A 144,179-nucleotide genomic window follows, 5' to 3' on the forward strand; every position below is an offset into this window, starting at 1 on the left:
TTTTTTTCTCTAAATGTGTTTTATTGCAGACTTCTTTATTTTTTATTTGGTATGGATGTTTTCAAACAAATTTTGATTCTCCAAAAAAAAACAGTCCAGTAAAGTTTCATCATATTAATATTATTGGGAAATTACAGAGAAGCTGTTCTTTCATATTATTTTCGAAAATATATTTAATATATATTTCGAATTTTTTTTTTTTTTTTAGCTTTTTGCATTTTATTCAGAACGTATGCTTCTCTAAAATGACTTCTGATGCAATTATTTTTTGTCGTCGATTTCTTTTATGTTTGGTGTGTATGACCTTTTTATGATGTTTGGCACATGTGATGTATGTATGACATCACAAAAATTATTTTGTAAGGACTATTCCAGTGATCGTCATAGAAATTATGATTTCTTTCATTTTTTTTTTTTTTTTTTTTTTTTTTTTTTTTTTTTTTTTTTTTTTTGGTGCGTATGACAATTGCATTCGTAAGAATTATAAATTTTTGTGTAAACTGCTCCAGTGTGGTTTCTTCAAGTCAATACTATTTAACATTTATAGGTAATAGAAGCTGCGATTTCATTCATATCTCTTGTCAAGCAGACGGGCCCTCGGGAGTGGGTTTTCAACGAGCTTAAACTAATTGATGAAATAAATTTTCGATTCATGGAGGAGATTCCTCCATATGAAAATGTGGAGAGTATAGTCAGCTACATGCATTACTATCCACCCTCAGACTACTTGACTGGACTGCATCTAATTAGAGAGTATAACCCTGAGGTAAGTTTTTTTTGCTTTTATGGAGCAAATTTGTACTCATTAAATTCATATTCTCAATGATTAAAGTTTACTTTTTTGAAAATTAATATAAAATGTAATGTTGCTTGTTCGGGAGCTACCTATCTTTCTATTTTTCAAAAAGCAATATTTTACTGCTTAAATACATAATCTAAAAGATTCAAGTGCCTTTTTATCAAAATTTAATGTAAAACATTTAATATGGTTTGTTCATGACTTAGGTTACTTTCTGGTTTTTCTCCCTTTTTTTTTATGTCACTTGGTATTTACCAAGTGACATATAACGATTGCAAATTCTCTCTGTCTGTCTGTCCCGGTTTTGCTAGCTTAGGCTCTTTCAGATAAGCAAGGACGATGAAATTTGGCAGGCGTATCAGGGACCAGACCAGATTAAACTAAAATAGTCGTTTTCCCCAATTCGACTATCTGGGGGGAAGGGAGTGGGGGACGGTTAATTCGGAAAAGTTAGAAAAATGAGGTATTTTTAACTTACGGACTGGTGATTGGATCTTAATGAAATTTGATATTTAGAGAAATATAGTGTCTCAGAGTTCTTAGTTTCAACCCTGACCGGATCCGGTGACATCGAGTGGAGCTGGAGGGGGAAACTTAAAATTTTGGAAAACGCTTAGAGTGAGGGATCGGGATGAAAATTGGTGGGAAAAATAATCACAAGTCCTAGATACGTGATTTAAATAACCGGAACGGATCCGCTCTCTTTCCGGGAGGTGGGCGGGGGTTAATTCGGAAAACAAAAAAATGAGGTATTTTTAGCTTACGAAGGAGTGATCGGATCTTGATGAAGTCTCACGTTTAGAAGGTCTTCGTAACTTAGATCTCTCATTTGAAATTTTGACCGGATCCAGTGTCATTGGGGGGAGATGGGGGGAACCAGAAATCTTGGAAAACGCTTAGAGCGGAGAGATCAGGATGAAACTTGGTGGGAAGAATAAGCACAAGTCTAAGATACGTGACTGACATAACCAGAACGGATTTACTCTCTTTGGGGGATTTTTTTTCGGAGGGGAGGGGAGGTAATTCGGAAAAATTACAAAAAATGAGGTATTTGTAACTTACGAACGATCAGATCTTAATGAAATTTGATACTTAGAAAGATCTTGTGTTTCGAGCTCTTATTTTAAATCCCGACCAGATCCGGTGACATTGGGGGGAGGTGGATGGGGAAACTGAAAATCTTGGAAAACTTGAAAATTGAGGTATCTTATGAATTGGTGGTCGGATCTTAATGAAACTTGATTTATAGAAAGGTCTTATGTCTCAAATGCTCCATTTCCAATTCGAATCGGATCCATGGACATAGGGGGCTGGAGGTTGGAAACAGAAATCTTGGAAAACGCTTAAAGTGGAGAGATTGGGGTGAAACTTGATGGGAAGAATAAGCACAAGTTCTAGATACGTGATTGACATAATTGCAACGATCCGCTCACTTTGGGGGAGTTGGGGGGATTTCCAGTTCTTTGGTGAGTTCGGTACTTCTGTACTTGCTAAGACGATGAAAATTGGTAGGCATGTCAAGGACCAGCACAAATTGACATGATAACAGCCGTTTTCCGATTCGGCCATCTGGGGAGGGCTTGAGGGAGACTAAAAAAAAAAAAAATAGTTGTTCTTAACTTACGAATGGGTGATCGGATCTTAATGAAATTTGATATTAGAAGGACCTCGTGTCTCAGAGCTCTTATTTTAAATCCCGACCTGCATTAAGCCTCTGATTTTCCTTTTAAGTCAACCTATTGATTCTTAGAATTTTGCTAGAGCTCATGCCATATGAGCTCTTGGCTCTGGGCTCTTCCGACCTCGTCACAAGTGCCTTATGAGCTCTTAGCTCTTGTTCTCTTTTATGTGCTTTTATGGTTTATGTTTAATATAGTTTATTCATGACTTAGGTTGCTTTCTGGTTTTTCTCTCTTTTGATTTTTATGGCACTTGGTATTAACTAAGTGACGTATAGCGATCGCAATTTCTGTTGGTCTCTCGGTCTGTTTGTCCCGGTTTTGCTACTTTAGGCACTTCCAGGTAAGCTAGGACGATGAAATTTGCAGGCGTATCAGGAACTAGACCAGATTAAATTAGAAATTGTCGTTTCCCCGATTCGACCATCTGGAGGGTTGGGGGTGGAGGGACGGTTAAATCGGAAAAATTAGAAAAAAGGAGGTAGTTTTAACTACCTCTTCTCTTTTGTATGCTTTATGGTTTATGTTTAATATGGTTTCTTCATGACTTAGGTTACTTTCTGGTTTTTGTCTTTTTTGGTTTTTCTCTTTTATGTGCTCTTATGGTCTACGTTTAATGGTCTTTGTCATAGATCATTAATTGCCGCAGAGTTTATTTGTGCTGTAAAGTCCTCTGTGCGAAACTAAAAGCAAGCAAAATACATATGTTATTGACCAACATAATAAGTCAAACATACATAAGACTAGCATACATAAGTCAAGTGTATTCTTTTTCATCGGAACAATGACGGATCTTCAAAAGAATTCTCGTCTGTCATTAAAAGATATTGCCAGAGGATTTCTTGTGAGTGCACGAGCACAGAATAATTTTGCCAAATAATTTTTGAAAATTCATGAGCTCTGAATTACTCAAAAAATTTTCAGCAGCTGTTGATGAACCATAAAACGATTGGTTGCAACAAGAGCTCTTATTTGAGTATGACCTTTTCATCTAAACAATGATAGATCTTTCTAAGAATACCTGGCTCGTATTCAAAATAACATATTAATATTCCCAAATATTTTCGTGCAAATGCACGAGCACAAAACTACACACAAGTTTTTCTGTGACTCTTGTTGAGCCAAAACAGGCTTGGCTTGAAAACGAGCAGAGAATCGCTACTCTTTTGTACATAGCCTTTTCAGCGGAACAATTTCAGATCTTCAAAAGAATGCTAGGCTAGCGTTCAAAAATTGTCAGCTATTTTCTTGTAAATGTTCGAGCATAGAATTACACAAAAAATAATTCAGCTATTCTTGGACAGTCACAAAAGCTTGGTTGCAACATGGGTATGGAAATGCTTCTTTTTGTCAATAACTTTCCTAGTAAAGTCACTGATGAACAAAATGAGTGATATCACGAAGACTTGAAGATCGTAGATACACGGTATAAGGATAGCAGAGACAATATCGAAATATAGGAGGTGTACACATGATGGCTGACTGTTGTCGGAGCATCCACCGACAATGTCCACAAATTAAACGGCAGGATTCTTGTCGTTTGTATTAAATGCAAAGCTTCTAGAAGTACAATAGCGATACATATAAATTAATTTTGAAGATGGCGCGGCATTCAGCGCATTTAGCCAGAATTTTCAAAACTGAACAAAATTTTATTGTGACCAATGCTGAATATCTTAGAAAAACTAGAAAAAGAAGGAAAGAAGTGAAGATAAAGTTTCTCCCTCTGCAAATATATAATTAGGATTACTCTGCACACTATGAAGTGAGATTTATTTTCTCAATATGTTTCCTTATGTACTGGACTAAACCTGCACTTACACCTTCCATAAACGGCGGCTAAGAGTGCTGCATAATGTTTTTAAGTTCACCAAGATACTTGATCATGCTCGTTGTGACATGTCTTCTAAAATCCGCAAATAGCCACAAGTAAAATTTGCGCGTTAATGGGTTTGTTTACCGTATGGTGAAAAAGAAACCTAGCGATTTTTATTAACAGTTTAACTTATGATAGCTGGATATAGCCTCTCATAAAAAAACAAAACAAAAACATTATTCTTTGTGAAAGTTAAATTGGTGGGTTTTTTCTTCATTTTCTTCATGCACATATTCGTAACTTGATGGACAAGGAATGTGGTAATTCTGTAATCCAAAGGAGTCGAAAGCAGTCACTGGTTCAAGACGACATAATTGCTGTACACCTACTTGAATTTCGTTTTTTCTTCTCTTTCCATTTATTCTTTAATAAACGTGTGTCAGGGGGGATGACATAGTTTACCATAATAATAATTTACCCAACAATAGTTTTTTAACTCCAAATTGGCGTTTAAGTGAGCCCTCATACAAGTTTCTACGATGTCCCGGACATGAGCGTCCCGTCGTGGACCACCCCTATGTAATTCTGAAGTCATTCGTCACCTTGTATTATTCCGCCTGCGTCTGCTTCCTATTCAATTGATCATGCTCGTAGTGACACGTCTTCTAAACGCAGATCTTTTTTAACGCCATTTTCGGACCAATGACGATGAAAACGTTCAGGGCCTTCTCTTGGCTAGTATAGTTTCTGACAATTCTTACTTCGGGACGTTGAAACCCGGGCTCGAAAAAATGTTTGGACAAGTTAAATTCAGTACTAAACTTTTATTCAGTTGATCCCCTGAGGTTTCTTTCGTCCCTTTTGAAAAAAAAAATGTAAACTTCATTTTTACCTGTAAAATTTTCAAACATAGCTTAAAATGTAAATAAATATAGCAAGTATTTGCTTTTTTTTATTGAAAACTTGCAAATAATTTTTTCCCGTGTATATTTTTTTCCAGATGTAAATGTTTTTAACAAGAAGAAGAAGTTGACTTATGTTGCCGTGTTCGGGCTTTAATTGATGAATGTCGCCAAATAAAAGTAATTGTGTCGAAAAATTAGGATTTTGTTTTTTGGATAACTGACAACTGGGTGATCCTAAATAGGAACACTGACATCGACAAATTTTGAAAGAATGTTCTAATTACGCTCATTTCAGTCCTAATTATGAGATAAAGTCTCCGAACGTTAACATCTTGGCAATACCCGAGAATAAATAGCTTCTGTTGCAAAACGCTATTTATTAGAACGTCTAGATATTCTAGCTGTTATGTTTTCTAGTTATTAATATTTGACTGCATTTGTATAACATTTCTTTTATTTAGATCTCAGGAATATTCTTAGGCCGGTCAAATTTGTAAAAATTAAAGATTGTAGTCTCAGTGACGTATGACGGATTGTAATCTTAATTTATAGTCTCAGTGATAGAATAGGCATAATGGAATAACTTTTACATTAAACTGAAATCATAGAGGTACGTAAGTGTTACTCTCTGGCTTGTAACCACCACCCCCTAAATCTCAATATTTTTTCCCATTGTCTCCTATATGGTCTGTATATTTTAGCTTTTTATAATTTTTACCCTCCTCCAGAATAAATTCGTTTATTTACTGATGGAATAAGTGCAACTTAGTATAATTCAAGTGGCATTTCTGCGGACACAAGAGGTCATGTTACCAGTACTCGTTTTTTCTTTGTTTTTAGCTACGTCACTTTAACAATGTGCTTGTGTTCAGTAGGTACGCAAGTGTTATGGGAGCAAATATTAGATTTAGCAACAGTATTGAGCAGAGAATTAATTCAAGAAGTGCATAGTCTAAGAAAAGCACTTCCACACCAACCTTGAAGAAAATGTTTTTTTAAGATTAGATCTAAAAATAATTTTTTGAAATATTTTCAAAAATATGGTTTAAAATTTTATGTTTTAAAACAATTTATGGTTTAACACAAGTTTTTTCAATATATGATTTTGACTTCAAATATAAACAGCTTGGATTATAGTCAACTAAAATTCAGGAAAGATACCATAAGCATAGTATACTTTATAGTGAAGTACCCGTATAATAGACTCTAGCTTATCACAACTTGCTCGTATTTGTAAAGCACATCACTTTATTTGATTCATGAATTGTTTATTTTTATATTTATAAATGATTATTCTTTTTATGCGATATGCGAGTGTTTCAACGACCTTGAAAAGATGAACAACAAAATCCTGCACATGAATTTTTGCGAATTATTAATATGCGAATGGCTGGATATCTTGGAACCTAAAAACGTGAACATCACAATTTTGAGCTAGAATTTTTAACCAGCTTTTACCTGTTTTTCTTTTAGTTATGTTAACTTTTGGATTACCTGAAAAGATGAACATTGCAATCTTATATAAGGAATTTTAGCTAATTTCAAGTTTTTTTTTTAGTTAATACGCTAATACTTGAAACCTGAAAAGATGAAAGTCCATACGAACTTTTTGCAAATTATTGTCTTTTTTTTTCCCTAAAACCCCAATCTTTGGATATCTGATAGCTTGGAAATATGAACATCATAATCGAGCGCTAGAATTCTTAGCTATTTTTTTTTTTACCTATTTTTGAATCTTTGGATTATTTGAAACCTCGAAAGACGAAATTTGCCATCCTGCATAAAGACTTTAGCTAATTTTTAGCTATTTTTCTAGCTAATTAGCTAATGTTTGGAATTATTTGAAACCTGAATAAATGAACTGTACAATTCTGCATAAGGTATTTTAGCTAATTATACTCTTTTGTTTCCTAAAATGCCAATTTTTTTATATCTTGTAACCTGAAAAAATAACTTCACAATATAACGCAAAATTTTTTAGCTAGTTTTCAACTGTTTTTCTTTTGACTAATATGCGAATGTTTGCTTTAATTGAAATCTGAAACGATGAACGTTGCAATCCTGCATAAGAAATTTTTGCTAATTTTTAGCTTTTTTTCTAGCTAATATGCGAATGTTTGCATTACTTGAAATCTGAAACGATGAACGTTGCAATCCTGCATAAGAAATTTTTGCTAATTCTTAGCTTTTTTTTCTAGCTAATATGCGAATGTTTGGATTACTTGAAACCTGAAAAGATGAACATTGCCATCCTGCATAAGGACTTTGCTGAGCCGGGATTCACAGATAAAAAAGAAAAGTGGGTGGGTGTAAATTACCGTATTGAAGATATTCCGAAGTCATGGCTAGACCATTTAAATTCACTATCACCCAGACCTGAATTCCGCGTGCCTGAGCCGAATCCTTTTTTGGCAAAGAATTTTGAGATATTTATACCGATAAGTGGTAAGAAAAAATGTGTCTAATTTTTTGGCTGCAACTGTTATATTATTGTAGTAGAGATCCTTTACCTTTTTTTTGTCAGAGGCTTATTTTAGTTTTTTATTTATTTTTTATCGTTGTTTTGATTCCTTGTTTCAGTTGGTTTTATTACTTACCGCGGCTTAGCAAAGGTCTTCACTCAAATATCTGCAAAAAAATGAATTCCATTTGGAACAATCCAACAGGGTTTTGAAGTTTTGTCTAGAGTGAAAACTGTGTTCTGACAAGAGTTCAATTTTGATTTGAAACTGTATTTTGCGTCACACAAAGTTTTGAGCATAATCCCAAATCAAACACCTCATAGTTGTTGAATTTCTATTTGGCAACTGTACTTTGCCTCTCTTGCTATTTTGGGCCGGATCCTACTGCAGATAAATAAAAAAAACAAGTTTTTTCAACTGAAAGTAAGGAGTGACATTAAAACTTAAAACGAACAGAAATTACTCCGTATATGAAAGAGGCTGCTTCCTCATCAACGCCCCGCTCTTTACGCTAAAGTTTGACTCTTTCTCTCAATTCTTCTTTCTAAAACAGTAAAAAACTTTAGCGTAAAGAGCGGGGCGTTGATGAGGAAGCAGCCTCTTTCATATACGAAGTAATTTCTGTGCGTTTTAAGTTTTGATGTCACTCCTTACTTTCAGTTGAAAAAACTTGTTTTTTTTATTTAATTTCTGAACGTTTTTGAATCAATGCATGTTTTGATTTTGGCTCTCCGCAGAGGAATAATCAAAACGAAATTTGCATTTTTTTTTTTTTTGGCTCAATGGCTTTCTCATAATTTTGATCGAATGATTTTGAGAAAAAAAGAGCGGGGGACGAAGCCTAGTTGCCCCCCGATTTTTTGGTTAATTAAAAAGGCAACTAGAACTTTTAATTTTTTACGAATCTTTTTATTGGTAAAAGATTTACGTAACTTATAAATTAGCTTACGTAAAGAACTTTTGTATTCTCATGTTTTTATTACATATATGAGGGAATTCGCCCCATCGTCAGTACCTCGCTCTTTACACTAAAGCTTAAATTTTATCCCAATTCATTAAGAATGAACCCCTGAATCACAAAAGCCGTAGAATAAGTAGTTGAAATTACCGAAAATACTTTAGCGTAAAGAGCGAGGTATTAGAAGGAGGTGAGCTCCTCATATGGGTAATAATTTCTGTTTGTTTTAAGTTTTATTGCTGTTCCTTACTTCCAGCTGAAAAAGCTTTTTCACTTTTATTTTTTAATTGTTTTTTTTAAGTAATGCTTGTGAATCCTGCGCTCCCTTCATGGAAATTTTCTTCCCCCATGACAAATTCCTCGATGGAAAGTTCCCCCAGCATATCCCCCTCTTCTCAACCCCTCCCCCAAACCAAAAAAATCCTCCTGAAAACGCCTGTATACTTCCCAATAACCATTACTATATGTAAGCACAGGTCAAAGTTTGTAACTTGTTGCCCCTCCCACGGGGACTGTGGGGGAGTAAGTCGTCCCCAAAGACATAGTTATAAGGTTTTTCGACTACGCTGAATAAAATGGCTATCTCAGAATTTTGATCCGTTGACTTTGGGAAAATAATTAGCGTGGGAGGGGGCCTAGGTGCCCTCCAATTCTTTTGGTCACTTAAAAAGGGCACTAGAACTTTTCATTTCCGTTAGAATGAGCCCTCTTGCAACATTCTAGGACAACTGGGTCGATACGATCACCCCTGGAAAAAAAAAAAACAAAAAAACAAATAAACACGCATCCGTGATCTGCCTTCTGGCAAAAAATGCAAAATTCCACATTTTTGTAGATAGGAGCTCGAAACTTCTACAGTAGGGTTCTCTGATACGCTGAATCTGATGGTGTGATTTTCGTTAAGATTCTATGACTTTTGAGGGGCGTTTCCCCCTATTTTCTAAAATAACGCAAATTTTCTCAGGATGGGTAACTTTTGATGGGTAAGACTAAACTTGATGAAACTTATATATTTAAAACCAGCATTATATCCATTTTTTAGAGTTTTGGTTACTATTGAGCCGGGTCGCTCCTTACTACAGTTCGTTACCACGAACTGTTTGATTACATAAAAAAAAACTAGTTTTTTTAACTGAAAGTAAGGAGCGACATTAAAACTTAAAACGAACAGAAATTACTCCGTATATGAAATGGGTTGTCCCCTCCGCGATCCCTCGCTCTTTACGCTAATGCTTTTAATTGTTTTAAAAAGCAGAATTGTGGCAAAGAGTCAAACCTTAGCGAAAAGAGCGAGGGATTGCGGAGGGGACAACCCATTTCATATGCGGAGTAATTTCTGTTCGTTTTAAGTTTTAATGTCGCTCCTTACTTTCAGTTAAAAAAACTAGTTTTTTATGTAATTTCTGAACGTTTTTGAATTAATGCATGTTTGATTTTGGCTCTCAACACATAAATTATTAAAATGAAATTGGCATATTAATTCCTTTTTTGGCTAAATAGCTTTCTCTTAGTTTTGATCAGACGATTTTGAGAAATACGGGATGGGGAAGGAGGCCTAGTTGCCATGCAATTTTTCGGTTACATAAAAAGGCAACTATAAATTTTAATTTTTCACGAATTTTTTTTATTAGTAAAAAATATACGTAACTTAAGAACTAACTTACGTAACAAACTTTTATATTATTTAATTTTTATTATGTATATGAGGGAGTTTGTACCCCCGTTAATACCTCGTTCTTTACACTAAATCGTAAGTTTTGTCCCATTTCTTTAAGAATGACCTCTGAATCAGAAAGGCCGTAGAATAAATAGTTGAAATTACTAAAAATACTATAGCATAAAGAGCGAGGTATTTATCTCCTTCTAAATACCTCACTCTTTATGCTAAAGTAATTTTAGAACCCCTCATATGCGTAATGCGTAATAATCTCTGTTTTGTTTTAAGTTTCAATGCTACTCTTTACTTTCAATTGAAAAAACTTTTCCATGTTTATTTTTTCATTGTTTTTTTTTTATAGTAATTTTAGAAAATCCTGCGCCCTTTTCATTGAATTTCTGTTCCCCCATGATGTATTTCTCCAAGGAAAGATCCTCCCACATATTCCCCTCCCCTCAACCTCACCCCCAAAACCAAAAAAAAAGCCCCTGAAAACGACTGTACACTTCCCAATAACCATTAATATATGTAAACACTGGTCGAAGTTTGTAATTTACAGCCCTCCCCCGGGGACTGTGGGGGAGTAAGTCATTCCCAAAGACATAGTTATTATGGTTTTTGAATATGCAGAACAAAATGGCTATCTCAAAATTTTGATCTGTTGATTTTGGAGAAAAAATGAGTGTGGGAGGGGGCCTAGGTGCCCTCTAATTTTTTTGGTCACTTAAAAAGGATACTAGAACTTTTCATTTCCGTTAGAATGAGCCCTCTTGCGACATTCTATGACCACTTGGTCGATACGATGACCCCTGGAAAAAAAAAAAAACAAACAAATAAACACGCACCCGTGATTTGTCTTCTGGCAAAAAATACGAAATCCCAGATTTTTGTAGATTGGACCTTGAAATTTTTTCTACGGGGTTCTCTGATACGCTGAATGCGATGGTGTGATTTTCGTTAAGATCCTATGACTTTTAGGGGGTGTTTCCCCCTGTTTTCCAAAATAAGGCAAATTTTCTCAGGCTCATAACTTTTGATGACAAAGACTAAATTTGATGAAACTTATATATTTAAAATCAGCATGAAAATTTGATTCTTTTGATATATCTTTTAGCATCAAAGCTCCATTTTTTAGAGTTTCGTTTACTATTGAGCCGGGTTGCTCCTTACTACAGTTCGTTACCACGAACTGTTTGATATCTAACTGTTGTTGATTTTCGATTCGGCAACTATTTTTTATGTCGCCCGCTGCTTTGAGTCTAATTCTAAAGTAGGGTTACAACAGAAGAAAGTTTTGATTTGACAACTGTATTATATGTTACCTAGAGTTTCGGGCATAATCTTGAAGCACCGTTCTAACTGGGGTCAAATTTTCATTTGGTGATTGTACTTTGCAATCCCATTTGTTTTTGGTTTTATCCTAAAGCAGGGTTCTTAGTGGAGTCAAATCTCGTCTCGGTAATTGTATCTTGCAGTACCCCCTGTCTGTGGGCCTAATATTAAAGTAAGGTTCTGGCAGGGGTCTTGCCAGCTGTGTTTTGCTCTGCCCGCTTTTTTGGGCCTAATCCCAAAGCAGGGTTCTGACATTAGTTGAATTTTTATTCGCTAGCCGTAGATAAAGACATGTTACAACATACAAATTTGTGACAAATGTGGGGTAGACTCCTAACGGTGACCAATGCTTTTTTTTTAGTCTGGTCCAAATTAAGGAGGTTTTGATTTGTTTTATGAATTTAAATTAAATTCTCTTAGTCAAGGTTCAAGTAATGCCCAACCAGGCTAAAGTAACATGTTGGAATACACATAGATTCACTAGAAATAGAAATGGATAAGTTGTCAGGTTCAAATTACTCGTGCTTTGTTTTATGGAGACTTTAATCTTGATCTATTTTTAGTAAATGAATGAATGAATGACTGTATTTAAAGCCATTTTTCAGGTTGTATACATACATATACAACAACAACAAAACTAAATCATGTAACACTCGACTTTCAAATAATAAGATCCTTCCGGACAAAATTTCCCACTGCTACTATATTTACTTTTGACGTCGACTTCAAAGTTCCAAGAAGGGGGTCACGACCACCAACCCCAAGAAAGCTCCCTCTTTACCGCTGCTATAGCGGTAACCCTGCCTAGAGGCTGTTCACCTTGGGGACCTGATGCGGTTATCGGTACGGTCTGGTGGGAGGAGTAGACGTGGCCCTCACCATGGTTTTCAAGCACCGGCAAGAATGCACGGTCGTCGCTCAAGTGCAACGCTCTTCGGAAGATTAACTCTATCTCTCCGCGGAGGAATTCCAGGGTTTGTATCTCAGCTCTTTTAGCCCCTGACACCTGAAAAGAAGATGGTCCAGCCCATCAAGATCACCGCAAATCGAGAAAATTCGCATTTCTGAGTGACATCTTCTTCGCACCTGCATCCATGACCTCAGGGATTCTTTTGGAATCACTAATTTAAAATAAACTCTTCACCATAATTGTCTGCAAACCCGCGAGTTCGAGGTTTTTAAAATGTTATGTTGGGTTACGGTTTATTGTTTGAAATATCCACTTAAATAATTTTCTATCTGTTCACTGTCAATTAAAAGGTTTCATCCCTATTTTGAACTGTTTTACTTTCGTTTCAAGACCGACAGTTAATGTCGAGTGACTTTGTGCTCGGAATCACTTCTCGGTCATGTTTTTTCTAACGTAAAGTGATATTGTTAATGCTATTATGATGTTTCTGATCATTTTGGTGTTCTTGTTGTTATTAGACAGTATAGTGTTCCTACAACTATGAATATATCAGCACAAATTTCCGCATTGAAAATGTATGCTGAGGCTCTTAGCATATTCAGAAGAAAATTAAATAACACTCAATTGGAATTTTTTAAAAACTAGTGATCTTCAAGTTAATGAAAAGTTTTCATTGTGATATTCAGAAATAACTAAATTGCTAAAAGAAAGCTGTACAGTTATTTCAAAGCCGGCTTTTCATGTTACCCCTAGAAAACCCTGGGTTATTAGAGGACTGAGGAAGGCAATCTCAAAGCAAAGACAATTTTGTATATTTTCTGTAGTATCTCCTGAGGCGAAGGCACATAATTTTATATAAATTATTTAATTTAAATCAAAAAATAATTTTATATAATGTATCTAAATATAATTTTGAACTCAATAACATATTACGAAAAGCGTGAATTGGTTATTATAGAAATGAGTTTTAAAAAAGTGTATGTAATCCCAGGCAAACGTGGAGAGTAATTCAGTCTGTTTTGAGCCCTCCTAGAGTTCAGTTCAACCCGAAAATGTCAGTACTGATGCTTTGGTTGTAGATAATATGTGTGACTATTTTTCTGTTGTTGGTAAATGGGTAGCGAACTCCACGACAACATTTTCTAAGGAGGAACATACCGCCAGTTTTTACCCGAGGAAAGTGATGTATCTGGATATCGGAAACCAGTGACTGCTAGTGAATGGCGTACCACGTTGTGGAATATGAGAAATAATGCCTCAGGTGCTGACTTCCTTTCATTACGTGTAATTAAGTATGTTTATCTCGGAAATATGTGACCAGGTTTGGATTGTATTTAATATGGGCCTAAAATTTGGCGTTTTTTCTGATTTTATGAAGATCGCTAGAGTCGTTCCGCTTTTTAAGGGCGCAGAAAAAAAATTCACCGAACGATTATAGGCCTATTTCATTGCTGCCCATTTTATCTAGAGCTATTGAAAAATTGATTAGTGGTTGGATAGTTGAATGTCTTGAGAATAATACTACTACTACTACTAACAACTCACCGCAGTACCAAGCTGCCTGAGGCCAACACAGCTACAAACGCTCCTCCTCCACCCCAATCTATTCAGAGCCTCCCTCTTAACGCCCTCCTAAGAAGTTCTCTTTTCCTTTAAATCTATCTTTATGACATCCTCTTTATTGATGACCTGTGAAATGTTATCAAAGGACTGTCTTTTTATATAAAATGTAGTGATACTTGAGCATCAAAATCTATTTTGCCTTATTTTGCTGATGACAAGCATCTTACTGTTGCTGTAAAAAGCCGGGGAAATGCTCTTACAGAATATTCAGACTGGTATGTTAAACATTGAAAAATGGCTGAGGGTTAACAGACTTCAAATAAAGCTCACTAAATGCCATTTTGAAATGTACGGGAGAAGTAGCAATTACTACCCTTGGATTGACAAAATATATTTCGGTGAAAATATTCTGCCTCGAGAAGCTTCAAAAAAGTATCTGGGGTGATAGTCGACCATTGTTGACCTTAACTTCAAAGAGCACATTGCATGTGTTAGTAGCAAGGTTGCAAGAAATGTTCGGATGATGAAGAAACTGAAGCCCTTTTTTCCAGAAGATATTATGAGATTGTTTTATTTTCTTTTGTTCACCCGTACCTTCTAAATAGTTGTCTTGCGTGGTCAAGTATGTTTTTAACTCACCTTCGTCCCCTTAGAAGTTTACAAAATAATGTCCTACATGTTTTAACTGAAAATAACCGCGATCCGTCTATTCGACATAAATTTGATGAAGGGCATATATTACCGATTGCTGGTCTATTCCGTTTTTATAATGCTGGTTTTATGTTTAAGTATGCAAGTGTGTCATTACCTGAGGATTTTAGGAAAATGTTTACAAATGGTGTTAATTTTCATAATTACCCGATTAGAGTATCACCGCAAGTTAGGTGACCTCAGGCTATTGCAAAGAGATCCGTTTTTTCCATAAGACGTATTAGCCCTCGGATGTGGGAAGTATTACCTCAGGCTGTTTTGACAGTTGATGAGCTACATGACTTTCGCAGTAAACTGAAAGGACACTGTTTGTCTACATATGAACTCTAATCCCTGGTAAGGGAATTTTCTTTCTAGTGGTTGTGATTTTTTTTCTAGGAGGGCGACAAAGAGATATAATAGATGAATGATTTTTAATTTTGTGTCTTCGCTATCTAGTCAGGTCGTGAATATTTATTAAAAATTAATTCGTTTTGTTTATTTTATTTATTATTATTTATTGTTTTGTTTTTTTTGGATGGGGGGGGGTCAAAGATGGCTCGTAGTGATTGTGTATATGGGGTTTTGTAAAGGGTGATGTCTACCCATACAAGTTTTATAAATTTTGGTTTTGTTGTTAATATGTTTTATTTATTTTATTAAAACCCTTTTTTCTCTCTAACTCCTGACAAATTTAATACAGTTGAGCTTTTTAAACTTTCAAACGTTGCTTTAGGGCTAATACATTAAGATAGATCCGCCGATGTGACTTAGTCTTGTTTGGGCATAAAATTGAATCTTGTTGAATTACACCACCTTGTAAGCCATTGTCTTTCACGTTTTTTGTGGGCATTGTATTAATAATGAAACTTGTTTTAGCTGAAAAATATCCTGAGAAGATTTTGGAAGAACCTAGTGGGACTTTGTGGTTTAGACAGGATTATATCTTCAAGCTGCCAAAAGCTTCCCTTGGTGTTTATTTGATTTCACCGTTTGCCACTAATGATGCATCAAAGTGAGTATATGAGTATATGATTAAACTCATATAGTATATGATTATACTGAGTATATAGTATATCAGTATACTCATATAGTATACTGATTAAACTCATATAGTATATGAGCTAAATGAGTTTAATCAGGACTGTATCAAGGGCTGTTTTGCTATCATACTTTCTGAAATATTAGGTTTCTTAAGGAAGTTCAAATTATTTATTTATATTATGTTAATTATTTATTTATTATATTATATATTTATATTATAAAGTTCAAGTTATTTATATTATGACTGAAAATAATATTAGCTCGTCACTGACTGCAAGAAGGCTATCGGAGCAAATTAAAAGGCATTAAAGTAAGGGAACGTTCAAAGAGTGAAGCTGACAGGTTTGCATTCACTAGATCTTGCGAAGACGCCGTTTATATGATTCCGCAATTTGGGATCAGTACAGGGAGAAATTCACTTCCTGCGATCAGTACAAGAAGAAATTCACTTCTGGGATCAAAGTACAAGGAGAAATTCACTTCCTCGGGTCAGTAAAAGGAGAAATTCACTTCCTTGGATCAGTACAAGGAGAAATTCACTTCCTGTGATCAGTACAAGGGGAAATTCAATTCCTAGTTCCAACATGGTTCTGCAAAGAGCTAATGCAGACTTGCCAAGAAGATTATGCCATTTTTGAGGGAGCCTCAATTTTATTGCTGTAAGAACTCTGGTTTAAGATCGACAAGCAAAAAGCTATTTCCAGTACCCTCGCCGGATCCGTGAATTTGGATGACGGTGGTCGAGTTTTTTAATTTCTCTGGTCGAACCAAAAACGTCTTTGTTCGTGTGAACTTTCTCGGTCCTTAAATCCTTAGGATTACGTAACGTCTTGAATTTTGAAAATACAGTACATTTAGCAGCGTCTTGATGTGACTAATCCCACGGGTCCTAGAAGGACACCATGTGTTTTCGTACGTCTTTGAGTTGCACCTCTGCTACTTATTGTCTAGCAGTGCTATCGCTCTGGAACCTTTCCACTGGCATGGGAATCTGCTCATATCCATTCTAAAACAAGACCAGGTAGAGATATGAACAGTGTGGGCCTATCATGTGCTTTGAAAGTCCTTAAGAACATTATAAATGATTCGCTTTAGCAATAACCAAGTCAAAGAATCTTTTGGATGACTTCCAATGTGGATCCTACCGAAAACACTGAAAGTTAGACTGCCAAGTGTCACTGAACCAGGAAAGGATTGAACTTAAGGGGATAAGACATTGGGTTTTATCAATTAATATTGCTATAGCTTTTGACAGAATATGACATCGGGGCTTTCCAGATAAACCTCATGCATATAGTTTTTTTCTGGTGCTAACTTAAATTGATTGCCATTTTGTCTGATTCTTTACCAAAGGTTGTTCTCGACGAGCTAATTTCCAGAGATCATTCAATCAAAGCTAGGTCATCCACTGTTAGTTTCTTGGGGTCTACGCATTTCCTTATCCACTTTAATGACATGGGAAGTAGTCTTGCAAGTCCCATTCACTGCTCTGCCGTGATTACCATAACACGTAATACAATACATTTTCCCATACACTGCTTTACCATGGTTACCATAACACGAACACAATACACTGCTCCATACAGTGCTTTGTCGTGGTTACCATAACACAATAAACTGCCCCATACACTTCTCTGCCGTGGTTACCATAGCACAAACATAATACACTGCCCCATACACTGCTTTACCATGGTTACTATAACCCAAAGACAATACAATACCCCATACACTGCTTTGCCGTGGTTACCATAACACAAACACACTACACTACCCTATACACTGCTTTTTCGTGGTCACCACAACTCAGATGTTTCCAAACATGGTCATCTATGCCTTCCTGTCCCTACAGATAGATGCTCCAAAAATTGAAACTTGTCTGAATCTTAAATAATAGATAAACTGTAAAATTTAAGATATGGAAGATATGGACAAAATGGAAGATAAACTGTAAAATGGAAGATATAGACAAAATGGAAGATAAACTGTAAAATGGAAGATGCGGAAGATATGGACAAAATGGAAGATAAACTGTAAAATGTAAGATATGGAAGATATGGACAAAATGGAAGATAAACTGTAAAATGGAAGGTATGGACAAAATAGAAGATAAACTGTAAATGTAAGATATGGACAAAATGGAAGATAAACTGTAAAATGGAAGACTGTAAAATGGCGTTGATGCCAATGTAAGTGCTTGTAACGTTTAAGATATATTTTTGTATTAAGTTATATTTTTATAATAACCTTAAAACTATGTCTATAGCCCTTAGGCTCTTTTTAGCTTGTGACTGGTATAACTCTAGGACTTGCTGTCTTATTTTGGTAGTGTGTGGTAGAGATGGCTCTTTGAAAGCCATCGTTCGAACTTCGTAAATACAAAGACCAGACTAACCTGAGGCTACGAGTTGAAACATTAAAGACGCAACATAAAATAAATTAAATTTATAATATCTAAATTTCTTTGAAAACTGATTACAATATTCGAAGTAACTCAACTCGAAAACTTTCTAATCAAAATTTGTTTTTTGAAGACGGAAGAAACACAGGATATTTGAAATCATAAATGTTTTTGTCGCAAAGGAACAGATCAAACTTCTTGCGAAGTATTAAATTTAAATAAACATTTGACAGCAAACATTTATCGCCAAACTGAAATCGCCAGCACTGAAAGAAAATTTAAACTTGTTTAACTTCTAAAGATACAAAAAAAATAATACCGCAGTGTTATTTTGAAACCACAAGACCATTTAGTGCGTCCGTGATTCTACCTCGATTTTTATCTTTTAGGATATTTAGTACGATTTAGCATATTTACCGCGTTGTCTTTTTTCAGTGCCGCTGGGCTAGATTTATTAGCCATGGCATTACAACAAGACACAATGGAAGAGTTGTATGCAGCACATCTTGCTAATTTGGAGTATTCTATATCAGCTGGTGATAGAGGACTTGTAGTCAAGACAGCTGGTTTCAACGACAAATTGGATGTCCTTCTTGGCAAAATATTTGAACATTTAATTACAATCGAATCGAGAATAACAGACGGTTTTTTCAAAGTACTCGTTGATCAGTTGAAGAAGAAATACAAGAATTCTCTCTTGAAACCGTCGTCCCTAGTCAAGTAAGGAATAGTGGCAAATATCAGGGTCTTTTTTGGTGGGTGGGAGGGGGATTACATTTGACCATTCTTGCGCTTGAATTGGAATTTGCATCAGGTATATTTAACTGGGTCCTTTCTGAACGGTTATCTTACCTTCTTTACACGCAGTAGGTTTCCGGCTCATTTCCAGGCTAGTTCATTTTTTCTTTGTTTAGCATTTTGATTTTGCTGCAGGAAATGGGGAGAAATGGTGGGGATTGGTAGGAAAAGGACAAGAGGGACGGAGGGGGCTTTGGAAGGGAAATCTGTCAAAAAAGGGTCATTCCTTACTAAACTAGCCGTAAGAAGGCAATTTGGCACCTTGTTCTCCGGTTCTGACAAGACTTGATTGGTTGAATTCTTTCGTGGTTACAAGCAACCATATGGCTTTTTTTATGGGCTTACACCTATTCGAAATTTTGACTTTTTATTACAGAAGACAAAAAAAAAAATACAAATGCTACTTCTATCACTAACAGCTCACTACACCATCGAGCTGAGTCCAGCACATCTACAGAAGGCTGGAAAGCTAATTTTAGTGCTATTCTAAAGTTTTAAACTAGTAGATCGTAAAATACCTTAGAGGCTATATGTATAATATATAACCATTTTGATAACAATGTAGGCCTTACGTGCTTTTCCATATGTTTTCCGTAGAAAGTCTGAAGTTTATTGGCACCACAAGCTAGCGATGTAGCCAGTGATCACAAGCCAGCCTCACCCCCTACCTGACTCTTTTCTCATTCTTGTTCTTTCTCTCGTTTTTATCATCGTTCTGTATCCATAAAATAAAATAAAACTAGTTTTTTTTAACTGAAAGTAAGGAGCAACATTAAAACTTAAAACGAACAAAAATTACTCCGTATATGAAATGGGTTGTCCCCTCTGCAATCCCTCGCTCTTTACGCTAAAATGTTTAATTGTTTTAAAAAGTAGAACTGTGGTAAAGAGTCAAACTTTAGTGTAAAGAGCGAGGGATTGCGGAGGGGACAATCCGTTTCATATACGGAGTAATTTCTGTTCGTTTTAAGTTTTAATGTCGCTCCTTACTTTCAGTTAAAAAAACTAGTTTTTTTATTTAGTTTCTGATCGTTTTTGAATTAATGCATGTTTGATTTTGGCTCTCCGCACATAAATTATTAAAACAAAATTTGCATATTAATTATTTTTTTGGCTAAATGGCTTTCTCTTAGTTTTGATCAGAAGATTTTGAGAAATAAGTGTTGGGGAAGGAGCCCTGTTGCCCTCCAATTTTCCGGTTACTTAAAAAGGCAACTAGAACTATTGATTTTTAACGAACGTTTTTATTAGTAAAAAATATGTGTAACTTAAGAATTAACTTACGCAACAAACTTTTATATTCTTATATTTTTATTATGTATTTGAGGGGGTTTGTCCCCTCGTTAATACCTTGCTCCTTACACTAAATCTTAAGTTTTGTCCCAATTCTTTAAGAATAACCCCTGAATCAGAAAGGCCGTAGAATAAATAGTTTAAATTACTAAAATTACTTTAGCGTATAGAGCGAGGTATTTATCTTCTCCTAAATACTTCGCTCTTTATGCTAAAGAATTTTTAGAACCCCTCATATGCGAAATAATCTCTGTTCGTTTTAAGTTTTAATGCTACTCCTTACTTTCAATTGAAAAAACTCTTTCATGTTTATTTTTTCATTTTTTTTATAGTAATGCTAGAAAATCCCGCGCCCTTTTCATTGAATTTCTCTTCCCCCATGACATATTCCTCCAAGGAAAGATTCTCCCACATACCCCCCTCCCCTCAACCCCAAACCAAAAAAAAAATCCCACTGAAAACGTCTGTACGCTTCCCAATAACCATTACTGTATGTAAACACTGGTCAAAGTTTTTAACTTGCAGCCCCTCCCCCAGGGACTATGGGGGAGTAAGTCATCTCCGAAGACATAGTAATTATGGTTATCGACTATGCGGAACAGAATGGCTATCTCAAAATTTTGATCCGTTGACTTTCGGAAAAAAATGAGCGTGGGAGGGGGCCTAGGTGCCCTCCAATTTTTTTGTTCACCTAAAAAGGGCCCTAGAACTTTTCATTTCTGTTAGAATGAGCCCTCTTGCGACATTCTAGGACCACTTGGTCGATACGATGACCCCTGGGGGAAAAAACAAAAAAAAACAAATAAACACGCACCCGTGATCTGTCTTCTGGAAAAAAAAAATACGAAATTCCACATTTTTGTAGATTGGAGCTTGAAATTTTTGCTATAGGGTTCTCTGATACGCTGAATGCGATGGTGTGATTTTCGTTAAAATTCTATGACTTTTCGGGGGTGTTTCCCCCTATTTTCCAAAATAAGGCAAATTTTCTTAGGCTCGTAACTTTTGCTGATAAAGACTAAATTTGATGAAACTTGTATATTTAAAATCAGCATGAAAATCCCATTCTTTTGATGTATCTTTTAGCATCACAATTCCGTTTTTTAGAGTTCCGTTTACTATTGAGCCGGGTCGCTCCTTACTACGAACTGTTTGATATTTAAATGAACTTCTTTGATTCTGGTAAAGCTTAGAAAAATTGAAGAGTCTAACGTTTTAAAGCTTCAATAGAAATAATTTTATTTGAAAACTAGTGGCGCGTTTACAAGGGGATGTGACATTTCAAAACTTGACGTTATCCGTTGTAAGCCGTTGTAAGCCATGAAGTGTCAAATCAGTAATTTCTATTGAATGAAGAAATTCTGGCGTTAATTCGATTCCTTCATTTTAATCCGTTGAAGCATCATCTATTATACAAAATTTGTTTTCTCCTGCGATTCATTGTGATTCTTATTGTTTCTTCTCTTCTAACCTTAGATTTCGTTAACGATTTGATGTATTCGTTGTGATGCTTGTTGTCACATGTCTCTAGCCGCAGACCTCGTTTGCTCTTCATTTCCTTGCATCATTACCTCAATATTTTTCCATGCCTTTCATTTTCGCTGTTCTGATTCATTTGAAATCATGAATAATTTCGCATGGCGTCATTTGTCATCTTTTGTAATTTTGCACGTGTGATAGATACCAAAAACTCATTCCTCCTTCCTGTTTATCGTTCACAGAACCATACACGCTAAGCTAACACTGTCCTTCATTCCATTGTAATTTTGCTTTGTCTTCTAACACCAGATTTTGTCTCCCAACAAGTTTGTTTTGTCTAAACGAATATTGTCAAACTACTGACCGGTCTAAATAATTTTTAAGGTCAGAAAATCCCAAGTTGCAAATTTTCAAAAAAAGGAGCTGTTTTCAAGAAAAATTTGTAAATAAACAGATAAATACACAGTTGAACGTTTAAAGAGTGTAGATATTATGTCAGTGAGCTTGGTCACTTTTGAATTGAGCTTCCCGAATGGAGTCGACGAGAAAATTATCGCTCAAAAGCGTAATAGTGTTATAATATTTTTATTAGTATGGGGATTTCAAGTGTGATTACAATTTGGATGCCGATTAACAAGTCAAGTTTAAATGACATCTAATGATGTCATCGACAATGATGATGTTTTGTCGAATTTATAATAGCAATGTCCTCTCCGTCCTTACATATGGTTGTGAAACTTGGAGTATCACTGCGCAACTAGGAAAACGACTATGGGCATTCGATAATAACTGCTTAAGATATATTTTGAATATACATTGGACTGAGAGAATACGAAATGATGAGATTTATACCATAACAAATCATACCCCCATCCTTGATACCATTAGAAAGCGACGATGGATGTATTGGGGGCACATGGTGCGAATGGGTGATGGAAGGCTACCTCATGACATATGGTGTTGGATACCCCCCGGCCTCCGCAAGTCAGGGAGACCCAAAATGACAGTTGGCAGGATGTTAGAGAAGGAGGCGAAGCTGGCGAGGTCTTCGATGGAGGAGCTTTGGTCGAAGGCTCAGGACAGGTCGTCGTGGCGAACCACTGTTGCTGCCTTATGCGCCCTCAGGCGTGGGAGGACCTTAGTCTAAGTAAGTTTAGTTTGTCTCAAGCAAAATGAATGACGAATTACCAAAATTGTTTCCCAGAGGTTACCTAGAAGGTATGCTCCTCAGATAAACCTTACATTAACGAAAAAATAAAAGGACTAATCCATTTGAAACTAAAACTTTTTCGCCTCGGAAAGAAAGACGATGTCTCAACCCTCTGTAAACAAATGAAAAACCAAACACGTTGTGCTGCTTCTCGCTATGGTAAGAATAAATTAAATTACTTAACCAGTGCAAACCTCAACAATGATTTAAGAAAGTGAAAGAAATAGGGGGTCGCTCGTGCAAGAGCCTTTATTTCTTCTGGATTTACCGCCTAAACAGACAGCCAATGAGATTAATAAACACCTAACTACCATTGAGCAAACGTTCCGCATTGCCTGATAAACTATCAACACCCGTTTTTAGTATTTTAATGATATTAGTAATTCCAGAAATTACCCGTCGTGCTGGAAGCTGGGCTATATTACTCCTATCCAAAAGAAGGGAGGCCTAAGCGATTATACTGGAGTATGACCAATCACCTAAAATTTCAGTTATAATCACCTTTAAATTTTAACAATCGTTTCTTTTCTTTCAGTGACAGCAACACTAAAAAAAAAAAAAAAAAAAAAAAAAAAAAAAAAAAAAAAAAAAAAAAAAAAAAAAAAAAAAGTTTTGATGTCATTTGAACTTTGCTAGTAAATCGTCATCTAAACTGAATCACACTGGAACTCCCCTTACTAAAAAAAATATTATAACGTTATTAAGCTTTTGGGCGATAATTTTATCATCGGTTCTATTCAGGAGGCTCAATTCAAAAGTGTCTAAACTCGCTTACATAATATCTACTCTCTTTAAACGTTCAACTGTGTATGTGTTTATCTGCTTTTTTACAAATTTTTCTTAAAAATACCTCCTTTTTTTTGAAAATTTGCAACCTGGGATTTTTTGGCCTGAAAAAACGACCTAGAGTGGTCAAGAGTTTGAGAATATCTGTTTAGAGCCTTATTTTTTGACATAAAAATCACGCGAGTGACGTCATATTTATATACATTTCGAGACCATAAATTATGTCATTTTCCATAGGAGTGCCGTATCATTTTTAGCATCTATGACACATGTAAAATTACGCAAGATGACAAATAAATATAAAAAGCTAAAGAAAAAGGCTTGGAACAAGAAAGAGAAAAATTACATTGAATTACAATGGAAAACGTTGCACAACGAAATCTGCTTTTAGAAGACAAAGCAAAATTATAATGGAATGAATGAACGGGTTGGAAGACAAAATCTGCTGTTAGAAGACAAAGCAAAATTATAATGTAAGGAATGAACGTGTTGGTTGAGCGGATGTGAATGGTTAGAAGACAAAAAAAATACAATGGAATAAAGGATCGTGTTAGTTCAGCGCGTGTGGGTCTATGAACGACAAATAGTAAGGAGGAATTAATGTTTGGTATCTATCACACGTGCAAATTTACACAAGGTGACAAATGATGTCATTGAAAATATACATGATTTTGTATGAATCCGAATTCAGGAATGAGCCTGTTAAGAGGTGTCTTTAGCCTCGCACTTACATAGAGCTATGTATGTGCATATAGTTATGTTGTACATAGAGTTTTGTATAGTTTTAGTTATGCACATACATATAGTTATGTAGCTATGTACATGTACAGGTATTTTTTGGAAAAACTGCAACTTGAAAGTGTGTTGTGAACTTAATAACATAGATGTAACATGTTTAACGGATTAGATTAACTAATTAAACTAATGGATAAGAGAAAAAACGCCTTTTTCCAGATATTTCTGAGAGGAGAAAAAGGATTTCTTGCATTTCGGGAAAACCAAAATTTCAAGATGTATTGTGAACTAAATAAAATATACTGAACTAATGTTTTGGGTTTGCGAATGTATTGAAGTAAAATGTTCCGCCTCCTAGTTATTTCTGTGTTCTAGTATCTCGAGAACTCAATAAGGTAGATTGACTTTATGGCTGGAACTAATCTGATGGGTTGGATTAACTAATTAAGCTAATTTTTTATGCAAATAGCTCCATTTGACCGCTATATCTTAGGTGAAGAAAAGATTTGTTTTGTTTTAGAAAAACTGAAACTTCCCAATACCCTAAGACTAAATAAGATAGATTCAAGCAATCCAATCAGTCGGATTAAGTAATTAAACTAATGACTTGAAGGAAAAAGATTGTATTCCGGGCTATTTATGCGAGGAGAAAAATTATACACGGTATACTGGAAGAACTGAAACTTCTAAATATCTTGGCAACCAAATAAGTTAGATTGAACTAATAGATGGCACTAACCTGATTGATTGAATTAACTAATTATATTAATTGATTGAATAGAAGCTCCACTTCCCAAGTATTTACGTAAGAAAGAAGGATGTAATGAATTACGAAAAAGCTGAAACTTTAATTATTTTATTATTTTATTTTTGCTTAGTTTTGGGCATGGGCTGTATTTCTAACTTTCATGAAAACTATTATATAACGCCTTTTTGAGTTGCTACAGCTATAGTAACCATTTAGCAGCCACTAAAGTAAGGGTTTGTTCTTACTTCTACTTGTAGCAAAACCAGGCGCTCCCTGCCTCACCTGGTATCTCAGATTCAGATGTTGCGAAGGAATTTGTTTGACTGAGTGCTACCCATACTCATGGCCTGGGGAGCTTGGGTTTGAGTTTTGGCTTAAAGTAAACATATTTTGAGTTTTTGTATTTGCAATCTCTAGGATAGCATACCATTTAACACCGTTAAATAAATTTATAAATATATAATCTATAGTAAAACAGTTCAAAATAGGGATGATACCTTTTTATTGACAGTGAATAGATATAAAATTATTTAACTGGATATTTCGAACACATATACAGTGTTCTGCTGATTTACTCTGCTGAAGTTTTACTGCTGATGATGAACACTGTATATATGTCCGAAATATCCAGTTAAATAATTTTATATCTATTCACTATCAATAAAAAGGTATCATCCCTATTTTGAACTGTTTTACTTTCGTCATGGAAAGGCAGTGTGGTCTTCGAAGTTATCTATATCTAATCTATTAAATATATAATTTTAGCTTAATTGTTCTTGGCCGTATGATTTTGGATTTCAAAATTTGGACAAGACACCACAAAAAGAAAAGAAGTTTAACGACACCCAAAATAACTTGCTGACGATTAGACAAAATAATTCTTTAAATTTGAAAAGTAATGCGGTTTTGATTTTTGTTAAAATTTGGTTTAGAAAGGAAGAAAAAAAACAACTTTGCAAAACTGAGCTCTGCAAGAGCTGCAATTATCGTGAAATATAATGGTGGTCGCTGCCGTCTTCCAGCTTGTGCGTTTTATCTTGTATTTTTCCTAGTTTAGACATATTTTGCTTGGAAGATGCCTAGGAATTATAGCAACAATGTTTTTTTTTGTTTTTTTAGATGTTAATTGCTTACACGATACTTCGGAATTATTGAAACAATTTTTTTTTTTTTTTTACACGTCAAATGTAATGAGATTTATAATTTTAGTGTTTAGTCTAGTAGATTTTTAAAAGAAATAAGGAGTTCTGTATGTCCCTTGGCAACTAAAGTTGAAAAAATTCAATAGTTAAATGCAAATATTTTCAGCTCTTGCGAAAAAATATTATGAAAGAGGTGGAATTTTCACAGCTTATTGCGATACAGACGTTACGACGGCAAATTTACCCCTTTTTATTTTTTTTTATTGAACAAAATATTTACATCATACAAAACAACATAATAATCTTCTGGGCTGCCCAAGAGCCCTAATAAAACCCTGTGAGTAAGAACGTACAAATTTTTCCAAGTGTGGAGAAAACGTTAGAAAAAAGCTTTTTTTCATCGAATTTGCTATAATCTTGCATCTTCAATCTTTTCTTTTATCTTACACAATGTTGGGCTTTTCGGTTATTTGTTGACTTTAAGCTGAGGGAGTGATGGGACAAAGCTCTTGTTCTATCTCATATACTCCCCTCCGCCTCCCCAACCTACAGACGTCTCTCAATCTATGCCAATATTGTTTCGAGTCTTTTTTTTTCTACCGTAAAATGTGATTTACGCTACGTCTTGACCTTTTTTTTTAATCTGGTAAGTGTGTTTATTTGTGAAGTTAAATACTCAAGTAACTCTGAGTATGTAACTAATAGGAAAATACGATCTTTTTAGTTATGTGCTATATGGCTAAGGCTGAGAAACCTAGAAAATGTTTTATTTGTATTTTTAGGGATATTCGTTTGAGCCTATTGATCCACAATCGCTCTCTCTTAACAGATAAGCTGAAAGCTCTGGAGGGGATGTCTAAAGACACGTTCATTCAGTATATCCTTCGCCTTAGAGGCAGCTTTTATGTTCAGGTTAGTTTTATTGTATTTTTTTTTTAACAAAAATAAACAAAACAATGCAATTATTGAACCCTCGAAGTCAATGAAATGGGAACTTGATGTAACCCGGAAGTTATTTTGCTAAGTTTAAATATAGTTTGTTTTAATTTTAATAATTAAGTATTTTAATTAGATTATTTATAATTAGATAATAATTAAACAATTTAATTAATTAAAATAATTTAACTTTAATTATATTTCTACTGATGATGATGACTGGCAATGTCATGAAATATCTAGAGCTTATGTATGTTTGTTTCACTGTCAAATAAAAGGACCTATCCCTACTTGGAACTCTTATTTGTTTGGTTAGTTTTTAGCTCTATTTTTCTTATTCTTCCCTCCAATACCTTCAAATTGCTTCGTGATGTAAAGCTTAGCAAGGCAGCCAGCACGGCTTTGCACGTTCCGCCTCCACCCAAAATGTCCAGAGATTTCATCTTTATTCCCTCCCAACAAGTTCTTTCTATTACATCCTTTCTTGTGATCTCCTCCCACCCCATTCCTAAGAGTTGCGCTTTTCATTGTCCTTACACAGCCTTAACCTTTACGCACCGCGACTGTCCATTGAACCGAAAATATATGAAAATGGGTAATTTTTTTTTAATAAGGCAGTGAAATTAAAATAAAAACTTTTCATACAAGAATAACAATAAAAATTTGAGCATTTTTACTTCACCTCTGGAAGCCTTTATCAGCGAAAAAAAAACTAGACTAACTTTAGTTTGAGCTAGTTTTTGTGTGTGTGTGTTTTTTTTTGGTAATAAAGCTTCCATATGTGAAGCCAAAATATTCAAACTTTTATTGTGATATTTGTGGTAAAAAAAAATTTTTGTCCTGTCTTATAAAAAGGAATTTTCCCATTTTTGATATTCCCATTTTTGATGTGCCAGACTTTTCTGATTAAACATAACAGTAGTTTCAACTATTACTTGCGCATCTAACAATCACTTTTGTCATTTTCATCTTTTATCTAAGTTCAATTCAGTGATTAAGTTAAATTTAAAAAAAAAACAGATTTTTTAACAGAAAGTAAGGAGCAACATTAAAACTGAAAACGAAAAAAAAATTATTTCGTATATGATGGGTGTTCGCCCCCTCTATGATTTCTCGCTCTCTGCGCTAATGAGTGCTCCTTAAATATATATATATATATATATATATATATATATATATATATATATATATATATATATATATATATATATATATATATATATATATATATATATCAAAATAAACAGGATTTCTATAAACGGTTTTTGCCTTTAAAGACTATAAACATTAACTAGAATCGGAGCCAACATTCTTGCTGTTACCCTTTTTTATAGTAACATCCTAATGTTACACTTAACTATGTTATAAGTTACTCTCTTATAATAAAACAGGTTTGTTGAACAAATTTAGTCAAAGTTTGTTACCTTACATCATCACTGCAACTAGACAGTTATTACTTATCTTTAGCTTGGCACTTCCTCCAGGACTATCATTTTTTCTTTACTGTTGAATTAACAATGTTTCACAAATTTGATCACGTAGTGCAAGTGAGTACCCCAGTGCTGCTAATGCCTTCTATAGAGTTGATCAAGGTTCTCAGAAATCTGATCCATCAAACCACCCTTTCTGTCCGTTTGACAGCAATTAGAATTGCTGGCCACCTGCTCTTGACTTTTTTGGGACCAACAGTAGTTTAGACAACTTCTATGCATGTATCAGTGTTAAGGCTGTATCAAGGATTTTTCGGAGGGGCGGTACAAAAGACCTTTAAAATACGTCCTCAAAAATTGCTACGATTTTGCGAGTTGACAAAAATTTTGGTTGTGGTTCAAACCTCCAATCACCCCTAACCCCTCTGGATAGGGCTTTGATCAGTGTGAACATGTTCAGGATTGTTCTTTTGGTACGAGAGTTTTTGTCTTTATTATTTGGTCAGTTATGTCATTGTTTTGGCCTATTATGGCGTTTATTATTTAGCCAATATATAGGATTTTTACAATGACTGTTAAAACCGCTTTTCTAACCAAAAGAATTATTGTAACAGTTTACTTAATGGATTATCACAGTACAAAAGCCGAGCGACAAATAGTTTAGTTGTGAAACAACTTAATCATACTGAATTTCGAGGTAAAGAAAAACACAAGTAAAAAAATAAACAAGTATTCGTCGTTAAATTTCTCAAAAACGCAGAGGTTTGTGTTTTTGCTTTAAAACGTGGGATATCTGTTTTAAGGTTCTTAGACATGCTGAATTTTCTGACGTAGTTTTCTGAGGCAATTTTTGGTATAAATTTTTTATTTCATGTCTTTTTTTTGGTATTTTTTTTTCTTTTTTATCAAATTATCCAAATTTTCTCCTGCTAAAAATTTTTGATAAGTAGCTTTAAACATGTAAAATTTTTACGTATTTTGAAATGTCATGAAAATTATATTCTTGTCACCAGGTGGAATGAATAATGATAATTAAATGATTAATGCACTTAAACCCATTTAGAAAATCATGATTTTCGAATTGAATATTGAATTTTTACTTATTGTGAATTTTCATGTAAAGAAGATTCTTTTGATGTATATTTTGGTCTAAAGTTCAGCTTCCTTTACTATTGGCCCGAGAAACTCTTTACTGCCAGTTGGTTGCCGCAATCCGTTTAAAAGTGACCTTTTTTCGTTTCTTATTTAAATATATGGAGTGTAAATTATTGCTATACATATTTTTCGAGCATTGATGATCCCGAAGGGATGAGGAGACTTGTATAAGTGTTGCTGACCTTGTCGAGGGTCAATAGATTTCTTATTCTTCCAATAAAGCCGCAAAATAGCTTCAAACATCTTCAATGGTGAACAAGGCTCAACCAAAATATAAAGCGTATACACCACTACTACTAACAACTCATCGCAGAACAAGCTGCCTTAGGTCAACACAGCTACGCACGCTCCTCCTCCATCCCAATCTATTCAAAGCCTCCCTCTTTACACCCTCCCAAGAAGTTTTTATTTCCTTTAAATCTTTCTTCATGACATACTCCAATCCCAGACGAGGACGACCTGTTTTCCGTTTAGTCCTAGACCGTTGGCCGAAAAGGACAATCTTCGGCAATTCGTCATCCTTCATCCGCAGATCAGATAAATGGTATATACTCGCAAATGTATTTTATAAGCAAACAGCGTGTACTATAATGTAGAAGAATTTGATGTTTGTCAGTAAGTGAGTTTTAATCAAATTATCGCATTGCTTAACAAAATATGTGACGATGATCAGATTTGTACCAGGTACAATGAATGATGATAATTAAGGGATTAATGTATTTCAGCCCATGTGGGAACAAACTAATCGCGGGCTTGGATTATATGGTTGAGGATAAGGAGCTGTGAGCTTTAACACGTCCCCCTCCCCTAATGACAAAATTATTTTTTTTTAAACTGGACTACATCGTTGACTATTTGTAGGCTCTTTTCCAAGGAAATTTGTTACAAGAAAAGGCGAGAAACGTCTTTAATATGGTCACCAAATGCATATCATCTGAAGTGCAAAATAGGGACCACCTTTTGAAGGTAAGTTTACTTATTGATTCCTGTTGAGTTGACCCCTCATGGTAATTGTTGGCATCTAAAATTACATTTTGATCAGCAATGTATAGAGGTATCTATTTCGAGAAGGTGGGGGAGGGATAAAGTCATTGAAGTAGAAAATTAAATGCAGCATTAAAGTCACAAAAAGTAAAAATAAAATCGTAAATCGAGGGATATTTGTATGAAGTTGTCATTTTGGGTTAATGGTTTGTATACAACTAATTGAGAATGTTTAAAATTTTAGTAATAAATTTTTTCAGAGTATTATCGACATTATAAAAATAGTGCAGATTCGTCAAATATACGGAAGATTAAAGCTGCTTTTATACTACGTATGCAATATTCTATGCTAGTAGTCATATATCATTACGTTGATTAGGCTGTAACCTTTCACACAAAACTAACGTAAAAACCCACAGAATCATCATACTCATTGTCTAAGATCATTATAATTCATCATACGCAAACTATTAAAAAATTTAAAACCTAGATTCGGTGCTAAATGGTCAAGTATCTTTACGTTAAGTATGACCTTTCTCACTAGACTAACACGAAATCCACAAAATCATCTTATTCGTTGTCTAAGATGATTACAATCATCATAAGCAAACTAGTCAAAAATTAAAAATGTAGACTAAATGGTCAAGTACCGTAAAGTTAACCTTTCACATCAGACTAATATAAAAATCCACATTCATAATATTCATCGTCTAAATCATTACAATCATCATAAACAAATTATTCAAAAATTAAAAATGTCGATTTTATGCAAAATGGTCACGTACTGTAACGTTAGATATAACATGTATTCGATGCTAAATGGTCAAGTATCGTGACGTTAAGTATAACCTTTCACACTATACTACCATAAAAATCCACAAAATCATCATATTAGACTTCTAAATTCATTACAATCATCATAAGTAAACTTTTGAGAAATTAAAAATGTGAAATGGAGATGAAGATTCAAGCTATGATCAAGCTTAAAAGCCTTTCTAAGAAAAATTTACTTTTTTTTAGAATGTATTGATTATTCATTCAGAAATATCATTTTGTTGCCACTAAATTGACTTTTCCATAACGCCGTATAAAACCTACGGAGCGCAAAATTCTAAGTAGACCTCGGCTCTACTTAGTGCCATCTACGGTACAGACGGAATTTGCTCTGTAAAATTATATGACGTAACGCAAGTCTTAATTTTTGCTCGTGTGAATGGCTGTCTGGCATAGCATGAAGGAATCATAGGTAACGAGAAAAGTGTATATAAGAAGTAATAAGCTCTGATAAAAATAAAATCAACTTTAATATGAGTTTTAATATAATGTATTAACATAAGCATCCCCTGAAAGGCTTAAAGAATGTGTTATGAAGGAAAGGAAAGCAGACATTTTTGTGTGCAGCATCAAAAACAAATAGTGTTGTTGGTTTAGCTGGTAAGAAACAACGAAGTTGGTAAAAAAGGGAAAAAAAAAACACTTATTTTATTTATAAACTGAATTTGAAACTGTTAGATTGGAAGAAACGGGGAAAAGTCACAGAAGAAAAAAACAACAAAGTTTAAAATCTTAAAATCACAGAAGGAAAAAAACAGGTTAAGATCTTAAAATCACAGAAGAAATAAAACAAAAAAGCGTTAAAATCTTTAAATCATAGGAGGAAAATACAAAAAAGCTAAAATCTTAAAATTACAGAGTGAAAAAAATAAATAAGGTTAAAACCTTTAAATCACAGAAGGGGAAAAAATTGTTAAAATCTTAAAATCACTGAAGGAAAAAAACAAAAAAGGTTGAAATCGTAAAATCATAGAAGGAAAAAACAGAAAAGGTTGAAATCTTAAAATAATAAAATTCAAGAAATGAAGGAAGATTTTCGTCTTACCACATAACTACTACTAACATCTCATTGCACTATCAAGTCGCCTGACACCAACACAGATGCGCATACTCCTCCACCTGAATCTATTCAGAGCTTTACTCTTTACTTCTTCCCATGGATTCTTTTTCTTATTATAAGATCCAAAATGGTATCAGGAAAGAGGGACAAGTTTTCATTAGACCTTAGGAATATTTGGCTTCGTTAAAGAATGGTAGCGGCTTCTTGGTATTGTACCAGGAAAAATATATAAAAGGTTTCTTGAAATATTGAAAACTTTCATTCGCATATAATCCACTCGCCCATAATGCAATCTTGTATGTTAAACTTAATTTTCTCTTCAGTAAGAGGACCTGTTGTTGTTTTTTCTTTTAATTTTGGTTTATTTTTCTTTCTTTTTTTTTGTGTGTGTTTTTGTTTTTCATTTCATCAGTCAAAGCAACAAGAGTATCCTCTGAAGATGAACAGTTCAACTAGTATTTTGTTTTAGAAAGAATTAGAATAGCAAAATGACGACAAATTGTAAGTTAATCCATTTTAAACAAAAAATACAATCATTAAAATATATGAAGGAATGAATGAATGACTGTATTTAAAGCCATTTTTCAGGCCCTATACATACATATATAACAACAAACAAACTAAATTATGTAACAATCGACTTTCGAATAACAAGACCCTTCCGGACAAAAAATTTCCGCTGCTACTATATTTATTTTCGACGTCGACTTCAAAGTTCCAAGAAGGGGCTCACGACTATCCATCCCAAGAAAGCTCCCTCTTAGCTCATTTAGCCCCTGACACCTGAAAAGAAAATGGTCTAGCCCATCAACATCACCGCAAATTGGACAAGTATACCGCATTTCCGGGTGACACCTATTTTTCCAAATACTGTGAAGAGGGAGACAGTTTGCTCGCACCTGCATCCAAGACCTCAGGGATTCTTTTGGAATTTGTAATTTAAAATATAACTCTTCACCATAATTTTCTTTCACCTTATAGTAAGAACTTAAGCTTTCCGACTGGCTAAGGTCATTCCACCATTTCTGAATTTCTTGGTCTTCCAGCCTTATTTGGATCTCTGACAGAAAGGCTTTTTGATCTGAGATTGGGCCCTCTCCTCCATTCCATGCATACGATAGACCTGTGCTGTCCAGTAGTTTTTTGACATGGAAGGGCCATGACGATTTTTGTCCCAGGGTAAGTAATTCATCATACGCTGCTCTGATGAGTCTTGAGGAGGGACATTGCAGTATTTTCAGCCAAAACTTAATTAGTTGGATCTGTCTATGTTTTCTCATTGAGAAAAGTCCCAAATCTCCCTTGATGAAAAGTGTGTGAGTTGTGGCGTGCAGACCTAGCATTCGTTTATAATATTGTAGCTGTAGAGTTTCTAATGAATTTGCCACTTCTAGGCCCCATACTTCCCCTCCATAGTGGAGGATTGGCCTTATTTTTGAGTTGAACACGTTTTTGTGCATCTTTAAGTCACCTATTCCCGTCAAATTACTGTTCCTGAACAGCGTTGCTATTGCTGCTTTTCCTCGATTTGCCATCTTCGAAATATGATTGTTCCATCTTCCGTTCAATGTTAGATGGAATCCTAAATATATTGCCTGAGACACAACCTTCACAGCTTCACCATTCAAATTAAAACTTTCTTCATCTTTATTTCCTGTTGATTGTTTACGGCAAAAAATCATCACCTCTGTCTTTTTTGTGTTAATTTCCAGTTTCTTTTCCTCTAAATATTCAGCTGTTAAATCTAACAGAGTTTGTAGCTCCGAACTGGATCTGGCGAACAAGGCAATATCATCGGCAAATAATAGTAATGATAATACTTTATTTCCAAGGTGTACAACTGGCGCCCACCTTTTTTCAAGGTATTCGGCAAGATCATTTATAAAAATAACAAAAAGTTTCGGTGATAGGGTACTACCCTGTTTTACACCTTTCACATTAAAAAAAAACTCTAGATATACCGCTTCCTGATATCTTTACCACATTTCTGGTCAAACAATACATCGAGAGAAGAACCCTTAAAAAGGGTGACGGAATTCCTGTTCCTAAAAGCGTTCTAAACAGAATTATACGGTCAACATTGTCAAATGCTCTACTTAAATCAAGAAAAGCCACGTACAACTTTCCGTTTCCCTTGCAATACTTACTAATCAATGCATTTAGAACAAACATTCGATCAGATGGTGAGTATCCTTTACGAAAACCGGCTTGCTCTTCTCTCAGAATTTGCCTCTCATCCAGCCATAATTCCAGCCTTTTGTTTAAGATTTTGTCCAAAATTTTTCCAAGACAGTTTCCTAAGCTGATTGGTCGGTAATTCTCGCACAAACTTGCATCACCTTTCTTAAATAGGGGGATAACTACCGATATCTTCCAAGGATCAGGCCACTTTTTTCTCTCATAACCAAGTTATACAACCCCAGAAGCAGAGGTAATAAAATTACTTGTAGTACATTCAAAGCCTTTGCTGGAATTCCATCTGGTCCTGGCGCAGACCCACCTCTAGTTTGTTTTATGGCATCTTCTACTTCTTCCCGCTGGATTTGGCGGCAAAGGTGATAATCTTCTTCCAGTAGGGGGTATTCAGTGTGGTCGCAAGAGGGGGTTCCGACTTCTTCTGCCAGTTTTTCGAAATCGGGTGGGGTCTGTTGTGTGCCAGATGCTGTACCTGCTTCTAGTTTCTCAAAGAAGGGGGGCCACTCGTCTTCCTGCGGAATACATTTGGGAGCAGTCATTTTTTTTGATGAAACTCTTTTCCAGAATTCCCGGAAATCATTTGTCTTATAGAAATGCGCAAGTTCATTTTGTCCCCGCCATCGAAACTCTAGTTTCTTCATTTTTATCATTAGTTTATATTCTTTTCTTTTACTTCTGTACTGTCGGAGCAATTCCAGTTTCTCAGTTTCCTTTTTGGATTTTTTAACATATTCTAGCATGTGATTTAATTCTTCTTTTTTCCGTTCACATTCATTGTCGAAGAACGTGCTTTTTTGTTTCCCCTTTTTTTTCATTTTTTCAAATAAAGGACTCCGTATCAGCTCGGCAAATTTTGAAGAAACTTCATTTACATTTCCCGTATTTTCCTCAATCTCACATGCTAGGGCATTCAACTGTTGAACCATCGGCTCCGAGCGAAAATAATCTTTTATTCGGGTTACATCTTTCTCCACCCACTCACATTGTATTTTTGATTTTACCAAGCCAGTGCTACTCGTTCCTGTCCCAAATGTCTGATACTTGGGTTTTTCTCTTTTCCGCTGATTGTTACTAATATTTGTCTACTGAAAATAAAAAATTAATGGAAAATGGTCAGAACCAGCAAAATGCACTACCTCAAGGTTTAGGAAAATAGGTGCGAGCCTACTGTCCACCAAAACATAATCAATGACACTAAAATTCGTTCCGGAAATGCAAGTAAACTCACCGCGTCCCGCATCATTTCCAAACCTTCCATTTCCAATGACTAGACCAAATTCTCTGCAAATGCCCAACAACCTCGTTCCCCGTTGGTTAACTTTTCTTTTCACATCTTGGCTCCTCCTTGGAATTTTGTAGCTCTCTGGAATCCTCAGTGACGTCAAATCCTTTCCTGAAAGAGAAACAAGGGGAATTTCTGGTTCTTGTGACGTGTAAGCATTAAAATCACCCATCAAAACAAAAAACTCTTCTCTATATTTTCTCTGTAAATATTCCAACTCATTTTCAATCAAAGTCCACGTATCTTCTTTCATATAACTACTATTCTGTGGAGCAACATATATGCAACCCAGGACAATCTTCGATCCATCATGACACTTAAGGTTTAACCAAATAATGTTCTCAGAATTACTTTTTAGTCTATGACAAACTTCGAAACTCTGCTTTTTCACAAAAACCGCGACTCCGCCGTAAAAACGTGCATTACGGGAAATTTGCCGGTCAGCACGGAAAACTGTGTAATCTTTAACCGACAGATCCTCCGAAGGCGGGGTCCATGCCTCAATTAAACATGTTACATCACACTTCAGAAAAGACTCATTTAGACACTGTTGTTTTTTACTCATTAGGCCTTGGACGTTCAATGTCATAAACTGGATTTGTTGTACACGGCCTACTTCCTATTCCTCGAAATTGAAAGGACTCCTTCGTCTATTTCTGAGTGAGCGGCGTGGGGGTTCTCGACCAAGGCCTCGATTTGGTGGGTCACGAGTTACGTTCCGACGATCCTGCCTGTGACGATCTTCGGGGCTGATTATCTCTTCTAAACCTCGTTTACTCGTGGCTCCGCTCACTCCGGGTTTTTTACCGTCTGCCTGGCTAATAGCCTGGTCGTGTGTGAGAGTACCACTACGAATATCCGAGTTTACCTCTGACATTTGATCCCCACCTTCGCTTTCCATTTCTGCGTTAGATCCAGTGTACTCTTGCACTTGAGATCGCGCTAGTTCAAAAGTGGACAAAAGTGGTTTCAGAGCGTTGCGAGCAATTCTCTCGGCCCGTGTATAATCCGGAGCTAGGGAGATACCGCAACTCTGGAAGCGAACTGAGTTTCGCAAAATCAAATCTCGCAAATATTTGGTTGTGAACTTCACTAAAACTGGACGGATTTCTCCTTGTTTTTTAGTGTTCAAGCGGAATGCGTCATTTATGTCCCATCTTCTGATCTCAATCTGTGGCAAACAGCCGGAAATGACCTCACTGATTTCCTCCGCAAGTGATCCCCTAGGTGGGTTTAGGGGTTTAAAATTATAAAAAATCAGGTTTGACTGTTTTGCTTCTTTTTCTAACCACTCTCCGCGCCTCTGCGATTCGTCTATATTTTCTTTTATTTTCTGGATGTCCTCCGTGGTTTTCGATTGTGACGCCTCATTTTTCTTTATTTGGGAGGATATGGTTTGTAGCTCTTCCGCTATCGACGCGAGCTTAGAAAGGCCCCCAAGCTGGTTTTCTATATTTTTCAGACGCTCTAAAATATCCAGATTTGTTTCCTGTTGAACAGACATTTTCGTTATTTAAAATTAATCAAAATTTACTTATCTCAAATAGGGACAGGCCCACGCAAGCAGTGGCGATCACTTTATGGTCAGTGGCCCGATGGGACGTGGGACCTGCCTGGCTTATTTCCCACCGTACTCCGACATCCAACAATCCAAGCCTTCCTTATTGCGTATATATTTCACTTATTGCGAAACTTCAATAATCACTGACAGTCACTGTATTTCAAACGTAATTTATTCCAAACCTTAATCCTGCTTCAAAATTTTATCGATGCTCACAGGTCAAATGCCTTGATCCTTGAGGGCTACCATAATCGCTAAAGGGGAACGGAAACACTGATTAATTTAGTAATTCTACCAGACAATATTATAAGGTTTTACTCCCTCTTGTACTAAAACAACAGTTTTCAGAAAAGAATCTACTTACTAGTCCAACATTTCATGAATATCCAAGAATAAAGTCGTGGAAATCAGCCCAGAATCAGTGTAATCAGTGAACCCCCTCATATCGTAATAAGAATATACAAATATAGAAGTTCGGAAATCAGTGTAGAAAATTCAAAAGTGTTGCACAGACAAGCTGTGTTGAGGGAAACCATGGAAAAAAGTGTCATGACTCATGACCAAAAATCTAGGGCAAAAAGTAGGAGGGGGACAAAGGCTATATTATGGGCTATTTATCCTGATTGTCGTTCCTTTCTAGCTTTCTTTAAGGAAAAAAACTTTATTTAAGAAAATGGCTTATTGCTTCAGACATCAAAGTAGTCTATACCATTTAAAATAGCAAATGTCAAGTTATCTTCCACTATCGAACGCAGTCTACGGGGACGTTGAGGCCATTTTTTACAAGCTATAGCCTTAACATCCCCTCTTTACCAAGCATTTATGGAGAAGAGGGAGTGTTCCGAACCATCTCTCCTTCACTATTTTGGAATTTTTACCATATTTCCAATGTTTCCTATATTTTATGTAATTTACTTGTTTTATTTTTTTTTTGTTTTTTTCCCTTCTCAGCCTGAAATAAGGTTATGTCTTCTTGCATTCCTCCTATAATTTCCCATTTGTGCTTCCATGTAAAATTCACTGATCCGAAGGCCCCCGTAAGAAATTTGTCCTGGGTGACGTGTAGAAATGTTCCCAGGAGACACCTGATGTCTAACAGTTTTTGCTTCTTTTTTTGTCTGAAAAGTACCGTATTTTGGCCTAAGCGTTCTAGAATTTTATACTTTTTGTGGATTTAAGTCCTATGGGATAAGTGGGGGGGCTTCCTCTGGGATTGCCCTGTCTTAATCGTTATAAAGTAGTTGAAATTTGTAGGTTTGCTCTCAGGGTGCGGGTGCATTCTCCAAGATTTTCTTATTCGGAGTATCGTGTATTATTTTCCTCCTTTTTTCAATTTTCTTTTCATTTTAGTACAATGTTTACGAGATTATGTGCGGTGAGAAAGTTTGTCGCTCAAACAGCTTTAACCCAACTGATCCAAATAGTGTTTCTGTCAACTATTATCAATGTGGTATATCTGGAATACGAGAAGCTGCTATTATTGAGGTAAACAGCTTGTTCATCTCTCTCTCTTTTCTTGCTGCTTTTTAATGCTCTTTCTTGACATATATCTTCTTTTTCTTCTTTTGTGTCATTACTAGATGTATTCCGGAAACATTCAATGAACCATATCATTATGATTGGCTTAAAAACCTTCTTTTTTTTCAAGCTTTGGATTATTTGTTCTGAAAAACTTGGAAACTGTAAGTAAGTTGTGACTCGTGCTAATAGCAATAGAAATTCTAAAAAAGAAAGGGTTTTGATAAAAATGTACACATCACAAGTATTAACTTCTATGGTGATTTTAAATACGTAACTTCATTTGGTTGAAAGGTACCCTCCAAAAATTACGCCTCAATTTATTTAGCCTCAATTTATGGGTTTTTTTTTTACAAAGTTCTTCTTTAAAAGAATTTTATCATGAATCGTCAGATGAATATAGAAGTGGGTTTGGGTTGTATAGAAATAAGTCTCTAATCTTCTACATTCCCATGAATATTTTTGGACTAAGTCTGGAATGTGGGTGCTGCAGGGTGATAGCTTTCCTCTAATTGCCAAAAAGTTGTTCAAAAGTTGTGTAGCATAAGAGATGAAATTCACATGGTTACTGGCGCAAAAAGTGGAAAGGCTGGGGTGGGGCATCAGGACTGTCGCCAGAAAATTTTCGAGGGATGGTGGAGGAGTGCCACCAAGAGATTTGTTTTTGCCAAGATTTAAATATTATTGTTTCCCATTTTCTTATTTATAACATTTTGTAATGTTCTCTTGTTACCTGTTTGCATCGTCCCTCTGCCCCTTCCCCGCGTCCATAGAAGAAATCCCTATAAAAAGAATTATTTGTTGAAACAAATCGCCTTGAAAATCGAGGAAACGATGACCCTATGATTAATCTTGATATTTGCTGGAATTCAGGTCATCAGCAATTACGCCACCATCAGTATCCAACCTCTTACTGTATAACAGCCCAAGATTTTTGCCAATGTTGTACGAAACCCTGGAAAATTATCCACATTGCGAACTGGTATATAAAAGCTAAAGAGAAGCAAATTCCCTTTGTCAGACTTAATGAGCATAGGCTACAGTCGCTTGTCGGTGATGTGGATATGGGGTCAGCTACCTGAAAAAGATATATGTTACGTCATCCACAGACCATCACCCGGTTGACCTTTTAAGTTTTGTGGATTACGCTACTCAGACGATTTGATACTAGCTGACGAAGTCCCCGCTCAGATTCTCTAACTTGCCTCTGTCTGGTGGAAGCAGCATAGTCTCTTGAAGAGGAGCATTGTCACTTATTGATGGTCATCAGACAATTCAAAAATTGCTTACAATAACGTGTAGGTCAGTAGTTTAGACTGACAATTCTAATTGTCATTGGAGTCGCTCATGGAGCCGGTAAGGGAGTGTTGTGAACAAGAATTTTCAATATTGGGCTCACTGTAGAACTTATGAAACAACACAACTTTGGGCAAGAATTTCGAATTCAGAACTCTATCCAAGTAAAGACCAGGTTACTAGGACTACTTCAAGACTCAAAGACTTCAAAGACTATTTCACCGAAAGAAACCCTTCAAGAAGCATACTGTACTGCACCATTTTTTCACATCATTATTTGCGGTAATAGCGTTACAGTCCACATCACTCGAAGGAACAGCTCCGCAGCGTAGAATTTGTTTCGGCTATTTACTAGCAAGAAAAAGTCCAGGAAAGTAACGAGAGGGTTCGGAGTGGAAGAAATGAGCGATAGGAAGTTTTTATTCCGGTTTTTGTCAGGTTAAATCTGCTGGGGGGGGGTGTTAGGGTCAATTGACGACAAATTCACACGAAATCAATTTGTTTTTGTATTTTTTAGTTGAAAGTTCTTATGAAAAACCTAAATAATGTATTGTCGGACTCCCCTTTTCGTGCTAACTTTTGGAGGCAGTGGGCTTTAGTAGCCAGAGCCTTGACCCATTATAATCCTGTCTTACATCTATCTCTTATGTGTTAAAGGGTTTTCTCAGGAAACTATAGCTCTTAACAAGTCCGGTTTCTGCACGAGAGGGAGCCTCTCCTTCCTTCAGAATGTCCAAATGCCTACAATTTTCCAATGTTTGTTCTAAAATCTGCCTGTTTTGTTTTGGTTTTTAGAGGGAAAGGGGGTAGACACCCCTCTCTTCAAATATGTCTCATGTTTATGACTGACTCTTGAGTTGATAACAATCCTTATTTCACACATCTGAGGTAATTGCCATAACTGTTTGCTAAGTTATTCTCAAAGAGATGATCAGCACGATAATGTAAATTAGAAGGGTGCATCACTGCACCCTTAGAAGGGTGCATCGCATCACTTCACTGCACCCTTAGAAGGGTGCATCGCATCACTAAATGCGATTGAACATACATTGTTCTACTGATCAAACAAACGCAACTTAGAAACAATAAAGAAATTTTTTTCAAGTCATTAGAATTCAATTCAGTGAATATTTCGGCCCTATGTCAAAGGGCAGTCTTCAACACAACGCCAGAAACCAGTCTTCGTCGCTATTTTGTTCTACTGAGGGTCATTCCAAATGGTTTTGGGCAGTTATTTCAAAAGTGTGAAAATGTGAGATGACAGCAACGATTTCAGTTGAACTTATTTTCAGTCGACCAAGAGCAGTGGAAATGAAATCTGATTCTTTGAGTTGGCTAAGCGGAAACTTTAACAACCATTTGTGTGCCCTCCTCCTCCTTATCCTAGTGAATCTTCGGCAGTAGTGCTTGGTGTCAAGTTTAGCATCGACTGTTCTTTCAGCCTCCATGTCGATACAATTATCAAAAAGGCAAATAGTGCGATGCGGACACTTATACTAATGCGTCGATTTGGTTTTTCAGTGACACAACTAAGGATAGCCTATCTTACTTACATTCGACCAATTTTAGAGTATGCATGTCCCGTATGGGGCCCACAAGTCAATAACACTATTTACCTAAGTGACCAGCTTGAGTCAATACAAAAAAGAGCAGTCAAAGTAATATTGTGCGATGCTTTTACCGAATATAAGTTAGCATTATCCACTTTACAAATTCCCTCTCTTCAAGAGCGTCGTCTCAGTTTGATCCTTGACTTTGGCCAATATCTTCTCAGAAGTGATAAATACAGATCGATACTACCACCAGTTTTAGTGAAACATCGAAGTACTAGGTTGAAGAAATTTGACAGATTAGCAGCACCTCCTTCACGCACAAATCGTTTTTCCAACTCATTCATCCCTTTCTTTGTATCAAAGTATAACAATTGTTGATTTTAAACTATTTGTCCTCTGATTTTTTTTTTGTCGTTTGATTTAATCCTTTTTTCTTTTTTGTAAGCACAAGCGCCATTTAGTTTTATGACTACGAGAGATTGTGCAAATAAAACCTGTTCTGTTCTATTCTATAGGTATGTATCTAAAAAAAAAAAAAAAAATAAGGAACATCTGGGAATTCAATTTTCAATGAAAATAACCTCCTTTTCAGTTTTGTGTTTTTTTGGTAGTAGGTGGTGCAGAGTTTAAATAAAAGTGGACAAAAAATCAGCAAAAAGTGGACAAAGGTAGTAAAAGGTAGTAAAAGACAAAGGTAGCAAAAAGTCGACAAAAATCAGCAAAAAGTGGACAAAGGTAGTAGGTGGTGCAGTAGGTTTTAGTAGAAGTACCAAGAGCAGTGGAAACGAAATCTGATTCTTTGAGTTGGTTAAGCGGAAACTTTAACAATGATGCAGGTATGTATCTAAAAAAAAAAAATAAGGAACATCTGGGAATTCAATCTTCAATGAAAATCACCTCAAAAAATAAGCTAAAAACGTATGGAACAAATGCCTTAAGAAGGTATAGTTTTCCTTCGAAGGTTTCAATTGTCTTTATTAATGTTTGACTTTTAAGGACATAAAGTGTTGTCCAATCGTTTTACTTGCTTATTTTCATTGTTTAACAACAATGTGGACTTACAACGTGGCAGCATTGACGAAAATGTGTATGACAATTTCAGAGTTTTGAAACAAACTAAAGAAAAATCTTTGAAGAATAGTCCATGTATGAATTAACCTAAGACGGGTCTAGAAATTAACTTAATTCTTGTTTAATTATGTTTAATTATTTAAGTTAATTATATTTAGTTTCGTTATATTAGGGTATTTGTATGTTTAATAACCTAATATATGTTGTTTGTATATTTAATTATTTTAAATAATTATGTTTAATTTATGTTACATTATGCTATATGTTTATTTAATAACCTAATGTATGTTTGAATTAACCCAAGGTGGGTGAAGGGAGCAAAAAAAAAATATTTTGATATTCCAGGTATATTGGTGGTGGGAAATTCACAAATAGGTTAAAATTATTTGTTGTTGTTGTTTTTTTTCAGGCCCTTATATGGATCATGGAGGAGCCTGCATTCAATCAGCTACGAACTCAGGAGCAACTGGGATACCACGTCTCCAGCTCAATGCTGGATACACATGGAGTTACAGGCTTTACTATATCAGTCTATTATCAAATATTCAAATTCACGTATGTTTATCTTAGTTAATATTTAAAGATATTTGTATTTATATGTATTATACATTTAGAACAATTGTATTCGCATATATGTTTTTTTTTGTTTATTTTTATGTATATTTATGTTTTTACTAACTGTAGAATCGATTGAAGCAACTTTGAGGTAACCGGCTGACTGACCGTATTTCAAACTGTTGGCTGTCCGAAAAGAGTGGTTCAATCTCCTTTTTGTGGGGCTATATTGAGTGAAAGGTTCAGATGGTCGGATGGTTTCTGGGGATGAAGGGTGGCAGATTGCCGAAGATTGTCGTTTTTGACCAACCCTCTAAGGCTAAATGGAAAGCAGGTGGTCTGTGGTTGGGGTGGGAGAGTGTCATAAAGAAATATTTAAGTTAAACGGGAACTTTCTGGGGGGGGTGTAATGAGGGAGGCTTTGAACAGATTAGGATAGAGTAGGAGAGTGCGTAGCTGCATTGGCCTCAGTTGGCTTGGCATCACGGTGACTTGTTGGTAGTAGTTGTAGTATATGCATACCATTCTTACCTCTATTTCCGTAATTTTTTATGAGAAAAACAATAACTAGTCCCTTAAACTCTGAACATTTGGTTCCCTGTATATTTTTCTCTGAATGCTCGCTTTTTCTCAAATGCAGGCTTTTGGGATTAATTTAGCCCTTGCGGTTGATGCTTCATAAAAGTCGCTTGTTAAAAGACGGCAGAGTCAAAAAAAAAGAAAAAAGAAAGGCCATTCTAGGACTAAAACGGTGTAATAGCGGGGAGAAATAAAGCCAAATGAATATAATAAATAATATTGCTTTATAAATATTTGGAATCTGTGTTATATAAAACTGTTTTATAAAAAGACGGGGAAGTCAAATTTTAAAAAAAAAGGCCATTCTAGTGCTAAAATTGTGCAATAGCATGGGGAAAATGCAACAAAGTGGAATGCAATAAATACAATTGCCTGATAAATGATTTTTTTTTGTGCAAAATAAGCTTTAGCATATGCTTGAAAATAACTTTTGCAACCCTTACCTACGTCTGGTGTCAAGATTGTCAGATGCTACCTTCGACATTTAGCTATTGAGTTCGTGTACACAAACTCAAAAAAATCAAAGGAAATGTATTTAGTTTCACTTAAATATATTTAGGAATATATTTATTTCAACGTTGAGCTGTTTTGTTTGTTCGTCTTCGCTTTGAGACTTAATAATATAAAAAATAAACAGGATAACCGTATAAAACCGTAATATACTATAATATAATATAATATATTATATATTATGTATATGAAAATATATAATAATATGTATAAATTTTTAAAAATATATATAATAAAAATATATATAATAAAAATATATATAATAAATATATATAACGTATAATATACTATAACATAATAAACCGTTATAAATCGTAATAAAAAACCTTAGCGCATTGTTTTTGTCAGGGTTGCGTAAAAAATATCTTGCCTCTTCCTCTAAACACAAAATGCTAAGTCCTCTCACTCCCCCCCCCCTCTCAGGAAAAAAACTAGTAAAAAAGTTAAACTTGATTCCTTAGTCGAGAGATAAAATAGGGCATATATACCAAGCATAATCCGTCATATTTTCATCAAATATGCTGACTGTCTGCAATTTCTTTAAGTATAAATGCCCAATTGACTTCAGGATTCGGGGTATTGCGTCAAGAAATTGTTTTCAGATTATTGATTAGTTGCTTCCCTAGTATTGAGTATTGTTTCCGCTAATGCATTGAATTAGTTTGTTTATTTTTACAAATGTATTTGTTTGTTTTTGATTATATTTTGTTGATTTTTAGCCCTGAACATATTAATGAGCGGATCGAAGCATTTCTTCATTATTTTCATAATTTTCTAAGTACTCTCACTACTAGCAATTACATGGAGCGTATGACCTCTTTGATTAAGAATAAAGAGAAACCAGATGTTAGCTTAGATGAAGAATTTAGTAGAAACTGGAACGAAATTCTGAGAGGCGAGTTCATGTTTGATCGACTTGAGAGAACTGTAAGTTTTTTCTTAAACTTGTTCTGAATTTCTAAGGAACTGTTTTTTTTTTGTGTGTGTGTTTTCATTTAAAAATAAATAGATAAGTCCCAAATTTTGAAAAATAGTTTTTTTTATCTTCATTAAAGAAAAAACCTTATTTCCTCCTCACCTTCACTAAATTTTTGTGAATGGTGTCCCTGTATAATATACTAGTAAAAACTGTATGCTACTACTAGTACAACGAACAGGTAATTGCAGCCCAAAGTCGCCCGAGACCAAGACGTCTGCGTATGCTCCATCTTCCCTCCAGTTTATATTCCGGTTCCCTTTAAATTTTCTTATGACATTTTTCCCCTCCACTCTGGATGACCTGTTTTTTAATTGGCCCCAGATGGATGGCCAAAACGAACAATTTCTTACAATCCAGCATCCGTCATGCGTAAAACGTCACCTAGCCGTTTTGTGCGCAACATTACGCCAAAGATAAAATTAAGAAAAAATAAACTTTGAAAATTGCGCTACCTTGAACAATTTATTGCCCAGCAAACTCAAAATTTTTTGGGAACCACCGAAAGATTCATTCCGCAATCCCACAAAAGCGCAAATTTGATAACTCACAATCTATCTTAAATGACCACAACTTATGGCCATCTACTTTGCCACTGGTACTGTCTCTGGTGCATATAAAAAGGTCCCTATTTCTGTAATTAATTTTGACCAAAAACAGAAACTAATTAATTCGATTCCTAATTAAGTTCTTTCATGTATGTCGGTTTATGCCGCATCTGTTTTTTAGTCACCTATTGGCGCCAGTTCGTAAAGTCTAAAAATGGCTAGCCATTGAGCCTTAGGAATATGGCCAGGATCGTCCATGTTGCGATGCACCTCTGTTAGCGTCCATGTTGCGAGATCATTTTTGAGAAGGGAGGATTGGGGAACAAAAATTTGAAAAAAGAAAAGAAATATTTGTATAACGTGGGGATACATCTAATTTGTGAGCGTCTTTTTATCTTTTCGTTTTTTTGCTCTTTTTTTCTTTTTTTCAAAAGAGTGGTCAAAAAATCAAATGATCCAAAATCAAGAACTTATTTTATTCAAAAATACAACACTCTTAGACAATATTTTCATTAATTTTCTTTTTACTAAGTGTAAAAAATAGCTCAACGTTGAATTTGAACCTGCGACACCAGATTCGGAGTTAGGTGCTCCACATTTGAGCTTTCCAAGATCGTCAGTCTGTCTTAGACCTTCGGTGTATTCACGAGTATATTCAAACACGGGCTCCCTATAGAGGGGTCTTCTCTGCAGTTGCAGACACTAACCAATAATTTATTTATTCTAATCTTACACCTGTTTAATTCATTGTTACCTATCATTTTCTTCATATTTGGAAAATGCACAAGATAGTTAATATGCGTATGTTATATCAAAAAATCTAATTTAGCTTTAAATGACTTTACATAGCTTATCATTGCAATTATGTTTTGGCATTTCCCCTGAAATTCCAATTTAAAGAATCCAAAAATTAAAAGTAAAGAATCAAACTCACAAGTCTTGTAAGAAACTCTTGAAACTGTCTTGAAAAATTGGTGTTGCAAAGGAGCTACTCAAATAGAATTTATTATTTTTGTAACCATCTTCATAACGTTTTCAAATGGTAGTATTCCTGGTGGATAATGTAGTGGTAAGACATAAAGTTTTAAAATGATTCATCTTTCTTGCAGAGGCCAACAAATCCTTTTTTTTACCTACCATTGCTGGTTTCCCATCGGTGGCTATCGCATTTATGGGGGTACTAAGCTAGCTTCAATGACTCGGTGTTCAGAATGCGATCCATAGCAAAGCACAAGTTGCTATTGCCTCCTTTACCATCAGTTCTAACTTTTAGGATCTTAGCTTACTATAGTGGTTTTCCCCAGAAATTTGCTGAAACCAATTCAAACTGCTTAAATTAGGCCATCATAAGAATAAATTAAACCAAGCATCGATCAGATGTACTTCATTTAAGTGGGACAAGCCCAAAGAAATAGTCACGATCACCCTGTTGTAAGGTAAATGAAAGCTATTTATGAATTCTATTCATGCAAAACAGGTTTTCCGAGCCCATGCCAATCCGATTCTTTTTTTTTTCATTTTTTCTGAAAGAATTAAAATCCCATGAAAGATGAGAATTCAATCTGACAAAATGAATGTATCATAATTTGATTCTAACTATCATAATTTGATATTCTAAGGAATTTCTTCGCTCAGCCCCCCTGTTTGGTTTCAGCAAATGCATAGAACCGAGTTCAGTTTTTAAAAGGGAGGTTGAGAAAATGGTTAAATGACTTCGTTTTTTGTGTGTGTGTGAAATCATTCCCTGGGCATTAACCAAATACTGGAGAAGGACTTTTTTTCAAGAGAAAAGCCTAGCTTTTTTCCTAGCTTAATATTAATAGCTTATTTATTTATAAAAGTTAGAACATAAAGAAATTTTGCAGAAGCAATGGGGGCTTTTCTAGAATTTTTCACGTGTCTAGTGAAAACATCCTGTTTTACAGTTAAACTTGACTTTAGCTGACATATTTTTTCTTTCTTACTTCAAATTTAAGTGGATAAATCACATCAAACGTGGTGTGAATTATCTGAAATTATCGGCATTCAACGTTTTTTTTAGTTCAGAAGTGAACTAAGAAATAAGAAGCAGGGAAGGGAGGAAATAAGATATAAGGAGGGAAGCAGAAATAAGAAACTGAAAACAAGAAAGGAATTTTTATTCGAAAAATTAAATAAAAAAAACTAATTTTTTTAACTGAAAGTAAGGAGCGACATTAAAACTTAAAACGGACAGAAATTACTCCGTGTATGAAAGAGGCTGTTCCCTTCTCAACGCCCCGCTCTTTACGCTAAAGTTTGACTCTTTCTCTCAATTTTACTTTATTAAACAGTAAAAATTGTTTAAACAGTAAAAAACTGTTAAAACCGTTAAAACAGAAGTGAGCTAAGAAATAAAAAGCAGGGAAGGGAGGAAATAAGGTATAAGGAGGGAAACAGAAATAAGAAACTTAAAACAAGAAAGGGATTTCTATTCGAAAAATGAAACGAATCAGTGAATTTTCTGTTCGGAACAAAACCAGCTATTAAGTAACGTTAAAAACGCTGTTAAGAATCAATCTTCAAATGTTATATCAACAAATCCGGTTTAGCTTTAAATGACTTTACAGTGCTTATCGTTGCAGCTATGTTTTTGCATTTCCCCTGAACTCCAAATTTAAAGAATTCAAAAATCAAAATTAAAGAATCAAATTCACAAATTTCATAAGAAGCTTTGCTTTTCTGACAAGTTCTTGAAAAGTGGTCAAAAGAGTGGTAACATCTTCTTCATATTTGTAAAATGCACAAGAGAGTTAATATGCGTATTTTATATCAAAAAATCTAATTTAGCTTTAAGTAACTTTACACAGCTTATCCTTGCGGTTATGTTTTTGCATTTTCAGACGACTGACTAGTCGTCTACATACTTAAATCTTTCTTCATAGCCAGAAAGGATGAAATTTATCACTGCCAAAAACAGTAGACTAGCGAGCTTAGTACCTTGTGGGGTTCCGCATGTATGCTCGACCCATTCGGAGTTGGTATCTCCTGGGAAAAGACTGTGAACGCACTGATAGCGGGCTTGTAAAAAATTCATCACTAAAAGGAGAGTATGTTTGTGCGCACCGATGGTGCGTAGATTTGTAATAGCAACGGAATGGCGAATAAGATAAAAAGCCTTTCGGTAATCTACGAGGAGAAGGTCGACTATAGCACTTCCTTGGTCGAGCCACTCGACAATGAGATGGTACATCCGTACTAGATAAACAGTTGTGCTGCTGCCTCTTAAGCATCCATACTGATACGGGTCTAGATGTGCAGAGACCTGTGACATAAGTTTGCGGTAAATAAACGTTTCTGCCACTTTAGAATGGTTCGGAGTTATTGATATAGGCCGGAGTTGATCACAAGATTTTGGACACCTTACTTTTGGAATAACGCGGACATGTGCTCTTTTTCAAGCACTAGGGAATACTTGCTGACGGAAACATTGGTTGATTATAGAAGAGAGTGGCTGAGCAAGAAAAATGGCGAATTCGCGTAACAGCTTTACTGGAAGCTCACCTGGGTAGGACGCACAGTTTGCTTTCAGTCTTAGGAGTTCCTTATAAACAGTGAATTTAGAGACTTCACATACGTCATCAATCTCTGCACCAGCAATGATAGTATAAATTTCTGATTTGGTGATTGATGGAAATCTGGTACAAATGTCAGCTAAAAAAGAATTGACTTCATTAGCTGAGGTCAAGGGACCGTCCTCTTTGAGCAGCCTTAGATCAGCCTTAGACGCCATTTGTGGGGGTCTATTGTGAGGCGCATTTTGTCTTACGGCGCATTTTGTCTACGAAACACTGAATGTGTTCAATCAAATCTTTCCTGTTTTTAGCGCTTTCAGGATAATAGACCGAAGCAACAATTAAACATGAAAATCTTTTTGATAAACGTGCAGGTTTGCATTCGGTTGGTAATATTTCGTGGTCGGAGTCAATAGGCTCACTTAACCGCTTTGAGGGTAGGTCATTACGAACATAAAGTCCAACGCCTCCTCCTCGACGATTCAAGCCACGATCGCGACGCGTATTAAAGTAGCTTGCGTAACCTTTGATGCGCGCCGATTCGTCAGAAGTTCGCTTATTATTATTATTGAGGTGTTGTTCTGCCTGGCAATAACTGGCATCAGTTTTATTGTTCAAAGATCTAGCGTTACACACAAGTATATTTGGCAACTTACGTTTAGCTAAAGGACGTTCGAGCTTAAGAACGGGTGGGCTGTCCTGGATGGGCTGTCCTGGATGGGCACACGGGGGTTTCGTCAAATATCTTCAGACTCGGTATTTTAGATGTTCTGGATATCTTGATTTTCACCAGGTTTCGCTCAAACGCTTGTTTTGGCGAAGGACAATAGTCACGGCTTGTCAATAGTACCGAAATAGCACACCCCGTACGCCTTCTCCTTTCATTTTTCCCTGCCCGGCATCCACGTTTCTTTCCTGTCGGGTTGTTTCCATTGGTGGACGATGCGCCGCCTCTGACTTCTTGCAGTAAGTGCAACGCAGTTAGCGTAGTCAAGATAGATGGCGCCAAAAAGGTGGAATGGAAACGCAACTTTATTAAGTCAGTTTTTGGCACAGCGACGGCTTCAACAGGAGTGATTCTGGTACTCAAAAATAGAGCGGGAAAAACTGCAGAAGTCAATATCATTTTCACCATGAAGAACCAACTTCCTCGCACAAATATAAAGCTAAACTCTGGTAAGATGTTTTGCGAGCCAGACGGCGCAAGTGACAACTCACAAATCTCATAAGAAGCTTTGCTTTTTTGGCAAGTTCTTGGAAAGTCGGTTTTGCAAAGGAGCTAGAATTTATTATTTTTGTAGCCATTTTCATAACGTTTTCAAATGGCAATATTCTTGGTAGATAATAAAATGGTGTGAAGTCAGTGTTAAAATTATAGGTTCCTTCGAATTGCGATGAATATATTTGTTTTGTTGCGTTACCTGGAAATAAAATTGAGTCGAGTTCTTTTCCGTTTGTGTGGAATGCTGAAATAGCAGATTACATTTTGGTTAAATGTTTTCTTGATAGTGCGTATCAAAGGATTTTATTAAAAGAAGAAATATTCAGAAATTTCCAGAAACTGTTCGTAAACCATCTTTTCGAACCGTGAAATCTTTGAGTGGGGGGATGCTCTACCATTAGTAATGTAAATAAATGTAGCAGTCTCCATGCTAGTTATGCGTTTTAATCTTTGTAAGAAGGATCTAAGACGACAATCAAGAAACCCAGGTTGTGATGTAGTTAAATCAGATACACAAAAGATTCCTCATATGATTCCTATGAGGAATGATATCCTAGATTGATTCCAAATGATTCCTCCAAGTCAGTGTTAAAATCATAGGTTCGTTGTCTTTCACTCGGTCTATTTATTTTCGGCCTGAAGATATAAAAAATAAATGGTAATTGGAACTACAATGTAATATCGATGCTATACTATGCGTCCAATCTACATTATGTGCATAAATGTATTATAACAAGGACTATAACTATCCAAGTGATTATCGCTTAATAATATAATAGAGTACTCACTACGCTTTTAGCCCGTTAAAAATTTCAGAAACAGTATCGAGACTCCTAATTCATGTTTTGTTAGTTAGACAAAGATGAAGATGTCACTTAGCTACTGTCGCGACCTGATCGGGCAGCAATCGCAATGAAAACAACGCGGTTCCAGGCTAGTGGGAGGACTAGTGAGGAGTGCAGTCTGGCTCGTCGACAGATAGGTTGCGACAAGAACTGTCAGCAAAGGAACACCTTATACATACAATGTCGCAAATTAAACTAACCACTCAAAAAAACTAGCAGATAAATAAAGCAATGAACGTTTTTAGTTGAAGTCTATGGACAAATTCTGTCTGGGTTGAATTGTGGTGGACACATATGAATCGTCCCACCGACGCCATGGTTAGCTTTAATTCTTTTAAAAGGGTTTAAATTCTGTTACCTTAGGGTCATCTCCTCTTTTTTTCTCCTTCCTTGTGTTGTGCTATTCTTGTGTCTTCTCGTTTTTTCTTGTCATTTGCTTAGCGTTGGACTCGCGTGAGGCTGACTTATTTTTGGCAATATATGGCGTTTTACTTGGCCCTACCAAGAGCAATTTATACGAAGCACATATTGTATTGTATCAGATTAACGACGCTTCTTGACTACTAAGGTCCCTGTGTCGGCCCTGCAGTGCATTGCTGCAGTATGATTCGATCTCTGGGTCCCGTATTACCAAGCTAAGGTCAAACCCACTGCGCCATCACAGGACTACGAAGCACATATAAGATGTAAGCATTAGGTTTCAAATGAAATCTATTATTTTCCAGTGTCACATTTGCACTGAAGAAACAAAAGAGAAACATTTAAGCTTTTTTCGGAATTCCTAGAATTTTGTTTTTGTGGTTAACGTTTACTTGCTAGATGAAAAACTAGTCGAACCAAATCTAAAGGAGTTTTTTTTTTTTTTTCATTACGCATTTTTTTCAGGACTTTTTTTTAGTTTTCACTTTCTTGGGGGACTAGGAAGTGCGTTGTTCAAAAGGAGGCTTTGTCAGCTACTTGTGAAAAACGTGCACTATGGTTCCACCTTTAATGAACTTTAATAAAATTCTGTCATGAACAGTCACTGATGATATTATGTACAGTGACTGGACGCAGTCACTTGTTGTATTGTTGATGTTGTATTTGTACATCGTTTTGTGCTGATATTGTGTTTGTGTGCAAATTGGCCCCAAAGCTACATCCGTCATGCATTTACTGACCTAATATAAAAAACTTTTAGTGGGTTAACGTTTTTAAATGAATTTTGTTTTTAAGTGTACGTGGTACATAATTAACAATATTAGTTTTGGGGTGTAGTTAGTATTACTTGAAAGAGAGGAGGAGGGAGTAAGAAGAGAGTGAGTAAGAAAACGGTTGAAATACCTCGCATAACAAATTTTAGCTGATTTCATTCCAGATATCCAGCCGAACTAGCGTGTAATTGATATTTCAGGCTTTTCTAAATTCGTGTATCTGTGTGTCTTATTGTTTTTATTATTTTTTTTTTCTTAGGTTGAATTTCTGAGGAACATAACGTTTGATGCAATAAAAGACTTGTACCAGAAACTATTCTGTTTTTGCGATAACGAAAAATTCAGAAAGATATCCTTTGAAGTACTGGGAAGACAGTCAAAAGACGAAAGTGAATTGAAAAAAGGTAAAATAATCATCCTTAAACATCTGCTTTTATGTAACTACTTTTTGAAGTTTTCCCTGAAACTATGCCCCCAAGGAGTATGGAATCCAAATAAGAGGCGAAACTCAAGCTGCTTCTGCTGCAATTACTTACAACTTAATACCGCACCAAATCGCCTACGGCCAGCACTACTGCGCACGCTCCTCCTCCATTCTTTCCAACTTGGAGTGCAGCACTCGCTGGTGATGCATGGCAATATTTTGGTGGGTCATGGGCAGGACATGCATCCTTTGGCTGACTATACTTTAGATACGTTTTTTGTAAAAAAAAAAAAAAAAAAAAAAAAAAACTATTTTTTAAATGAATGACGTCACATTCATATGCATTTATAGAGCAAAAAAGATACATGATAATATTGTAATGACGTCATACATTGTATAAAAGGAGTCGTATTCAGACTCTATTTTTCACTAGTTTAAAACGCGTCTAGAGGACCACCCGAATAACGATACTAGGTTAATGATCTTTTAAGCTTCCCTCAGGTAAAGTTTTGAATAAAAGAAATGTATTTATCAAGGGGGGGAGGGAGGGTATCAGGATTTTAGAAATGCGTAGGTGGAGCAGAGCCCTGAATAGTTTGGGAATCACTGCTTTAAATCCTTCTTATGACCTCTTCCCACTCGAATCTGGGAAGACCTGATTTTTGATCAGCACCAAAAGGATGGCCAAAATGCACAGTATTTGGCAATCCGCCATTCATCATCCATGAAAACTGTTAGAAAATACACATAGTCTTTGTTATTCTACTTTTTACGTCTGTAGTGTATCCATCATCCTTAATAAGAGTAGCACTATTTTGAAGTATAAATTCTACTAAAAATTCGCCGCAGCTCCAAGCTACCTGAGGCCAGCACAGCTCCACACACTCCTCCATCCCAATTTATTCAAAGCCTCTCTCTTTACACCCTTCCAGGAAATTCCTATTTTCCTTAAATACTCCCTTGCGGCGTCCTCCTACCTCAACATGCATCAAGTTATATATATTACTAGCTGTTGGGGTGGCGCTTCGTGCCCCCCTCCAAGCCCCCCCCCGCGCGTGTAAGTCGTTACGCGCCATTGTAGTTGTGTCCCACCTGTGAATATAGAAAGATATATATATATATATATATATATATATATATATATATATATATATATATATATATATATATATATATATGTTTTTAACTACGTAAAACTTGCGAATATACAACATTCTTCGATGTCCCATTGTCTGTGCATATAAATAGATTGTCAGGTTTACCGACTCTTGAACATGCAACATAAAATTGTCCATGGGAAAAACAATCCGTATTCAGATCTATGCCTGATTATTCTAATGATTGCCCTTGAGCTTTGTTGATGGTGATTGCTAATCGAACATTCCCTGTGTCCCCGTCGTCATTTATATATCCCCCTGTGCCCCCGGCATCCCCCTTGTAGTTGTTTTCCTGTGTCCCGGTCGTCATTTATATTCCCAGTATCCTGGTCATCATTTGTGTCACTGTGTCCCAGTCTGTAATTTCTCTTTGAGCGTCCCAGTCGTCATTTATATTCCCTGTGTCCCGGTCGTCATTTGTGTCCCGGTCTGTAATTTATCTTTGAGTGTCCCGGTCGTCATTTATGTCTCCCGGTCGTTATTTGTGTCCCAGTGTCCCAGTCTGTGATTTCTCTTTGAGTGTCCCGGTCGTCATTTATATTCCCTGTGTCCCGGTCTATAGTTTTCTTTTTCTCCTTTATTTTTTAGTTTTTCTCCTTTTTTTCCTTTTTTTCTTTTTCAGTTTTTAATTTTTTTAGTTTTTTTTACTAGTTTTTAGTTGTTTTTTTTCTATTTACTTTTTTGTAGTTTTTACCTTTTTTTAGTTTTTTTTGTTTTTTTCTTTTTTTTTTTTCTTTTTTTTTTTAGCTTTTTTATTTTTTTTTAGTATTTTCTTTTTATTTTTATTTTTTTAGTTTTTACCTTTTTTAGTTTTTTTTCTTCTTTTGTATTAATGCACCAAACGACGTCATTTGGAAACATGAGTTATATTTTCTGATTTTTGATAAAAAAAAAAAAAACGCTTAGATTCTGACGTAGTTCCAGTAAGCAAAGTCTTCAATGGCTCTGGGGATGCAGCCAGTTGAGGAAGTTTAACTTTTCCTGAGGCGCAACACATTCCCATTGTTTCACCATTAAATTTCAAGGCCTTGCAGTAGGGACAAATTTTAGACATAGTCCCAATTTGAACACATCTACTATAATCATCGACTGGGCTGTACCTGAATGCCATGCGATAATTTTCACGTTGCTCTTGTGATTCCTCGGCACGCTTTCTTTTGGCATTATCTCTTGAAGCCGCAAGCCTGTTTTCACGTTGCTCTTGTGATTCCTCGGCGCGGTTTCTGTTCTTACTTTCTCTATCAGCCGCAAGCCTGTTTTCTTGCTGTTCTTGTGATTCCTCGGCACGCTTTCTTTTCTTACTTTCTCTATCAGCAGCAAGTTTTTTGGCAAAGACTCTTTGAGCAGCTTCCTCGGCTGTTGCCATTGTAGATTCTTCAGTCATTTTACAATTAAACATTTTTCCGTCCACGATCTTCTTACAGTTAAAAATTTGTCTTTGACCGAATTTCTTAAATACCTTTAATGATGTCATCGTCAAAACAAACATGACGACAACTAACTTCATGACGACATGAGAACATGACGTCACTCGACAGACATAACACACAGACAAATTATTTTTATATATATATATATATATATATATATATATATATATATATATATATATATATATGTATATATCTATATATATAGATATCAGGTTAATGTTAGGACAGTTTTAATTTTGGCTTCAGTTTTAATTGTCGAATATTTTATTGTAAGTCTAATTTTAGATTTATCTATTTGCTTTGCTGATGACAACTTTTAGATATAGAGCTGAAATATTCATTTATTAAAATTCACTGTCCTAAAATAACTCCTTATTATTTTAACTTTGTTGTTTATAACAATCTAAGGCTAGCAGAGTTTTTCCTTCCCATTTGTCTCCCATAGCCTTTACCATGTTTGATAGTTACAAAGTCCATTAAAACAGTCCACATGGATTATGATAAGACAAAACCCTGCGTCGAATTGTTTCATTTTACGTCCCATTTGCGTTGTATATAGAAAGAACCCATTTTTTTTTTTGTGAATTCATGCCATCGTCGTGTATGAATAAACAATAATACTATTTGCAACCAAGAGAGCATTGGTATCGAGGATAAGAAAAGGTGATAGATATCACATTAAGAACTAGATCTACATTGCATGGGCACCATGAGGTGTTGCGGCAACCTTTGTTCGGCTTCGCCGCATAAAGTGTTGCGAGAGCAACACTTTGGTTGCGGCATCACTTAGAAAGGAGCAAAGGACCTTCTTGAAAGGAGCAACTTCTTTAGCAATGAGAGAACTTTTAAAGTTTTAAGAGATACATTTGATACCATTTCTGTACCGCAATCCCAAGTGGGAAAAATGAAATGATAAACTCAGCTGAAATCACGAACAGAAATGGGTAGATACGTTCTGAGACCATACTGGCTATGCATGACATATGAGAACAAAGAAAGGGAACAAAAAATGAAAAGAGAAAAAAAACAAATAGGTGAAAAAACGAGGATTTTATCAGCCAGTAGCTAAATATTGAAAAACAAGCAAATATTACGACAAGGACCTCCGCCAAGTCGTCCTCAGTGCTCAAAGAAAACAAAGAAAAAAAAAAAAAAAAACAAAACAAAAAAAAAACAGCAAAATCTAACCTTTATAAGTGACCTGCACGAGAGGAAGACAGATACTGACTCAACCAACAAAAAACCAAGTTTAAATCAATGAAAGAGAAGTTACCAATTAGATTGAATAAGTATCCTTTGCCTTGCAACAGATTTCGCCTGTCTACAATTTCGGTTTTCATTAGATATGCGGACATGTTGTCTTAAATTAGATTGAGCGGAAATATTCATAGATTCTTTTAATATTAAATTATTATAAATTGGGCTTAAGGAAATATCTCCCGTGTCTCTATTTATAGCCAAATTTCTATTTATATGTTTTTTTATCTCAATAGCCTCTTTAAAAGATTGCGGTAGACCATTTTCAGTAGATATTAAAGTTGCCTCTTCAAAAAGAACTAAATGGGCAGGATTTTCGTATATATGCTGGGCCAGAGCTGAATCAAAGTTGTCATTTTTATTTTCCAATCTCAGGGACTTGTCTATTGAAATTTTGTGTTCTTGCAATCGTTCCCCTAGTTGTTGATTGGTCCTTCCAATGTAAAATCTTCCACATGAACAAGGGACTCTGTAGACACCACTACCTAGTATAGGGTCTGTTTTATCCTTTCCCGAGTTGAAAAAATGTTCAACTTTTTGTTCAGTTTTAAAAGAAACAGAGAGATTATGTCTTTTTAAAATTTTTCCAAGTTTGTCGCTGAGTTTTTTTACGTATGGTAATGTAGTGAAAGTTTTTTTCTCAATTGCCAGTGTACCTGAATCAAGGGGGACGGGCTTCCTGTTTTCCTGTTTAATCTTTTTTAATCGTCTATCTATTATATTTTCAATGAGGTTGATTGGGTAGCCATTGCAGAATAGAATGTCCTTAACATAGTCTAACTCGGATTTTACATGATTACGTGAACATATTTTTAAAACCCTGTCGACTAAAGAAATTACTACCCCTCTTTTTACACAAGGAGGGTGATTTGACGAGAAATGTAGATACCGATCATTATGGGTTGGCTTTCTATATATAGAAAAATCCAGGCTGGGAATATTTTTTATAATTAAAACATCCAAGAAAGGGAGCTTTCCTGAATCTTCCAGTTCTATTGTGAATTGAAGATTCGAATCAAAAGAATTCAAATGTGCCAAAAAAACTTTTAGAGAGTTCTGACCATGTTCCCAAATAGCAAGAATATCATCAACGAAACGAAACCAGAGAGAGTGTTTTAAGGGGAAACTATGCAAAGCAGACTGTTCTATGAAATCCATGTAAAAATTTGCCAAAAAAGGAGACAAAACAGTGCCCATGGGCAGGCCCTTGACCTGAAGGAAAAATTTTTCTCGAAACCTAAAATATAAAGAGAACTTGTTGCAAAGACGTACAAGCGTCATTATTGTGTCAATTTCCAAGGTTTTGTAATCTGCCCAAGTAGAATTTTCCTCTAATTTTCTTTGTAAGGCCTGTTCACATTTATGGACATCGCATGAAGTGTACATGGAAATTGCATCAAAACTAGATAAGATAGTTTTTTCTGTTATACTATGATTTTTCAGCTTCTCAACAAGATCTATGGAATTTCTTATATAAGATTTCTGTGATGTTAGAAGATACTTGAAAATTATAGCTAAGAATTTTCCTACGCCTGTAGCTGGAGAGCTATAACATGCTACAATAGGACGTAACGGAGTATCCTTCTTATGAATTTTGGGTAGACCGTAAAATTTCGGGGCTGAACAACCTTTTGGGTAAAATTTTCTATACATTTGAGGGGTGATTAGTCTATTATCTTTTAAAATTTCTAATTCTTTCCTCAACTGCTTGGTGTATTTATCTGTGGGATCAGTTTTTATTTCTTTATAAGTATTTTTATCCAATAAAAGGCTATTTATTTTATTTTGATAATCTGCAGAATCCATAATCACAACTGTGTTTCCTTTGTCCGCTCTTGTAATTACTGTATTTTTATCTTTTTTCAATTTTTTGAGGATTTTTTTGAGGATTTTTGATAATAATGATCGGTATCTACATTTCTCGTCAAATCACCCTCCTTGTGTAAAAAGAGGGGTAGTAATTTCTTTAGTGGACAGGGTTCTAAAAATATGTTCACGTAATCATGTAAAATCCGAGTTAGACTATGTTAAGGACATTCTATTCTGCAATGGCTACCCAATCAACCTCATTGAAAATATAATAGATAGACGATTAAAAAAGATTAAACAGGAAAACAGGAAGCCCGTCCCCCTTGATTCAGGTACACTGGCAATTGAGAAAAAAACTTTCACTACATTACCATACGTATCAAAACTCAGCGACAAACTTGGAAAAATTTTAAAAAGACATAATCTCTCTGTTTCTTTTAAAACTGAACAAAAAGTTGAACATTTTTTCAACTCGGGAAAGGATAAAACGGACCCTATACTAGGTAGTGGTGTCTACAGAGTCCCTTGTTCATGTGGAAGATTTTACATTGGAAGGACCAATCAACAACTAGGGGAACGATTGCAAGAACACAAAATTTCAATAGACAAGTCCCTGAGATTGGAAAATAAAAATGACAACTTTGATTCAGCTCTGGCCCAGCATATATACGAAAATCCTGCCCATTTAGTTCTTTTTGAAGAGGCAACTTTAATATCTACTGAAAATGGTCTACCGCAATCTTTTAAAGAGGCTATTGAGATAAAAAAACATATAAATAGAAATTTGGCTATAAATAGAGACACGGGAGATATTTCCTTAAGCCCAATTTATAATGATTTAATATTAAAAGAATCTATGAATATTTCCGCTCAATCTAATTTAAGACAACATGTCCGCATATCTAATGAAAACCGAAATTGTAGACAGGCGAAATCTGTTGCAAGGCAAAGGATACTTATTCAATCTAATTGGTAACTTCTCTTTCATTGATTTAAACTTGGTTTTTTGTTGGTTGAGTCAGTATATGTCTTCCTCTCGTGCAGGTCACTTATAAAGGTTAGATTTTGCTGTTTTTTTTTTTTTTTTTTTTTTTTTTTTTTTTTCTTTGTTTTCTTTGAGCACTGAGGACGACTTGGCGGAGGTCCTTGTCGAAATATTTGCTTGTTTTTCAATATTTAGCTACTGGCTGATAAAATCCTCGTTTTTTCACCTATTTGTTTTTTTTCTCTTTTCATTTTTTGTTCCCTTTCTTTGTTCTCATATGTTAAGAAATGGGTAGAAACAATAGATGAAAGCACTTTCGGTTCCCACTTTTTTATTTCTGTAATTTTTTCTATTTACCACTCAAAGAAGATATATTGGCTGTGGGGCTGAGTAACTGCCGGATATATTTAACACTTATAGATTTTAGTCCATCTTCAATTTGAAACTGGTGCCTGCCTGCTTGCCGGCTAGAACGGAGCTTTCCACTCGAAAGCAGAAACATGGTTTGATGAAACGAAATTTCACTGTATAACTTCAGATAGCTCTCTCTCACACTGGCTATAAAACTGCAAGTCACTTCATACACTATAGGCTCTGGCTCAAGGACTAGCAAAAACCGTTCTTTTTGGCCCCAGGCAAGAGCTCTACGAAGGTTTCCAAAATGCAAAGTCATATTCATCAATCCAGCCTTAGGTCCATACTTTCCTTAAAAACTGCAGAGGCTAGACCCTTACCACTTTCTACGAATAAGCTAAAATTGAGGTGCTAGGAACCAAAAAAAAAAAAACACGACAAAAACAAAGTGTTACTCCCGCAACACAATTGTAATTTCATTAAGAATTGTAATTTAGAATCTATATCATATTAAAGGTGGTTTTCAGCCATACTGATTTCAAAGGTGCGCTTTTTATTTCGATTCAGCGCTATTTTCAAGTGATTTCAAACTCGTTCTCAAATTTTCTAATAATTTATCATCGCAATTAGCTTTTACTGTTAGCAATTAACTGAAGTAATAGTTATCATTCCTGAAACAGTATAAAGAGACAATTCTTGTTTTTACTATTGTAAAAATTGATTTTAGATTGTTGGTTACTATGGGCCGTGTTTCATATGCTACTACATTGCAGCTATTACTGCAACCATACTATAGAAATCTATTAGGATCTGTATATTGTAATTTTATTTTTATTTTCATAGAATTGTTTTGAACAGTTTTATAATAGTAATAATACCTCAACCTTCCAAAACCCCAGAAAACTCTTTATTTCCTCCTTTGAATTATGTATTCGTTTACTTCTAATTACATATTTATAACACCTTTATATGACACGATGCCCATTTTAAAGCTCATTTTATACCCATGAAAAACTCATTTTACTCTTTAAAAAACGGTTTCACAATTGAAGGTATCAATGTTTTCAAGGTATTCAGTTTCCCTGGTGACAGTTCAACTATACTGATACACCGGGATAAAGCTAAAGTTTTGGATATCTAAACTGATTTAAAACGGCTATTTAAACTGATACGATTTATTAAACTGTGAAACTAATAATTGGCTAACAACCCATCCGCCGTTATTAGCAGCATAATCCAAAGACGTCGCCTGACGTTTATCTTTCATATTACGGTTTTCTCTCTGTTTGAAAGATGAAGATGCAACCATTATGAAATGACGACATGCAAGATGCAATGACGACATTATGACAATAAAACAACTTAGAGCTGGAAGTTCTGTCACCGATCGATGTGCCTTTTTTATGCTCTTTTCAAATTAAACCTAGTAAAAACAAACCACGGCCCATTGTAACCAAAATCATACCCTAGAGAAACAAAAAGATACGTGTATGATTCTTGTCAAAAAATATCATTTGCATGTGAAGATGTAGTTTTTGTCAAAAACTTTTTTTTTTATGTTATGCTCTGTTATTTATGAAAAGCGCACATCTATGCAATTTTCTCAGAAATGAGCCCTTAAACACCTCTCTATGATATTTTAGTGCCACTAGCGGTGACTAAGAAAAGGATATCCTTTGTGATATTTCCAGCTGTGACGTTTTCATTAGTTTCGGGGATGATTCACTAGTTTCGGGGGGGGGGTCACTAGTTTCGGGAGATTTCAAGCTATTTTTTTTTAATTCCCATTTGTTTATTTTTTCAGCAAATTTTGCCATTAAGATATATAAAAAAATAGTTATTATTTCTGTATCAGGTTCAAATGGGGATTCTTCTTTATCTGACAGTTTTTTTTTACGTGTTTTAAATTTTTGGTTTATGGGGGGTAGGGTTCTTTCTTTACTTGGTTGCTCCTATGTTCCTAATGGAGAAACTCATTATTGTGATTTTACGCCTTTTCAGTTTGGTTTTCGGAAAAGTTTCGGTTGCTCCCATGCACATCATGTTTTAAGCCGACCCATTAAAGATGCCGTAAAAACTAAAATGTCTTTATACTGTCTTACTTTTGACATTTCTGGGGCTTTCGACAATATTGTGCACTCTCAGGCTCTATTTTACCTTGCGTCTTCAGGTGTTAATCCTTCTGTACTATGTTTATTGTCTTCTTGGTATTCAAAGTCTAAAATTCAAGTTACCTGGAATGGCCAAATATCTGACCCGATAAAAATTAATAAGGGAGTTTGGCAAGGTGCCGTGTTGTCCCCTAGTATATTTAAATGTGTGCTTGCATCGTGCCTGTGTCCCCTTAAAAGTTCTGTTTTTTACGGCAATATTGGTTTGTCTTCTGTTGCATATGCAGACGACGTTCTTCTTGTTGCCCGGACTCGCCGTGGATTGCTTTCCAATTTTACTATTTCAACCATGAACTATCTAAGATTGGACTGTTAGTTAATGCGTCTAAATGCGAGTTTATTTGTTTTAATAGCCCTTATGCGGTCGCTCCATTCCTTGCTGGGACTGCAATTCTGCCATGTTTTTCTTTATTTAGTTGGCCTGGTCTGTGTTTCGGCCCAACACTTTCCACTACCTGTTCATCCCTAGTGAATCAAGCCGTGAAAAATCTACGCGTCGCTTACGGAAAAATATCAACAAACAAAAGCCGTTACTACCGCAACGGTTTGTGCATGATTTATAATGCTTATTGCGCCCCTGTGCTTTTGTTTTTATCAGGCATGGCTCATCGGTTTCGTAAGAAAGATCGCCATACTCTACGTGCGGCTTATTTCAGATATTGCAAATTCCTCCTCCGGCTTGCTAGATGGAACCGAAATAAAAAAAAAACTGCTCGATTTGGTTTAATAGATGTGCCTTCTCGGATTCGGTCTTCCAGTGATGATTTATGTCAAAAGACTATCTACTTTATTCACGTTTACGACCCTCTGCAGCCTTTTTTCCATATTGATACTGGTTAATTAGTACATGTTGTCTTTTGTTAGTTTGAATTTTTTTTCTTCGCTGTTTATTGTTTTTGTTTTGTTTATTTATAATACTCCGTACTTTGTGTTTTTTATACTTTTATGGGAAATAAAGTTCATTCATTCATTATCAAACAGTTTGTGGTAACGAACAAGGAGCGACCCGGCTCAACAGTAACCAAAACTCTAAAAAACGGAATCATGATATCAATAGCTACATCAAAAGAATTGTCTTTTAATGCTGATTTTAAATATATAAGTTTCATGAAGTTTAGTCTTACCCATCAAAACTTAGGAGCCTGAAAAAATTTGCCTTATTTTAGAAAATAAGGGAAAACACCCCGTAAAAGTCATTGAATCATACCATCAGACTCAGCTTATCAGATAATCCTACTGTAGAAGTTTCAAGCTCCTATCTACAAAAATGTGAAATATTGTATTTTTTGCCAGAAGACAGATCACGGATGCGTGTTTATTTGTTGGTTTTTTTCCAGGGGTGATGGTATCGACCCAGTGGTCCTAGAATGTCGCGAAAGGGCTCATTCTAGCAGAAATTGGAAGCTCTAGTGCCCTTTTTAAGTGACCAAAAAAATTAGAGGGCACCTAGGCCCCTCCCAGGCACATTTTTTCCCAAAGTCACCGGATCAAAATTTTGAGATAGCCATTCTGTTCAGCTTAGTCGAAAATCTAATAACTATATCTTTAAGAAGGACTTCATTCCCCACAGTCCCCGGGGGAGGGGCTGCAAGTTACAACCTTTGACCATTGTTTACATATTGGCTTGTAATGGTTATTATGAAGTGTACAAACGTTTTCAGGGGGGCTTTTTTGCGTTTGGGGGGAGGGGGCTACGTGGGAGGATATTTCCATGGAGGAATGTATCATGAGGGAAGAGAATTTACATAAAGGGGGCGCAGGATTTTCCAGCATTATTTAAAAAGAAAAACAATGAGAAAATAAGTAAAACTTTTTTTTTCAACTGGAAGTAATGAGCAGCATTAAAACTTAAAACGAACAGAAAATATTACATACATAAGGGAGTTCGTCTCCTCGACAATACCTTGCTCTTTACGCTAAAGTATTTTTAATAATTTCAATTATTTATTCTACGGCCTTTGTGATTCAGGGGTCATTCTTAAAGAATTGGGACAAAATTCAAGCTAAATTGTAAAGAGCGAGATATTAATTTTGTCCCAATTCATTAAGAATGATCCCTGAATCACAAAGGCCGTAGAATAAATAGTTGAAATTCATAAAGTTACTTTAGCGTAAAGAGCGAGGTATTAGGAGGAGGTGAACCCCTCATATGCGTAATAATTTCTGTTCGATTTAAGTTTTAATGTTGGTCCTTACTTTCAGTTGAAAAAACTTTTTCGTATTTATTTTTTCATTTATATTTTTAAAAATGCTAAAAAATCATGCAATTTTCTTCATGGAAATTTTCTTACCGCATGGCAAATTCCTCCATGGACAGCCCATCCCACGGGGACTGTGGAGGAGTAAGTCATCCCCAAAGACATAGTTATTACGTTTTTCGACTATGCTGAATAAAAGGGCTATCTCAGAATTGTGATCCAGTGACTTTGGGAAACAAATGAGCGTGGGAGGGGGCCTAGGTGCCCTCCATTTTTTTGTCACTTAAATAGGGCACTAGACCTCTTGATTTCTGTTAGAATGAGCCCTCACGGGACATTCTAGGACCAATGGGTCGATACGATCACCCCTGGGAAAAAAAACAAAAAATAACACGCATCCGTGATCTGTCTTGTGGCAAAAAATGTAAAATTCCACATTTTTGTAGATAGATGCTTGAAACTTCTACCGTAAGGTTCTCTGATACGCTGAATCTGACGATGTGATTTTCGTTAAGATGCAATGACTTTTATGGGGTGTTTCCCCCTATTTTCTAAAATAAGGCAAATTTTCTCAGGCTCCTAAGTTTTGATGGGTAAGACTAAACTTGATGAAACTTAAATGTTTAAAATCAACATTAAAATGCAATTCTTTTGATGTAGCTATTGGTATCAAAATTCCGTTTTTTAGAGTTTTGGTTACTATTGAGCCGGGTCGCTCCTTGTTCGTTACCACGAAGTGTGTGATAATGAATGAATGAACTTTATTACCCGTAAAAGTATAAAAAACACAAAGTGCGGAGTATTATAAATAAACAAAAACAAAAACGATAAACAGCGAAGAAAAAAAATTCAAACTAACAAAAGATAACAAACTAACAAAAAGATAACAAACTAACAAAAAAGATAACAAACTAACAAAGATAACAAAAGACTGAATATGGAAAAAGGCTGCAGAGGGTCATAAACGTGAATAAAGTTGATAGTCTTTTTACATAAATGCAATGACTTTTGAGGGTGTTTCCCCCTATTTTCTAAAACAAGGCAAATTTTCTCAGGCTCCTAAGTTTTGATGGGTAAGACTAAACTTGATGAAACTTATATCAGCATTTCTAAGTAAGTCTAAACTTGACGAAACTTATAAATTTAAAATCAGCATGAAAATGCGATTCTTTTGATGTAACTATTGTTATAAAAATTCCGTTTTTTAGAGTTTTGGTTACTGTTGAGCTCCTTGCTACAGTTCGTTACCACGAACTGTTTGATAGTAATGGTTACTGGGAAGTGTACAGACGTTTTCTGGGGGATTTGTCGTTTAGGGGGGAGAGTTGAGGGGGGTTACGTGGGGGGATATTTCCATGCAGGAACTTCTCATGGGGGAAGACAATTTCAATGAAGGGGGCGCAAGGTTTTCTAGTATTATTTGAAAAAAAATAAAAACAAAATATGAAAAGTTTTTTCTACTGAAAGTAAGGAGCAGCATCAAAACTTAAACGAACAAAAACTGTTACGCATATAAGGGGTTTACCTCCTCGTAATACTTCACTCTTTACGCTAAAATATTTTTAGTAATGTCAACTATTTATTCTACGGCCTTTGTGATTCAGAGGTCATTCTTAAGTAATTGGGACAAAATTTAAGCTTTAGTGTAAAGAGTGAGGTATCGACGAGGGGTGAACCCCTTCATATACGCAATAAAACATACGAATATAGAAGATCGTTACGTAAGTTAATTCGTAAGCTGCGTATATTTTTTAATAATGAAAACGTTTGTAAAAAATTACAAGTTCTAGTTGCCTTTTTATGTAATCAAAAAATTGGAGGGCAACTAGCCCTCCTCCCTCGCTCCTTTTTTCTCGAAATCTTCCGATTAAAACTATGAGAAAGCCATTTAGCCAAAAAAAATTAATATGCAAATTTCGTTTTAATTATTTATGTGCGGAGAGCCAAGATCAAAACATGCATTAATTCAAAAACGTCCAGAAATTAAATAAAAAAACAAGTTTTTTAAATGACAGTAAGGAGCAACATTAAAAATTAAAACGAACAGAAATTACTCCGTATATGAAAGAGGCTTTTCCTCCGCAACCTCTCGCTCTTTACACTAAAGTTTTTTTTATTGTTTTAAAAAGTAGAGTTGTGAGAAAGAGTCAAACTTTAGCGTAAAGAGCGAGGCGTTGAGGAGGAAAAGCCCCTTTCATCTACGGAGTAATTTCTGTTCGGTTTAAGTTTTAATGTTGCTCCTTACTTTCATTTAAAAAACTGGTTTTTTCTATTTAATCTAGTTAGAAACGTTTTACCAGTACCTCCTGGCGCATCCAAGAAGAAGATTTTTCCAACTTGGTAATCGACACAATGCATTATCTGATCATAAATGCCTTTTTGTTGAGACGTTAACTTAGAAATATTTGTTTGTACATACGACAATAGATCAATCGTGTTGTAACTTTGTTCACGATCCAATTCTACACATTTAGAAATAGCAGCAGTACGATTGAGTGAAGGCATTCCCAAATGATTGAAAAGTTTGTTTGCCATAGACAACCATAAATCTTCAATCATAACTAAAGTGCAGTTATAAATTTGTGTTCTAAAGTCCAAGGTCATACCTGACTGTCGGTAATTGCATTAGGTACTAAAAGTCGAGGATATTGCTTTGTGCACCTTCCTCTGTCCATGCGTGGTGAATTTTCATTCAGTTCACCGCAAGGTCTATGTATCATATTTTTTACAACATTTTCATGTAAGTCCCTATCGATATCTACATCAGGTGTTTCAGCGGAAATCACATCGTCAATTTCATTAAAAGCAATTTTATCAAATAACCATATTAGTATATATGCGTGTGGCAATCCTCGCTTTTGCCATTCCACTGAGTACAACCAGCATCGCACTGGCCCAAACACTTTTAAGTTTTACTATGAAATGTATCAGTGATTTCGGCTTTTGCCGGAAGACACGGGCCGTAATGACATGTCTATGAACCGGCGATTGTCCACGATTGTCCAGGAAGTAAAAGCTGCTGTATCTCGTCCCAAGATGGATTACATGTAAATGTAATAAATAAATCTGGACATATGACGTGGACTGCCAGCATATGACGAAGGTAAAATCGTTACTCTTCCAATGTTAGTGGTATTACCATCATTTACAACTGCATCCCGCCAATGAATGTATTGTTTAGAGTGGAGCTTGGTCTGATTCAGACGGATGAATAGCAAACGTTCTGATCCAATCTTTGCATTCATATCAACGATGTATTGGTGGAACAATTGACGGCATTTTAAAATATAATTCTCTTCATCCTGACGAATCATTATTCCGTAGCCATAATAGTTCATTGCGCTGCATTTCCTGTCCATTTCTTTGTTAGTGGCTGGATTTATCAATTTAATATTAAAGTGATAGCCGTCGGCTCCATCCCAAAACATGATAGGATATTGTAGGGCATCGTAGCATCGACGAGTTTCAGCAATTCTTGTCAACTGATTGTTTCGCCTATAAAAAATAATATTTCGAGGTAAGAACTGATCACCGACCATAATGGTTGCTACGTCGTTGATAGTTGGAGTATTGTATCTTTTTTTTTACTAACTCTGTCAGCCGCAAGCCTAGTTTCGTGCTGCTCTGGTGGTTCCTCGACATGCCTTCGTTGACGTAAAGCGGATAATTTCTCTTTGACATTAGTGATACTTTTTCTTTTTGAGCCACAATATAATAGTACTTTTTCTCTGAGCTGCAAATCTTTATATTGAATAAGACGTCATATTGAATATGACGTCATGTATTATATATTAATATCGTATTGTGACAGACAACAGATAACAGACAACAGACAGTACATTTTTATTTATATAGATATAGATGTACTAAGATCATAGGACTTGGTACGTCATATGAATTACATGTATATCTACTTTATACGTCATGTAAAGTGGCAGTACATTTAAAAACATTATTGACTAATAGTTTTGAAATGAGCTTTTATTAGTTTTCCGAATAATAAAAAAATCTTGTCTCTGTTGTGAAAATAACATTAATTAGATTTTTCAATAAAAATCCGAAGCCCATTTTTGGGATGTGTATTTCATTCTTCAATTTGTGTTATTAAATTTGTCAATTAGTAGCACTTTTTTCAATGTACAAAGATTCTCTGATGCTTGGCCTGAAAAACAACTTCTGTTTATTGCTTGGTTTAATCGCAGTCATTGGAGCGGGTATACTAACCCCACTGAGAGAGTACTGTTTTTATATACATCATGGATATTGGAGTGCACCTGAGTGGATGGATATTGCTAATATCCTTTTTTATATGCTGATATCTATGTTCTTTGGCATTATCTTGGAATTTTCAGTTTTAAGATGGCTAGCTCAAATGTTGGGGATTATAGAAAGAAATAGATTTTATGTTTTAGCAGAATATAAGTTAAATTTAGCAATTTCTCTTGTGGTAGCAGTTACAAGTGTTCTGTATGGCTCTCTGGGTAACCTGTGGCAACCTGTGGCTAACTCAGTTTACCTGTGGCAAACTGACTCCTTAACTGACTTAACAAAAATATTTTTTCTTATTGAAATAAGCTTTAGGCTTCATATGCTATTGCAAGCTTATTTTTGCTTACATCAAAATTTGGAAATTCCCATTATACGTTTCCTTGTTATTGTTTTACTATATGTATCGAAAGTATATGAGTTAGGAGTACATTATTTTATTGTTCAGACAATTTTGGATTTGTGGTGTTGCATACCAATACTGGAGAAGGTAAGAAAGGTATTTACCTGTGTTGTCCGATTTTTCATAATTGTGTTAATGAACGTAGTACTTTGGAATCACCCATCAACGACTTTGACAGTTTGTCTAATTCCTTTGATAGGGCTTTCTCTAACGTTAATTCCTTTTACAATATTTTTTGTGATGATATTAGAGGTTCGTCTCCTTAGAGAAGAAATTATTGACTTGAAGAAGAAAAGGATAGAAGGACAATTCCTAATAAAGGGGAAGGATAAACGGGAGGAAGGAAAATATAAGTCTATTATATCAAAGAAAGGCAAACAGAAGTAATTCAATCAGTTTGGGATTTGAGTCCTTGCGTTTTTTGTGGCTTTTAGAAGTTTAAGGCCCCCCTAAAGGTCTTAAAGGCATTCTGGGTTTCACTCTAATGGAAGAAGAGGAACTTTTTTTTATATATTGTTAGAATTTCTGCTTAGTGAAATATAAATACTCTCCCTCGAGCATTATCGTTGAGGTTGCTAATGATTCATTAACGTAACGTGTATTTTGGTATCATGTACTAAGTGCGTCTGTGCATTTAAGTCTCCTCCCAGGTTGTTTGGAATAGATCAATCAATGGGAAGCAAGGCCGTATCCAGGGGGAGGAGGCTTGCCAGGTTCGAGCCCTCTACGGAATTTTGTCCAAATTGTAAAAAAAGTAACAACAATGCAAACAAATGCATACAAAATTTTTGATTTGTTTTTAAAAGTGTATTTGTGAAAAAAACGAAAAATGCTCCCCCCCCCCCAAAGAAAAAAGTCCTGGATACGACCTCGTCGGGGAGTGAAGGCACATTAAAATTTTATAATAGGCCTAATCATTTAAATATGCTTATTAAGTTTCTAACGTTGTGTTTTACCGCCTAGCACTGTTTATCATTTGAAACCTTGCACGATCTTGCTGTTTATGACTTATTATATTATTTTATGTTTACTTTTTCATAGCTTAAGAATTAAAATTTTAGAGATTAGGTTTATTTATTTATTTATTTTTTTTTGTAAGGTATCAATTTTTTTGTCCACGTTTAAAATGAGGCTTCTCAATGACAGAATATTTTTGCCAAAAATGCCGAAGAACCGTTATTTGTTTGATCTTCCTAGATTGTATGAAATTAGAAACGGACTAAGTTCGCCTCGAAATTGGTAGGAAAATAACGCATATCTTAAAATATAAATGGCAAATTTTGTCCGTTTGCAGACAGTGCCCAGTAAACTTGAGCCTAAAATAGAATTTTACATTCAGTGAGTTCATGTTACGATATGGAAAAGGTAACATAGCAGCAACAAAATGGAATTTCTGGATGACCGATTAATAGATTTTGAAAATAAATTAGAAAAACTTTTCTAGTCAGCATTTCACGTCGTCTTTCTAACACAAATCATCTGTAATATCCATAACATCATCAGAGCTTGATCATCATCATCATCAGAGCTTGAATCTCCATTTCACATTTTTGATTTTTGAATAGATTGCATATGTTGATTGTGATGCTTTTAGACGATGATACCGATGATTTTTATGCATTTTTACGTCAGCGTTGTGTGAAAGGACTTGTTTAAGTGGGAAAGGTTATGCTTTACGTAACGTAACTTAACGGATTAGCATAGAAAATTGCGGACGTAGTGTGAGAGCTACTTTACGTCCGTTATTTTAAATTCATGTTCCATGGCTTAGTTTACTTTGTGTGTATTCAAAAAAAACAAAAAAACTTGGTATTCTAGACCCAATTTGTGGAACGTTTTCCTCTTCAATTGGTGGTTCCATTTTCCAAAGGTGGTCGAAGATTATAAGGGAGTCTTTTTATTTGGTGTTTAAAAAAAGCACATTGTCAGAATTTTTGGCTTTAGGGTAGGTAAAAATGGCACTTCGTTCAAAGATATTCTATTGCATCATAATTGGAATATAATGTTATAGTTGAAAGTTTGCCAAATCTTATAGAAATAGTATTTTTCCGTTTTTAATAAGGATCTCTCCAGCTGAATGGAAGTAGAATATTGGATATATTTAGAATGTGGTTTCGCGGTTGAGGAATTCTTGACATACCATGACTTCAGGAGAACACAAAATGTGACCAAAGAACTTGACATGGTGTCTTTTAAGGATGAGCAATAGATCCTACGCACGCTCCTCCTCCATGCAAATCTATTTTAAGCTTCCCTTCTAAGAATTTCCACTTTGACTTAAATCCTTCCTTACGACCTCTTCCTACCCTATTCGGGGACGACCTGCTTTTCGTTTGATCCTAGATGGTTGGCCGATAAGGACGATTTTGGCAATCTGCCATCCTTCATCCGCAGAACCCGTCCTACTGATCTCAGCCTTTATCTAATTATGGCCCTAGAAAACGGTATAAATCCTCTCATCCCAGATGAAAATAACCTGCTTTCCATTTTGCCCTAAACGGTTGGCTTAAAAGGATAATCTTTAGCAATCTGCCATCCTTCATCCGCAGAACCCGTCCTACTGATCTCAGCCTTTATCTAATTATAGCCCTAGAAAACGGTATACATCCTCTTACCCCAGATGAAAATGACCTGCTTTCCATTTAGCCCTAAACGGTTGGCTAAAAAGAACAATCTTTGGCAATCTGCCATCCTTCATCCGCAGAACCCGTCCTACTGATCTCAGCCTTTATCTAATTATAGCCCTAGAAAACGGTATACATCCTCTTACCCCAGATGAAAATGACCTGCTTTCCATTTAGCCCTAAACGGTTGGCTAAAAAGGACAATCTTTGGCAATCTGCCATCCTTCATCCGCAGAACCCGTCCTGCTTATCTCAGCCTTTATCTAATTATAGCCCTAGAAAACGGTATACATCCTCCTACCCCAGATGAAAATGACCTGCTTTCCATTTAGCCCTAAACGGTTGGCTAAAAAGGACAATCTTTGGCAACCTGCCATCCTTCATCCTCAGAACCCGTCCTACCGATCTTAACCTTTCCTCACTATAGTCCTAGGAAACAGTAGAACATTCGTCGTACAATGTTTGAATTAGGGTCAGTCGGACGGTACCCAAACAATCCGTGGACAGTGCCTCTGGTAAACATCTAACAAAAGAAGGTTTTGATATAAACGTGTTTGTAAAAAGTAGATAAATGTTGGCTATCAGTGTTGCCTTTCATATAAAGGTAACCAGTGTTGCCTTGCTAAAAACTTATATTTAATTTCGCTGACGAAGTGAGGAGTGTTTACCATTAGAGTACTGCCTGCCAGATCATATATTCATTAATCTTTGGATTGGAAGAAAGACTCACGGAGACCGCTTGAAATAACCTAATTTGGTATCTGTAATGTTCTGAGGTTGTTAGAGTAGCCACAAATACTTTATTTAATATGTATCTATCTATAATTTTAATGGTCAAACAGTTGTCTATTCAACTTGATTTTATATAAATAAATGATTGATGTAGCTTCTTTTTCTTTTTCAGTTTCTGACTATGAATTGGCTTTACTCGTGGGCGAAGGGAAGCGAAAATACATAGATGATTTTCGAGGATTCCAATCTAGTTTGCAGTTAGCTAAATGAAAAAGAAGTGTGCGGATCCATTACTGTATTATACTGCCTTTTGAAGAAAAGACTGTTGAACACTATTGATCTATAGTTTTAGATGTGGTAATTCAAAATCATAATGTAACATTTTCTGAGATGTATACTCGTAGCCAAACCCTTCAAATCAAAAAACTTATTCACCCGCCCCTTTCTTGTATTACAAGAGATATAAGATCTTCAGGATATGTAATTATGTATCCTGAAACATTTGATTCCCAGGAAACTTCGAGCTGTCTAGTATTCCCAAATTGAATTGCACATTTTTCTCTTATTTTCAAGAAGTTGTACCTGAGTCCTTAAAATTTCACCTTATTCATACTATGGATTGTTGAAAGGCCAAAATTGAAAGGCCAAAAATTCGAAACACATTGTTTACTTTATCCTCTCTCCTGCAAAGATATGTGAAGTGTAACATATAACATTTTTAATTACCAATATCAGACTAACGTTATTATACATGTGCTTTGAAACAAAGGGGTGGAGCTAAGAGGGGGGGGGCAATACCTTGGAATTTAACTTATGTTTTTAGTTTAACTTAGCATGTGTCAACATTTGTCGGCACACTGAACAATTTTTTTGGCGCACTCTATATCCCCCCCCCCCTGAAAAAAAAATCAAAACCCAAGACGCGCTACTGGCACCTACTTCATTACCACATAGTGTGTAGGACTCGATGTTCCGTGCCAGCAGAAGAGTTTCAAATCCACTCCACTGTGGCAACTAAAATAACGGTCCTTGTTTCAAATCCATTATTTAATTTTGTCCCAGGCCACTTCGTATTGAAGGAGTTGGAATAGAAACTTTGGAGGGACTCATTCGACAGGGAAATGAGAGCTATAGTGTCTTTTCTAAGAGTCAAAAGGGATTGGAAGGCAGCCAGTCCCCTCCCACGCCCTGTTTTGAATTTTTTTAGTAAATATTGGTAGTTTGGGTAACTAAAATAAGGTTCCGTGCAACAGACAGGATTGAGCCACAGCTCTCAGGATCTCATGGCGAGGTTTTATCTATTGTTCTGTCACAAGTAGATTTGAGTGATTCATAAAAATTGTCGGCTATCAATACTTGATACGATACTTCTCAGAAAGATTTATACCTGTATGCTGCGGGACAATATGAAAGTAAAAATCGTGTATTTTTAACACTGATAAGTTTAGTCGGGTTTCGTAGCCCTTATCAAATGTCAGTCTTCTGGTTCTATATGTATAAAACTGCAGTGTACCTTATTTTCAGAGTAGATGTCTAGAAATTGGATGCACACGATATGTGGGCTTCGAAAGTTTTTGAGAATATTGATAATTTGAACGCGATATATGAAGGTGTTGATACTTTGATCTAAATGAATTATCGCCCAGCTCTAGTCACACGGCATTTGAATTTGATTGCTGCCATTTTTTAGGTAAGTTGTCCTGTAGTAGCACTATGGATTATTGTTCTACTTGGCAAAGCAAGGCCAGAGTTCAATCCCCGCCGTGGCAAGCTAGTCGATAGGCTTGCTAGCTTTAACAAATAAAACGTCCATTCGACGCCCTATGTGTCAGTAATGGCTCCACTATTACAACCGCTAACAACTCACCGCAGTACAAAGCCGCCTGACGCCAAATCAGCTACGCACGCTCTTCCTCCGTTCCAATCTATTCTATGCCTCCTATTTACACCCTCACTTGAAGTTTCCTTTTCTCTTAAATCATTCCTTATGACATTCTTCTAGCACAACCGAGGACGACCTGTTTTCCCTTTAGCCATAGACGGCTGGCCGAAAAGGAAAATCTTTAGCGAGCTGTCATCCTTCACCCGAAGAACGTGCCCTAGGCATCACAAACTTTCTCTCATTATAGGTAAAGAAAGCAGGATTGAAATACACTTTTTCGTACAGCCTACTGTTTGAAATACGGTCAGTCAATCAGGTACTCAGAACAATCCATTGGCAATTTCTCTTGAAAACATCTAGCAAATCTTCCTCCGTTTTTCGGAGCGCCCATGCTTCAGAGCCATATTTGACCACTGTCATCACTGTAGCTTCCAATATTATAATCTTGGCTCGCAAACTTATCTTCGTATTCTTCAAACCTTTTGTTAGTTGTGAAAAAATACCCTGAGCCTTGGCTATTCTCCTTTCAACATCTGGCAATTCTGCTATTCTGGCTATTCATAGAGCCTCTCGAGCCAGCAATGGCTTTGGAGTATCTTTATTTCATATTTGATTAAGTAAGTTTAAAATTTAAACTTGGCTTCAGGTTTTTAAATGTACTTAGTTGACTTCTGTTCAGCTAACAGCAATTAGAATTCTCCTGTATCGAGTCGCTGCTTGGACACATTTTCCATATACAGTTGGTGAAGGACCAGTGAAATAGACAAGTCACAGGGCACGTCAACGGCCAACGTGAACGTTAGAATAATACTATTATAAAAATTACTAAAGTCTCTAATTGGGACATGTGCACTGACTTTTCTCAGGGTTATAAAAAAGGATTTTTATTTAATCACAAAAATAGGAGATTATTCATGCAAAGTCGATTAGACGGCAAAAAGATCTCAAGCAAGTCGATGCGCAGAAAAATTGAATCGTATATCTGTGACCCGTTGATATCCATTGATCTTTTTCTTTATATACCGATTGGAGCCGGTGAAATTTTTGCAATGAAGGAACGGACATCTTTAAGTGGATTTTCAGTGTTGAAGGTGTAATTTAAAGTTGGAAACAATATTGATATACTAATAAATCTGAATTTAGCAGCTGCAGTGCAAGCAGCTGCAATGCAGTTGCTTCCGTTCCATAAACCGAACACAATTTGACTTTCAACTGTTTGCTTTATTCTGAACGTTTGGTAAAGAATTCGCTAAAAAGTTTCACCCAGTGTTATTTTTATAAAAATTATCCGTAGATTGCAAAAAAAAAGATTTTCTTTGAATTCCATATATCGTGTCTCTAACGGCCTGACGGAAATAGATAGATCTAACGAATATTTCGTAGATCTGGAGACATTGCTTACGGTTGACAAAGGGTTTTAGTGAATTCTTAAAAATCGCTGTGAATAGTCGCTACTTCAACACGATATTCCTGTTCTATCTGTGAAGGAGCAATAGAACAGAGAGAATGCAGGAAGCCGCTTAAAAAAAACTAAATTTAGAAATCACACGTTCTGGTATGGAATTTTGTCGGATTGACTTCTAAGCAAAAAAAGGTGATTTAGCAGTTATTTTGGGAAGAAGCATTCAAGTCAGTTATTTAGTATTAAATAAAAAGATTTGCAAAAGTTGCAGATGCTTTACTTTCAGAAAAAGAAAATAATTTTCGTTTATCAAGGTCATGACGAGGATCATTGGTCTGCAAAAGCAAGACAAGCCCAATAGGGGCTTAGCTCCAGATTTTTATTGGGGGGTGGGTAAGAAGGGTTCCATTCAGAAAGTTAAGGGGCATGCCCCACATAATCATTTTTCCTCAAAATTGTTGGGGGCGAATTTCCCTCCCCTCCCCCCAAAAAAACGACGCCACTGAAACCCAATGGGGAAGATGTCCCTCAACCCTATCGTCAATGACTGACGTTCACAGGGTTCGTCCATATCGCTAGGAAGTACGATTTAAGGCAAGGTACAAATCTGGCTCTTGAGATTTTGTCCAATATCAAGAGATGTTTTATGATCACAGGAAATGATCCTGGGAGGGGCGTGCCCATTTAAGGGACAGTATTTATCTCGGGTTAAAGAAATCTTTCGCACCTTTTCCATATTTGCACCTGTAAGAATGATTTAAACCTTTTCCTGGATAATGAAGCTTCTTAAGTTGACTGAAATGCTTACATTCTTCCTGTCAGGTTTATGTCAAAGCAAATAATTCACTCAAAGTATACAAAGCTATGCTGCTAATAACTGTGGTAAATATCTCAAGTTTTCATCTAAATAATTCATTATTCATTTCGGGTTTTTTGGTCACTGGAACGTTAACTATCTAAAAATAGATTAATTGTTGCTTATGAGTACAGTTTCTGAACTTTGGGGAGTGCTCTCTTAGGGTTTTCCATTTTTGTGTATTTCCGAGGACAGGGAGGAGACTGAATATTTTATTTATTTTTATCTCGGGCTATGCAGATAAGTTTGTTTGTATTCTGCATTTATGGATATAAGACTAATTTAAACCTTTTTTCACGACGTAAGCTCTCGGACTGATTGAAATATTCACATCATTGATAAATTAATCAAACATTTCGTGGTAACGAACTGAGTAATGAGCGATTCGGCTCAATAGTAACCGAAACTCTAAAAAACGGAATGTTGATACCAATATATACATCACAAGAATCGGATTTTTATGTTGATTAAATATATAATTTCAATCAAATTTAGTCCTACCCATCAAAATTTACGACCCTGAGAAAATTTGTCTTATTTTTGAAAAAGGGGGAAACACCCCCTAAAAGTCACACCATCAAATTCAGCATGCCAGAGAACCCTACCGTAGAAGTTTCAAGCTTCTATCTGCAAAAATGTGGAATTTTGTATTTTTTGGCAGAAGAAAGATGACGGATGCGTGTTTATTTGTTGTAGTTTTTTTCCAGGGGTGATCTTATCGATCCAGTGGTCCTAGAATGTCGCGAGAGGGCTCATTTTAGCGGAAATTAAAAGATACATTGCCCTGTTTAAGCGACCAAAAAAATTGGAGGACAAATAGACCCCCTCCCACGCTCATTTTTTCTCAAATTCATCGGATCAAATTTTCAAGATAGCCATTTTGTTCAGCATAGTCAAAAAATCTAATATCTGTGTCTTTGAGGACGACTCAATCCCCCACAGTCCCTGGGGGAAGGGCTGCAAGCTATAACTTTGGCCATTGTTTACATATAGTATTGACGCCATGCTCTTTACGCTAATGTTTGACTCTTTCTCACACCTCTACTTTTTAAAACAATAAAAACTTTAGTCTAAAGAGCGGGGCGTCGAGGAGGGAACATCCTCTTTCAAATGCGGAATGATTTCCGTTCGTTTCAAGTTTTAATGTTTAATGCTTGATGCTCCTTACTATCAGTTAAAAAAAACTTGTTTTTTTTATTTAATTATATATAAAACACATTTATTGTCATTAACTACATGCTACATATAGTTAATTAACATATGTTTTCTACATTTATGCCTGTAAGACTGATTTTTTTTTACGATTTTAGTTTTTGAGCTTGTTTAAATAGTTACATCACTCAGATATAGATTAGGAACTTGCCTAGTAGTATCAAACTTAAAATAGGCGCTTGAACTTAAAGCATTTCATTTTGAAAATGGTACAATAAAAACAACAGAGGTCCAATGGTTACTAAGTAATACCTACTGGGCATGCAAACAGTAAGCATATGAATCCAGAGGTTTTAGCAGAGTCAAAGTTACGTTTTTTCTCGGGGGAGGGGGCAAATGTAGACTTTGTCAACCCCTGACGCACGATCAATACTGTAAGCTTATAAACACGCCTTGGGTCTTAGCAAAATAAGGCTCACTAGCAGTGGCGTAATTTCGTCAAAATTCTTTGTGGGTGGAAGCAAAGTTGGAGCCAATTTTCCCATATCAAGTGAAAATGGCAGTAGAAACTGAAAAATGAGCCATTTGGTACCATAAAGGTAGGCTACTACATAACATTGTACTATAATGATACTCTATAATAATATACAGGTAAATATAATACAAAAGAAAACTGATCCATATCTGTTGATTCTTGAATTATGCAGGCTTATCTTAGTTTTGACAAGATTTTTGAAGGAACTGAATTTCAGCAAGGGGGAGGCAAACCGAGGTCTAGGATTGGCAGTTGCCCTCCTGCCCCATAGCATGTAACGCCCCACTCACTAGTCTCCATCAGTGTCTCATTATAATGATCAACTAGTCTATAAAACTTGACAGTAGATGTAGAAGCCACCCTATCTGTGTATAATCTGTCAATGGTGGAGTTCTTCAACAAAGGCCATCTTGAATAAAGGCAAGGACAAGATTACTTCAGATCCACCAGGGGTATATGAGATTCCTTGTAGCTGTGGTGATACCTATATAGGTCGTACCATGAGACATCTATATCACCGATTAAAAGAACATGCTGATTCCATTGATGCCTGCCTTAAAAAGACAAAGCTAAAGGAGGAAGATAATTTCTCTGCATTGGCCCATCATATATTTGAAAACCCTTCCGACTCCATTAAGTTTGACCAAGCCCAACTTATTGCTATTGTCCCACAACTCTTAAAGCAGAAAATCAGAGAAGCTTTGGAAATTGCTAAAAATAAACCAGCCATCAATAAAGACAATGGTGAGTTTCATATTAGCGAAATTTGGGAACCCTTCACCCATAAATTGAAAACTCACAAAAAACTCCACCCCTTTCCTAAAGGCCCAACCTCGTTAAGATCTACTAGGACAGCAGCCATCAATGCCTCTACCAAAATTCGGGCCATGGCACAACAATAATTCCAGGTTCGGCTCATCATTAGTGTTGTTCAGTGTTGTTAGTTTTATTTATTTAGTGATTTTACTTTTGGGCAAGAAATTTGAATTTAACCTGATGATGACAGGCACAGGTCCTGTCGAAATTATCGTTAGAAAAATCAATCACCTGACATCCGTAGCTTAGGTAAGCTTATTACTATCTATCATTATTATGCATAAAAGTCAGGTTGGCCTCAGAGAATAGAATGCATCTCTTCCCCCTCTCTGTCACTCAGTGGCTTCATTTGGGGCGGAGGGTTGCCACCCAAGAAAAAATTGGAGATGTTTTTATATAGCCCATGCCCCTTGACTCCCCGGATGCGACCCTTCTTTCCCCCTCCCCCCAAAAATGATGGAGCTACGCCCCTGCTGCCACTGTCCATTTAGGGACTTTGCGACTTTATAGTGATTTTGAATTAAGATTCCTTCTATGAAGGAAAAGTAATAGTAGTAAAAGAACGGCACCATTAAATTTCTCGTCCAACACTCTTTCCAAATATAACACTCCACATCATGGCAATTGCAACTCCTCCCTTCTATGAAAGCGAACAGACATACCCACGGACTATTTATAAAACATGGAAAACGTGGGTTAAAATGGAAGGGACAAAAAATATAAGAAATGCTGGTTTTTAGTATATCATCCATTAAGAATTTGTTATTATACAGCTTTTTTGTGAAGTTTTATCTTGCCTGGCCCCATTAGGAAGGGGGTAAATCGTCATCATCATCGGTGCCACTCTTCTGTTATTATAATGTTTCCCTTATAGCATAGGCGCTAATCCAGGAAACTGTAGGCAGAGGTCGATTTTTTTAAGAAATACAAAGGATTTTTTAACCAAAAGTAGGGGAATTTTGATGATCTTTTTTCTTTTTTTTAATGAAAGGAATTTTTCGAAATTTAGGGATAGTACCCTTCCCCCTCCAATTGGCACCCCTATTTTATAGAAGAAATCCTGCTATAGAATTATTGTCTTACTCGTTTTAGTTTATATCAATTGTAAAAGAAGTGTTTAACACCTTTTCTATAAGTAACATAACGTTTTAGTTTAAAATAATAATCAAGCCATATTTCTGAAGTAATGTTTTACCCAACATTCTTTCTTTCAGGTATATGTCACAGCAAATAATTCACTCAAATTACACAAAGCATTACAGCTAATAATAGTTGCAAATACCTCAAGTTATCAACTAAGCAATTACTCATTTTCTTCGGGCTTTTGGTCACTAGATGCTGGCTGCCTTGAAAACATATCTTGGCAGCAGAAAACCTTAAAAACTTTAGTGATTTTGTTGAAGCGGGCTGTTGAACAACAGCCGAATGCTGAGCATGAAAAATGCATAGGACTGTCTACCGGACTGAATCTGAACACTCGGAAGATTCATCAACTAAGCGGGTTTCATTCAATAAAGATATTAGTGTTAAGCATATTCCTAGAGGTGCAGTTTTGGATAAACAGGGTCAAGTGATTGGATATTTGCCAGAGAATGAGGGTAGAAAATTTGTCCGCAATGTGTATAAAGAACCGCTTATTTTAAATGAAGATGATTTAGCTGAAGAAGCAGCGAGGATATTGAAGCAAGTGGAAAATGCAGATTGTATAGTTACAGGTAAATGATTCATCTTTGGAAAAGTACCCAAACAGAAGGTTTGAACCGTTTTTCTGTCATACGGGATAAGTTCAAGAATTTTTGACCCCCCCCTCCCAAGGATATCGGGTTTTGAACTCATTCCAAAATCAGTTGAGGTTTATTATAGGCTATTATAGGAGGTTTATTATATCCGCCCTCCGGTGTTTACTTACCCCCCCCCCTCTAGATGTCGGAAAAAACTTTTTTATATTGAAAATTTGAAAAGATATCACAATTTTCTCCCTCCACACACTATATTTTGATGTATAAGCCTTGAATAGGGGCTATTGAGAAGGAAACATGGTTAGAATCAGTTCTTACTTCAAAATGTGCAGAAAAACATTTTTCACATTTTCAAAAATTTCGACACATTTTAAAGGCTCTTCCAGCATACTTTACTTCCCCCCTAATATGCAAATTAATAGTCCAAATTTTACATTTCCCACCTGTTTTTTCTTTTTCGTGATTTCGTCAGCGTTGATTCAGTTTACGGGTACACAGGTTGAAACAAGAGTGAATCATTGCAAATGTATGGGAAATATATAATTTGGGCTAAATATTTGCACATTGGGAAGGGTTGGGGGTAAAGTATAGTGAAGTGGTAGTCAAAATGTGTCAACTACAATTTTTCTGTATATAATGAAGTAAGAATTGATTTCTCAACATGTTTCCTTCTCAACAGCCCCAATTTAAGGCTTATGCTGAATTTGATAAATACATTTTATCCCTCCTCCACCCTACATTATCATAAACTGAAGCCACTGCGGATAATACGTGGCCTATTCACGGTCAAGTATTATGAAAAGGATGTAGCCTAACCTGGCACGTACGCAGGGGGGGCCTTCGCCCCCGCCCCCGAACTTTTGTAAAATGTTTAATTTCCCCATGTTTTTTTGGGATTTCTGGCAAAAGTAGGACATTTATTAAGATACATTTATCTAGATACATGTATGAAGCCTTTTTTGGGGGGATTTTACAGCAGGCAATGATCCGGTCAAGTCACTGCCCAATTATTAACCCATGTCCTGTCTAACTTTTTACCCTCTTTGAAGTAACTAGCGATTGTACTGTTATTTTTTTTTGTGAAGAGAGTTTGTTTTTCACAGCAAAATAGAATTATCCTTGATATTAGGGCGTTTATCCTCCCTTTTCAGAATAAAGTACAGCTTAAATTTTTGGAAACTATCATTTTTCATTAAAATCAAATTTTTTGCAATAGAAGAACTACCCCCCACAGCCCCCATATTGCACTGTTAATTTCCCTTTCAGTGGGATATAATAGATTAATCACTGGTTCTAAATCGTTATGAACATAACATGAGCCTAAAACGTGCTTTTGAGGCTTCAGTCTTTTCCCCCCCCCCATCTGCTACAATTCTACAGATTAAAGTTAATCTGTATTTTCTGGTACACGTGCTTTTTGCATTTATTTAGTTACTAAATAAAAAAAAGTGCTACCTTTTATCTGCTGTTTCGAAGGTTTTGGCCCCCCCCCCCCCGAAAAAAATTTCTGCGTACGTGCCTGAGCCTAACATCGACAGAATGTTCCTAATCTTGGATATGATACCGCTAGTTGTTGATAATATTAGGTTAATTTGGGATTGGCTGGCTACAATCTTGGATATTTTTTTTTCAGCTGTGGAGCTTAAAAAAATGTACCTTTATAGCCTAGCCTATCTAAATACGACTATTCTCCTTAATACAACTTGACTGCGATTGAATTTGTCAGTAAATCTAACTTTTAAGATTTACCCGACTTTCCTGCTATTTTGGACACTTCTTGTCCAAATTACCAAAAAAGATAAGTTTTTTTTTATTGTAGCCCCTCCAAAAGAAACTCCTGTCTATGCGCTTTATCTCAGTGATCTATATTTTATTCAGTATTTCTCGGGTAAATATATGACTGTTCATATTATTAGCTTATCAATAAAGTGAACATACCACTCGATGCCTTTTTTATGCTCTTTAACGAATATAATCATCGCTTCTATCGCAAATTCCAATTTAAGGCCTTTTTGACCTAACCTAAACTAACCTTATTATAAATAATTTTGGCACTGAGAAAATGTAGTATTATTTTGCCGGAAACGACCGAGAAAACAGCGCTGACAAACGTAGTACTATTTCGTCAGAAAACGACCGATAACTCATACTTTAATTGAAAATTCGTCATTTTCAAGAGCTGAAAGTGCTTAAATTTATGATAGAAGCAATTTTTATATTCGTAAAGAGCATAAAAAAAGGCATCGAGTGGTATTTTCACTTTGTTGGTAAGTCAATAATATGAGCAGTCGTATATTTACCATAACTCGTTTTCAGTGAAGCGCTTTCCATCACTAAAATATAAATGTGTTGCACCATGCTTTGCTATTCCGTCAGTTTGACTCAACGCCACATCCCATTTTTAGACTTTATCATAGCTAGGAAGAAGCTATTCAGCCCAAGAAATACCTACCAAAGCAAACAAACCCCAAACAGATATTCACTTACCAAAACTATCAACTAAGGGTTCAAATAGGAATAGGTCTTTTTATTAGGCAGTGAAAAACATACAAACTTCTGGATATGTAGATGATATAGTTTCAATCATGATCATCAACAGTGAAACTCACTTAGAAGGTGGTCTTGGAAAAAATACCGACCATTAATCAAAAACCGGTACTTATGTATTATAGCGACCCCGCTCAAGAAGTTTGATATGATCTGTCACCGTAAAACCGGTTTGTCTGTCTGCATTCGGAGACACTTAGCTTAGGCATAGCGAAATAAACTACTATATATGTATATTTTAATTAAATATTTAATATTTAGAGTTTCACAAAGATTAGTCTTACCCATCAAAAGTTAAGAGCCTGAGAAAATTTGCCTCATTTTAGAAAATAGGGGGAAACACCCCCTAAAGGTCTTACAATCTTAACGACAATCACACCACCAGATTCAGCATACCAGAGAACCTTACTGTAGAAGTTTCAAGCCCCTATCTACAAAAATGTGGAATTTCGCATTTTTTTGCCAGAAGACAAATCACGGATGCGTGTTTATTTCTTTTTTGTTTTTTTTTCCCAGGGGTTATCGTATCGATTCAGTGGTCCAAGAATGTCGCGAAAGGGCTCATTCTAACGGAAATTAAAAGTTCTAGTGCCCTTTTTAAGTGACCAAAAAAACTGGAGGGTACCTAGGCTCCCTCCCACGCTCATTTTTTCCCCAAAGTCACCGGATAAAAATTATGAGATAGCCATTTTATTCACCGTAGTTGAAAAACCCTATAACTATGTCTTTGGGGACGACTTACTCCCCTGCAGTCACCGTGGGAGCGGCTGCAAGTTACAAACTTTGACCTGTGTTTACATGTAGTAATGGTTACTGGGAACTGTACAGACGTTTTCAGGGAGATTGTTTTTGGTTTGGGGGGATATTTGAGGGGAAGGGTTACCATGGAGGATCTTTCCATGGAGGAACTTCCCATGGGGGAAGACTTTCAATGGATGGGGCGCAAGATTTTCTAGCATTCTTTAAAAAAAAACAATGAAAAAATAAATAGGAAAAGTTTTTTCTACTGAAAGTGAGAAGCAGCATTGAGACTTAACACGAACAGAGATTATTACGCATACGAGGGGTTTACCTCCTCGTAATACCTCGCTCTTTACGCTAAAGTATTTTTCGTAATTTCAACTATTTATTCTACTGCCTTTGTGATTCAGGGGTCATTCTCAAGGAATTGGGACAAAATTTAAGCTTTAATGTAAAGAGCGAGGTATCGACGATCTATCATAAACTTCAGAAGCGGAACTCTTTTGTTTCCTGAAATGGAAAATGCATAGTCACCCCTCCTCTATTTTTTGTGCCCATTACTTCCAAACATCTTTATTACTAAGAAGAAGAAAAAGTAATATTTTTGATATGGTGGATTGATTCCATATATACAAGATGGCGGGTATGCTTTTATAGTCTATTGTTATTGAATCTAACACGTAATAAAATTCAAGGAGGTTTATATATCCGAATTATCTTAAAACAAATTTGTGGCCTAAGATACAGATCGCCAAAGCTAGCTGTCCGAACAGCATTTCTCATATGCAGTTTTGATTTTTTCTTGTATTCGGGACTAGATCAGGCACGTACAAATGATTTGTCGGGGAGGGAGAGGGGTTTGAAGCAATAGTAAAAATGTCTTTTGGGGCCTAGTAAAAGTAAATTAATAATTTGAATAAAAAGCACCTAGAAATTCAAGAAAGTTCAGGATTTTGTGGCCTAGTAAAAAAAACAAATTTCATTTAATAATTTAACAAAAAGCGCCCAGAAATTCAGACAATTCCCTGGTCTAAATGCCATATTGCCAGGTGCCAATTTTATGACTAAATGTCCTTCACTTGGAAACATGTGCCTAAATTCTTTACCATGGATCTGTTTTTTTTTTTTTCTTTTTTTTTAAGCCCAATATTTTCCTTTTAAAAACATCGGTACCAAAACTCAGATCTTAAAACTATTAAATAAAAAAAACAAGTTCTTATAACTGAAAGTAAGGAGGGACATTAAAAAATAAAACGATTAAAACGATTTTTGGCTCTCCGCAGATGAATAATTAAAACGAAATTTGCATATTTAATTTTTTGGCTAAATGGATTTCTCATAATTTTGATTGAATAATTTGGGAAAAAAGAAGTGGTGGAGGAGGCCTAGCTGCCCCCCCCCCCAGTTTTTTGGCTACTTGAAAAGGCAACTATAACATTTAATTTCTTACAAACGTTTTTATTAGTAAAAGATATACGTAACTTACGAATTAATTTACGTAACGAACTTTTGTATTCGTATGTTTTTATTACGTATATGAGGGGGTTTACCCCTTCAGCAGTACCTCGCTCTTTACAACAAAGCTTAATTTTTGTCCCGATTCCTTAAGAATGACCCCTGAATCACAAAGGCCGTAGAATAAATAGTTGAAATTACTAAAAATACTTTAGCGTAAAGAGTGAGGTATTGAGGAGGGGATGAACCCCTCATATGCGTAGTAATTTTTGTTCGTTTTAATGCTTCTCGTTACTTTCAGATGAAAAAACTTTTTCATATTTATTTTTTTATTGTTTTTTTTTAGATAATTCTAGAAAATCCTGCGCTCCCTTCATGGAAATTTTCTTCCCCACTGACAAATTACTCCATGGAAAGTTCCCCCAATATATCCCCCTCTTCTCAACAACTCCCCCCCCAACCAAAAAAATCCCTCTGAAAACGTCTGTACACTCCCCAATAACCATTACTATATGTAAGCACAGGTCAAAGTTTGTAACTTACAGCCCCTTCCACGGGGACTGTGGGGGAGTAAGTCGTCCTCAAAGACATAGTTATAAGGTTTCTCGACTATGCTGAATAAAATGGCTATCTCAGAATTTTGATCCGATGACTTTGGGAAAATGATTAGCGTGGGAGGGGGCCTAGGTGCCCTCCAGTTTTTTTGCTCACTTATAAAGGGCACTAGAACTTTTTATTCTAAGGACCACCAAGTGGTCATTCTAGGACCACTGGGTCGATACGATCACCCCTGGGGAAAAAAAACAAAAAAAAAACAAATAAACACGCGTCCATAATCTGCCTTCTGGCAAAAAAATACAAAATTCCACATTTTTGTAGATAAGAGCTTGAAACTTCTACAGTACGGTTCTCTCATACGCTGAATTTAATGATGTGATTTTTTTTAAGATCCTATAACTTTTATGGGGTGTTTCCCCCTATTTTCTAAAATAAGGCAAATTTTCTCAGGCTCGTAACTTTTGATGGGTAAGACTAAATTTGATTAAACTTATATATTTAAAATCAGCATCAAAATGTAATTCTTTTGATGTAGCTATGCTAACAAAATTCCGTTTTTTAGAGTTTTGGTTACTATTGAGCCGGGTCGCTCCTTACTACAGTTCGTTACCACGAACTGTTTGACCGACGCATGTAATTCAAGCAGGTTTTTTACATTCATCAAATGGCGATTGGCGATCTGTCAATTTTACTCTTTACTGAATATCAATCTCCACATTTTACGCACAATTAAACGTGTGCAATGGGACCTGTAGAGTCACCTCTTATGGCTTGCATCTCGGATTAGGAATTTTTCGAAAAAAAAAATAAGGGTTTCTCCCTTTTCCCTGAAATTTCAAACACACAAAATAAATAAAATCTACGTCAATGGAAAAAGGATTTTCTTCCTTTTTTTATCTGACATGATAATAACCCTATGTGAACTTTTCAAGTTCAAGTTTCAGCATTTTAATTCTAGTTTTGTTTGCACTTGTAATTCTTCATCGCTGAAACACAGATTATATATTCCAATTGCAAGGCAATCGCATAAATAAACAACCTTCAACGAGAAAGTGACACCCACGCCCATCTATGGATTGACACAGTCAATGACTCGTAAATTACGAATATAAACGGCCTAAATCGGAGCAACGAAGACCTGCAAATCTGTATGATTCGAGAACGAAAGTGGACCGCTTCAACACCCCCAACCCTCCACACCACTGTCAGGTTTTTGGTATAAGGATAGTTGTGTTGCATCTTGATCGACCCCGAATAATGCCAAAATATTCGATTCCGGATGACTAAATTGGGGCCGAGATCCTGTGATGGTTCTCACCGCTCTTGCGTCTGGGGCAGAATCTTGATTAGCCCCCCTCTATTCTCCAAAAATTTTCAAGCCAAATTTATACAACATTTGCATTTATTAATAAAATTTATCAAAATAAAACTTAATTATAATAAAATTAAATAAAAACTTAATTAATTATTTAGTAAAAATAAAATTTCAAAATTACAAAATGATTATAAATGTTAGATTATTTCTTTGAAATTTTTTGCCCCTAGAATTTCTGGGCCCCGTGCAAGTGACCCCTTTCCCTAACTGCCTCTGCTGCGATCCTCCAACATCATCCCCAGCAACTTCTTAGCAGAAAAGCTGACCTGTTGTTGGGCCTACAGTGTTTGAATCAAAATCACAACAGGGAACTCAGTCTATATGATTGGAGGAAGAAAGCAGATTTGTGGTAAAGCAACCACTATCCTTAATGTCAAAATTTTGACAGAAAGGTCGGTAGATCATTTTTTCACCGGGCAGCTTTAAACAGACGGGGCAAACCAATCGGATCTGAGAATGATAGTGTTTATAGGTGTCTTCCCTTTCCCCGATGTTTCCATTGACGTGCTCAGTTTCGCTGAATTTCAGACGAATACCACTTCTGAGGTCCACCTACCTCCCGACAAAAGTGACCGGCTCCACTTGATGAACAAAGAGCCACATAGCTACAGTCTATGAGATTATCCCCAAGAAAATTTTGACCGCTGAACTTTTACATTAGAGGCGCTACCAGACTTTAAAAATTCCAAGGTCGAGGATTCCAACTATAAAACTTTTAGGCCTGTTAGTTTCTGCACCATATTCCAACTATAAAACTTTTAGGCCTGTTAGTTTCTGCACCATATTCCAACTATAAAACTTTTAGGCCTGTTAGTTTCTGCACCATATTCCAACTATAAAACTTTTAGGCCTGTTAGTTTCTGCACCATATTCCAACTATAAAACTTTGAGGCCTGTTAGTTTCTGCACCATATTCCAACTATAAAACTTTTAGCCCTGTTGGTTTCTGCACCATATTCCAACTATAAAACTTTTAGGCCTGTTAGTTTCTGCACCGTATTCCAACTATAACTTTGAGGCCTGTTAGTTTCTGCACCATATTCCAACTATAAAACTTTTAGGCCTGTTAGTTTCTGCACCATATTCCAACTATAAAACTTTTAGGCCTGTTAGTTTCTGCACCATATTCCAACTATAAAACTTTCTTAGTTTCTGCACCATATGCGTCAGTAATATACAATTTCTTGGGTAAGCCATATTGGGTCTACGTAACTGCCTACCAAATTTTAAGTTAATTCTCTTATGATTTTTTTGGCACTTCACCGTCAAGCTACCGTGGAAGTAGCCAATCTCATGCGATCAATCCTATCCAAATCAATGAATATTTGTCAAGCCCCTACTTGTGTCTTAGAAGCTATAGTCTATTAACCACCAGCCCCGCTGATTGTAAACGTTTGATTGGACAAACAACGTGGGTCTATACTAAACCTGAGTTATTTTCATTGCGGTTATTTCCATACCACACAGAAAAAAGCATGTCTTCGTTGTCTTCTTCATTGCAGTGTTGGATTGGAGGCACAAAGTTGGCCCGTGACATCTCAAACCCCTTACCCTATTAGTACCGATTTTTTATTAGAAAATTAGAATGCATCTTCTTGTCCTCACTGGAAATATCCAAAGATGTTTGATCTTTAGGAGTAAATTCTGTCTTATACTTCTGAGTAAAAGGAAAGTGATTGAAAGGCACGTACGTATTTTTTTTCGGGGGGGGGGCAATAACAAAGGAAATAATAATTTGAATAAGATGCATACGGAAATTTAGAAAAGTTTAGGATCTCGTTGGGGCATCCTCTATCTACGTTCTTGCCTCGTATATGGCACCTTGTTTGAAACGGAATCGTACATGGATTTGTAACAGGTTTAATTGGTGGTATGAGGCGTACCTGTGGCCCTTCCAATGCCACTCCACACCATTCAATTTCAGAAAAAAGAGGTACATCTTTCTTTCACTCATCGGCTATAGCATAATGGGCCAAGATACCTAGGTAACCACCTCTGGCCAGAGGGACATATTTTCACATGCGAATGCCGTTTTTGATCTCCGTCTACCTTCTACACAAAATTGTCCGGGTCCATATTATGACCTAGTAGGGTCATAGAAAACAGTCATAGCTTCAAAAAACAATTTAAAAAATGCTAGTTCATGGTTTAAAGGCTGTATTTATACAAAAGAACAGACAATGTATATCTAAATACTATATTGAAAACGTCCAATTGAATTTTTAAAGCAATATGAATAATTGTGTGTAAAATACAAACAACTTTCGGGCTTTCGGAGAGGGTGGTAGGGTAGCCCAAGAGAGAAAATTCTTGTAGGATTGCGGTTCAATAAAAACGGCCAAAGTTTACTTTTCTGGGTAAATTTGTTGTCTTGGGAGGGGACGTTGTTTGAAGGGCCACTGCGTCACTAAACCATCACTCAACCAAGGTATAACACACCGACTTTTTTGCTTAAACCCCAGTGGGTGAGGGGCTATGGGGGAGCCACCTCACTTTAAGTCTCAATATTACAAACTGAAAATATATTGTTCCTCAAGCAAGATATAAACTGCCTACCTTATTGCTGACGAATTAAAAGTGAGTCTTATGTTAGAGGGACCACGGGGTGAATTTTTCTTTGGCTGTGGCTATGTGTCTCCTAGCTGGTCATGAGAACCCGGCAGTTCCGTGCGTTAGGTAAGTGGGGCTAAAAAGAGGAATACACGCCTTAAAAATATTTCCATTTGGCCTAAGGTACTTGTTTTTGTACCTAAGGTGGCCTAAGGTACCAAGGTTTGGTACCTTAACCCAGTGTATCTAAGCCGATCAGTGTTAGTGGAAAAACCACCTGCCACCTGCCACCTGCCACCTGCCAACCCAGTGTATCTAAGCCGATCAGTGTTAGTGGACAAACCACCTGCCACCTGCCAACCTAGTGTATCGAAGCCGATCGGTGTTAGTGGACAAACCACCTGCCAACTTTTCTTCAGAAAACGTTTTCGTATGGCTATTTTTGGAAGGGCTGAGGCCCTTTTAATGCCTATAATTCAATAAATTGAAAATCTGTGTGTGCTTCTAGTTTAAACTAGGTATCAAATACCTACCTTTCTACAAAAAGCTCAAGACTGGATTAGATCGTAAAGATCGAAAATCTTTGCATATTACCTATTAAAGCAAAATGTCACATTCTAACTTTCTTCTGAAGAATTTGCATTAAGGTGAAAGAGGATCGAGATGTTACAGGGTGTCCTGTCACAGGATGTCACAGGGATGCTTCTAGTCTCACTTTACACTTACTGGGAGACATATAGGCAACCGATGGATAGCTTTTTTTTGAAGACGAAGCAGGGAAGCTGACGAACCAATCAAAAAAAAATTTCATAATTAACACAATAGACACACAATGTGCCGAAGTGTGCCATGTGCGGTGCGAAGTGGTGTCGCCTGTCGGAAGTTTTTGTACCTTACGGAGCAAGTGGCACTCCAAGATGTGCTCCAGACGCTGTAAAATGACCTATCGCATGCTACAACTTGCGTAAGGTTTTTTTTCGCCGGGTTTGATTGTAAACCACCCAAGATTAAGAATTGTACCTTTATCTCCTATTTGGGTAAAATCTCCGATAATCGAGAAGCCGCTTCCATTAGCTTATACATTTATAGCCAGTTGGAATACGTGACAAATTATGTAAATTTGTAAATTTTATTTGTATTTAAAATTTTTTAGTTATGTAAATTTTGGGACGTATTTGAAGCGCGAATTTATTCAATAATTAAATATATTGTTACAAATTTGGAATCCATTTGTTTATCTTCGTAAATCAATTCAACAATTTATTCATTGAGCATTTGATGTAAATTCAGTATGTCTTTTATTAAACTCCTAGCCCCAATATAGTGAATATAAGTGAAAATCTGATGCGAAAAAAGTATTTTCTCAAGACTTTAATCTGAAACCAAAAGTCTGTGTCCTTCTTTATCAGCTGTGGGTGAGTCATTGCAAGCTTAAATCAATTCAAGAACTTCTTTTTCCTTCGTCACTGTTCCTGTCTCTCTTTTCCCCCCTTTTTTCTTTAACTGTTTCTATTAATTTTTAGTTTTTTAGCTTTTTTAGTTTTTTTTTCTTTTTAGTTTTTTTTGTAGTTTTTACCTTTTTTAGTTTTTTTCTTCTTTTGTATTAGTGTGAAATAATTCAGACGTCATATGCGGACAAACATGACGTCACCTGATCCATCCACAGATCCACACACAGACAACTTATTTTTATATATATAGATATATATATATATATATATATATATATATATATATATATATATATATATATATATATATATATATATATATATATATATATATATATATATATATATATATATATATGTATATATATATATATATATATATATATATATATATATATATATATATATATATATATATATATGTATATATATATATATATATATATGTATATATATATATATATATATATATATATATATATATATATATATATATATATATATATATATATATATATATATATATATATATATATATATATATATATATATATATCATGAAAAGAGAAATCACCAATGCAACAGCACAAACACATAAAAAAAAAAGAGAGACAGAAGGAGAAAAGGAAGACTGTTTTCCTAAATTAGTGATTAATATAGACCAGCACTTGAATGAGGCCTTAACCCTACTCATCCATACAATCACATAGGTCAAACAGCATAGCCAAACAAAATCAACCATAAAGAATAATCCATGGACAGGCAGTCATGTCGTCAATAAGTATAACTCGTCATTTACCAAACAATAGAAAAAATAATAAAGACAAATAATTCAGAGGCAACAACCCAACACAAGGGTTCATCAGGAGAATACACTGGCCTATAGGGTTTCGCCACTTTAAATTCTCTACCCAGCCAAGTGTTGTGGCTACCACAGAATATCCATGGCATCCCCGTGTCAGGTATCACCCCCAAAATACATGCCTATGAAAAAAAAAAACAGCAAATGTAAAACAACCAAGTAACACCAAAACAAGCTTATCCTGTTAATATATCCCTCTTTTTAGCAACACTAGGTAAACTAAATATGATAAAATTTACCAAATCACAAATATTAACACATTGCAAAAAAAAAAAAAAAAAAAAACGAACTAAACAATTATAGAATTCATCTTTATCATGTGGCTATTTAAAAAAAAAAATCCGCTCTATTAGAAACACAATTCAAAATAAATGGCGCTGCATCATCATTTGTCTAACCTCCGAAATTAGTTAAAAATTTCTTTAAGTATTTCCAGATAATTCTTTTGATATTTATTTAAAAGTTCGTTATAATGAAAACTAAATTTTTTAAATTGCCAAGTTAATTTATTTGCAGAAAAACTCTTGATATCAATTTTTGGCTTAAGATTTTACATCTATTTTTAAAATCAATATAATTACTACAAATCCTTGTATAACGAAGTAACTGTGAGAAAAACGCAGAATATGTGATATTTGAGTGTATATTACTTTCAGGGAATGGGAAACTAATCACTTGAAAATCAAAATTATCCGTTTTATTATACATTTTAAAACTTAATTTATTATTATCACAAATATTTACATTTAAATCTAAGAAATGATCTTCATGACCAGCGCCATGACTAGGTTCATGACTCTGACTCTGACGGATATATATTTTTAGAAATATCAATGAAATCCTTACAATTTAAGACCAAAATATCATCTAAATATCTTTTATTATTTGACAAAACATGTTTTAAATTATTTGGATTATTCTTATCCATCATATATTTATACTCTAGTTGACTTAAAAACAAGTCAGCTATAAATGGGCTGGCACAATATTCCAGATAGCTGAAATCAGTGCAAGGCGTAGAATTTTTTAGGGAGGGGGGTTAATTTCGAGGATACCTGATTTGAAAAAAAAATTTTAAATTTAAAATTTTAAGGATTCACAGGGGCCAATCCGGACGGCACCTACCCCCATTACGCTTACCTGGGAAGATGTAGTGCGTAACATGGCTAGTACTTTAAGCGTTATATGGACGGGAGCAATTTCTTTTTTATATTAGAGGATATCGTCGTTCAGGGCCGTATCCAGGATTTTTTTCGTGAGGGGGACCTACAAAAAAAAAGTTTTAAAAAACAAATCGGAAATTTGCTTATATTCATTTTGTTACGTTTTTATGAGTCGGACAAACATTTAGGGGCGGGGGGGGGGTAGGTCAAACCACCTGACCCTCCTCCCTTGATACGGCCTTGTCGTCAGTCCACTTTTTAAATTAGGTCTAGTTTTAACGCTTGTCATTTGTTTAGTGTAATATCTGTTCAGAAGTAGAATCCATCTTTGGGCCTTGAACTAGGGGGTGCAGATTCTAAGCAGTTAACATCGTCCATCTTTAACAAATGTGAATATAAAAATATTAACTATTCAGTTATGGTTATCTAATGGCTAAAAATGATTAGTCCGGCAGAAAATAAAATAAATGGCTCATAGTGCTGAAACCCCTTTCCCAAGAATGGCTTGGCCCCTTCTACTTCTATGGACCAAAATCATGTGTATTCAAACCATATCTAATTAAAGCTATTAGCGTTAGAAATAAAATATTTCTTCGAAGTCCTGTAATGAAACACAAGAGTTTGTTTCATATATAAAAATAACAGTAATAATCATCAATAATCAATACTGCTATTCAAGGCTGTATCTAGAGGGGGGAAGGTGAAAAATGTTGTACCCCCTACCCCGAAAAAATCCTTTATACAGTTTGCTGCATTAAAAGAAACTTAACTCCTTACCATGACTAATGCAATAGAATGAGAGGAAGTAAAGATAAAGAAAATAAACAAGATAATCTAGAGAACAGGAAAAGTACAATAAGAACAACGAAACAATACGATAACGGAATAAAAAACGGAAATATTAATCTTTATCACTCCGCTAACACTTTGTAATACTTACTTTCTATCTAATAAGATAATCTTAGGAAAAACGAAAAAGGATAACAAAAGCGAAAGTCCCCCCTATGAAACAAGTTACAGACAAGACCATATCCAGAAGGGATATAAGACGCTCGTCTTACTCGTAAAAACATAACAAAAATGGATATAAATAATTTTTTGGCTCCCCTCCCCCGAAAAAAATTCATGTGTAAAACACCCCCCACAAAATTAATCCTGGATACGGCCCTGGTAACAGATCATAGCTAAACTTAAAAAAAAAATCGTGGCGACGATAGTCGATAAAATTAGATGAAATATTTCGCACCATCAGTATGTCGAAGGGTTTCGGTTTTTCTGCTTTAAAGGGTTTCCGTTTTCTCAGTTTTTCTTCAGTTTTTCTTTTTCGGTTTTTCTGTTTTTCTGCTTCGGTTCTTCCAGTGTTGTTCTTAACCAATCGAGTATAGACAATGCAGCACCACGTCAGCACCACAATGCAGCACCAATGGATCAAATACAGCACCACGTTAAAAATAGCTCTTGTTTTTTTTCCTTTTCCTCATAATCATCGTTAATTTTCCAATTTCTTACAGCTAGAATTTTTACTTTATGGTAAGTCTTCAGAGCAAATTAAATTGGGTTTTCTAACTTCAGGTGGTGGCAGGATATATTTTATTCAAAATCGTTTTTCTTTGGAAAATATTGACGAACTTGTATACGAATCATTAAAAAGACGTTTGCATTATCGTTATTTCCGAAACTTCTTGATTTAATCATACATGTTTAGGGGATCATAACTCCGAAGAGAAAATCTTCAAAGATCGATCACATACCTGTTTGTAGGTAAGGCCTCGATCATATCAAAGTAACGTTGTTGTTATAGTTGTTGAAAATGGAGGTAGGCGCGGTCTGTGCATGAAGCTGTTTAGTTAGTGCCAAGTGGTTAGTCTGTTACTTTAGGACCCAGAGCGGAAAATATACGTTTTTGTACCCAATGGATAAACAAAACTAGGAGAGTAAAATAAAAAATACATTTTTGGTTACAAATGCTTTTATCTATAAATGCACTGGAAAAAATATCCTGCTACTCAAAAACTCGAAAAATTTTTAGACTAAAACAGGACAGTCGTGACACGATTGATGACTATTCAAGAACCATTTCATTTTTCGTGATCCCCCCTCCCTGCGCTTTCATATTTAGTCTGAAGAAACTTCAATTCTTCCAAATGGCAGGAAAAGGATTTTTTTTTTACTTTTTAGGACATTTAAAATAAAAAGTTTATTTGTATTTTTATAACATCGTCGTTTACACTAAATATGGCTTTCAAATTAAATGAAACATTTTCTTTTGTGGGATGAACAATTTCGAATTGTTTAGGGCAACGTTCAAAGTTAAGAAAACACTAAAAAGTTTCTAATTTGGTCTGCATTCGCTGGTCCTTTTTACATAGATATACTTTATATGAGGCAAGGGAGGTCAGTCAGGAGTATGGGATCAAAAATGTTCCTCTAATTCAACGACTACCTAAGAAATTTACTTGTCCTATATCTCAAATTGAAGCCACATTATATTTTTCTTATTTAAATCCTTAAAGTACTTTTACTTAAAGAATCTTAAAAAATTTCTCTTTAATTTTTTTGTTTCTGAATAAGGTCCAAACATAGGATCCACGTTGAAAAAAAAACGAAAAAAAAATAAGTTCCTGGGAAATAAATTAAATCTTAGATTCTAGCACGTCTGAAACTTAAAAAAAAAAAAGAAAAAAAAGTTCTTGGGAAATAAATTCAGTCTCAGATTCTAGCGATTCTGAAGCTTTGAAAAAAAAAATTGTGGGAAATAAATTCAGTCTCAGATTCCAGCAATTCTGGAACTTTATATTCAAATACTCTCATAGGAAATCGTTTCAATTAGCAAATAATATGTACAAAAAATACTGGCAAGGCCGTATAATTTCTTCTAATTTTGTTTAAAAATGAAAGAAAAATTTCTTTAATTTCATATAATTATAAAAAAAACATCAAGATAACTTTAGTCATTAAGACGACGACTAAGAAAGCTGATTTTTTCAAGATCTGATCTTCTTTAAATTTATTGATATTTATTTGATGATGTAATCTATATAATTTATTGATACACATTTGACTTCGTTTTCTTAGTAGCCAATAGTTGATTTTCAGTCATTTTGTACCTGTAAATTTCCCAACTAAACTTGATGGGAAGCACGACTAAATATACTATTTGTGCCTTTAGGAGGTCTGTATCTGATCCCATCTGTCAGAGGGGGATCCGTAAATTCGTGTCGTCAGGTCGGAGGTCAGTCCTACTTAATGATAGTTAGGAGCTACCTTCCTATTCATGTCATTTTGGGAGTCTGGACCCGATCTTACTTATGTGATGATGAATGGGGGGGGTTAAATTTTTGAAACTAAGATATATCTAGCTAAGCGGGTTGTATAGTACTGACGAAAACTATGTAATAAATAAGAACTAATTTTTCGATATACTCTTAGGACTCTAGGTCCGATGTCAAGACCCCCTTTTTAGGAAGAGGGATTTCAAAAGCTCTTGTCGCCAGAATATCTACCCCAAGAGACTCATAGAAATTAACTTAACTTTCCTATTTGTGGCTTTTAGGGTTTCGAGACCAATCTGGCCTCTAGGGGGTGGGGGGAAAGTTTCTTAAATTCTAGTCATCAGGATGTCTAATAGAAGTGAGTCGGGTATTGTATGAAATATATATCACAAAAAAAAAACTAGGAGATGAAGTGTAGCCCCTTGCTTGTGAGTGGCTGTATTAATAAAGGAAGGGGGGAGGACTGAGTTCAACAAATGGAAAGGAAAACATTGTCAATGTTGCCTTTAAGGAACTTTTTTTGTCTCTTTTTTTTCCTTTTTTCAACTAAGGAATGTACCGTACATTAAGGTTTTCTATGGTTATTGTTCACCATACGAAAAGAAAAATATAAATGCATTCTTATATAATAGAAAATAACTACTTCAAGGACAAAGAAGAACTTGAACTACTGCAATCCCTGCAATTATCTTGAAATTTACCCAAATGAACTTCTCAACTTTCCTCTACCTAGTCTGTTATCAATTAAAAAGTTCCATGGCACACATGACCCTTTTCAGTTCATATTCGAACTAGGTTAATCCCTTGCCATATCTGTGTCAGGTTCTTACAAAGCTTAGTTCCGCCACTACAAAAGTGGCACAAAGCCTTTTTGATATATTTATTTGTATAAGAATACTAAAGATATATGATTTATTGAGAACACTAAAAAGTACGTATAAGAATTTACACATTTAATAGGCAAAAAATAATACACGGAAGAAGGGTTTCTAGTAATCTTCTATGTGTCCTTAAAATTAAAGTAAGCTATGCAAGTCCCCTTCCCTCTGAAAGACCAAAAATTTATCAAAATCGGCAAAATGACAAGTGGCTTTATTTCGGCATATAGTTCAAAAATTACGCTTCAGAATCGTTGAGTTACATGGAGTGACATACTTTTGTCTCATTCATGGCTTGCCCCCCCCCCCTCCACATTTCTTCCATCAAGTTACTTATGCCTATTCAAAAATGGCAGATTCATGACGACCCATTCAGAGACATTTTGGAATACAATAATTTATTTTCTCGAAAAAAATAAAATGCAGCCTTTGGTTTTGGACACGCCGATTTGCAACTTGTTAAGGGAAGAAGAAAAAACGACTTTATCTGACCTTACACCAAAATATATTATTCAAGATGTAGGTGCACATTGTCATGAAATCATTATGGGAGGGTGGTCAGAGGCTTCTCCAAGGGAGGTATAGAATCGTCAAAAACAAATTCTTAAGCTCAAATTTCCTCAATTCTCATGGGCGAAGCGTTTCGGAACGATCGTGGGGAGATTCTCCGTCCGTTCCCTGCTGTAAGATTTTATAATTGATTTCAACTGTTAAAACCATACTAAATGTAGTCTGGTGAGAGGGTGAATAGTCAACCTAACAACGGCAAGTATATGACATATGCCACTTGGTAATTGTGTTGCGAGAGCAACACTTTGGTTTTGTCCCGGTTTTTTTAGTTTTTTTTTCCTATGCCGCCGATCTCAGCTTATTCCTGGAAACTGGTAAGGGTCTAACCTGTGTGGTTTTTACGGAAAGTGTGGACCTCAGGCCGGATTGATGAATATGACATTACATTTTGGAAAGCTCCGTAGAACTCTTGCCTGGGGCCAAAAAGGATGGTTTTTGCTTGTCCTCGAGCCAGAGCCTATGGTGTGTGAAGTGAAGTGGAGTTATATAGCCTATGTCAGAGAGGAGTATCTGAAGTTGTGCAGCCAAGCTTTCGTTTCATCAAACCATGTTTCTGCTTTCGAGTGGAAAGCTCCGTTCTAGCAGGCAAGCAGGCAGGCACCAGTTTCAGATTGAAGATGGACTAAAATCTATAAGTGTTAAATATATGCGGTAGTTCCCCGGCCCCACAGCCAATATATCTTCTTTGAGTGATAAATAGAAAAATTTACAGAAACAAAAAAGTGCGATTTTCCCATGGGTCCGAAAGTGCTGCCATCTATTGTTTCTAGCCATTTCTGTTCGTGATTTCAGCTGACTTTACCATTCTTTTTTTTCTACTTGGGATTGCAATAGAGAAATGGTATCAGATATACCTCTTAAACTTTAAAAGTTCTCTCATTGCTAAAGAAATTAGAGCTTATCCTTTGCTCCTTTCTAAGTGGTGGTGTTAAAAAGTTGGCCTCCGGCAAAAAAGTCAACTTTTGAACTAAAACAGATAGAATTTTTTTTTCCATGACAATCGATAGACCTTGATGAGCTGATCAAAGTATATGACATCCATTTTTTTTTACAAAAATTCCTTCATGACATACACCAGTTTGAAAGTTTCAAGGGGTTGACAACTTCAGTGGTAAGGTACACACTTGAACCAAAAATAGGCCGATACCAATTGTGAGATATGTAGGGGACTTCCAAGCAACAGTCGATTATTAGCTTATAATCATCTTTGGGAATGAGGGGTTTGCAACTTTTGCTGATTGGTGTACCTATTATCTGTTTCTGGTGTAATTGATGGTAAGAACAACTTGGTTCCCGATTGTAAGACATGTAGGGGAGTTGTAAGTAATAATCGGCTGTTAGGCTACAATGACTTCAGCGACAAGGAGTTTGGAACTTTTGCTAGTTGGTGTACCCATTATTTGTTTCCGGTGAACTTGGATGTATATTCCGGGAGAGGGACTTGTAAGTAAGAATCTGTTGCTAGAGGAGGCTCACGAGGGGCTACAAATTTGTGCAAATTGGTACACATCTATGGAATCAGGGACCCATAAATTTCCTGTAACGACTCGCCATCCAATAATAAGCGATCCTGGATGGCGAGTCATTACAGGAAATTTATGGGTCCCTGATGGTATTTTGATCCTGAAAAGTTACAGATAGCTTTATAATACCAACTAGATTACATAAGATAATGTTCCAAGTTTCCATCCGTCACGATGTCTACGATTGAAAAGGATAAAGTTCAACCGGCTGCAAAGTGACATTTAGGGGCCTAGTAAGTAATAATCGGCTGTTAGTGTGGACCTCGGGCCGGATTGATGAATATGACATTATATTTTGGAAAGCTCCGTACGACTCTTGCCTGGGGCCAAAAAGGATGGTTTTTGCTTGTCCTCGAGCCAGAGCCTATGGTGTGCAAAGGATAAAGTTCAACTGGCTGCAAAGTCAATTTAGTCCCTTCTTCCAATATTTTTTTTTTTTTTCAACCCTGAGGAATAGCCTTTGATCATCTGATTACTGATTGTGTTATTCTTTGTCTCTCACGGAAGAGGGACTTGTAAGCAAGAATGGGTTGCTAGAGGAGGTTCATGAGGGGCTACAAATTTGTGCAAATTGGTGCACATCTATGGTATTTGATCCTGAAAAGTTACGGATAGCTTTATAATACCAACTAGATTATATAAGATAATGTTCCAAGTTTCCATCCGTCACGATGTCTACGATTGAAAAGGATAAAGTTCAACTGGCTGCAAACTCAATTTAGTCCCTTTTTCCGATATTCTTTTGCTGTTGTTTTTTCAACGCTGAAGAATTTGATCATGTGATTACTGATTGTGTTCTTCTTTGAATATGCCGTTTTGAAAGCTTTGATAGTTTTGACAACTTCAGCATTTAACCGATAGCGAAGAAACAAAGCCAAAGTGTTGCTCTCGCAATACTTTAATCGGCAAAGCCGAACAAAGGTTGCCGCAACACTTCACGTTGCCCAGGCAACGTAGGTCTAGTTTTTGGTTAAGGCTTTAATTACGGAATGTATCAGTCTACCAGAAAACCTCAAATTTAGTTTTCTTTTGCTTTTACTTCCCGTCTAAAACAATGAAAGGAAACAGATTTTTTTTCTTTTGAGAGAAAATTAGCTGCTAGTTTGCAATTCTAGACAAATTTTATTGTCTTGCCTTAATTTAATTACTTAGTGAAAAGGGGCGTAGGAATTAAAGACTATATTATGTACCAGGGCTATATCCAGGTTTTTTTTTTTTTTGGGGGGGGGGGGGGGGGTTAAACAAGGATTTTTGGGGGGAGGGGTTACACAGAAACAAACTCAGAAAACGCATATAATATTTGTTTATATCCATTTTTGTTGCGTTTTTACGAGTCAGACAAACATTTAGGGGGTCTTCTGATTAAAAAAAAAAAAATATTAAAAATAATCATTTGATAATAATGTTTGCGGCATCCCTTAAACCTAGAAAAGAACTAACTCTAGGTAGTAGTAACCAAAAATTTAAAGATTTATTTTGAAAAAAAAAAATGTCAAGTGACGAAGAATCAATTTTTGAATGGTAACTATTATTTCATCAGGTCTTAATCGTAAAAGTTTATTGCAAAAACAAATTTATTGGAATTTTGAAAAATGGCATGAAACCCCACGAAAAATGCGCCGGATCGAAATGTACATTGTTGAAATTACCATAGTCGAAAAACTCATTTATGAGAATTACGGTTCCCCATCTTGAGCAACAAGGAAAATCATTTTTTTGCCTAGGAAACAGTGATGTTTCTGCTTCTTTTTTTTTCTTAGCCGCTAGTGGAGAACTCAAACATCGTAGAGAGAAGTTTAAGGGCTCATTCAAAAGCTTATTATTATATCAACGTGTTTTTTAAGTATTGGATTAATAAATATCAAAAAAATCGTGCAAATTAGGATTTCGTGGGAGCATCCGCTCGGCCTACGTCCCTGGTGCTTTGAATGTAAAAATCAAGGGATTCGGTACAACTATTATTCTATAAATTCGTCAGAGAAGCAGTGTTGCCAATATCTTGGGTTTTTTGGGTTTTTCATGGGTTTTCCTGGATTTTCCCAAAGAATACTGGGTTCTCCAAAATCCCCCAGAAACTAACGCTCGTAAATATATGATCTTCATGCGAAATACAAATTGTTAATTTATAATAAGGTTAATTTTTGGGGAAATTTCGAAGAATCTAATTTTCTTTTGTAGAATTTCAAGGAAGTTTTAAAAATCAGGGATAGTGGAAACACTGGCTTGAATTAATTCGAGATCGACATATTCGCGTGCTTTTTGTTAAACAAAGGTAAAAGGTAAAGGATACGGCATTAGACTTTACAGTCCGTACCGGCAGTGCTGATCTCCGTTTCTTGGCCCTTCAGCCAGGAAGTGCAATGGGGGGTTGGGGGCCAGCCATCCTGTGCTTTCGCACACCCTTCCTGTTTACCTTCCCCAAATTTCTCCAGGTACCCATTTAGAGCTGGGTCGACTCTGGCTAAGCCTATAGAGTCTCGCCACTGACCCCCGTCCCAAACTGAAGAATTGGGTACACTGGGATTCGAACCATTAGGATAATATGGCAAATGTTAAAATTGCTGAAAATATTGTAATTTAGGATAAAGATCTTACGATATACCATCATAAACCTTTGTATATCGGACTATGAGTTAAAACCTCTTTAAGTAGCTCTTACATTTGCCATTCGTCAAACTGACCCTAATTTTTGGATCAACTAGTCACATAAGAAAGCTGATATATCAGACATATAATTCAATCTAACAATTTGGATTAAGAACTGGGCAAGTCTCATGGTATTATATAGTATCTGCCCTATGAACAATGTGGTTAAAATAGGATTATTCTTAATGCCCGGCTGTTATAAATGATGTCATATACACAATAAAGTATCCTCATAAAATATGGACCCATTGATCTGGATATAGATTCACTGCTCAAAGGATGTCATGCATAATTTAAAAAATTTAGTTTATCTATTATTGAGTTCACTTAATATTTTCACCTAACTGAAATGAAAGAAGCAGAAGTATCAATTCGAAATCTAGAGGGCGTCCAGTTTTTTTCTCAATAGAAATACCAAAAAATTGTTTTTCAATGGCAATACCCAAAAAAGGCATTTTAAAATCTAGGGGGTAATATAAGGGGAAATCGCCCTCCCCAACTAATTGATGCCCCTGGAAGGGATACAAATAGAAGAAGGTTATTGACGAACTTTGAAAGTGAGACTTACAGGAATTTATATACAGTTTGAATTAGGGTCTTTTGAATTAGGTTTCTGGGCTCCAATCATCAATGCTTTCCTACTTGTAAGGCCTTCAAGATCTTTTGCAGACATGTTTTACATAGGCGCGCCAAGTAAAAACAGCGAAATTCCCCCATTTCCTCCTCCCTAAATTGCTCCTGGTCTTGGACATTTTTGGTTTCTAGATAGAGGGAAACTATAAGTAGTTTGCTCAATGTTAGTTTTGCTCAATAATCCATTAAAAATTTCCACTAGAACATTGTCTGTGAGTTCAATAGCAGCCCAGTCTTAAAGAATCATTGAAGTCACTTTTGGGTTTTAATATAATGGAAAACTATCAGGGATACTAACTCAGAAAAGTTTAGGGGTTGGGGTAAGGATTAAAAAATAGTTTATTTGAAAATTAATGAAAAATACCAAAATGGATATTCTTTAAAATGAACGGATGGACTGCATTTTCCCTCCCCCAGTACCCTCGCCAGTTGGCATCTCTGGAAGCTATGGATATTAAACATTGTTTCCAGCACGTAGTAGAAGCTCTGCTGAATGGTTCCTTAGAAATTTGCATTGGAACATTTTCTGAGAGGCTACTAACGTTTCCTTGACGTATTTATATATTATATACAATGGAAATTATTGCGAAAGCGTATTAATAACTTTTAACTTTGATTGTATTTGTTTCTGAGGTTTTTAAAATCAAGTTTATTACCTAAAACCATTTATAGTCCGAAATCATGCGCATTTTGCACTATTTTGATGTTATCACGTTATACCGGTGAGTGTGGTCACTTTTAAGTTGACTCTGCCTGAAGAGATTTTATTTGCTTTGTTTAATAGATATTTACTCAATTGTGGCAGTCAGCAGCATCTTACTATGATAAGACTTGAAAAAATCGGGGGGAGGGGGCTTTAAATATAAAATAGCCTTATGTTCGGCTTAGATCTCCTTGTTTCTGACCAAATCCTGATTTGATCAGAGTTCCAAAAAGTTTCATTTTCTAAATTTCTTTTCAAAGTTGGAGCTGCTTTCATAAAACCTTTCAAGCCATATAAGTATTAAAGGGGTAGGGAATGGACAGGATCATATCCAAGACTTTGTCCGCGAGAGGGGAGCCAAAGTAATTTTTTCCGGGGGGGGGGGGTGGTCACCAAAAGAATGAGTAAAAAGGGGTTTACCTCCCGTGGAAATTGTCTAACGGTCTCAAATAATATTTTTTTTTATTTAACTTTTAAGACCATCCTGCTAGCCGGAGAAATATTTCAGGGAAGGGGGGCTCAAACCGGATAACCTAAGCCTCCTTTCCTGGATGTGGCCCTGGTAATAGAGATACCTAAGGGAGACAAGGCGGTAGTGACTCTGTGTAGAACTCATTGACCCTCTAGAAAAATTCTAAATAGCGGGTGTAAAACTGAGCTCTGATAGAAAAAGTTAACCCCCCAAGTTCATCTAGCTCAATCTCAGTCAAAATATCTAGCTGCACCATGTATGGTGGTAGAAGCTCGTAAAAACTCTCAGTCACCCTAATTTTGGTTCTAGGTCTATTTATAACTTTCTTATCCATTTTACGCCTTAATCCAGCATCACACAGGAATCGAATTAGATTCTGCTTGGTTCCAGTTCCGCTTTTGTCTTGGTTCCGCTGTACAGCAGATCCACCCTGAGTGCCCAGGGGTTGCAGTCGATCTTTGGTAAGATATTTTCCTCTCCCCTCCCCACTACCAGACGAAATTTTTCTACATTGCAAGAATGCTGTGGCTACTAATTTATTATGTTCTTCTATTTTACTTTAAAAGATCGTAGATCGTACTGCCAACGAGATTAGGTGGTGATGACCTCTATAGATTTCTCGATGTTGATGATTTGACGACATTATTTGGTAGTTGACCCCCAGTTCAGCAAAGCCGTATCCAGGGGGTGACTGGGCGTGAACCCCCCCCCTGACATTTTTGTCCGATTCGTAAAAACGTAACGAAAGTACATAAAAACAATTTCTTAAATGGTTCTTGAAGTTTTTTGTAACGCCTCCTCCAAAAATAAACAACACTTGAGCAAAACTTATTGAAACATCCTTGCAGTTCAGCCTCCAGTTGATCCAATTGATGTCGACTTTAGCTTTTATTGAGTCAGTTTCTTTGTAATTCACTGCTTTCTTGTATCTTTTAATCCAGGGTACTTTTCTTCAGTTGTTCCCCCGTATATAACAAAATATAATAATATACTAATACATTTTCTAGCTGTTCCCCCTAATATAACAAGTGTCGTAAGGGCTGTTGTGCCCATGATGCAGAACTTTGTATTTTGAACCTTTAAGCTGCAAGGGCGAAGTGTAGACTATGTTGCTAGTCTTTCTAGGTTCTGTTGTAGGCTAGAGGTCTTCTCTTCTGTTTCAACAGTGCCAAAAAATTTAGAGCCGTCAGCATATAAGGTAGTTGGGTTGTTCAAGTTAAGCTATCATTTATGGCTGTGGTGAACAGAATTGGTCCTACAATTATTCATTGCAGAATTCCACTGACGAGAAGCGAGGGAGTTGAATAGTTAGAGTTGTCTTCGTCTTAGCACATCATTACCTTCTGAGACCTTCCTGATGAAAACGCCTAAATCCATAACACAATATCTTTACCACCCGCTCAATTTTAGAATCAGGTATAAATGTTCTACTTTTTTAAATGTTCTTGCTTGATCAAGTAGAAGATCTTCCACTGGTTCACCGATTTTCAAAAGCTTAGTTACTATGTCATATGACTATGGCTGTATTCCAGGTGGCAAACCGGAGCAACTTGGCTTTAACTACAAAAGTTATTGAAGTGACATCCACAGGGAATGGTTGGGAAGCAACTGCGGGCTTATTACATTTGTAAGGGTATATTCTTCATGAGGATCAGTTGTATTTATTAATCTTTCTGTATAAGTTAATCTAATAATACTTTCAGTATGTTTAATTTTTATATTAATAGCAATAATGATAATGATGCGCAGTCACTTCCTTATAGATGCTCATTAACTATCTTTTGCGAAAGTTACTCAAAAAATAAATTCAGAGTTGCTTCTCTGTTGTTCCAGCAACTACAAGACGTCACCAGGAGCAGGAGAAGTCACCTTTTCGTAACTTTTAGTTATTTTTTGTCGAACCAGTCAAAAAAAAGTCTCAAAAAAGCTACAAAGTAGCTTGGGGACTGTTGCCATTTATATTTTCTGATGTTTTTTTCTGATAAAATAAACTAAAATTGAATAGCCTATATGAAAGATCATATCGTATTAGCATTGCTGAAAATCGGTTGTCTTGCAATAACAAATGTGTGTCAAGTTTAAAACCAAATGTCGTTTGCATCGTACGAATGATATTACAGCCTGACAAAGGATTTTTAAAACGTGTGTTCAAATATCGTATCTTTTGTTGAATATTTTGAAGTTTACTGTTCCTGTAAAATTAGTAAGAGGGGACTTTTCGTAACTTTTAGCTATTTTTTGTTGGGCCAGTAGTGCAGCCTTTATTGCGTCTATCCTGTTCTTATGAAAACTATATTGACCTTCCATAAGTAACTTTTTTATTCCCCAAATTGGTCACAAAAGTAATATTTTGGTAATACCTTCAATGATTTTGCTGATTACTAAAGGCTGATTTGTCTGTGATTTTCAGCAAAATCCTTAAAGATTGATTGCTTCCAATCCCGATGTGGGTCTTCCTTTGCCTAGTTCTAAGGCTAGTGGCAGCACTGGCACATTTACGGCTTAATAGAAAAACCAGATATATTGTAGTTTTTTCGTCTTTTTTCAGCCACACCTATTTTTTGGAATCGTTCCAGTTTAATATAACAGCGGTACTTGTATGATATAGCGCCGACCTCAAATTGTTCATCTAAGCAGATCCTGTTTCTCTGACGCCCAGTCCTAATGAAATATCTCAAAATATGATGGAAATATAGTTCTTAATCTAACCTAATCAAACTTGATTTTAATTCGAAAACTAAATGGAATTCATTTATATACAATCCTGAAAAAGGCTTATGTGAGTTTTGCATAAGGTTTGCATATGCAAAACAGATAGTCTGAGCAAGAGGCAAAGCAGGCATAAGCCTTCTTCAGGCTTGTATCTTAGGTCGGCGCTATATTATACTAGTACCAAAACAACTTTTTAACTATCAAATATATTTATGAAACACATATGAAATATATTTTTTCAATATGCCAATCCTGGGGTGGAACTTTTTTCTTTAGTTATTGATATTCAGACCGTTTTAGAACAAAATAAATAAAAACCAGTCGAAAAATTTAATCCGGCCATGTACTATGTCCTATAAGGGTTAGGCTCATGATAGAATGCCCTCTTTATTGCCCTCCCTGCTGGATATTTACATAAATAATGTTTTTCACTTCTTCTTTTTTCAGATGCTCCGATGATTTTTGATACCCGTTCGTTAGATCGTCCGAAGAAAACAAAGAATAGTAACCAAGAACAAAACAACAGTTGGTCAAAAACCTTGCCATCCACTAAGAATAAATTGGACTCAAAGGCGAAGAAAAAAGATTTTATCGAGAAAAATAACAGATTGAACGCCTTAAAATCAAAATTGATGCGAACAAATTCTAGCTCAAACGAGATACTTGATACCATTCAAGAAACGAGTAGAGAAACCCTGAATAACTCGTATATCAAAGGATTAGAAAGAAATAATCTTCGGTATAGTGACAAGAATCTTCCAGCAAAAATTAGTAACGAAGAAATTGCTTATAAAAGACAATATTCAAGCGAATATCTTGACAGAATGCCAACTAAGACAGAACGAATTGATCGATATAAGTCTCACGATAATTCCCCTGAACGGTCAAACCAGTACGTACGGTCGTACTCACGTAATGAGACTGATCCACTCCATTCAATGCCAGGTGGTTTAATTGAACCTATTTATTCTCTGGGATTTACTCATAATCGTAATCGTCCATTTTCTTACACAACTGGAATGTCTCCAGAGTTGGAGAAACCAAATAAGTATGGAGATTCTTATAATCAACATTCAGAAGATAGAAATATTTACCATTCAACTCAAAAAGTAATGGAAAAAGACGCCATACTTCCAAATAAAAATCGAAATTACCGTGAGTCAACTATTCCATTTAAGGAAAATATCTCAAGGCCTTCAAGCATTGATCCAATGCCAGACAGGTACGAGCATGGCCAGGAGAATTCAAAATTTCAGCCAAATAAAACCGTGAAAGCCAAAGAACAATTCGGTTCACCTTTGTCCAATAAATATTCCAAGGAGGGCAAGGATGGCTACACCACCAAAATAATGATCAACGTTAATAATAAAAAAGGTGATTTAAATTCAGCACAACTGGTCCGTGACGCAAGCGATGCCTCGCAAGCTGTGGGCATTCAATCTTCTCGTCTTGTACGACAGGCTCATAACGAACCCCCTTCAAGACCACTTCGAGCCAAAGAAAAAAAAGGGGAAAATACTCTTCGTCAATCAGTGCGCGGAAATGAAAACGGACATAGCAAGCTTGCCCAACGCACAGCAACTTTAGGGCGCGTGCCTTCTCAGCGGGAAGTGCCAGATAAGCGTGACAAAAGGCGGAAGGTCAAAATTGTTTTCGAGTATAAAAAGGCTTCAAACAATGAAGGTGATCCATTATCTCGTTTTGTTGAATATAAAGGTTCTGATTTGCGCTTCGCAAGACCTGTGACAAAAGACTTGAACCCTATGACAACTTTGGAGCGACGTGCCAAGGCTGAATATGCCGAAGAAGCTATACGGCGACATAAAAGTGAACAAAGATTTTCCGAAGACGCTCTATTTGATTATGACAGACGTGCTCGTAGCTTATCTCCTGACAAAATGCAATTTGGATCTTATGACGATCCCGAAAGAGAAGAGCGTATTCGGCGTCAACGTGACAAATTTTTAACCGCCTTTTTTGGCCCCGGTAAAATCCCAGGCGTTATGTCCGACGAAAATGTAACAAGACCTGAAAAAACACACATTAGATACGAGGAAGATGACCGTAGGCGAGTTCTCTCTAATCCAGACTTAAGTACATTACGAAGACGACAGTTTAGTGAAAGCCCAGTTAGGGAATATGAAAAAGCCAAGTCCAAAAATAAAAAGCACGTAGAACATTATGACCGTCGAGATGGCTACGGGAAAAACCGATCACCAGTTCGTAACGGAACGTCTGAAAGCGACGAAGGAGTTCCTCGTCGAAATTTACGCCGTAGCCGCGTTGACCTTGCTGTAAGTATTTTATTTTCAAATCTACTTTCTGGGTGTGGTGAAATAGCATAATTAATTGTCAACTTTAATGTGCAGTTATTTTAATCGTTTATGGCAATCCCAAAAAAGGAACGTAATGGTAACGCCTAAAAATACCGAATAAAAATTAACCAGATTGATCCGACAAGTTAACTAACTTGAAAAAGGTACGGTACACGCTGTGTTTTAGTTTTATGTCAGCCCAAATTAGTGATTCTATCATTTAGCCACGCATTCTCAGCAAATGCATGGATTCACTTCGCTTGAAAAAGACATGAACACACTATATAGCATTAGTATGCCTAAACAAATACTACCAGTGGGGGTTTGGGATGGACAACTACTATGGCAAATTATCCCTCCCCCCCAAAAATATGGATTTTTCAATATTTCCATTTGTAGCCTATCTGCTTTTTTGACGAATGTTGTTTTTTTAAGGTCTTCAGGTTTCACCACTGCCCCACCCCACGATCAAAGGTGAAATATCATACACAGATAATCAATGTTTGGATATCGAACTATGGAAAAAGACCAAAACATGACTTTTTCCATTGTTGCACCTTCCCCAATGAAAATGCTGGTATCTTAACCCCCCCCCCCCCCACTGCCTACGGAAAATGAGCTTTGACTGTTTTGCAAAAAAATATAAATACATCATTAATAGTTGACCTCTTGTGACTGACGAACATCGTTTAATAGGGATGTATTTTGTTTGGAACTTTTTAGGCAGCTTCATTTTCGCAATGTCCAACTAAATGGCTTGGATTTTTTTTAAGGGGTGATTTGATGCTCCAAAAAATGCGTGTTGCCAGAAGTTTAGCTCGAACCTTCTTTTTTTAGGCTTGGGTTGTAGGGAGATTCTTAACTGACATCTTTTACAAGCAGTTGCAGCTATGCTCATCAATGTAATTTTCCTCTTTTTTATATTGTGGTTTCAAGAGTAGCAGCAACCTAATAAACCACGACCACGACCCATAGTAGCCAAAATGAATAAATATTTTAAAAGAAATTGTCTTGTGGCAAATATTTCCCTCTTAAATTGTTTCACATATAGTAATTTTCATTTAGATTCAATAGGCCTATAATTTGTAATTGCGAGAAGAAAGTTTTGAAAATTTCGAAAAAGAACCAGAACTCTAACACCCTTCAGAAAATGACACCAATTCAAATTAAAAAGTATGCCGTTGACATAATCAGTGTCTTAAAGTTCTAAAAGAGATGTTTACAACACCCCCTCCCTCACCAGAGGGAAAATCATATTTTTGCATAGACCGCACTGATCTCCCCTAAAAAAAAAATTGCGATACAAAATCTTGAGTGTGGTGGCTATAAGACAAAAGTATTCATGATGAAAATATAATATTTTAGTTTACATAATAATATAATTCGGGTCACGTATTTGCACAGTAGGGGGGGGGGGGCTGGGGGTAAAGTAACCTAACCAAACCCCCTATTCCAACCACCATCCCTAACATGCAAATATATAACCCGAATTATGCAAGTAATGCATTCTGTCATCTATCATTTGTCTTTCTGGATATGAAACCGGTTTTATGAGATCTGAAATTCAGCAAATTTCTTGGATGTGGTTTTGGTATAATACGTAAATAGACCTACCTAAAGACTAAGTACGCCGTTGGAATCATTAGTGTCAAAAAATCTTTAATGCCAATTTATACCCCCCTCCCCACCCCCAAAAATAGGGATAATCATAGTTTGCATGAATAGCACTGATCTTGTTGTTTTTTTTCCCTTGGGAACGCTCGTATCAAACCAGCGTTCTTAGGGTATCAGGATAGGGCTCATTGAATAGAAGTGAAAATATTTAATCCCTTTTAAGCTACAAAACGCATCGCACGACGACAAAGCGCTTTTTTTCGCAATTTTATTAATAAGTGATTGACTAATAATTCTTTAATTAATAATCAAATTTATTACTATCAATTATTCTGGACTATCAAATACAGCTAATAAATTTTAATGAAAATGGATGACAGAATTGTTACCTGACAATGTGACATTACCAATTTCGCAAAGGCACACCTCAAAAGTGCTAGCAAGAATTATGACCTACTAAGTTCTTGACATTTCTCCAACAAAGAACGCAAACACAAAGTGTAGAATTGAATAATAATTTTGCAATGCATGGTCTAGCTATTGTTGACCTAACAGAAGTCTCAAGTTTTATTTCTTGTTTCATAACTGAAAAAAGTTTCAATAAATTAAAACCAGTTTTTTTTCCAGGTGACATTTTATGATCAGTAAATATTATAAAAGTAATATTGGAATATTGTTATTCATGAATCATTCCCCACTGCGCAATATTTGCTTCTTTGTCGACAAATCTCTCAAGAAATGCGTGGTTTAATGTATTTTAGTTATTTTCTATGAATTTTAGCCTGGATTAGATATGAGATAGCTACTTCAAGGATTAGAGTGCTTTGTTAGTTTGGTTTTAAACATAAAATGAATTCGCTTTTTTAAAGGCACAAAATAACCAAACCGTCCCGCAGAAGTGGATATACTTATAGTTCAAGTAGCTTAATTCAAAGGCTATTAAACGGCTTTACTACTGCTACTACTACTAACAACTCACCACAACACCAAGTCGACTGAGGCTGACATAGTTACGCACGCTCTGCCTCCTTCAAAGCCCCCTGTTTAAGGTGGGACTAAACTTGATAAAAGAAGTCAATTTAGAGGGATCGTTCTTTCTTCTTCATCTCCCATTTACTACTTACAATCTTCTCCATTAATCATTCAATATTTATAAAGATATTTAATTATTATACGTCTTTTGTGTATATGAGCTTAGCGGCCTTATTTTTTTTATCAAACTTTAAAATGAAACCCTTCTTCTTTCTTTCTTCTTTTTATTATAATTTTTATTTGCATTACTTATTTACGTTTGAATTTCTACGTTGTATATTTAACCCAGAGCGATTGAATTGTGAAAAAGATCATGTGACCCCTTTGTAACCACCATGACAGCCGTTCCAAATTTTGATATAGCCATTTTGTTCAAAATAGTCAAAAGCTTTAGCTCTAGCCTCATTTTCATCAAACTGTAAACTCTAGGCCTTGCGAGTCCCATGTAATTTGGTTTCTACAACTACAACTACTAACAGCTCATCGCATTACCAAGCCGTCTGAGGCCAACGCAGCTATGCACGCTCATCCTCCATCCCAATCTATTCAAAGCATCCCTCTTTATACCCTCCCAGGAAGTTCCCATTTCCTTTAAATCTTTCTTTGTGACATCATCCCACCCCAACCGCGGAACAAACGCGGTTTGGCCCTCCTTAACTACGCCACTTATTCTGCTGCATCTTTAAGCGTCAAATAAGCTTGAACAAGGGGAAGGATGCCTTCAGCCTGTTTTTGAGAGATGCGCCTTCTATGCATTTTTTGGGGGAGGGAATTTTAAACAATTTTTGGTAATAAAAATGCATTATTTTTTGTATTACAAAATTTTGTACATTTGTTCATCTAAAAGAGATAAAATGTACTTCCCACCCTTATTTCCTCTTTTCTAGCCCACCTACCGGAAGAAATCATACTTTACTGTTTGATTATTGAAATAATATCTGTAAATGAATCCACGATCTTATATTTCTGAATAGTAAAGAAATTACCGGTTATAGCTCGAGTGAACTTCAACTATTAGAAGTAAATCGATTAGCTTTGACCTTTGCTTTTTTTGCTCCTTTCAAAACAAAGCACGCTACAGAATATGCAAAGGTAAACAATAACTTGGCTATAAATAGTGCTATAGTCGACTGTCAATTCGGTTAAGCCTTGCATAGACATGCACATGTACCTTATCACATTTCAGTTTTTCTCTGGAAGAAGGGGGCACCAATTCGCGAAAAAGTGAAGAGGGCCGGCAATAAAGAGAGGCAATTCACGAAAAAGTAAAGATTATATTTTAAAGTCTATGACGGTCGTTTTGTTGTTTTTTCGATGTTTCCAATGAGAATTCAAAAAAAAAGGTATTTTTCAATGAAAATCCAAAACAAGCTATTTTTTTAAAATCTTAATTTGGTTGTGAAAACATGAAATTGAGGGTGGGGAAATTACCCCCCCCCCTTCATTGTTAACCTAGCTGTGAGGGGCTTGTTAAGCGAAAAATACGCACAAATATCCAAATTCTTGAATCCCACAATCCCTTATAAACTTTTGTCAAGTTCTATTTTGTTTGTGTGCGTGTAAAGTGTTATGCACACTCTCAAAGAAGTTTGAGCGCGACTTTGATCTTTTGGGCCAGTCATTTGTTTTGTGTCCGATTATCCCCTCCTTCCTCCAAGCCTTACCCTGCCCCTAGCTTAGAAAAAAAGTAAAGTGAAAAAAAAAATCCCAAGATGAAGAAAAAAGAGGACTACGACCGGTAGAAGAAAAAGAAAAACTAAAACACCGCGGATATTTCGCCTGCCTAAAACGAGGCGTCTTCAACGCTAAGAACAAAGGTAAAAATCTAAAATAATCCATAAAACCTAAAATTGAATAAAACTTAAAACTAAGAAATAAAATCAAACCAATATCTATATATACAGTTAATGCTACTGCGACTGAGCACCACACAAGTATTTCTTAATTTTAGATTTCATATAGTTTTAGGTTTTATAGATTATTCTAGATTTTATCTTTGTTCTTCTCCACATTTAGCGTTGAAGACGCCTTGTTTTATACAGGCGAAATATCTGCATCGTTTTAGTGTATCTTTTCCTTCTACTTGCCGTAGTCCTGTTTGTTTCTTCATCTTGATTTTTTTTTCTCCACTTCATTTTTTTTCTTTTTTTTTCTGTTTTTGTCATGGTTGGCCAGTTCGGCTTTAGATCTTTCAGCTTTTAAAAAGGAGAAAAATCAAAACATGCATTAGTTCAAAAACGTTCAGAAATTAAATAAAACAAAACAAAACAGTTTTTTAACTGCAAGTAAGGAGCGACATTAAAACTTAAAACGAACAGAAATTATTTCGTTTATGAAAGGGGTTGTCTCCTCCTCAATGCCTTACTTTTTACGCTAAAATTTGAATCTTTCTCACAACTCTACTTTTTAAAAAATTAGAAAACTAATTTCTGTTCGTTTGAAGTTCTAATGTCGCTCCTTACTTGCAGTTAAAAAACTGTTTGTTTTTTTTTTTTATTTAATTTCTGAACGTTTTTCAATTAATGCATGTTTTGATTTTGGCTCACCGCACATGAATAATTAAAACGAAATTTACATATATTTTTTTTTGGCTAAATGGCTTTCTAATAGTTTTGATTGCACTCCAATTTTTGGCTACTTAGAAAGGCAACTAGAACTTTTTATTTTTTACGAAGGTTTTTATTAGTAATAAATATACGTAACTTACGTAACGAAATTCTATATTTTTGTATTTTTATCGAGGGGGTTCTCCCCCTCGTCAATGCCACGCTCTTTTCACTAAAGCTTCAACTTGGTCTCAATTCTTTAAGAATGACCCCTGAATCACAAACGCCGTAGAATAAATAGTTGAAATTACTGAAAATACTTTAGCGTAAAGAGTGAGGTATTGTGGAGAAGACGAGCCCCCTTATATGCGTAATAATTTCTGTTCGTTTTAGGTTCTAATGCTCCTCCTTACTTCCACCAGAAAAAACTTTTTTTTACTTATTTTCTCATTGTTCTTTTAAATAATGCTAGAAAGTCCTGCAGCCCCTTCATGGAAATTTTCTTCCCTCGTGATAAATTCCTCCATTGAACAATCCTCCCACGTAACCCCCGACCCCCCTTTAACGTGAAAAAGTCCCTTTGAAATCGTCTGTAAACGTCCCAATAACCATTACTTTATGTAAACAATGGTCAAAGTTTGTAACTTGCAGCCCCTCCCCCGGGGACTGTGGGGGAGCCAGTCGTCCCCAAAGACATAATTATTAGGTTTTTCGACCATGTTGAACAAAATGGCTATCTCAAAATTTTGATCCAGTAACTTTGGGGAAAAATGAGCATGGGAGGGGGCCTAGGTGCCCTCCAATTTTTTAGTCACTTAAAAGGGCACTAAAACTTTGAATTTCTATTAGAATGAGCCCTCTCGTGACATTATAGGACCACTGGGTCGATACGATCACCCCTGGGGAAAAGAAAAAAAACAACAAAAAAAAAACAAATAAACACGCATCCGTGATCTGTCTTCTGGCAAAAAATACAAAATTCTGCATTTTTGTAGATAGGATCTTGAAACTTCAACAGTATGGTTCTCTCTTTCGTTAAGATTCTTTGAACTTTAGGGGATGTTTCCCCCTATTTTCTAAAATAATGCAAATTTTCTCAGGTTCGTAACTTTTGATGGCTAAAACTAAACTTGACGAAACCCATATATTTAGAATCAGCGTAAAAATCCAATTATTTTGATGTAACTATTGGTATCAAAATTCCATTTTTTAGAATTACGGTTACTATTGAGTCGGGTCGCTCCTTACTACAGTTCGTTACCACGAACTGTTTGACTACGTTTAAATGGCTGTGCACTCTCTGAAAGAAGTGTACACAACTTTAATACTCTGTTCCGGTCACCCCTCCTGACTTTCCTTTGGTCCCTAGTGAACATAGTTTCATGTACTACATTTTTATTTGATAAATAAGATATAGTAAATCTAAGTAAGCGGGGGTTTTGTATAAAGTGTTTCTGTGTTGTCTGCTAATTATGGCTTCTATATTCATATGTGTCTGAGACCTAGGTTCGCTTCAATAGTTTGTTTTGAACGGTAGTTTGAATAATAATAAGCAGAATTTGCTTATTATGCTGATTTTAAATACATAAGTTTCACTAAGTTTAGGCGTATCAATTAGGGGCTACGAGCCTGAGAAAATTTGCTTGATTTTAGAAAAATGGGGGAAACAGCGTAGACTCGGCGTATCAGGAAACCCTACTTTAGTGGTTTCAAGCTCCTATGTGCAAAAATGTGAAATTTTGTATTTTTGCCAGAAGAAAGACCACGGATGCGTGTTTATTTTATTTTTTTTACTTTTTTGTCAGGGTTGATTGTATCGACCAGGGTTGATTGTATTGATTGTGGTTCTAGAATATCGTGAGAGGGTTCATTCGAACGGAAATTAAAATTTATAATGCCCTTTTTAAGTGTCCAAAAGATTAGAAGGCAAGCTGGCCCCCTCCTCCGTCCTTTTTTCCCAAAGTCGTCCGATCAAAATTTTGAGATAGCTATTTTGCTCATCATAGGCCTAGTGGAAAGACCCAATAACTAAGCCTTTGGATATAACATGATCCCCCCTACAGCCCCAGGGTTAGGTCCTTAAGTCATAAAATTTGCCCATTTTTGCCCATAGTTTTTGTTATTGTGAAGTATGTATATAGAAATTATGACCACTGGGTCGATAGAATTACCCATGGGAAAAAAAAATACAAATAAACTCGCATCCGTGATCTTTCTTCTGGCAAAAAATACAAAACTACTTTTTGAAGATAGGAGCTTGAAACCTCTACAACAGGGTTCTCTGGTACGCTGAATCTGATGGTGTGATTTTCATTAAGATTTCATGACTTTTAGGGAGTGTTTTCTCCTTTTTTCGAAAATAAGGCAAATTTTTCCAGGCTTTTACCTTTTCATGGATAAGACTAAACTTGATGAAACTTATATATTTGAAACTAGCATAAAAAGCCAATTCTTTTTATCTATCTATTGGTGTCAAACTCCGTTTTTTAGAGTTTCGATTACTATTGAGCAGGATCGCTCCTCACTCACAGTTCGTTACAACGAACTGTTTGATTTTTCTTTTCTTATATCCACATCTTAAGTACAAACCGGACTTAACCTTATAGAGAGGTTCAAAATGGGAAAAGTGCATTCCTAGGTCGCTATTTTAAATTTTCTAGGGGTTTGATCAGACCTCTAATCTCGGGGGGGGGGGGGGGTACTTCTGTACCTGTTTTTAGACATTCCCTGATAGTATTTAACTACTGACCGGTCTTGTCACACACAAACACCCACACACACACACCCATATAATATATATATATATATATATATATATATATATATATATATATATATATATATATATATATATATATATATATATATATATATATATATATATATATATATATATATATATATATATATATATATATATATATATATATATTTATATTTATATATATATATATATATATATATTGAAGAATGATAATTATACCGATTGATCATAAATATAGCCTCATAGCCATAATTATAATGAAGATAATGTATCGCAGAAAGTTATGGAGATTTAAAGTATATTAACTTTCGGAAAGATAAGAATTTTTGTAGCACATACCACAAAATTTTTCTGGGTAGAGATCGCAAACCTTTTTTGGTGCAAAACTATCAATTTTTTGCCAAAATTCCAAAGCTTTTCATATTTGTACATTCCAATTTTGGTAGAAACTGTATGTTTTATCTTGTTAGGTTCAACTGGGTTTAACTATTTTAATTTGTTTGTTTATATTATCTTGTGCATGCGCGTATCTATGATTTTGTCGTTAGGAGGGGCGGGGGCAATGGCCTTGTTCCATGATATTATATTCTCGCCTAATTTTCGCTGCTCAGCAAATTGTTGATAAGCGTTCTTTGTTTGCGCGAAGAGATCTATACTTGTTCTGTCTTTGATCTATCAAAAAGTTTTTGCATTGTACTCTAAAAGGAATATTCTACTGCACCCATTTTGGAATTGCAAACAAAAAATGCCTTAAGTAACTACAGCACGATTCTGCATGCTGGTTTTCTTGGTACAGACAGAGTGTAAGCCCTTAACTAAGTGTTCATAATTTTTTATATCTCCCTGTTCTTCCAATCACAGAAATTAACAAATGAAAATATATAGAGAGAAAAACGGGTGGACAAAATATATATATATATATATATATATATATATATATATATATATATATATATATATATATATATATATATATAGTATGTAGAGAAAAATAAATTCTATAATATATTGAGAGAAAAACAAACAGTAGACAAAACAAAAACAACAGATTTAAAATAATAAAAATCTGGATATTTCGACTCAACATCCGGGAGCCTTTATCAACGGAAAAATGAACTAAGCTACACTAAACTCAATATATAAATAAAAAAAGAATATGCCACATTCAAGGCCGTATTCAGGGTAAAGGGGTATTGAACCTCCGCCCCCCACCCGCCCCCGACATGTTTGTCCGATTAGGAAAAAGTTAACAAACATGAATATAAACAAATTTTGGATGTCTTTTTATTTTTTGTACCCCCCCCCCCCCCCTTTCTCGAAAAAAGTAGTCAGGGATACAGCCCTGACCACTGCTAAATTAGCAAAAAACATTTAATACATAATAGATAAGTTTTCTTGGCGTGTTGACACATATAATCTTAGATTTTCTCTGTAGTTCATTAGATCTTAACCCTGTAAATTCAATCATAGGTCATAACCTAGGGTATATGTAAATTTTTAAATAAATGTATTATTTCATTTATTACTAGATTTCATTACAAAATTTGAATTGTACCAGAGATAATCTAATTTGTCATTCTGTGTTGCGTTTTCGTGTTATAGACACTATTAGTCTATTGAAAGTTGAAGACTGTTTTTTGTTTTGCTTTATTATACCGTTTTTTTATCTCTATATTTTCATTTGTAAAAGTCTCTTAACTAAGTGTTGTGTACTAATAGGGGCTATTAACTTCGTATTACCATTTGCTTAGCCTTTAATTAACTATTAACTGCTTTTAACCAGGGTTCATTGACTCCGCCCTCAGATTATGACTCATCATCATATTCATCAAATGGAAAGTATGATAGATACAAAAAAGGAAGTAAAGTGACCCATTATGGCGAAACAAGATCTGGCAACCCAATCTGGACTATGACGGTAGGTAAAATTCTGACACAAACCAGAAAGAGTGTATAATAGTTGATTGATTGTCATTGTTCTGGCCTTGTAAAGTGTGTTTAGTGTTTAATTTCAAACTTAAAAAAAGAGAAATTGGAAAGAATGCATTAGGAATCAAGCTCTGAGCTGTTGGCGGTAGTTGCAAAAATGTCTCAAATGAAAAGGGAAACAAGCAATAAAAGATACAAACAAAATGGAACTATCATTTATTTTGAACAAGACAATTTTAAATAAATTCAAAAATTTGTACATCGCACTGAATTGGTAAAATAAAAATTAAAATTAAAGAGAAGTCAGTGAGATCAGTATTACAAAAAAAATGTGGGCCGGATTAAAATAGAAGGGATTGTAAATAAAAAGAACAAATGAAAACAAAAGAAAAAATAACGATGTAATTTATTTTGAATAAGACAATTCGAAAAAAAAAACTAGAAAATTACTGTTTCTGTATCTCATAAAAATGATAAAAACAGAAAAAAAATCTAAAAACTGCAGATAATTTCATTCTTAAGCTAAAACGATCTTTCAAACACAAATAAAAAAAGAATTGTAAACAATTGAGTAGGATTAAAATGACAGCGAAGCAAAAAAATAAAATGATGATATTAGTCTATTTATCCTAATTAGGCAATTTGAAATACATCAGAAAATAGTTTCTTTCTACATCATGTAGGATTAATAATAGTTAAAACTGTCAATAATTTAATTTTACATTAATTATCAGAATAAGGCTTAAAAGTTTGTTATTTAGACAGAAAAAAATCGTTCAAATTATAATGAAATAACTAATAAAGGATGATAAAAGGATAACAAAAAAAAAAATTACAACAAGACAAATTTTCTAAAAGACAATTTGAAATAAACTATCAATATCTTTTGCAAATATAAACTATAAATATCTTCGACAAAATATCTCTTAAAAATGGTTGCAAATAGATTAATGTAAATCAAAAAGAACTAAAATAATATGAAAATATATTTCATTTTGAATACGAAAACTTGGAAAAAATACAAATTGATTTCTTCCTATAGCACATAGAATTACTAAAAAGTGAATTTTAAATCAATCAATAAGATAACCCTTAGAAAAATATGTATTAATTAAAATTTAACTACATTTTGGCTCTTGTTTTGTTTTTTATCCACTTGTATGATTTAACTGGTAAATATTTCAAAAATTACCCATGGAATCACCCATGTTGCCGTGATAAAAATATCAGGAATCACCAATATAACCGTGGCACGATTGAAGCAGAGAGAAACAGAGCCTGGACTTGAACACAATGCAGTGACTCAAATATTCCTTTCTTTTTACTGAGAAAGAAACGGATGCATGTTTTTCACTTTTTACTTTTTTCTTTTTACTCTTTTTACTTTCTTTTTCTTTTAACAGTTCGTGGTAAAGAGCAACCTGGCTCTATAGAATATATAAGTTTCATCAAGTTTAGTCTTATCCATCAAAAGTTACGAGCCAGAGAAAATTTGCCTTATTTTAGAAAATAGGGGGAAACACTCCTAAAAATCATAGAATTATAACGATCACAAAATTAATCAAAATTTAAATTAAATCACACCATCAGATTCAGCGTATCAGAGAACCTTACTGTACAAGTTTCAAGCTCCTATCTACAAAAATGTGGAATTTTGTATTTTTGCCAGAAGACAGATCACGGATGCATGTTTAGTTTGTATTTTTTTTTTTTTTTTTTTTTTTTTTTTTCCAGGGGTGATCGTTACCACCCAGTGGTCCTAGAATGTTGCGAGAGGACTCATTCTAACGGAAATTAAAAGTTCTAGTGCCCTTTTTAAGTGACCAAAAAAACTGGAGGGCACCTACGCCTCCTCCCACGCACATTTTTCCCCAAAGTCACTGGATCAAAATTTTGAGGTAGTTATTCTATTCAGATTAATCGAAAACCTAATAACTATGTCTTTGGGGATGACTCAATTACCCACAGTAGCCTACCCGGAGGAGGGGCTGTAAGTTACAAACTTTGACCAGTGTTTACATATAGTAATGGTTATTATGAAGTGTACACAGGTTTCCGGGGGGATTTTTCGCGCTGGGGTGAGGTTGGGTTTGGGGGAGGGGGTTACGTGGGAGGTTCTTTCGATGGAGGATTTTTTCATGAGGGAAGAGAATTTCCATGAAGGGGGCGCAGGATTTTCTAACATTATTAAAAAAAAAAAACAATGAAAAAATAAATATGATTTTTTTTTCAACTGGGAGTAGCCAAATGAGCAGCATTAAAACTTAAAACGAACATAAAATATTATGTATATAAGAGGGTTCGTCTCCTCCACAATACCTTGCTCTTTACGCTAAAGTATTTTTAGTAATTTCGACTATTTATTCTACGGTCTTTGTGATTCAGGGGTCATTCTTAAAGATTTGGGAAAAAATCCAAGCTTTAGTGTAAAGAGCAAGGTATTGAAGAGAGGTCGAATCCCCTCATATACGTTATAAAAATACACAAATATAGAAGTTCGTTACGTAAGTTAATTCGTAAGGTGCGTCTGTTTATTACTAACAAAAATGTTCGTGAAAAAAAAAATCTTGTTGCATTTTTAAGTAACAAAAAATTGGAGGGCAACTAGGCCTCCTCCTCCACCCCTTTTCTTTTTATCGATAGCAAATTTTGTTTTATTTATTCATGTGCGGTGAGCCAAATTCAAAACATACATTAATTCAAAAACGTTCAGAAATTAAATAAAAAAATAAGTTTTTTAAGTGCAAATAAGGAGCGACATTAAAACTTAAAGCGAACAAAAATTATCCTGTATCTGAAAGGGGTTGTCCCCTCCTCAACACCTCGCTCTTTACTCTAAAGTTTTTTTTTAATTCTTGTAAAAATTAGAGTTGTGACAAAGAGTCAAAATTTATCGTAAACAGTGGGGCGTTGAGGAGGGGACAACCCCTTTCATATACGGAATAATTTTTGTTTGTTTTAAGTTTTAATGTCGCTCCTTACTTTCAGATAGAAAAACTTCTTTTTTTTATTTGATAATCATTAGTATTGCTCTTTTTTTTATTTAATTCCTACAAAAAAACTGATATTATTTATCAGTTTCTTATAGCTTCTTATTCCAAGAAACTTTTTAGACAGTTAAAAAAACTTGTTTTTTTTTAAATTTAATTTTTCCCATTAAAAAACCAGTTAGGTTTTCAAAAGGCACAGAGTTGTTTTTCTCTCAAGAAATTGCCTTTCCATGTCAGGAGTAATGTCCCCTAAGTTTCGCCCCTCCTTAGATTTTGAAAAATATCCTTTTAGTATTTCATTAAAAAAAGCTTTTTCCGGTATTTTTATTGAAATAATTGAAAAAACAACAGAATTACCCCTTTCCCTCTTGATTTTGAAAAATATATTTTCGATCCAAGGCCGTTTCCAGGGGGAGGTTGAACCCCCCCCCCCCCCGAAATGTTTGTCCGACTCAACATATTTTACGCTCAATATTGTTTAGCTTAAAACGTTAGCTAATTCCAAGAACTGAAGCGTTAGGATTTTTAACCAAGAACTTTTATTGTGAGTTTTTTTGTTATTTTTTATTATTTTTCGGAAGAAAAATTTATTGGTTTATTAATTTTAGGAAGACAAGTCCTCATTATTCTCTCTTCTGTATTTGTATTATGGAAAGGCAGTGTGGTCTTCGTCATTATTTACATTATTTAGCTAACCCTATTATTTTCCTCTTTAGAGACAAGTAATAGCGTGATTGGCTTGTCAAAGTACGTCACAAAAAAAACAACCAATGGCTTTAAAGCACTCTTTTTAACACCGAAGGATCGCACAGTAATCGCTCTTTTTCTCTTTGATTGAAGCGTCCAGCTAGTTGTATTGTAGCCTTGTTTCTTTGCTTCTCATCATCCCGCTTTTCAAAATAATTACTATTAAACATTAATAGTTATTAACCTAGTAAATACTGAAACAGCCATGTTGTGATCAAGGATATCCACAACCATTCGTACAGCCATGACCGGCACGTACATAGAGATTTTTGTTCCCGGGGAAGGGGGTAATAACGAAAAAAAAATAATTGACAATTTTATTGTGAAGTACCTAGAAATTCGAAAACTAAGTTTTTTTGGGGGAGGGGGTGGCCCCCTAGGCTCCTCTGACTTTTTTTTAACCTCTTGTCATAATGATCTTCAGTAACTGCCAGAAAATATTATATGTAGTAAGATGTGTAAGCGCCTATATCTCAATGTTAAAAAAACAAACAAATTACTGGCGCCTTTGTAGTATTTTCATAACAATTTTGGCCAGTATTCTAGGGTGCACCTAGGGATTTCGTCCGGGAGGGGGCGGGGGTTCGATAATTTTTTTCAGAATACATCAAAAATAATTTATATGCATTTTTGTAATGTCTTTACGAGTCAAATAGAGGTTTTTTTGGTGGGGGTCAAACTCCATACCCCCCTAGATACAACCTTGCCAGTTTTTATGTACGGATTATTTGCTAATTGAAACCACTTTTCTATGAGAAGTGTTTGAATATAAAGTTTCAGAATTGCTAAGACCTGAGACTTAATTTTTTTCCCAGGAACCTTTTTTTCTTTTTCTTTTTGTCTTAGAGTGTGCCAGAACTCGATGTTTAATATTTAAAGCTGGCGACTGGCCAGCAAGGCAACATTTATTTAAAAGTGTTAGAAAAAGCTTAATTTTAATAAATCAAAATAAAGATCCGTAAAACGTGATTATTTAAGGTTCTTCTGTTTTCTTGGTAGATATTCAGTTAAAAGACTTTTCAAAAAATCGGGTAAATGTTTTGTTACTGAGCCATTTTGTAATTTAGAAGCAGTCCGGTTTTGTTGAAAACGAAAACATACTTTTATGGTCCTGCGATATTAATCTTTGAATTAAAGCTTGTAAATAATTTTCCAACTGGATTTATGATGGGGTAGCCATTTCATAAAAGAAAATAATCTTAACAACTTAAAAACAAGAGCTAAGAGCTCATATGGCACTTGTGACGAGGCAAGAAGAGCTAAGAGCCAAGAGCTCATATGGTATGAGCTCTAACAAAATTCTAAGAATCAATAGATTGATTTAAAAGGAAAATCAGAGGCTTAATGCCGGTCAGGATTTAAAATAAGAGCTCTGAGTCACGATGTCCTTCTAAATATCAAAATTCATTAAGATCCAATCACCAATCGTAAGTTATAAATACCTCATTTTTTCTAATTTTTCCTCTCCCTTTAGCCCCCTAGATGGTCGAATCTGGGAAAACGACTTTATCAAGTCAATTTGTGCAGCTCCCTGACACGCCTACCAATTTTCATCGTCCTAGCACGCCCAGAAGCACCAAACGCCAAATCACTGAACCCCTCCCCCCAACTCCCCCCAAAGAGAGCGAATCCAGTACGATTACGTCAATCACGTATCAAGGATATTTGCTTATTCTATCCACCAAGCTTCATCCCGATTCCTCCACTCCAAGTGTTTTCCAAGATTTCCCCCTCCAACTCCCCCCAATGTCAACAGATCTGGTCGGGATTTGAAAAGCTCTGAGACACGAATTCCTTCTAAATATCAAATTTCATTAAGATCCTGTCACCCGTTCTTAAGTTAAAAATACCTCAATGTTTCTAATTTTTCCAAATTAACACCCGCCAGCTCCTCCAAAGAGAACGGATCCGCTCCAATTATATCAATCACGTATCTAGAACGTGCGCTTATTCTTCCCATCAAGTTTCACCCCGATCTCTCCACTCTCAGCGTTTTCCAAGATTTCTGTTTCCCTCCTCCAACCCCCTATGTCCCCGCATCCAATTCGAGTCGAAAATGGAGCATCTGAGATACAAGATTCTTCTATATATATCAAGTTTCATTAAGATCCGATCACCTATTCGTAAGATAAAAATACCCCAATTTTCACGTTTTCCAAGAATTCCGGTTTCCCCCTCTAACTCCCCCCAATGTCATAGGATCTGGTCGGAACTTAAAATTAGAGCTTTAAAGCACAAGGTTTTTCTAAATATCAAATTTCATTAAAATCTGGTCACCCTTTCGTAAGTTACAAATACCTCAATTTTCAAAATTACCCCTCCCCCAACTCCACCAAAGAGAGCAGATCCGGTCCGGTTATGTCAGTCACGTATCTTAGACAGGTTTTTATTCTTCCCATTCAGTTTCATCCTGATCTCTCCGCTTTAAGTATTTTCTAAGATTTCCGGTCCCCCAACTGCCCCCTCCCCCAATGACGCTGGATCCGGCCGAGATTAAAAAAAAAGAGATCCGAGTTACGAGGTTCTTCTAAATATGAAGTTTCATGAATATCCGATCACTCCTTCGTAAGTTAAAAATACGTCATTTTTTCTAATTTTTCAGAATTACCCCCCCCCCCCCAATAGAGTGGATCCTTTCCAATTATGTAAATCACGTATCTAAGACTTCTGATTATTTTTCCCACCAAGTTTCATTCCGATCCCTCCAATCTAAGCGTTTTCCATGCTTTTAGGTCCTCTCAAACTCCCCCCAATGTCACCAGATCCGGTCGGGATTTAAAATAAGAGCTTTGAGACACGATATCCTTCTAAATATCAAATTTCATTGAGATCCGATCTCCCGTTCGTAAGTTAAAAATACCTCACTTTTTCTAATTTTTCAGAATTAACCCCCCCCCCCAACTACCCCAAAGAGAGTGGATCCACTCCGGTTATGTCAATCATGTTTCTAGGACTTGTGCTTATTTTTCCCACCAAGTTTCATTCCGATCCCTCCACTCTAAGCGTTTTCCAAGATTTTAGGTTTTCCCCTCCCAACTCCCCCCCCCCAATGTCACCAGATCCGGTCGGGATTTAAAATAAGAGCTCTGAAACACGATATCCTTCTAAATATCAAATTTCATTGAGATCCCATCACCCGTTCGTAAGTTAAAAATACCTCATTTTTTCTAATTTTTCAGAATTAACCCCCCTCCCTCCCCAACTACCCCAAAGAGAGCGGATCTGTTCCGGTTATTTCAATCATGTATCTAGGAGTTGTGCTTATTTTTCCCACCAAATTTCATCCCGATCCCTCCACTCAAGTGTTTTCCATGATTTTAGGTTTCCCCTCCCAACTCCCCCCTCAGTGTCACCAGATCTGGTCAGGATTTAAAATAACTGCTCTGAGACACGATATCCTTCCAAACATCAAATATCATTAAGATCTGATCAACCGTTCGTAAGTGAAAAATACTTCAATTTTATATTTTTTCCGAATTAACGGGCCCCCCACTCCCCCCCCCCCTTGGTTAATACCAAGTCCCATAACTAGATTTTAATTAGAGATTGGCTACACGCTCTGTAACTCGGTTATAAATCTGGAGCCTCGTAACACCCGTAACACTAAACTTTATTTAACTTAATTTTTAAGAAAAGACAAAGATAAGAATATTCAATTCAATCAGTTTTCTGTTTTCGACACAAAATGAGCTCCAGACATTTTTTTTAGCTATGTAATGTTAAAACTGGCAGTACTTGTTTTTTTTGCAAAAAAAAAAGTTGGGATCAGCACCAACGCATCAAGATACATTTTCTCATCTCTAAAATGTAGCCAAATTGGCTTTTTGTTGAAAAATTTAAGTTAAAATAGCCCTTGATGCTAATATCGACGATACCACTACTCGCTTAGGAATTCCCAGTAGAAACAAAAAAACAAAAAAATAAATCATTTTATTCCACTTGGTAATGTCCAATAACACTAAACTTACACTTCACCATGCCTATAACACCATATCTTTGCATTCTTCAAAACAGGTCTCAACTCTGAAAAAAACAACAACAACAAAACACTGCGTCTTCGTCTTTTGACTTCTTATATCTCCACTGCACCACAACTAGTAACACTAGTCCATTTGATTGATTTTTTCGTAACCTAACATCAACCTAATTTATGTATAATATATGCGACTTATTCTTTAAAACTTTACTTTTCTAAACCATAATCGCAGACAAACGTTTCATCACTATATCAAGTAAAAAAAGGTTTTTCAAGTGAAAGTAAGGAGCAACACTAAAACCGAAAACGGATTGTGTTAAAGCTCGGAAGTCTTAAAGTCCCTTAATATACTTCTCATTCAAATTCACAGTCCTTGAGTTTTGGGAGTCGTTCTTAAAGAATTGTGACAAAAAACTAACAAACTTTGACGTTCAAAGCGAGGGATTGAAGAGGGGAAGCCTCCTTCATATACAGAATAATTTCTGTTCTTTTAAGCTTAAACGTTGCTCCTATTTTAGTTCAGAAAACTTTTTTTCAAATTAAATTTTCCGACCGTTTTTCAAATCATTCCGAAAAATCCTCCTCTCCTATGTACAATTCCCTTGGAAATTTTCCTCCCAAAATGTCCCGGATGTCCCGCTTTTAAAATCTTCCCCCAGCCCTAATTGAAAATTCTCTTCCCCGCCCCACATTTTATTGTTTTAAAAGTAGAGTTGCAACAGAGAGTCAAACTTTAGCGTAAAGAGTGAGGCATTGATAGGGGACAGTCCCTTTCATATACGGAATAATTTCTGTTCGTTAAAAATTACAACGAAATTTGCATATTAATTTTGGTAGATTTGTTCCGTATATGAAGAGTTACCCCCTCCTCAATACCTTGCTCTTTGCTCTAAAGCTGTTAGCAATTTTGAAAAATCTTCCTATTCTAATTAAACTATCAATAGCCACTCTTCAAAAATTGGGACAAACAGTCAAACTTTATCGTAAAGAGCAAGGTATTGAGGAGGGGGCAATCCTTCATATATGGAAGAACTTCCCCTGGAAAATTCACCCCCATGAAATTTCCTTCCCTAAGGTAGATTCTCCCTATAGAAATCTACCCCAAGCACAACCCCTCTCCCCCAAAAAATGTCTGTATGCTTCCCAATAACAAATACTATACGTAAACAATGGGCAAATTTTAAAACTTACATGCCTCTCCCCACGGACTGTGGGTGGTTGCAACTAAAGACATAGTTATTTGATCCTTCAACTATACTGGGATAAGTTTGGGAGGAAATGGGTGTGGGAGCTTGAAATTTCCACAATCGCGTTTTCTGGTACGCTGAATATGATGATGTGATTTTCATTAAGGTTCTTTGAATTTTTTTTATTTTTTTTGGGGGGGGGTGTTTCTCCCCTATTTCAAAATCAGGATCGTAACTTTTGATTGGTAACACTAAACTTGATTAATCTTATATATTTGCAATCAGCATAATAGGCTGATCCTTTTGATGTAGCCTATCTGTTGATATTAAAATTCTCTTTTTAGAGTTTCAGTTACTATTGAGCCGAGTCGCTCCTTACTTACAGTTCGTTAACACGAAGTGTTTGAGAGAGAGAGAGAGAAAAAAAAATGCACATCCGTGATCTTTCTTCCAGCAAAAAAAAAATGGAATGCAAATTCAAGATTTAAAACATAAGAGCTTGAAGCCTCTACAGTACGATTCTCTGATATTCTGAATCTGATGTTGTGATTTTCACTAAGATTGCTTGATCTTCTGGGGTGTTCCCCTTTTTTTCGAAAATCTGGCAAATATATTGAGGCCCATAGCTTTTGATGGGTAACAATAAACTTAATGAATTTTACATATTTTGAATCTGCATAAAATGCCAATTTTTTTGCTTTATTAACTGTTATCAGAATTCATTTTATTAGAGTTTCGGGTACTATTGGGCTGACTCTTATCTTCCATAGATTTTTAAAACAACTTTTGTTTGGTATTTTCACTGAAAAATTAGAAAATTCCAGGTCTTGGTATTTTCATTGAAAAGAAATAAAAATTGCCCCCTCCCCAAATTTTGAAAAAATGTTTTCTCCCTCCTAAGTTTTCGTGAATTGGTACCCGTGTAGGGGGGGAGGTTAGCTACGTAATCCTCCTTAAACTCTAGCATTGTTTAGGATATTTCTGTACTTTCTATGCATGCCGCTAATTTTCTTGATTCCCTGAAGCTCAACCCTATTGGCACCCCACTCTTTTTTCTATATTTCGCCTATTTTTATGTTTTTCTGAAGCTCTACCCCCAATCCCCTGAAAAACACCACCCATCCTAAACAAATTTCTACGTAAAACCACGTTCTAAAAAATGAAACTGGTAGGGGTCTCTCATTGTAGGCAACTAGTTCTTTTTCTTTCTTCTTATTGTTTTTTTTTTTTTTTTCGAAGGAAAAGAAATCAAATGCTAGTTCCGGTGGTAACAAATAAATGAAGCGTTGGAATAATGTTTAGCTATCCTACAGCATAACATTAACAGTTTTAGCGTTTTTCGGACTTCGTGATTTTTGTGAAATAACTTCTCTGTTTGAAATCTCTTGAATATGTGGCAAAATTGGTGTACATATTTTGCCCCACAAAATCGACAAGGCTGTATCCAAGATTTTTGATTTGAGTTGGTACAAAAAAAAAACTTTACAGAACACAGCAAAAATTGGTCCCCCTTAATAAAAATTTTTTATTGGGGGGGTGGGGGGTCAAACCAGGTAACCCTCCTCTTGAATACGGCCCTATATCTAATTATTCATGGAACCCAACTTGCTTCCTCTCCCACTAAAGCAAGTAAAATCAATTCAGTACAATCATTTTCAGTTCTTTTTATGGGGGGGAGGGATAAGGCCCAAAAATTTAGTTAGGCAGCGTCAGCTTTGATGAATCCTCGTCCTCCATGTTTGTGATTTCCGTGCTTTTAGCATGTAATCAATAATTATATTTTCTTCATAGTTTTGTAATTTTCTTTTTTGTTTTGTATTTTTTTATACAATAGTTTTATATTTTATACGTAATATGCAATAAACAATGATACGTATACAATATACAATAATAATATGCATTTTATATTAATATTATAATAATATATTAATATTTTATAATATATTATAATAATGATATACAATATACAATAATACATAGTTTTGTATTTTTGCCACACAAGCTGTTTTATCAAGGAAAAGCTGAAGCTACAATTGTGCTGCTCATTGTCAGCTTTTTTTTTAAGCTAAAGCAGACCACAATTGTGTAACATATGTTAAAGTACCAAGGCCATCAAAATAAGAATATCCCCCTGGACCCATCTCAGGTCTACTCGTACTTGAAAACCACAATTTTTAAAGATTTTTTTTTCCTTGTTTCAAATTACGAAGATTTTAGGGTAGTATCACGCTTTTGTCAAGGTTGCCATGTCGATGTCGAACCGTGAAGACAATGAAGCAAATAAACTAGATATATCTGACAATGCTTTTCAGCCACAAAAATTCAAAGAATAAAATTTGTTGGTTCCCAAATACAACTACATCAAACAGTTCGTGGTAACGTACTGTAGTAAGGAGAGACCCGGCTCAATAGTAACCGAAACTCTAAAATATGGAATTTTGATATCAATAGTTACATCAAAAGAATTCATTTTAATGCTGATTTTAAATATATAAGTTTGATCAAGATTAGTTGCACCCATCAAAAGTTACGAGCCTGAGAAAATTTGCCTCATCTTCGAAAATAGGGGGAAACACCCCTTAAAGGTCATACAATCTTAACGAAAATCACACCATCAAATTCAGCGTATCAGAGAACCTTACTGTAGAGGTTTCAAGCTCCTATCTATAAAAATGTGGAATTTCGCATTTTTTTTGCCAGAATACAGATTACGGATGCGTGTTTATTTGTTTTTTTGTCTGTTTTTTTTTCCCAGGGGTGTTCGTATCGACCCAGTGGTCTTAGAATCTTGCCAGAGGGCTCATTCTAATGGAAATGAAAAGTTCTAGTGCCCTTTTTAAGTGACCGAAAAAATGAGTGCACCCTGGCCCCCTCCCACGCTAATTATTTTCCCAAAGTCGCCGGATCAAAATTCTGAGATAGCTATTTTATTCAAGGTAGTCGAAAAACCTAATAAATATGTCTTTGGGGACGACTTACTCCCCCACAGTCCCTGTGGGAGGGGCCACAAGTTACAAACTTTGACCAGTGCTTACATATAGTAATGGTTATTTGGAAGTGTACGGACGTTTTCTGGGGGATTTTTAGGTTGGAGGGGGGGGGGGTTGAGAAGAGGGGAATATGTTGGGGGAACTTTCCTTGGAGGAATTTGTCATGGGGGAAGAAAAGTTTCATGAAGGAAGCGCAGGATTTTCTAGCATCATTTAAAAAAAAAACAGAAAAAAAAATATGAAAAAGTTGGTTCAACTGAAAATAAGGAGAAGCATTAAAACTTAAAACGAACAGAAATTATTACGTATAGGATGGGCTCACCTCCTACTAATACTTCGCTCTTTACGCTAAAGCATTTTTAGTAATTTCAACTATTTATTCTACGGCTTTTGTGATTCAGGGGTCATTCTTAAGAAACTGGGACAAAATTTAAGCTTTAGTGTAAAGAGCGAGGTACTGACAAAGGGGTGGACCCCTTCATATACGTAATAAAAACAAGAGAATACATAAGTTCGTTACGTAAGCGAATTTGTAAGTTACGTATATCTTTTACTAATAAAAACATTCATAAAAAATTAAAAGTTCTAGTTGCCTTTTTAAGTAACCAAAAAATCGGAGGGCAACTAGGCCTCTTCCCCCGCTCTTTTTTCTCAAAATCTTTCGATCAAAACTATGAGAAAGCCAATCAGCCAAAAAAATAAATATGCAAATTTCGTTTTAATTATTCATCTGCGGAGAGCCAAAATCAAAACATGCTTTGATTCAAAAACGTTCAGAAATTAAATAAAAAAACAAGTTTTCTTAACGGAAAGTAAGGAGCAACATTAAAACTTAAAACGAACAGAAATTACTTCGTATGTGAAAGGGGCTGCTTCTTCATCAACGCCCCGCTCTTTACGCTAAAGTTTCTAACTGTTTTAAACAGTAGAGTTATGATAAATAGTCAAACTTTAGCATAAAGAGCGGGGTGTTGATGAAGAAGCAGCTCCTTCTGCTTTTGGCTTCTTTTTTACTTATTTTTCGCCCATATTTCTTTTTTTGGGTACTTTTCCATTATTTAGAACACACTCAAGAATTTTGATCTACAATATCTGACAAAAACCGGTTTAGCTATCTTTATTTGGTGACAATTAGCTTAGGCTCAGTAGGAAAACTGTATTGTATGTCTATTTTAATTATGTTTAATATATAAAGTTGGTATTTTGTTTAGGTCAGGCAAGATTAGGTAATTGATATAATGCGTTGTGGGCGGCCTGCTTCCCATAATTTTCTGTCTGTAGTTCCCATAATATTGTTAATAAAGTATTGTATTTTCATCATATTTTGGTATATTTCATTGGGATTAGCCGTACTTTTGGGTGTGATCTGAATAATGGACAATTACCCTTTTTTTTAATTTGGCACCCGTCCCTGCGACAAAAATTGCATAAAAGGAGGTCTTTTTTAAAGCATATATGGTTATTTAATCCAAACGACCTGATTTGATTTTCACTGTCCTTGGTACTTCCCTAAAAAATATTCCGAAACTTCAAGGGAGAAAACGCATTAATTCAGCTACTATCTGTTTTTAATTGAAAGAAAGCTATCTATATATATTTTAATTAAAAACGTTGCCAATATTAAGCATTAGACACCGGATTTTTCCATTTAACAATTATAATTGTCACGTTAAAGGAAATGACGGAAGCTATGACATGGCATAGTTCAAGATTCTTCTGTTTATATCTTTTCTCAAGAACTTTTCACAAAGGCAAACAATAACTAAATTGCACGTTTGACATCTGTCATCTTTTGAATTTAATAAAATATAAATGATCCCAGTTAAATGTACCGTGGAATATACTAAACAAAAAATCACGAGAAGAACCGTGGGGGCAGCAGACAAAAACAATACAAGAGATTTTCAAGTGAGTAACCTTTACACAATGGTTTCTGTACGTCTTCATTTATTGAACTATGGCTGGGGACTGGCACTTCCGCAGAGTAATGGTCTTGGGACGTTCTTCCCCCAATTTTTTTTTTAATTTCTAGTACAATGCTCAATATTTCTATTGCATTCTGTATACTTATCATTCAATATGCCCCATGTCACTCCCCGCAATAGATTCAATTGCAAGTGTCTGGTTGGGGGAAAGTTGGTATTTCAGCGTTACTCCTTTTTCAGAGTCAAAATTTATTACTAATACTTACATTTTCAATTTGAAAGAGAATCCACAGAAACGGTTCACTTTTCTTTGGTATATCTTTAGTTTTATGTTAGCCTACTATATGGATTTCTCTTCAGTTTTCACTGTCGTTTTCGCTTGGTTTGGGAAAATTGGCTCCAACTTCCCCCTCCACCCTTTGGGAATTTCATGAAATTACGCCACTGGCAAAAAGCATTGAAATTGCACAGGAAAAATCTTCAAAAATATCAGGCCCTACAACGTCCCCCTTCCCTACGTTTTTACCTTATAGCGTATTAGATTATTCTTTCAGGATCTAATTTCTATAATATTTTACTCAAACAGTTCGTGGTAACGAACTGTAGTTCGTTACGGAATTTTGATGCTAAAAGATACACCAAAAGAATTGGATTTTAATGCCTATTTTAAATATATAAGTTTCATAAAATTTAGTCATCAAAAGTAACGAGCCTGAGAAAATTTGCCTCAGGCTCGTGTATTGAAATTCGTGTCATTACTCCTTATATGAAAGGGGCTGTTCCCTTATCAACGCCCCACTCTTTACGCTAAAGTTTTTTACTGTTTAATAAAGTAGAATTGAGAGAAGAGTCAAACTTTATCGTAAAGAGTTGGGCGTTGGGAAGGGAACAGTCCCTTTCATACACGGAGCAATTTCTGTGCGTTTTAAGTTTTAATGTCGCTCCTTACTTTCAGTTAAAAAAAGTAGTTTTTTTTTCTATCTAAATCATTAACAGAATTCAAACAGGTGTGGCCAAATTATTTTTACTTTTCCCCGAATCGCACATTTGATAGCGTAACAACGACAGAAAAAAAAAGAAAGAAAAAAAGGTAAATGGGGAAAAGCATGAAACTCGTAAGATTTAGAGCAGAAGTTGTAGGGCCCTTAGCCTTCATCCATCTACCTATATAAAAGATATTGTGATTTCCAACTATTGCTTTTGACACCGATCTGCGTATTAAAATTTCTAATTTGGTTGCCTTTAAATGTTTAAAATAATAGGCTTTATTTGAATCTAGACAACACGTAGTCAGCTATTCCTTAGGTTTTCCAATGACAATGCCCCAAGAGCGAAGATGAAACTCAAACAAACAAAAATTATTGCTTCGCAGTTGTATGCAACGTATATCTACAGTATTGTTTCAAATAAACTGGCTCGTAATATTTTCCCAAATTTTTAGAATTTTGAAAAACTAGTGCTTTGCTGAAAACACAAGACCGACGCAACAAAACCCGATTAAGAAAATCCTTAAGCACCCTGCAGAAAATAAAAGAAGAATAAAGAATAAAAAGAGAATAAATAAAGAATAAATAAAAAATAAAAGAATAAAATAAAGAATAAAAAAAGAAGAATAAAAGAAGAATAAAAAAATAAAGCTCTCAATAGTCTTTCACCTGCCTTGAAAAAAGTAAATTTTAGAATACAATTCTAAAAATCTCAAGGAGATCTGTTGTTGTTAAAATTCTATGCCAGTTTTTCAAGTTCTACAGAAAAATACTACGGGTCGGTTTATTTGAATCAATATTGCAAATAAATGATGCTTAAAACTTTGAAGCAATAGTTTTTGATCTGTTGAGGTTTCATCTTCGCTCTTTACTCCTATCATAAAAAGAGGGATTGTAAACCTCTGGTTATTGTATCGTACCCTTTTGATAATTATTTGCTTTTCTATTCGGGAAATTGTACTTAAAATGTCGTTTTAGGTGGAAAATGGCACTTCTTATGATTGAGTTATGAGGAAATATTCTCCAAAGTGCACGTAGATATGACCAAGAGCTTTAAAATAAGCAATTATGAATCTCTCTACAATGTTGTAGTATCCTACTACTTCCGTTAGTCAGCCCACGATTTACGAAACTGGTTAAGAGAATGGGAGGGAGAGTATACGTGAGGGAAGATTTAAAACTAGGGTTAAGGGTTTCGACCATGAAGACTATAACGATGCCCATTTCATGCTTCCTAGCCTTTCAACTCTAGATACGGCACCGAAAAGTGCCATATCTGATGTCAGATGTCGCTTCATGGTGAGTCTTGTCAAGGCGATCTACAAAACGCACGCAGATATAGATGCCGGCTTTTAAATGAGAAGTTAAACAGCTCTCTGTGGTGTTCTGTTAGCCAGTAGACGGTTTATAAAAAATATTACGAGGGCTGAGAGGGGGGATATACAAGATAAGGGATTCTAAACCTCAGGTTTAAGGTTTTTAACCATGAAATTAAGATGGCACCATATTTATTCTTCAAGCCTTTCCACTCCAGAAGTGGCACCCAAAATGCCGTTTTCAGGCACCATGTGGCGCTTTGTGCTGATGTCATCATGTCAAATTTTAAAACACATGTAGATATAAAATTAGTTTTTATATCTACAACACAGGTAACTGGTAAAACAGGCACACCTGTTTTACCAATCCAAAAGATTTTCCTTGTTGTTCAATGTTGGGAGGTGTAGTTCACTATATGAGGTTCATGACAACGGCAATTCAATGATTCGCTTTTCATTTTAATTAGACACCATTTTTGATGGGTTTCAGGCTCTTTTTCGAAATGTTCTTAAGTTTTTTTCATTATAACATTTTATTATTACAGTTAATCAATATAATGGTTACCATTTAAAAGACAGTTTCAAATGGCAATTTTTTCTCATCATTTCTTTTATTAAAATTTGTTTTAAACTTTTGATACTATGGGCCGCGGTTCGCTCTTTACTCGCTCGCAGCTATTGCAGCTTTTATATCTACAACACAGGCACACAGGTAACACAGGTAACATATATATATATATATATATATATATATATATATATATATATATATATATATATATAAATATATATATATATAAATATATATATATATATATATATATATATATATATATATATATATATATATATATATATATATATATATATATATATATATATATATATATATATATATATATATATATATTCTCGGTCCTTATACTGCGACCGCCTCTACATTCTCGTGCTTAAAACATTTTATAGCCCACAGGTTTTATTTAGTCACGATTGGACTTTGCTGAGTTCAACTCTGCCCACTTCAACTAGTCAAATATTTCAGAAGTCTTAACATTCTTGCACGTTTTAAACTAGCAGTTTAATAAACACAGTGAACTATATCTGGCTTTCTATAGGAGAGTGTCATGTAACAAGACAAGACACGAAAGGAGGGCTAGTTTCCCTCCAATCACTTTTGGTTCTTAAAAATGGAAAAAGGAGAACTTTCAACTTCCAATTGAAAGGGTCCTCTCCAAAGTTTCTTCCACGCCTAGTGACTGAAAAAAAAAAATAAATTATATATAGGAGGCATATGGCTCTTTACCGTTGCCACCGCTAAAGTTTTGACTTTTATACAGTTCATACAGTTTCCAGATAAGTCTTCATAAACCTTCATTTACTTAGGAATTTCAAATAGTACTCATTTTGAATTTTTAATATTCAAAAGGACAAGTAGCTAAAAAATAACAAACAGCTGATGGGAAAAAAATTAAAAATTTATTATTATTATCATTGTTTAATATTATTTTATTTATTCATTTATTAAATATAATTATTTACTATTTATTATTATTATTAGTTTGCTTTATTTTATTTTATAAACTTTACTTTATAAACTTTGCATAAAGTGGATTAGTATAACAAAGGAAACTTACTATATTTAATTTATAAACCTTATTTATCATTCTTAAACTTGTTTAAGCTTAAAAAAAAATAGTTTTAAGGGAATAAAAGAATAGTTTTAAGACTGTAAAGTAAAATTTTTAATGGTGTAAATCTGAAGTGTCTTTAATTGTAGCTTTAATAGTGTTGCTAGTTTTAATAGGTGCTTTCTCTTTGCTTATGAATTTCACATCCCAGGAAATGAAGTTCTAAAGGATATGAAGCTTATCACTACTATCCAGAAACTGATAAAAAAAACAACAAAAACAATTTTATGCTGAAATAGTTATTCACTGTTAAAACTGAAGTTATTTTAACTGCTGTTATTTAGCTAGTTAAACATAATTAAAGTTTCGACAGATGGAAATTAAATGCACCGAAAAAAAATGAGAGTAAATCAAAGTATCAGTAAACTAAATATTCTAAAATAAATTATAATAAAATAGATATACTAAAATGAATTATGCTGTAATAAACACTTAAAAATATAGGAACTAAATTATTCTAAATAAAAACTAATAATAGCCTACTATGAATAAATAGTTATATACTATACAAATTTAATAGTATTATACTATAGTATTAATTAATACCATACAGTTTATTATACTATTATACTTTAAATTATAAATACTAATAATACTATAAATAAATAATAGTATAAATAAATAATATTAATAATACTAAATAAGTAATAAAATATACTAAACAAGTATAAAGTATCAGTAAACTAAACTAAAGTATCAGCAATGACAGTAATGATATTACTCTTTAAAGTGATTAAGTAAATAAATAAAACCCATTTTTTCAAATGAAATGAATTTTTTCCTCTCATTACGGGAACGGGAATTGGATGTTAGTTCTACAGTATTGTAACGAAGAGTAGAACTACAACGCAGAGAACAGGTTGAATAGGGGGAGAGACTCCCTCAAATTTATGAAACTTTATTATGTAAAGTAAATACTCACAAATGATCTCATATATACAAAGCATTTAGTTAAATTATAGCAGGCTGATGGTTGAGGAGGGGGAAGAAGCCTCCTAAAGTTTAGGCTAACTCTGAATATGATTTTTTTTAAGGAAGATAATTTTTTTCACAACTTTTTTTTCAAATGTAAGTGTAGAACGACATTAAACTTAAAACAAACAGATACTATCTATTTTGGAGTTCAATAAATATTACCAGTAGGTAACTGCAAGTGTTGGTGTACCCGTTGCCTTTGAAAATATTTGAAATGAATATTCTATTGTTTATTATTAACTAAATAGCAAATGCCAATTAAATAGTAGTATATACAGGGGCGTAACCAGGATTTTTGTTATGGGGGGTGCCTTTTTTGGGGATGTACACAAAATAAACTTTAAAAAATGCATCAAAATATTATTTTCATGCATTTTTGTTACGCTTTTATAAGCCGGACAAAATTTGAAGGGTTGGGGGGGGGTCAAGCCCCGAAAATCCCTGAATACGGCCTTGAGTACATACAAATTAATAGCAAATTAATAGCAAATACTAAATAAACAAAAAAAAAAACGGTACTTGTGTATTACACCGACCCCACTCAAGAAGTGAATTTAGGTCAATCATAATTAAAAAAACAAACAAAATCTGATGAAAATATAAAACATTAGTAACAAAATTATGGAAAATACAACAGAGAATTATGGGAAACAGGCCGCCCAGAATGCATTATATTAAATACCTAACCTAACAAGCTCCGTAGTTTACCTCACTCAGGCTAAGCTGACCATTTCCGAGTGGAAACAGTCCGAGTGGAAACAGTATAGGTCAACCTATAACTGGTTGACCTGTATATAACTGGTTAGGAAACCAGTTATATACAGATCAAGAACAACAGTGTGGTAGGTATAATACACAAGTACCTAAAATACTAACGACCATTGGTTCAATCAAATAATTACTGAACAAAATTAAATAGAATAAGGTTTTATTGCAAAATCAAGTGGGTCTTAGCAACTCAAAAATAGAAAAACGTAACATACCTTCAAATAATACAAACCAAAAACACAAATCACAATAACAACAGAACTCACTACGAAGTCATCATTTTTAAGCTACAACAGCGTAAAATTTTAATAGATACAGACACACCCATGATCACCATTTTTGGGAAAAAAAGAAATTTTGCATTTTTATTGATGAAACCCAGGGGCGTAGCTCAAGCAATTTTATTGGGGTGACAGATTGGGCTACATCCTGAGAGTCAAGGGGCATGGGCGATATACTATTTTTTCTCCGAATTATTGGGAGGGGGTAACTATCCCATTGCTCCCCCACCCCACCCCCAAAAAAACCCACTGATACTCAATTTTATGTTTTTATTTCCATTCAAATGTTTTAATTTTCATTCAGAATTCTAGTCGCACCCTTTTCGATCCCTCCGATCCCTCCTTCTCTCGAGATCCTCCGATCCCGATTTCCTCCGATCTCGAGACCCCTCCTTTTTCTTCTTAAATAACGCAAACTTTCTCATGTCAAAAACTTTCGATGGATAAATTTAAAATCAATGATTTTCAATACCAACAATCAATCAATACAAACAATTAATGCAAAAAGAGCTGTACACTAGCTGTCGTTGTTGTGCGTGGCTATGCCGCCACCCATGTCTTTTGTTCCGTCCCCCAAACATGTATATATGTTCGAGTCTGCGCCTGCTTGCCTTCGTGCAGCGATGTACGCAGGAAATCATATTGGAAGGCAATGATTTGGAGTAAGTGCCTTAATAGCGTTAGTTCAAAAAAATTGAGGGGGGGGGGCAAAGTTCATGTTTCAAGATCTAGAGAGGGGGCAAGCAAGTTTGTTGCTTTTCATTTTTTTTTTCTTTATAAATGAAAATACCAAAAAAGGTATTTTCGAATGAATAACCCGAACATGTATCTTTCCGGTTCTGCAACTTCTTGCCTTCATGCAGCCATGTACTCGGGAAATCATACTGGAAGGCACCCATTTGGAGAAACACAAAATATTGGCAAATTATGTGAAAAATGTAGGATATAATGGGAAATCGGAGTAATCTTGATGTTCGGTTCACCCTGATTTAATAACATAAAGAAAGATAAGATCAAAAATGGGGTTTGTAAAGGCCAAAAGAAAATACTGAAGAAACGCACAAAGTGAATATTTCTAGAGAACAACCATCTCTCATCTTCAGCGTGAACAAAATTATATAATCAAGCGAAATGCCAAAGAAAAAAATAAAAAACAAACGTGGAAAGTCACCAAACAAATTAGAAACAATGAAAAAAAAGCCAAAAAAAATTAAAAGATAAATAAAATTCAATAAAAGACCAAAATTATAAGAATTAAAATCAAATATCTAACAATTATGAATTGAGTCATTCGCCAATATCCGCGATTTGCACAAAATCCAAAAAATTCTCAACTGCCATTGGCAAATACTTTAATTAATTTAATTTTCATCTTTTAATTTTTTGGTTGGTTTCTTTTCATTGGTTTCTAATTGATTTTGTTAACTTTGCGTGTTCGTTTTTTATTTTTTATTCTTTATTTTCCTTGATTATATTATTTTGTTCGCCCTGAAGAAGAGAGGCAGTTGTTCTCTCGAAGTATTCGCATTGTGTATTTCTTCAGCATTTTGTTTGGAATTTGAAATCACCATTTTTGATCGTTTTCTTTCTTTATGTTATGGCAGGCCAATCTTGTTTAAGAAATTATCTTCCCTGAGTTGGTGTCTCAGTGGCATAAGTTCAAGAAAATTTAGGGGTAATTTATTTATCGAAATCTGGGGGGGGGGGTGTGTAAATTTGTCGTTTTTGTCATTTTTTCTATGAAAATACCAAAAAAGGCATTTTATCGATGAAAATTATCCAAGGTCTGTGTAATAACCTCTGTATCTTAGGTATGTATGACGGGACCTAGTGCGCGATCCTTTTATTAATTTAGTTGTTTTAGTTTAGTGGAAATTCCACTTTAAGTTTTTTTTCCTCTTTCGGTATTTACAAAGCATTATTTAAAAACCTTAAGTCATTACTCTTTGGGAATTTCAGTGTAAAACGGGATTCATCCGAATCGCGACTTAATTAATAAGATAAAAGTTAATTATATCTTTATGCAAAGGGAAGCTTCTCTCTAAAGTTAGCCCTTTTAATTATTTTGTCGGCACTAAAACAATTTCGATGTATAACCCATCCTTGGCACACCCAGAAATCCGGTCTGATGGATGGGGGAAGGAAACTCAAAAAGGCACGAATCTTATTTTGAGAGGAGAAACAGCATCGAAAAAACTTAAAGAATTATTCAAACTGTATAGTAAATACAAAACATACAAGGCCGTATCCAAGGGGGTGTGAGGGATTTTGAACCCCCTCAAAATGCTGATACCACTCGTAAAAACGTAACAAAAATGAATATAAGTAAATTTTTGATGCGTTTTAAAAAAATTCTTTGAAAAGCTCACAAAAAAAAAATCTTGGATACGGCCCTGAAAATACATGCTTTAACAAAACGTAAAACCTTAAGATTTCAGGGGAATGAGCCCTAATGCCATTTCCCCAGTGAATTTACTTAGACTCAAATAATCAGTTTGGTATAAAATAGCATGATCACGATTTGTTCTACCAAAAAAAAAATCTATGAAACAAAAACAATTTTTTTTTATTGCAGAATATACCGTTAAACATCTTTAGTTTTTGTTTTTATGTATAAAATACAGCGTAGTTTATTCTGATAGAAAATATGTTTACACATCATGTTTTATTAAGCCACAATCATCCATATAAGCTGCATATATTGTTATTCCTTACATTTTGTGGAACCTTTGACGCCTACGTGGAGTCGATTTATTTCGTTTCCGAGACTGTTTTTACATTGATGGGGAAAGGTAAAATAAAACCATATTCAGTATTCAAGTGAAATACGTTTTTGAAGCATCCAACATCCTATCCGAATAAAGGTGAAACTAGAAATTTTTTAGTTTTCTCCATGAACTAAGTTCATGGAGCAAACTAACCCGTCGCGTCTTTTCTTACCCGCCGCGTGTTGCTGCGATCTCAAAAGAAAGAAAATTCAAAGAAAATTCCCCCCCCTCCCTGGAAAATTTCTTCCGGGAAACTCTCTGTGGAAAATTCTCCTCTGCAGAAAACTCCCCCTCACGAGAAGTTCCCCTCCTAGAAAGTTATCCACAGAAAGTTCTCCCCTGTGGAAAATTTCCCCTCGAATTAATAACTATCGTATTTTTAGACTTAAAAGTATTTGAAAATTTCCCCCAAAAATTCTTCCCGTGGGCAGTTTTCGCCCAAGAAATACGTTCTTGTGGGGAATTCCATCCGGAGGAAAACTCCTCTATGGAACATTTTCCTCGCGTAAAGTCCCCCTTGCCCTGGAAAATTTTTCCCCAGAAAATACTAGCTTCTCGAATGGAAAATTCCTCCCTGACAATTCCCCTCCCCCTAACTCTCCGTAAAAAGTTTCTGCTTACGCAGAATTATACTCGTATTTAAATATTTTTTTAAATATATGAAATATTAGGTTAAAATTACTAACTTACCCATTGGGCATTGTTGGATAATTTACATCCATAAAATGTGAATAATGTAAACGAAAGTAACTGTCAAGTATCTGTGCTCAAGGGTTTCTTATATCCGTCAGCCCAAAAAGTACTAAGAGTGTCCTGAGAGTAGTGGGGAGGGGGAGCAAAAATGTGTATACCTATACATACAAAAAGAGTGTGCTCAACAACTTCCTAAAGTTTCTTGGCGATCGGATGAACAGTCTTGTAATACATAGAGGACACACGCAAATCCAGAGGGGGGGGGGTTCTGGGGGGCTTTAAACTCCCTCGAAATGTTTGTCCGACTCGTAAAAACGTAACAAAAATGAATGTAAAGAATCTTTTATTTGTTTTGAATTTTTTTTTGTTAACCCCCTTCAAAAAAAACCCTTTTGTAGGCCTACTCCCCCCCCCCCAAAAAAAAAATCAAGAATACGTCCCTGGACACACGCAAACACACAGACATACATTTGACTTTATTTACATAGACTATCCGAGGCTAATCACCAGTTATTAACCCATCATTAAACGGTATCAGACCCCTTACGCTGATGTTATAATGTTATTATGGAAAAATGTATGGATGATTATCAAGGCTTTTACTTCGGCAAATCCTCGAAAAGAAAGTCAGAGCAAGGAACTCTGACATCTCAGAAAGTGAATTGCCAGTTGAAGGAATGATTGAAGTCAAATTGTATTCAGGGTTGTCAGTAGACAGAGCTTGGAGTTTTCCTAGGGCTATCCGGGGGTTTCCGGAACCTTGTGAAAATATTAATTCATATTAGGGACACATAGTTAAAATATTCATTATTTGAGTAGAATAGGTCCAGTTTTTGACGTTTCTGAAGCTCTGACATTCCATGTGAATATATTTGACACCTGTCATCAAGGCCGTAACAGGAGGGGGGCTAGGGAGTGTAAACTCCTCCCTCGAGTTGTTTGTCTGACTCGTAAAAACATAACAAAAATAAATACAAAACAAATCTTTGATGTGTTTTTTTGAAGTTTTTTGTAAACCCCCTAGTCGAAAAAAAAAATCCTTTGTTACCCCCCACCCACCCCAGAAAAATTCCTGGATACAGCCCTGCCTGTCATTATTTAGTTTGCTTTTCTAATTCTCATCTGTTTACTAGCCAAAACTA

General features: G+C 35.4%; 2 protein-coding genes across 2 annotated transcripts in view; both read left to right on the forward strand.

The window, feature by feature from the left end:
• Positions 1 to 547: 547 nt before the first annotated feature.
• LOC136042315 (nardilysin-like) lies at positions 548 to 73,389 on the forward strand (the record flags this gene model as incomplete). Its single annotated transcript, XM_065727265.1, is given in 11 exon segments — positions 548 to 766; positions 7,398 to 7,644; positions 15,651 to 15,786; positions 18,649 to 18,933; positions 27,187 to 27,316; positions 30,787 to 30,891; positions 39,193 to 39,327; positions 43,690 to 43,835; positions 45,644 to 45,851; positions 53,501 to 53,645; positions 73,227 to 73,389. Coding segments are annotated over 11 exon segments (1,854 nt in total), but the record flags the coding sequence as incomplete, so codon positions are not given.
• A 7,661-nt stretch (positions 73,390 to 81,050) lies between these two features.
• Positions 81,051 to 144,179, forward strand: part of LOC136042314 (uncharacterized) — a gene marked incomplete at its 3' end in the record, with an annotated part of 64,542 nt that continues 1,413 nt past the window's right edge. The window contains exons 1-3 of the mRNA XM_065727263.1: positions 81,051 to 81,412; positions 107,995 to 109,841; positions 119,602 to 119,736. Of these exons, the coding sequence (XP_065583335.1) occupies positions 81,139 to 81,412; positions 107,995 to 109,841; positions 119,602 to 119,736 (2,256 nt within the window). The remainder of the gene's footprint in view (positions 81,413 to 107,994; positions 109,842 to 119,601; positions 119,737 to 144,179) is intronic.

The sequence above is a fragment of the Artemia franciscana genome, unplaced genomic scaffold (assembly GCF_032884065.1).
Source record: "Artemia franciscana unplaced genomic scaffold, ASM3288406v1 Scaffold_1078, whole genome shotgun sequence".
NCBI lineage: Eukaryota > Metazoa > Arthropoda > Branchiopoda > Anostraca > Artemiidae > Artemia > Artemia franciscana.